Source organism: Arvicola amphibius, chromosome 6 (assembly GCF_903992535.2).
Source record: "Arvicola amphibius chromosome 6, mArvAmp1.2, whole genome shotgun sequence".
In the NCBI taxonomy this organism is placed as follows: domain Eukaryota; kingdom Metazoa; phylum Chordata; class Mammalia; order Rodentia; family Cricetidae; genus Arvicola; species Arvicola amphibius.
Genome location: NC_052052.2, coordinates 68236478 through 68380656, shown reverse-complemented (window position 1 = coordinate 68380656; position 144179 = coordinate 68236478). Strand labels below are relative to the sequence as shown.

Here is a 144179-nt window from a genome sequence, read left to right as displayed (position 1 = left end):
CCCGTGTTCAACTCCTAGACAAAGTGCTAGCTACTGTCTTGATACCCCAGTCAAATTGTCAAATTTGCACCTCAGACTTCATACACATAGTCATGGACAATTATCATTTCTCTCTTGGGGTCATTAAGACAAAGCAATTTTTGTTAAGTACTTAGAACAATTTCTGACATAAAAGAAATATAAACCTGAAGAAAATATCAGTGTTTTATACATTATTATACACCTATTCTTTTTGACTTGTTTGAGACAGGGTTTTGCTATCCAATCCATTCTGTCCTCAAACTTTTCTTATTATCTTACCTCAATCTCTCGAGTACTAGGATGTCAGCTGTGCTATCATGATTGCTCGGATCCACTACATATTTTAAACCAAAAAACTTGACAGAGTATATTAATATAATCCCATTCTGTGTAATGTTCTGGCATTTTTAACCTAAATATCTCTCATAAAGATATACATTGACAGGTTTTTAAAAGTCTCTATCTTAATGTAGAATGATAGCCCATTTATATTAATGTTTGCAGATCTGTTCAGCTGATTCCTCTGGAGAAAATCCCTAACAGAAAACAGAGTTTAAAGATGCACATTTATGAAGGGTGTTTCAGGATATAAACACACCTCTGACAGCGTCGTTTCTAACACTTCCGCTTACCTAAGCCACACAAAATACCACCATGCACCATGTTTTAAAGAAAATTAAAAAAAAAAAAAACTGATCCTTCAATTTATAGTCTGTGAAATTAGGCATAATCCCATATCTTTTAAATTTTTGGTTTAATATTGTCCATTGCATTTACAATATATGTGTTTGGTAGCTGGAGAGAAGGTTCAGCAGTTAAGAACCCTGGCTGGTTCTGCAGAGGACCTGGATTCAATTCTCAGCACTCACACAGCTGCGTTCAGTTTTTTGTAATTTCAGTTCCAGGGAATCTGCACTTTCTTTTCGCCTTTGTAGCAACCAAGTACATATGTGTATTCAGACACACATGAAGGTAAAACACCCATGCACATACAATACAATACAATGCAATGCAATACAATGCAATACAATGCAATGCAATACAATACAATACAATACGGAAACTAATAATAGATGTATTGTCTTTTTTTAGTGTTTTCCAAAAATTCTTCTTATATGAAATAGAATTGTTTTAAATTGTTGGTTAAATTAATAAACTAGAGAGACTACCCCATTGTTCTAGAATAAAACTTGTAAAGCTGTGTGAGGATGGTGTACCAGAAACCAGAGGTCTAGAGCCAGACCAATGACTCATTGTCAAGCTGTTGGGACAAAGGGATGTATTATATGCCACACTGAGCTTCCAATGCCATCAGGATGAAGGAGAGGAGAAGCAGAGATTTTTACTATTTCTGGTGTGCTTTTGTTCTGCTTTGTTTTGGTGGGTTTTTTTTTCCTTTCCTTTTCTTTCCTTTTTTTTTTTTTTTTGTTCTTGCTTTTGTTTGCTTTCCTGCTGACTTTGTTTTGTTTTCTTTCATACAATAAGGATGGGAAGGTGAACATCATTAAGGTGCATGATGAGAATCCCTCAAAGATTCAATAAAGAAGTTTTTATTTAAAAAAAAAAAAAGAATCATTTCAGAGATTTATCATTGGGTTTACATTTTGACTAAACTTCTCTACTGGTTTTTTGCTGTCATTTTTTTGTCTACTTGATTCTTAATTCTGGCATTGTTTCCTCTCTTTGCTCTACTATATGAACTATGTGTGGGCTCTATCCACTCTTCCAAGCAGATACTCACACTATATAATAGCTCCCATTATTCAGGTGAGAAAAGTAGTTCCGAGACTGGATGCCCACTAAACTGAACTGCTAGATTATTCCTTAGAGTTGAATACATAATTTCTTACCCATTAAAAAATGGTCTCTATACTTATCACTCTATTATATGTTATTACAATCAGGACTTCCAAATTTACTTGAATATAAATGTATATGGAAATGAACATTGACTACATAGTAAAATGAGGTTGTTAGAGACACTAATGTAGATATACACAAATAGTAAGCTAAATTTGACTTCCTTGTCACAAGAAACCCCATAATCATTTCGATGAAGTTAATATTTTGGAAAATAAAACAATATCTTGTGTCCATGATAGCTAACATTTCACCAACCAATTTCAAAAAGATTACTTTATATCTTTCATTTAGCTATAAATGTTCATGGGCATTTGCCCAACTAACTGGGCTAAATAACAGCAGGATATGGGAAATAAAAATAATTGAATTTTATATTCCCACTTTCCAGAATAATAAACAAAACAATTTTAACACACTAATCCATTTTAAACTTTTTCCCATGGAGTTATTGTTTTGTAAAATATACTTTAGAAAGTGAAAACTTTAAAAATGACTTAGTCATTTTTATTTGAAATACACACTACTTGTTTATTCTGTTCAGTACCAGCTAACATTGCCACAATTTGCAAGATTTAAAAATAAAATATCGTAATGTCCTCACATGAATGTAAAAATGTAGTGCAAGTACAAGAAAAATGTCAATAACGTACAGCCTTCTATTATATACACCATAGATAAAAGAAATGATACCTACAAATGCAGTCAGTTGCCTTCAGGTGTATTAGAAGTGAAAGTTAAAAGTGAAAGTACTTGTATACACAGATGCATTTAACTTTCAGTTCAGAATTTAGCAGGGTAGCCCCTCAGGAAAACCTAACACTTAAATTGGAAAAGCAAGGCACCAGTCGGTGGCTGTTTGTCTGGGAGTGAGAATGCAAACGACAGCTTCAAGGAAGACATTTGTTCAAAGTTTAGAGACTAGACTCCTTTAGGGTGAGGTCAAGGGCTCCCTTGTCAAACACCCGCTTTAATTTTTCTGTCAGTTCTACCCCTTCTCTGCAGCTTTTGGAATCTTCTGCATGGAGTAATGATCCTCGTACTGCCTGAGTACACAAACCCTTTCCAGCAGCACGTGCTCTGCCTTACCGCTGTCTAGAACTTCTCTGAAGCGGCAGTCCCTAGAGATCTCAGTAATAGCAAGCCTTGCAGCTGGCAGTCAGTGTTCCAGTCAGACAGGCGGGTTTCCATCTCCCTCTGGTGGCAAAGAGAAATGGAAGCAGGCAAGTAGGAAGTCTGGTAATAAAACAGACAGCTTGAGACTATGATCCACACAGCTCCCTGGATTAATTTTTTTCCCTTTAGTACATGAATGTGAGTCATGCCACTGAAAATAAAAGCAAAAATTAAGCTTGTTAATATTCTAAGATCTTCAAGTAGAGGACATGAGGAAGGATACAGCGGATATATCCCTACTTCCTGTATGTTCATGCATTTATTAATTCACTTCTATTTCCTTTTGTTTCTCTCTCCTTCCCTATTTCTCTTCCTCACTCCTATTTTCCTCCCTCCCTCCCTCCCTCCCTCCTTCCCTCTCTCTATTTCTTCCTTCCTTCTTTCCTTCCTTCTTCCTTTTGTCCCTTTCATATTAATACAAGTTAAAATAATTATATCAGAAATCAATGAAATATAAAGGAGTATAATTTAAAACATGCTTTGTGAAAGGGAACTGGAGAGATGGCTCAGCAGTTAAGAGTGGCTATCCTTCCAGAGGACCCAGGTTCAATTCACAGCACCCACATGGCAGCTCACAACCGTCTGTAACTCCAGTTCCAGGGGATCTGACACCCTTAGAAAAATGTGCATATAAAATGAAAAGTAAAATTTTCACTAACCCCACATCTGACAGAAGCTTGATCTCAAAAATATACAAAAAGAAACCTTAAAAAACTAGACATCACGACATGGACGGGCTCTGTGTGAGCCTTGTCAGTTCGGTTGCTCACCTTCCTGGACCTGGGGGGAGTTGGGAGGACCTTGGTCTCAACATAGTGTAGAGAACCCTAATGACTGTTTGGCCTCAAGAGGGAGGGAGTGGGGGTGTGGGTGGAGGGGAGGGGAGGGAAGGGGGAGAGGAGGGGAGGAGATGGCAATTTTTAATAAAAAATAAATAAACTGGAAAAAAAACTAGACATCAAATAATCCAATTAAAAATGGAGAACAGATCTAAACAGAGAATTCTCAACTGAAAAATCCCAAGTGGTTGAAAAACACTTAAGGAAATACCCAACATCCATAGCCATCGGAGAAATGCAAATCAAAACAACTCTGAGATGCCATCTTACATCAATAAGAATGGCTAAGATCAAAACCATTGATGGCAGCTTATGCTAGAGACGAAATGGAGTAAGGGGAACTCTCCTCCATTGCTGGTGGGAGTGCAAACTTGTTCAGCTGTTGTGAGAGGAGCGAGTCTGCTTTTCATCCTGCCTGGCTATCTTACAACCAAAATAATCACACAGAAACTGTATTAATTAAGTCACTGCCTGGCCATTAGCTCTAGCCTCTTATTGGCTAACTCTCACATATTAGTATAATCCATCATCATCAATGTATATCGCCACTTGACTGTGGCTTACTGGCATGAGTCTAACCAGCGTCCATCTCAGGCAGGAGAACCATGGCATCTGCCACACTGCCCTTCTTCCCAGCATTCAGTTCAGTCTACTCCACCTATCTAAGTTCTGTCCTATCACCAGGCCCAAAGCAGTTTCTTTATTAACCAATGAAAGCAACACAAATACAGAAGGACCTCCTACACCATACAGCCACTTTGGAAATCAGTATGATGATGTCTCTAAAAATTAGGAATCAATCTACCTCATGACCCATCAATGCCACTTTTGGGAATATACTCAAAGTAGGCACATTCACACCACAAGGACCTTTGATCAACTATTTTCATAGCACCATTATTCATAATAGCCAGGAACTGAAAACAACCTAGATACCCCTCATCTAAAGAATGGATAAAGAAAAGGTGGTACATTTAACAATGGAGTACTACTCATCAGTTAAAAAAAAAAAAAAAACAAAACAATGGCATCTTGAAATTTGCAGGCAATAGGATGAGACTAGAAAAAAAAAAAATCCTGAGTGAGGTAACCAAGACCCAGAAAGACAAATACAGTATGTACTCATAAATAGACATCAGACATAAAGCAAAGATAACCAGTCTACATCCACAACCCCAGAGAAGCTAGAACCCTTATGGGGGAACAGATGGAAGTAGATGCTTCCAGGAGTGCAATCAAAGTGAAGGATGAGCAATACTATGAACAAAGCAGTAAGCATGATGGAGAAACCTACACAAATCAGCTGACCCAAGCTAATAGGAGCTTACTAACTCCTCACTGGCAACAGGGGAACCTGCATAGGACGGAGCTAGGCCTCCTGAGTGCAGATGACAAGGACGTGGCTTAGGCAGTATGTGGAGCCACTGGTAGTGGGAATAGGATCTAACCCTAGTGCACAAACTGACTTTGTGGAGCCTATTCTCTATGGAGAAATACTTTGCTCGGCCAAGGATCAGAGTGGCAAGGCTTGGTCTTGCCTCAATGAGGTGATAGGAGAGAGTTAGTTGACTTCCCAGGGGAGGTTTACCCTTTCTCAGGAAAAAGTGGCAGGCGAATGAGGTGGGGGAAGTTGTGGGTAGCATGAGGAGAGGAGGGAGGGAGACCTGGGATTGGTATAAAGACATACATACATACATGCATGCATACATACATACATACATACATATATACATACTTACAAACATACACGATTTGTTTCTTTGTTTGTTTGTTGTAGGCAAGGTCTCTCTATATAGTCTGGACTGATCTGGAATTAACTCTGTAGATCAGGCTTGCCTTAAACTCAGATAGATCGACCTGCCTTTGCCTCATGAGAGCTGAGTGCAGCATTAAAGTTAGGTGCTACCACATCTAGCTTGACATAACTTTTTAAAGTTTGCCTCAGGCTCAGTTTGATGAGATCATCCAAACATGATCAGTTACAATTGCCCCTGATCACAAATGGGTGAAAGGAAAGCATATCTCCAATAAGAGAAATTTTAAATTAATCTTTGATTGATGCACAAACTCATTTTTTTTTTTCAGAAAAGCAAAGTTTATTCTGTTTGGTATTTGATGACTAATAATAGCTTAGCTACAAAATAAAGTCAAACACAATTTTTCTTATAACTTTTCCAATAAATAGTCTGGTTTTAGCACAGGGCAATAATAAAACTTATTTGCTGTCAATATTTCTCAAAGTAAAATAACAGTGATAAATGAGTATCAATTTTATTATTAGGTGGATGTGTTTCAAGATTAAATATGTGGGACAATAATGGGTTCCTAATTAGATATTCACTATGAGTACTTAAAGGGTGGGAATCAAGTTGTCAACTGTTTGAATCCTTCATCAGAGAATGGATCAGTATTTCCCACAGCTTATATTTGATAGCATAGATTCAAAACATACTATTCTTATTTTTCTTTCAGTAAAGGGTGTGATTTCAAAAAAATTGAAGCTTAGAATTCAACAACAAGGAATTTTATTTATCACAGACTTAAAAAATTTTGACTAATATTGAGTAAGGGAAATATTTTTACCCATATAGTGTGGCTTCAGTACACATTAGAGCCTGTGTGCATATCTAGCTCCTTGTCCATTTATTCAGTGTTACTGGGTGTCTAAAATATGACAGCTTCCCAGATGTACCTAAATAGTTCCAGGAAAGTCCATACTGAGAGCCCTCCAAACTCTAGACTCCACAGATTTTGGTGGAAACAATAGACATTCCAAAACAATATTGTCTCACCTAATATTTATGGAAAGGTAGAAATGTTTCTCTTTTTATCTTGGCCTAAAAGTTTCCACTAATAAGATAAAGTTATAATTGTACAAGTTATAATTTTTCCTGTGTAAATAAAATAAAAGGTATGAATGTGTGTAGAATATATTGGAAATTAAAAGGAATTCTGGTTTCCTTATATTTCTCACATTGGTCATCCATCCTTTAAAAAGTTAAATCTCAGCTCTCCACTTAAAGAAATCAGTTAGCTCGATGTCTTTCCCACGCCTTTCTGTGTCTTCATGGTCAAAGCCATTTTTTCATGATAGATTCATTCTGGATCCACAAGAGTTCTGATAGATTTGGCCTGAGATGAGTTCCATGTGCTATCAAAATGTACTTTTTTGTGTTCCTCCTTCCTGCTTTTCTTGTCTTGTTCATCTTTCTTTGAAAAGTTTTGAAGCTTGTGTATGTATCCACAAGTCTCAGAGTTGAACTTAGACATTTCTATTTATGCATAAACATTTGGTGATTCTATTCATTTAATCTTACTGGAAAGAACTGTTTACATTAAGGTTCCAACAGCTTAATCCACAACCTGAACTGCATATGACTCCTATTTAGTCCTTTATTGTTGATGCTTAGGAAAAGATTTTTGGAGCTAGGAACAACTTTCAAAAACTAGAATTAATTCCAATAGGTCAAGATTGGAATAGACTACAGCTAATTATTTCAAAAGTTTTCTACTTATTTCATCACAAATTCCCAATCCATTTCACTTTCCCTGCCAATTTCTGTCACTTTGTGAGTATAATTTGAAAACCAGGCTGTTTCTGCAATTTCAGAAGGTGCCACCAGAGGACATCATGGGGCTGGCAATTTAGTTAAAAGTTAATGCTTCCAGTTATATTCATATTTTATGTCTCTATAAGATTATTTTAATATGATATTTACTTTACATCTCCATTTCTTTTTGGAATTGTTCAATTATTCATATTTAATTGCATGTGTCTGTAGGAGAGTATGCCATCTGTCTGTAGAAGCTTTCCATGTCCAGAAGAGGAGTTAGATCTCTGGAGCAGGAGTTCTCAACATTTGCGACCTGGGAGCAGAATTCAGAACCTTTGGAAGAACTGCAAATGCTCTTAACCCCTCAGACTTATCTGTAGCCCCCTACCAGTTTCTGTGCCCAATAGATGTAAAGCTGTTGTGAGAGAAGGTGAAGTTGCTGTGCCCAATAGATGTAAAGCTGTTGTGTGAGAGAGAAGGTAAAGTTGCTGTGCCCAATAGATGTAAAGCTGTTGTGTGAGAGAGAAGGTGAAGTTGCTGGTTTTTGTAGACTTCAGCAGTTTTCAAGCACCAGCTATCTCCATGGCGTCTTTTCTCTCTCACTGTATTTTTTTCATGGAATTGCTTCTGGGCTCTCTAAAGCTGCATATTGCATGTGCCTGCCCACTCTGCAAAAGCTGTTCACCATTGAGAACAAGTTAATTATCTTGCTTAGGGCTCCTAATTAATTCTCTGGTCCTTTTTATATCTTTCCACTACATATCTGAGCTCTTCGGTAAGTGAGAATGTGTTCTACTATCTTAGTTTCCAGCTGCTCCGGCTCATTTTCGTTATGATACAGAGATCAAAAAAAAGTCACAGAGGGAAAGAGGGAAGGAATTAAAATTGGGGTGAACTGAAAGGTAGGATAAACTATAAAGCAGCGAAGCCCACCCCCAGTGACATACTTCCTCCAGCAGAGCTCTGCCTCCTAAAAGTTCTATGATCTCCCCCAGACAGTGCCACCTACTGAAGACCCAGTGTTCCAACCTTATGGAGAGACAATGTTCATTCAAAACATCACCATAGTGGGCATCGTTCAAACATTTCTTTCCAAAAGAAAAAGAAAACATTCTTGTGGCTGAACAGGGTGACCTACACTAGTATTTCCAGTTAGCAGGTTATGGAGAAATCTGAAACATGAAATTCTTTAGGCCCAGGAATTTGGGTCTAGCTAGGTCAACACAGGCATACTTTATTTCAGCTCAAAGAGAAAGAAAAAAACAACATGGCAAGTTTCATCAGTTTACAGAACTAAATATACTCTTCCCTAGAGAAGTCGACCTTTGCAGAGCCAGCCATCCAAATGATGCTGGCATACACTGCCCAAGTCCTCTACGCACCTTGAGAAGGTAATCTCTAGTTCTGTGACAGTCCAGTTTCAGGTTCTAGCTTATCATGATTCAAATGAGGAACTTGACCTAATGCCAACGGATCAGTCAGCTTCCCACTTTCATCCAAATACAGGATGGAGCATGCAAAAGATACTGTAGCAGGGATGAGAGAAGATTTGTAGAGGTCCTCTTTACCCCTAGGCCTGTTGGCCACCAGGTCGAGAGGGAAAATGAAGGAAAAAAAAACTTAAGTGGACCATGACCACAAATGGAGAGACTTCTTGGAGACAGATTTCAGTAAATCAGCTCAATTCTACTCCAGAGCATAGGGAATAAATAGGATTGGGGAGCCTGGGGACAAACCCTAATTCACATTAAGTGGCATGCTCCTATTATAAGGGTTAGTCTGTAGCAGTAGAGTCCAGCAGCAGAACCCTAGCACAAGTCTCCTCAGCAGAGGTCTGTGGCAAAGGTAAAGCTAAAGATAAATCAAGTGTCTGGTTGTAGGGTCAACATTTTGATGAGGTCACTCCTCCAGGCCCAGCGACATTCTCCGTGTAAGGACAGGGAGAGACAGGAAGTTATGCTGCAAGGAAAGAGCTCCATTTTGATGAGAATGTGTGACACACTGCTAGGTCATGCAGCAACTTGAACTTCTGACCAGCCAGCAATGTCTTCCAACAAAGAATGAATTTTGGAAAAAAAATGTGATAGAAGATAAACATTACACTAAAACGTAGTTCAAATTGATTGTAATAGTTGAGTAATAGGACAGTATAGACTTTGATCAAGGATGAATAAGGTTCTTTGAAGGTCAAAGATCTAGATGTAATGTGGGAATTGGAAACCAGTTACCAGTGTGAGAATTTCTTTTTTTTCTCACTTGAATATACTTTTATTTAGATCAACACTTACAGCATGATAGACTTTCACAAATTACTACCACGAAGCACATAATATTTAAAATATGTTGCTGTTCACAACTTGAGTATAGCATTATTACTGTTTGGTACTAGGCTCAAAGACGACATTTTGATTCCTCAGCTTTGGGAGGTTTACTGACGTCAATGTGATTGTCTAGTCATGCAGAGGAGAAAAATTCAAAAGCAGTTTCCTTTTCTTCTGCCAGTTCCTTCGCGGTCAGGTCCATTTTCTCACGTGAGAAATCATTAATAGGGAGGCCTTCAACAAACTTCCAGGACTTATTCTTGATCACAACAGGGAACGAGTAGAGAAGGTCATCGGGAACACCATAGGAGTTGCCGTCAGAGATAACGCCCATCGACACGAACTCTCATCTGGGGTTCCAAACCAGATGTCTCTGATGTGGTCAGAGATGGCTTTCGCGGCAGACATTGCTCTGGACAGCTTCCGAGCCTTGATGACAGCTGCACCGCGCTGTTGCACAGTCGTGATGAACTCTCCCTTGAGCCAGCTGTCATCTTTCAGGGCTTCATACACACCAACTTCCTTTCCTTGCAACTTCACCTTGGCATTATTGAAATCTGGATACTGAGTTGATGAGTGATTTCCCCAGATAATGACATTCTTTACATCATCAGCAGTTACACCGAGTTTAAGAGCAATCTGAGATTTTGCTCGGTTGTGGTCCAAGCGAGTCAGGCAACTGAAGTTCTCCTTGGGGATTGATGGGGCTGACTTGGAGGCCGTCAGGCAGTTTGTGTTCGCTGGGTTCCCTACAACAATGACCTTAACGGATTTCTTGGCATATTTCTCCAAGGCAGCACCCTGGGCCTTGAAGATTTTCACGTTTGCTTTCAGGAGGTCTTTCCTCTCCATGCCTTCTCTCCTTGGCATGGAGCCCACAAGGACAGCCACATCAAGGTCTTTGAAGGCAACCTCTTCTTTGTTGCAATGATATCTTTCAGGAGGGGAAGGGCACAGTCTTGCAGTTCCATCAGGACGCCGTCCAGAACCCCCATCATGGGGGTGATATCCAGCAGCACAAGAATGATAGGCTGGTCTTTACCAAAGAGAGATCCATTTCCAATACTGTACAACAGCGAGTACGCAATCTGACCAGCTGCTCCAGTCACAAGAACTCTGATTGACTCTGACATTATTGAGAACGGCGACGATGATTTCTGCACCTGCAAAGCTGTCTCCAGGAGTCAGGTCACCTCTACAGCAGAACCGTTTCTCGAGAATTTCTTAATAGTAATCTTATGTACACAGATAAGAAAATGTGCATGTTCTACTAACCCATATTTTAAGCCTATTTGCTATTTAGCTTTTTCCTGGAGTATGGCTCACTGAATCACTGAGTCCCCTAGATTTTCATAACACAAATATTACTGCATTCTTCTTATGCCTGTAATCTTAGAAATGCACACTAAATAATGAATGAGTTCTCAATTTTCTGAATATTGCATTGACTCTTTCTACCCATTTAGGGAACACCAGCATTAGAATATTATAAGCTTCTCTCTCTATATAATAACTTCTTAAATAAGAAGGGCAGTTAAAAAAATGTAGGTAAGCTAGACATACCAAAACAAAAAAAAAGGAGTTTTAATTTTTTTAGCTGATCAAGGATATTTTTTTTAAAAAGTAGTGGCAATCTTCATTTGAGTTACGAGGAGTACTGCTGGTACCCCTGGACCAGGTTTTCTCTGCTCACCTGTTACTGCAGCAGCTTATAAAATATTCATTCTGAGCCTTAATATTAATTACATACTCTTTGGCCTGTTAGCACAGGTTTCTTATTAACTAACTCTCACATATTAAATTAATTCATTTCTATTATTTTATATTTTACCACAAGTCTTGTGGTTTGTTACCTCACATCTTGCTTCTTGGGAAGCTACATGATGTCTGCCTAACTCTGCCTTCTTTTTCATTGCATTCAGTATATATTTTCTGCCTAGCTATATTCTGCTTCTTTGTTAAGCAATGATAATAAAATATATTCATAGCATAAGAAGGAATCCCACAATCATCTTCCCTTTTCTATCTAAATAAAAAGGAATGTTTTAACTTTAACCTAATAAAATTACATGTAGTGAAACAGGTATCAAACAAGAATTACAGTTACAATATTTTTTATTTTTGTGAGTTAAGTTTTATATCTAATTTATCTTTTATCACAACCAAGAAATACTATATCTATAACTGTCTCCATCAAAGACCACAGAAGTATATAGTATTTCCTGAGAAAACAGGAAGGGCATTGTAAGCAACTTTTGTTGAAGTTAAACCTTCTTTTTATTTAGACAGAAATAGGAAGATGATGTGGGATTCTCCTCTGTATGCTATGAATATATTTTATTACCATTGCTAGGTGGAAAAATTAAACTGAATGTAGGGAGAAAGAAGGTGGAGTCAAGCAGATGCCTTGTAGCTGTGCAAGAAGCAAGATGTGAGATAGCAAACGATGAACCTCACAATAAAAAATAAAATAATAGAAATGGTTGATTTTAGATTTAAGAGGTAGCTAAGAATATGCCTGAGCCATTGGCCAAACAGTGGTATAATTAATACTGTTTTCTATGATTATTGGGGTCTGGGTGGCCAGGAAACAACAGTGCAGTCTCCATTTACAGTTCATAATACTAGCCAAATAGGAAAGCCAACTTATTGGCTACACCATGTTTTTCCTACTGCTAAGCATAGACTTGGCTAAGCCCTACCTCCCTGTCTCATCTCCTTTATCTTCAATAGTAGGAGTGAGTTGCTAAACTAATTTTGCTATGTCACTTTATAGGGATAGACCTGGGAGTCTATACTTCTTCTCACAACTGACATTTCTAGACTCTCTAGAAAGATCCAAAAAAAAAAAAAAAAAGACATGCATTTACAGGGTGAAGTTCAGTAGATACATCTTTCACTTTAACCTCTGTTAAAGCTCTGTTAAAGTAAACATTCATGCCAGCTTATAGGATTCACTCTCTGCTCACTAACTGCACTTTTAACTCTATAGTTCTCCATGATTTGTGTATCTTTCTTTGCCTGTTTTTCTCACTTATTATACAAAACTGAAATATAACTATTAGTATCCAGGCAAACCTTGGTCCTGCCCTTGGGCACCTGGCACCTCACCTCTTTGTGCACGACCAGCAGTTCCCTGACTATTTGCAGGTACAAAGGTCCCCTTAAGAGACAATTATCATATGTACTCACTCAAAAGTGTTTTTTAAACATAAAGCAAAGAAAACCAGTCCACAAATCACAATCCCAGAGAACCTAGACAACAATGAGGACCCTAAAAGAGACATTACATGGATCTAATCTACATGGGAAGTAGAAAAAGACAAGATCTCTTGAGTAAATTGGGAGCATGGGAACTATGGGAGAGGGTTGGAGGGGAGGGGAGAAGGGAAGGGAGCAGAGAAAAATGTAGAGCTCCATAAAAATCAATAAAAAACAGCAAATATAATTTAAAGAGAGAGAGAGAGAGAGAGAGAGAGAGAGAGAGAGAGAGAGAGAAGTTCTGCCCATTCCTCTCTCTTCCTTTCTGCCATACTCTCTGAGGAGACAGATTTCTGTCTCTTTTCCTATCTGTCTCTCTCTGTCTTTCTCTCTCTCTCTCTCTCTCTCTCTCTCTCTCTCTCTCTCTCTCTCTCTCTCTCTCTCTCTGTGTGTGTGTGTCTCTCTCCTTCCCCCTGCAGTCTACACTCATCTCCTCTCAATAAACTCCAGCTACACTCCTGTCCTCTCAATAAACTCCACACTAAAGCTCTGTCTGCATGGAGCATACTGTCACCCATGGGACACCACAAAGTTCCCAACCCGCACCATATCATAACAGAAACAACACCTGAAGTTTTCCAGTGACAGTGGATATGGTTTAAATGAGAAAGGCCCCTGAAGCTTCTGTATATGAGTGCTTGAAACTGTTCATGAAACTGGGAAGGTTTAGAAGGTGTGGGCTCATTGGAGGAAGTGTGTCACTTGGGATGGCATTTGAAGTTTCAAAAGATGCATGATATTCTCAGTGTGTGTCTATCTCCTTCTTATGTATCAGGATCATGTAAGAATTAAACTGTTCAAGCCACTATCCCTTTGTTCAGCAATAATGGACTACTGAAACCACAATCCTCAAGTTGCATTGGTCAAGGTGTGTTATCACAGCAATAGAAAAAGGACTAAGACAAGTACACAAAAAACAAGATAATTTCAAGATAATTAAACTGAGGGACACTTTCCTTGGAACCTTATTATTTTTCCTTATGCATGTGTGTGTGTATGTGTGTGTGTGTGTGTGCAAGGCAAACACACAGAAACAAGAAGTACATTTAGTCTACCATTTACTGTAGTGACTGTGTCTTTTCCTTATTGGCTGAGGTTCAACCTAACAATCTTATTTAATTGGCCAATTTCAAAATTGACACACAAAAAAATGAAGAAGAGGATCTCAATCTCTGCTCCAGCCATCAAATTCCTGGAATGCAGTTGAAAGCCTAACTGTAAACAAAGGCTTTTTTAGTTGAAAGGATTAAAACATTTGCATAAAAGTCTTATGAGGTGGGGAAGATAAAAAGATTCAATTCATTGTCCTAAACAAATTTTATAGAAAAGACTCATATTTAATAAGTTAATACCCCTTACAAGCCCCTGAGGATTGTAAACATTTTTTAAAAACCCATCAAGATGTCTACTCCCTGGTTTGATCTTGGAATAAGAAACTGCAATATGGAGGAAGTACCTGATTAGTAGTGGTAGACTCAATAAGATTGAGTTAGTTTCCTAGTACAAAAAGTTAATTATTCCTTCTATTTCATTTCCTTGGTTTTTATCCAGGCCAGAGAGTCTATTCTCTTGACCAGCAGTGTTTGTTCTCTATTTCTGTCTCTGTCTCTGTCTCTCTCTGTCTCTGTCTCTCTCTCTCTCTCTTTCTCTCTATCAATATAGCTTCTTTAATATAATAATTTCCTCTTTAATTATTTTTAATCAGTTGGGTCATATTGATGACTCGAATATCAAGACCAAATAGTTCTTTGTATATTAAGGACATGAGACTTGTATATATGTATATGTGTTCATGAAATATTTACCATATGTTACACACTCATATGTATGTGTTTTTGATAGCTCCAAGAATATGTACAGCTTTTGACTGTTTCTTATGTCTTTTCATAAAGAAAGCAATTTATTGAAAATAGGTTTTTTACATACAATGTTATATGATTGTTTCCTCTTCCCCCACTGTTCCTAGATCCTCCTCACATTCCTACCCATCTAAAACTAAACCTTTTCTATCTCTCTCTCTATTTAGAATACAAACAGACATCTAAGAAAATAAAATTATATAAGATAAGTTACTTTAACATTTCTCCTCTCTAAAGAACTATTCCTAGGATCTCGTCATTGTTCTACAGTCTGTACATTTGACCTCCTCGTTCTGATAGCAACTGCAACATCTGAAAGTCAGTGTGATGTCCTTCTTGTATAAGCTGCTAATATTACTGCTCCATGATATAGTTAAGGGAAGTTTTTCTTGTAGATATGAAAGAGAGGACCACAAGAAGTATCTGGAAGAGTCGAAAGCAAAAAAGAGAATGTAGTAGACTAGACCAGGCCATAAGAGAAGCAGTAATGGAGTCAAGAGAAATACACACATTCTCTCTCTCTCTCTCTCTCTCTCTCTCTCTCTCTCTCTCTCTCTCTCTCTCTCTCTCTCTCTCATACACACACACACACACACACACACACACACAGAGAGAGAGAGAGAGAGAGAGAGAGAGAGAGAGAGAGAGAGAGAGCAGTAATAAGGAGGATGAGTAGCTGGAATGAGGGAAGCCTATGAGTTAGGGAAATTTAGAAATGGAGGAATGGAGAGAGGTAAGAAGTACACAGATGTTATTGCGGATTCTGAACTGTGTAAAAGGTACATGTGATACAGAGAGAGCTTGAAGGTCAACATGTACTTCTATATGCTGAGGTACCACAGAAAATTATTTGTCCCTTCTGTCAGTGACTAAAAGGAAACTACCTTTTAATAAATGGGAATTCAGCTTCACCAATTCTTGTGGAGTACTGCCTGTTGTCTAAAGACTAGAATTTGGGTAAATGAAATTTTCTCTGGGTCTGATTTTCCATATGGCTTCTAGATAAGAAATGAAGAGATTTAGGCTCCACTTAATTTTTATTTTAAAACAACAATGAGCATGTATCACTTGACTATAGGTAGGGCAGCAGTGAGCCAATGTTTGAGGTCTTATATTTGAACAACATTTTTTCTTTTTAAATCAAGAAACAATTATTAAAAGATGGTTGTCTAAATAACATACCATGTTGACTTATGTTAATGTCTGCAGAGTGTTGTCCCTTGGATTGTTACCAACACTTTCAATCTTTGGTTAGAATTTTCCATTGAGTATTCTTTTTAATAAAACTTGATCTTTGATTTTACCAATAAAGATTCAGTAACTAGGTGCTGGGGTGAAAGCCTGCTAGCAAAGAAAATACCCAGCTGACCTTCCCCCTCCACTGACATCCCAGAAGGAGCCTAGCTCCTACACTACTTCAAACAGGACTCCTTCAATTCAATGTCCCTCCTTCTGTTTCCTGTGTATCTCTTTGTTTTTCTGACTCCTTTTCACTCTCTGTGTTTTTTATTAACGATCTTACTTTCACTTGCTGTCAAGTGGTTGTTTGTTCTACCACTTGACCTATGGTTGACTTTATTTAATCCTGTTTATAATATTCAAGCAGAACACTCTTGGACTAAGGATGTGTGCTAGGACTGAACCACACCGCAGTTAGAAACAGGTTATTCAGCAAATAAGGTAATCTTGGGTTCAAAGTGTGATCAAATATCCTGCAACAGATGGACGTTTAAGACCTTGAAGGTGTGTCAGAATAAGATCAAAAGAATGACACATGATAAACAATGTCATGGGGAGCCATAAGAGAGGCCCCAGGGATAAAGGTAGATAACCTTTTATTTCTGGTACATCTTATTCCATGGAAGAGTCTTGGTTTTTCAAGACAGGATTTCTCTTTGTAGCTTCTGAGCCTGTCCTGGAATTCACTCTGTAGTCCAGGTTGGCTTCAAATTCACAGAGATCCACCTGCCTCTGCCTTCTGAGTGCTGGGAATAAAGGTGTATGCCATCACTGCCTGGTAATTCATTGGAGTATTCTTGAATGTAATTTTGTGTCTCCTGTGTTAAATGTTTACATTCAGTTTATAAGGTGTTTTTATTCCTGTTGGATGACAGATCATAGCTATAACAACCTAATTGGATCAGTGTACCCTGGATCTGGATATGGCATTCTTTCATGCTTTCCCAAATAAAATTTATAGTACATGGCAAATATTTGTATTTAAATTGGTTGTGAAATTACTAGTAGTATGTTCTTACTGACTTTTATTTACAATTTTTTTTCTGATCTGGATCATTGGTTTCTTTTGTGTATAAAAGTATACTGCAATTGAAATTAAGTTGTCTACAGAATTGGACTGAAGTCTACCCCACATTTTCTGGTTCTTGAATCCCAGGTTCAGCAGACAAGATCTTCATAAGTTGAGTAACAAGCAGACATAGGTGGCTTCTTTTTTTTTCTGTTATTTGTTTGTTTCTGTTTGATTTTGCTTTGCACTATGAAGTCAAGTCAAGAATCTAGTCCTTAGGGGTCACTTGTGCTTGAAAGGAACTTCTGCTCCATTCTTAATTTTCCCAATTGTTCTTGGTAAGGATAACTCAATGGCCTTGCTTGGCCATAGCTTTGCTTAAGAGCATTTATGAAATCTTTCTTCTGTGTTGGTATTCCTTCTTATAGCCTGGACATTAGTTGCAGCTCTCTGAATAATGCTGCACTAAGTGAGGTTTCTGTTGCCTGCCAGAACAAGAGAAAACCAGTTGACTTTCCATTTTGGGAAATAGTCCACAGTCCTCTGGGAACTTGTTGAATTTTGGGGGAGGGAAAACATTATCTCTTTCTATCACTCTGACCATCTGATCTCATTAATATGACTTCTATATATACTTATTGAACAACCAGAAAGTCATTTATACACATTTGGTATTTTTAACTACTGCATCTAAAAAAAAAAAATAAACAGCAGACATTTCTAAATTAACTTTGATTACATATATAGCCAGTCTTCTCAATTGTTGACCTTTGACCTTAGAAACTTTAATATAATATGTATCACCTCTAAGCCTCATCTTTTGTGCACCTTAAATAACTTAGTCAGACCTTTTCCATTCTAGAAACATCTATTCACCTTAATCTTCGAATATATGTATATATAAAATATATTTTTCTAAACAACTTCCTGTTTATACCTTTCTAATATTTTCTTTTATTTTCTGGTTTTCTGTCTTAAAATCATGAGATAGAATAACACAAACAAGTGAATTTAATATCTCTTGTGAGAACTGTCTCTTCAAATTTGAGAGACTAAGCAAAATCATTCTTTCCTGATAAAGTCCCAATGACAAACCAAAGATCAATTTCATCAACATCACACTAGGGAACCAATGAGTTTATTGATCTTACTTATTGAGCATGGGAGAAATTTTATTGACAGGAGTGTGGGTACCAAGAGAAGACACATTGGAAAGTCTTCACCCAAAGACTCTAATGATTTTCCTGTAGATATAAGTGCAGCATCTATTCCCTAGTCTTTCCTGGTTTGTAGATATTAGCTTCTCCTCTAAACTATGTGACCACCTATAATTAGGGCAGAATCACATAGAACTGAATGGGAAAGAGGGTAGATACTCAGTAGGAAGGTCTAATATCCCTGTTTACTCTTCTATCAAAGAACTTAACAGTCAACAAGCACCACTGAGTTCAACTTTTGTAAGCAGTGCACTTGATCCTATGAAGATGGCAGTAGTTAGACTGAGGATAATGCTGTGCCGTGCCAGCTTAATAATAATAAAAGCACTTGAATCAAAATTACAGATATAGGATAATGTAATCAATTCATATTGCCTGTGTACACACTGTTAAATTATGAGGCTTTAAAATTCCCCAGATAAATCTTAAAAAAAAACAGAAAACAGTCTTTATATAGTATATAGAGTTATTGCCATAACTGCGCATTTGTATTTGAATAAGTTTATGTGGTGAATACAAAGAAGAAACAACTACATCAATAATATCACCAAATTGATGTTCACAAGATGTAACTAAACTAAGGAACCTCTGTTAAAACTATTGTGTGTGGCACTGGAGGGATGATGGCCCAGTAGTTCATAGAGCACTTGCCGCTATTGCATGGGAACAAGGTTTTGGTTTCTAGCACATCATATAGTGATCTGTAGAACTCTGTGACTCCAGTTCCTGGAGATTCTAATGCCTCTTTTGACTTCTGTGAACATCAGACATGCATACTATATACAGACAGATATACAAACACAACATTTATATACACAATAAATAAATCTTTAAAACGCATCCATGATACTGCAATTACTGATGAGAGATTTTTAGACAGATGGACTCTCTATCATCTCCATGGGTGAGCATCCCATTTGGTGTTTTAACTATAAGAATCTTTATATACCCTGAAATAAATGATAGTATACACAAAACCTTTATAAAACTGAACCCATTGGTTTACATTGGACAGAGACTTGTTGAGACCAGTAACAAATGACTGTACCAAAAACACTTATCTTTCTTATAGTCTGTTTACATTTGCCCATGTGAGTGTTATTAACTTTTAGCTGAATAGTCAGAACACTTGTTTTGAAGGGCCATCCTCTTTTCCACGAGTGGCTGGCAGTTAGCACCAGTAATTGAGGAGTTCAAACCAACCAAGTATTTTCCTTTACAAATGTCCAAACTGGAATCTTCCATGACTAGACTTAGGATGACCAATACCCACAATAATTTTGTAAACAAAAGCAGACAATTTATAAATTTAGTGATTAACCACTGCCCCCACTTTAAAGAGATAATGTTGTAGATTGTAATGTTGTAAAAGTCTGTTAGGTTTACATAGAGGTCACATCTTATCTTTTAGTTTATATCCAAACAAGTTCTATGTACTGAGAAACAGCAGGCATTTCTTGATTAATGCCTGTGGGTGGAAGAGATTCCATGGGCAAAGATACAGTGAAGGGAGCCTTTACTGACAGCTATCCATCTGCAAGACCAAAGAAGATGTATTGGAATGTCTTTTAGATCTTCTTTGTTTCCCTTTCCAGAGTATCCATAGCATGGAAAGTTCCTAGCTCTTATTCTTTTTTCAGTAGTGACCATAATAAAAGGAGACACCTACCAGAGTAGTCACTTCACTACTATGGGCCTAGATATCTATGTTATATCCCTTTTTCATTATGAGCCATGAAGATGACAGAGTTTGCATTATACATATCTATAAATGTGACTCTTTTATTTCCTGTGATTTTAATGAACTTTCTCTGTGTTTTGTCTGGTAACTTAAAATGACTGTATAAGTTAGGAAAGATTTTTAGCTTTCTTGTATGTTAAATTTCCATTATTTCCATTAACATTCCCTTTGACCCTTTTCAAATTTATTATCTGTCAATTTCTGTTACATTCTCATTCTAGATAGGAGGGAAGCATGATGGTACTTGGGGTAAACCCCTCCGTATAAGATGGCTTTCTGTCTGCCTCCCTGGAGTAGAAAGGCCATAATATATCGTACCACATAGAATCTTCAATTAAGATACCTATTAGTTAGAGAATGTAGGACACAGAAAACATCTAAAATTGTTTGGAAGATACAATATCAGGATGTTCTTTTTCTCTAGCTTATTTATGTCACAGCAATTAGAGAGTGAAAACAAAAGCAGGAAACCAGGCAGACATAGGTGAGCAGCACTCATGAGGCAAAGGAGCCGCAAGCACCTAAGAGAAAATGGGCTTGGGAATTCTAGGCATCAAGACTCAGCACTGCCCCCAGCTCCAGTCTCCTACCCAAACAGACCGATGGCAATTTACCTCTAGTTGTCCACTGACAGGGGATCCTAATCCTTTAAGAGATCAGGACTGGATTTCTGGATGGTTCTTCATTTATCATACTTCTCTGTTTAACTTTGAAATAGTTCTAAAGACGTCCTTCTACCACCTTCTCTTTCAGGACCTACGAACACTTCAAACTGAAGTGTGTCTCTACAGCCCCTGTATCTCCAAAGTCCACACATCATTCTTTGGAAATAGTTGCTGTCTTTAAGTTATTGTCTAGTACTTTCTATTACTGGCCATTCCCAGTTTTTAGTCAGCCGTGTTCATAATTAAATATTAACTTCCTATGATCCATACCCAAAAGAACCTCTCATTAATTTAATGTATTATAGTCATATTCAGATCCCAATAATGTTCAAAGGAATTTAAAGTTTCTTACAAAAGATGTTTAGCCTTCACCTTTGTATTAACTGTGGGCAGCAAGGGCTGTTGATGAGACAGCTTTTCGCTCAGTACTTCCCTTGTGTTTTCCTTCGTAACTGGACTTCTGAGAAGAATTTAGGAGGCTAAGTAATTGCTACATATTTCAGGAACAGCCTACTTCTTGACTTAAATTGCTCTAAAACTAGGGTCTGCATATCCCTGTGCCGAAAACAAAATGGAGTCAAAGATAATTGTGAGTTATGCCTGACCAGCATATAAATCACATGCTCCAGATTATAAAAGAAAAATTGACTGATACACAGATGATGGAAAGGAATGGGCTGTTACGGTAATGACATGGAGTGGTGCTCAGGTCTCCAGTATTAGGTGACATTCGGAAAAAAAATCATTAGGAATTCTGCTTCCCTCAAATGCTTGCACACTGGCACACCAAGATTACATCAGTTCTCACAGCAAGATGATGAACACATCAACTATCGGCATATTTTTTGCTGTTTTTCCAACTCAGGGAATTACTGGAACCATTTATTTATTTAGAATCTATTCGATCACTCCTTGATGTATTAAATATATTGTATGCAATAACATTTATGTGAAAATTCACACATAAAAACCTAAGGTCAGTGATAGGTACTGATTAATTTTTTTTTCTAACTGCATCAGTAATTATAACTGTTTTTGGTTAGCATAGTGCTTGTTTTTCTAATATATTAATGAGGATTTTGGTTTGATAGTATGAACTCCTCACTTGTGGAAATAAAAGTGATTCATTTCTGTTATTGCGATGCTATAAAGCTACCAATCTTTAAAGGATTATATCTTATTCTGAATGAGCATTTTGAAGAAAACCTCTCTGAAAGCTTTAAAGAATTTGAGGTCAGTTAGAATAAAAATTACTTTTTAAATTTGTTTCCATGTAATTGATAGAGATTGGGAACCTGATGGGGAGGACTGGCCAGGAGGTGAAACAAAAACTTAAAATAAATAGCATCACGAAACAGGACATGATGCTCACCTTGAGGGCCAGCTGAAGTGATAAGAGGCAGGCAGACTTCAGAAAAATAGCTCTGCTTCTCTTGAGAGGACTTTTTTGTTAGCAAATTCGAAGCCAAAAAAAAAAAAATAGCAAAGGTGTTTTGTGTGACTGTCCTCACTAGAGCAAGAACAATGATTCTAACAAAGAAGTGGGAACCACTAATCCATCCATCAAAAATTCAGTGAATCCATGCAAGTGGCTTTTCATCAAACCGTTTAAGAAAAGCTCTTTGCTGTGTCACAGTGGATATGGGAATAAGCCAACATACAACTGTTGAAAAGAACAATTTATGGAAAGCATGTCAGCCTTGCCAGAGACATAGGTTTTGTGTTGCCTGCAGTCAAACTTACTTCTTCCCAGTGAGTGGCAGAGGGGCTGGACAATTGTGTAGCCTTTCTAGCTCTCATTTATTGTACATACAATTGGGGTAACTAATGCATTAAGTGAGCCTCTGTTAAGTAAATTTCCCCTGCCAATGAAGGAAATGTTGCTTGTCTGATGCAAGCATGTGCCTCCTTGTCCCAGAGGGTGATCTGTGGGGAAACAGCAGCTGTTACCAAAAGTCTTTATGACTGGGCTTAAAACAACTAACAATTAACATTCCTGTTTTAGAGTCTCTCTGAACTTTCCAATTTTGAAAACTGATATACATGTACATGTGCATAGTTAAAGCTGGGTGTTAATGCAATAAAATAGAAACTTTATAAAGAAATAATTTAAACAGTGCCAGTGACTCTGCTCTTCACATTTTTTTTCTAAAAATAAGTTGTGATAACTTGCAGAGAACAGACTGTCAGGTTATATATTTCCCTAAGGAAGCTCTGTTAAACTCACTACTCTATTTTCACCATCTTAAAACAATTTCGATATCTATCAATGTTTTATACTTATAAATACAACCAAAGTACTCTATACACAATATGTTCTTGTTCTTGGATTTTAAGTATCTTGCAGTTAAATATAACAAAATGGCTGCATTTATGAACATACACATTCACTGACATATTTCTTTTCTTTTAATTGAAAATAGATTTTTTAATACAGTTTATTCTGATTACAGTTTTCTCTCCCCAAACTTCTCCAAGACTCTCCTAGACTCTCCATCTATTCTTTCTCTCTCCCCTCCCCTTTCTCATTAGAACCTAAACAGGCATCTAAAACACTAAATTAATATAAAATGACATATTTCTTAGTGAAAATGGCAGTTACTTAGAATCTTCTGAACAGTTCTGTGAAAGGGTTGTTTAACTTTATTTTCAGAATAGTTCCCATAGCTTGAATTTACAGTCTTCTCACATCAGACCTATAGTGTACAATGTAGTTCAGGGGGTTTTGTATGCTTTCCTTCTCTTCCATGAGTCTGTAGTTTGTTCAGGATGCCTGTGGATTTCATTCTTTTTTTTTTTTTTGTATTTCTCTTGAATGCTAAGCAAGATTATGTAAAATTGCAAATAAAATACAACTGTATGGTGCTAATCATCTTTTATTCAGAAACTTAAAATTACCCACTCTAACCTCCTGTGTGCCCTATACTACCAAAGGGTTGCTTTTAGATAATTTCCTATTTTTTTTTTTTAAATATGTTTCCCTTCTTTTCTGACTTGGGGAGTGGATTGTGGTAAGTGACATATTTGGGTTAAGATAAGCATAATATATATCACAATTGTTCTGGCAACTTCTAAAGTCTTGGCCATACAGAATTAGTCGAAAAGAAAAAGTTTCTCAGCACTCAACTCCATTAGTAGCACTGTGACTCAAGCTCGAATGAATTTTACGCAACGCAATTATTTTCTATGCCTGGGACAATATAACCTCAGTACTGCCAGCATGTCATTATGATACTGAGGACTTGTCTTAAACAGTGAAAGACCGCAAAATACAAACAGGAGAAAAATAGTAATACAAAAGAGACAATTAAGAGAACACTTACTTTCATTTTAAAAGCTGACGATAAATCTGTCTTCTGATTCAACTTTAGTTGGCAAATTGTATTGGCAATTATACTGTTCTGTGTACATTTAAAGCTGTTAAAATTTACAAAGCATTGAATTGCAGTTGGTAAATTCACACACACGGAATGTGTGTGAGGTTATTAGAAAACACATGCGCATTCGAGCGCACGTGGCCACTCGCGTGCACACACACACATGAGAGGTCAATCTATCTAGACAAACAAAATTTGCAATGACAAGATTGTCTTGAGTATGAATTTATGTTAAAAGCCACACTGCATTCCATGATCATCACACAGTTCATATTTAAAGATGTAGTGTGACTACAGAATGATTATAATGATCATACAACTACAGTCATTAGGGCTATCAGAATTTTTATAATGCTCTCTATGTATACTGGGAGAAATTTTGCTGCTTTCCACAAAGAGTTAAAATATCATCATGAGAATGAAACAGAAATTCTTATTATCTTATAAAACAAAATAGGGTTTATGACAACCCTAAATACATTTTACAAATTTGAGCAAAATCATTCTGCTTAGAATCTACATATGTGCTTTAGTTGCTAGAGTTTTTGTTTAAACATTCCAGAATTTATTATTTTATCATGAACAAAACTATGGTAACTGAGGGCACAGATTTTTTTGTTTTATTTTGTAGACAATGTAGTGAGAGCTGTTGAAGTGAATACAGGGGAGGTTTGCATGTGCAGTTCATCACTTGGCAGTTTTGTGGATTATCTTAATCAAGGTGCTTAAACATATGTACCTTATTTGCTTTGTATGTAAACTATGAGCCAAGACAGTGTCTGTGTTTTTATCATCTGCTATAAAGAGCAGTCCATGCAGTCCTTACCAAAGACTCAGGCACAGAGTGCAAAGCTAACGCGTGCCATTGCAGACTTTACAATCAATGTCTGGAATGCAGTGCATGTTCAGTAGAATCTAGATTTTTGTTTTGAAGTTTGCTCTCTGTCCATGCTGGGCAGTATCGGTAAGCTAGAAATTCCAGTAAGTAGTATGATCAAGACTCATGTGTAAATGACTTAACTCTATAGGATGAAAGCTGTGTTGTGAAGTTATGGCATTTGGTAGCTACTTCTGATTATTGGTATAGTAACATAGAACTGGCTCATCAGGATGTTATTCAATTGTCATGTGAGGGAAATTTGTGTTGTAACCACTATAGTTAACATTGGGGGTTGTTGAGCCAGGGTTTCCTTTGTCTTCCCTGACAAGTCACTATGTTGAACAGATTGTCCTTGAACTCATGATCATCTTCCAGCCTCAACCTCCCAATTGTGGGATTACAGTCAGGTGTACTTTGTCTGCTGCTGTTACTGACATCGTCTTGCTCTGTAAATCAACACAAATACATTGGAATAAAACTACAATATCCATGTCAGCGACAATAATTGGTTTATGTGACCATGAGCAAGCTTCGTATCATTTAGTTCTTTTGGTTCCGAATTCTTAGTACTTCACTCCTTATACTATCTTAGTGCCCTTTTATAGTCAAATACCATGTGTACATGTGTGTGTGTGTGTGTGTGTGTGTGTGTGTGTGTGTGATGTATGTGTAAGGCCAAAGTAAAATCTTCAGTGTCTTTCCTCAGGTGCCATATATTTGGCTTTTAGTTTTTAGTTTTTTTTTTTGTTTTTTGTTTTTTTTTTTTTGTTGTTGTTTTTTTAAATGGAGCCCATAATTGGCTGAGAGCTTAACTAATTATCAGGTCACGTTGGCACACCAGTATACCTCAGGGTTCCTCCTATTTCTCCCTTGCCAGTGCTGGAATTACAGTTTTGCCTGGCTCCTAGTGCATGGGTACTGAGAAATGGGTTGAGGTCTTCAAGCTCGCTCACACAGCCCATGCTCTAGTGCATGGGTACTGAGAAATGGGTTGAGGTCTTCAAGCTCGCTCACACAGCCCATGCTCTGGTGCCTCAGCTATGTCCACACCTCAACATACCATTCTAACTCTAACCTATCTTCTGCACGATCCAACTTTAGACTCCCCCTCTTCCTTCTAACCACTTTTAAGATTTTGTCCCCTTGAACCTGAGCCATCTCTCTCAAGTCAACCCCATCTATCATGTTGATGGATCATCATCACCTAAACTCCATCTCAGCCCAACTTCCCTTTCATCTGGAAAGTTTATACCCAGGGAGACTGTCTTCCATCTATCTGCCTTACCATTTCAGTAGAAGCTTTCCTGAGAGTTCTCACCAGCTGGCTCAGTTTCGAACTTTTCAGAGGCTGTGAACTGCACCTCTGCTGCAGGGTATACTCACACCCAGAACCCGAGCAGCCTTTTTCTCTACAGGCCCGTTGTTCTACTTGACTCTCATATCAGCACAAAGATATTGCTGCCGACCGACTGCAACTGATGGAGATGGAAATTACATACTCTGCTAATGCGCACAATATTCCAGCTCAGTGATTTGAAATTTGAAAGTTGGTATTTCATGTAAATACTAAATGGAAAGGGGGCAGTGGACTATTGTGTGGGTTCAGGTGCTTGTGCGACCCAGTGTTAATTATCTAACCGGCCTGAGCTTCTTCCTTCATTACTGTAGCATCTGTAAGATGGTTATACCTGTTTGAATGACAATCTTATAAGGATTGCTGTCAGAATTGAGTTTCACAATGGTTATAAAAGCCTTTCACAAATAAAAGCACATGCCCCAATGCAACTTGGCTTGCTTCAGAAGCAGCAACTGTAGTCCTCTGCCTCCATCTTGGTGTGGATGTCTGTGTTCTCACCCTGAGCAAATAGCCTTTCTTCAAACTATGGCATTTAGAATTTAAAACATAAGCAATGATGTTAGTCTCTTTCCAAAGGACTCTTAAACTGTGTTAAATTTTCACATTTAAACTATAACAAACCTAAGGTATTATATGTGTTGAGTTCTCGCTCCTTTAAACTGTGGCATGTCTAAAACACTCACTGTTTGAAGGGACACTGTGCAGTCATATTGAAAGATTTTAGAAAACAATACAATTTGTCTACTTCAGCGTTTTTGTGTTCTGTGTCATTTGCACACGGCTTTTCAAGCTGGTTTATCTTGTCTAGATAATCTGTGCTATAGCTATTTCAACTTTGAAATTACTACAAAGAAGTAATTGATCCTCGGCTTCAATATTCCTGCTGTTTCATTAGCTCTCTTACAATTCGGGAGAAATCTATTTCTCAGTGATGTTGAAAAAACATAACAAGGCCACAGCAGGGAGGCACTAGCTTCATTAAAGACCATTATTACTAAAACAAAATGATCGAGGGCAAATTGTTTCTGGCCTTGTGGTCCTGGTCCTGCAGCCCACATTAATCTGTGCCTTCAGAACCACAGTCAATTTGCTATCTTTTTTTATCATTCAGTTCCCATTGGCAGCCCCTGGTGGTGCTAGGCTTGTCCATCCAAAATCCAGCGGATTTCTTCTTCCGTTGATTAAAAACAAGCTAAGCTTCTTTGGAAGTGAGGGCTAAAGTCTGTCAATAACTGAATTAATTTTTGCCTTTCAAAATATCAGAATGCTGGGTTCCAGTGAATGTGGATGCCAGTATTATTTAAAGAGTGATTGAGCAGAGAAAGCATAGACATTTTGACCCACTCAGGCTTCCATCTATCATGGGAGCCTATAATAAGAGGCTGACAAAGAAGGATTTAAGATAGAGAATCAGTGATTGCTCTATTAATCTAGTTTAACTGATACTAAAATCTGACAGAGCGAATTACAAGTTGCAGGCAGTAACGCTTATCAATTCATTACTACTTTCAAGGCTCTCCTATGCTTTCTTTCTGCCTTCAGCTTCTGGCAAAGGACAGCCTTTTACAGTTCAATTTCTCAGTTTATTTTTGACTGCTTTTAATTAAGTTTGATGGCCTGCTTCTGCACTACTGAAGTTATTGGAGTTGCAAAGCACTTTGCTGTTATAATGATAGCTCCCTTGATGTCTGTTCATTATTAACTGCGTTTTGAAAGTGCTGCTCTCAACTCTCATTTTATAAATATTTAAATAACTGTGAATTTCTATAACATAAATATCCACGCACAAAAGGCCAGGATTCTATTGCCTATTTAATAGGTTAGACAGAGTAAAGTAGAAGCCTTTTCTGCACTGTCATGTGTGATGTTAACTGGGAATGTTCTGAAATCCTACCGAATAGAGAGCCCCAATCAAATAGCATCAGCATATTTAAACTAACAATGATTAGTGACCTAAGAGTATATGGTAGTCACATATGTTAACTATAGTAAACAGCTCTGAAAAAAATGAGTATTTTATATCAATAAATCTTGAGATTTTAAAAGTATTTTGGGAAGTTGTTTGAGCAGATCAAGGAATGTTTTATCAGTTTCAAAAATTTTAATTACCAGCACATAATATTAACCAAGTCTTTAAAGTAAATTCTCTTTACCTTAATTTTTTTTCCTTTTCTTTCTGACATTTTCCCAACTCCCCTTCTTTAATTCTTGCCTTCTAATGTATGGGTCTTCAAACAAATGTTTTAAGAAAACCACTTATTTTTGTTGCTCTTACCAGTTTGTTATATTATGCCAAATGAATGTCTTCAGGAAGGTAATTTAAATCCATTTACCAAGGCCCAACTTCTTTATTCAGTTTTAAACACCCCAATCTACCCCTAAAACCGATTATCACTATGGAAATGTGTTAACTGTCTACAACAAAATTAACTGACTAAAATTATAGTTGGAAACCATAGAAACATTTCTAAATAACATTACTTTAATTATTTCTAAGAGATCCTACTATGTAGTCCACAATGGACTGGAGTTCTTGATCTTATATAGTACCATAGCACAACTTGGGGTACCATTTCTTGCTCTTATTGTGACCACATTTGTTATTAATTTTTTTAGAATTTTTCATAACTTACTTCAATATTATTCATCCTCCATGTGATTTTTCTCAGATACACATTCTCTTCTTGCAGAATTTTGAACTACTGGGGAAAAAATCAGTAAGAGCAATTTGTCTTGCCCAAATGTTATTGGACGTGCGCAGCATGGTCAACTTACTACAGACTACACTCTTAAAAGTGTCTCTCCTTACTAGGCAGTGGTGGCACATGCCTTTAATCCCAAAACTCAGGAGGCAGAGGCAGGTAGACCTCCTTGAGTTTGAGGATAGGATTGGTTTTTAGTTCAACTTCCACATAATTGCTGGTATGTGGTCTGGCTTGGCTCACCTATTTTTATGGATGCTGTCAATACCGATGAGAGTTCATGTACACAATTCCTGCTGTGGTGGTTTGAAAGAAAATGGAGCCCAAAGGGAATGGCACTATTAGAAGTTGTAACCCTGTTGGAAAAAGTATAAGGCTGGGTTTTCAGGACACTTTTGCTCAAGCTTCCCTCATGCTTTACTGTCAGTTGACTTCCTGTTGCCTGCAAGATGTGGACTCTCAGTTCCAGGACCACATCTGCCTGTTTCCCATCCAGATAATGGACCAAACCTCTGAAACTGCAAGTGAGCCACCCCAATGAAATGTTTTCTTTTTAAGAGCTGTAGTTATGGTATCACTTTACAGTAACTAAAAACCCTACCTAAGATACCTGCAGTATCTAGAAGATACATTTATTTTTAGTAATCTACCACCTCTGGATCTTACACTCTTTTGCCTCTCTTCTGCAATGATCTTGAATCTTGGGAGAAGGATGTGCAGTGTTTTTGCTTCATTTATAAGTAAGGATTCTGTAGTCTTTTATTTGTGTCTCTTCTAATTGCAGGTCTCTGTGTTAATCACTATCTATTGCAAAGAGAAGCATCTTAGATAAGGGCTTTTGGAATAAATCAATGGAATACTTGGAATAAAGAGTTCGATTAATCAATGTATGTGGTCATTTGAATAGGAATGACCCCTACAGACTCATATTTGAATTTGTGGTCTGTAATTACAGCTCCAGGGGACCTTGTGCCCTTACAGACATGTGCAATCTATAGCAAATGTATACAAACACACACACACACACACACACACACACACACACACTCACACACACATACACACACACATGAAATAAAATAAAATATTGAAACAATACTGAAACTGTTTGATGTGGAATGTTTTTCTGTATGTGTGTTGCTTTTATTCGCTAATGAATAAACCTGTTTTGACCTTGGCAGGGCATAATATATCCAGACTGTGTGTGTGTGTGTGTGTGTATGTGTATATATATATACACACACATATATATATATGCATATATATGTGTGTATATATATATATATATATAGAGAGAGAGAGAGAGAGAGAGACAGAGAAAGAGAGAGAGAGAGAGAGAAAATCAGAGTCAGAGAGACGCCATGTAGCTGATGAAGGATAAGGACATACCAGAACCTTAGGAACATTACCAGAAGTCTCCAGCCTTGTGGCAATATACAGATTGATAGTAATGAGTTAATTTAAGATTTAAAAGCTAGCTAGTAATATGCCAGAGTCATTATCTAAATAATGTTGTAATTAATAAAGTTTTGGCATGATTATTTGGGTCTGGACAGAGAGAAACAAAAGAGAAATCTCTGTTTACAAAATGACACCCAACATGGGGCCACTATATCCACATAAAACCTGAGAGAGTTGGGAAGGAATTCTAGACACAAAATAACAAAGTTAAGTACAGCTTCTCAGTAGCTGCATTTTTTTTTGAGTGGGCTCTGCTTGCTAGTGGCAAGCAGAGGCACAATTTCTTTAAGAGAAGGCTTCCAGGTTCATGCTGGCAGCACAAACACCTTTCAAACAGCTCTGACTATTTCAGGAGGCCTGCAATTAAATGGAGTCTGTAAGTACCATGTTACAAATTACTTAATAACAACATAGACCTGCTGCATCCCTGGACCTGGGGCAGTGAGTATGGCTTGCATGTTGAACTAGGTGTACCAAACAGCCAGGGCCATGGAGTTTGTCATAACCATGCCTGCTTGGTATTATAAAAAAAAGTGCTCCTGGTCAGAAAAGGATTTTAGTTATACAGTAGGACAGAATCAGACAAATATAAAGCTGTGAATGGGTCACAGTGTGTTTAAAAAAACTGTATGTAAGCATGGGAGAGAGAATAAAGTATAGACAGTTATAAAAAGAAATAAATAGTTTTAAAAAAATCAAAAAATGTCTTTAAAGAGGCAGTAAAAGTAATATAAAAGAGTAAGTACAGTCAGTCATAGGTTGAAGGAATAAATAAAAATAAGCCACATATAGATGGAAACCACACAGAGTCTGGGTTTTGTATATTATTGTGTTTTCTTTAAATTTTTTCACTGTGATTGAGTTAACTATAGAGAGACATTTCATTGTACAGGCTGCTAAGCTAAACAACATATATATTTAAAAGGTATCTTGACTTTAAAATTTGAGTCTATGGTTATGTTACTTTGGAAAAGAGGTTTGGTTTTTGTTTCCACAGAAGATGAAAATCTGTGAATTCCTTTCAGGATAATGTTATTAGATGGAACAATACCACAAAAACGTTCTCTGTGAATTTTAAAAATACTTCTACTTTGCCCAACAAAAAACAGAAAGCATTTGGGAGCAACCAATACCAATATTCTCAAAATGATTTGTTCATAAATGTTTGCTTTCATTTAAAGGGGGATATAATATAGAGATGGATACTTTGCATTGGTATGGACTTTGGTCTATTGATACAAATTTAAGGTCAGTTTTCTTACACTGTGTATATGTATTTCTGTTCTTGTTTAAGGTATTGTGCTCATGTAGCTCATTTAAAAATGTAATGTATAATACAGCATAATAGATAGTCATTTATAATAATGTCATTTACCAAACTTGTAATTACATTAGTTAGGTTTTCTAGATATACAGAGATATATTTCAGTTAGACAAATATTCTTCAGCATATCAAAGACCTACAGAATATGGCCTTTAAAAGGTTGGTAAGACCTTAGACTTTTCTCGACAGTGAGACATGTCTGCTTCTGGCTACATCAAATACTTCAGGAAGGATGATAAGCATTGATGAAACCTGTTATGTAATTTGCCTTCAGTGTGACAAGGCTAGCCATTTGGGCAAGAAACTGCTCTTGCCTGGACTGCTTTTTGGTATTTTGTATCAACTAGACATACAGGACCCACAGAAAAGTAATTGATGAATTTTCTAAAACACAGGATGATCCTTCAAGATTTCTGCTTCACAGACAAAACTTCCAGACATTCTAAAGGACATAGATGAAAACAACTGATAAACTTTTCTATTACAAGGCAAGACAGATCTACAAATTTCCTGCTTCATGGGAAAGTCTGCTGAATACTATGGGTCTTTAGGCTGAAGAAGGATGCCCCAACATTACTGAAGAACTCTGGGTGACTGTCCAGGCAGCAAGATGTTTCTGTCAATTCTAGAAATTTATAAGTTACTTAGAATGCATTTCCTGTTTACTTAGGTAATATAATATCCTTCTGGTGTTTTTGAAGAATTGAAGACACATAGTTACAGTTTTCATTAGCTTTGATAAAAGATAAATTAGATATAAAACTTTAGACTCACAATTATAGGATATATGATAGAGTGTTTACCTTAATTTGTCAAATGTAAATAGACTAAATATTATAACTATAATTGTTGCTTGATAGCTGTTTTATATTTATAATTTTACTCTATTGAAATTAAAACCTTCCTTTGTATTTAGACAGAAAAAGTAAGATTATGTGCAATTACCTTGTGTTTATGCGTTGCTTTTATTGACGAATAAATAAAGCTGCTTCAGCCTATGGCAGGGCAAAATGTAGCCAGGCTGGAAGAGATTAGGTAGAGTCAGAGAGACATCATATAGCTGTTGAGGAAGAAAGACATGCCAGAACCTTAGAAAACTGGTAAGACTTGTGGCTATACATAGACTAATGGAAATGGGTTAATTTAGGATGTAAGAGCTACTGTAGCCAAATTCATTGCTGTACCAGGAAATGAGCTTCACAAAGTTGTCATTGAGAGCAATGCCAGTCTCAGCATCGAAGGTGGAGGAGTGGGAGTCACTGTTAAAGTCACAGGAGACAACCTGGTCCTCAGTGTAGCCCAGGATGCCCTTTAGTGGGCCCTCAGATGCCTGCTTCACCACCTACTTGATGGTGGACCTCATGGCCTACATGGCCTCCAAGGAGTAAGAAGCCTGCCTGCCCTGACCACCCATCCCAGAAAGGACACAGCAAGAGAGAGGCCCTCGGCTGCTGAGCAGTCCCTGTCCTAACTCAACCCTTAACACTGAGCATCTCCCTCACAGTTTCCATCCCAGACCCCCAGAATAGCAGGAGGGGCTTAGGGAGCCCTACTCTCTTGAATACCATCAATAAAGTTCATTGCACCCCTAAAAAAAGATGTAAGAGCTAACTAGGAATGTGCTATAGGCATTGGCCAAACAGTGCTATAATTAATATAGTTTCTGCATGATTATTTCAATCTGGATAGCCTGGAAAGGAGATAAGGAGATCAGTCTCTGCTTACAACTATTTCAGTAGTTTCTTCCTTTTAAGCTCAACCTAGAACACACATTTACATATTTTTTTTAATTTGACAGCAATTAATCACTTTAAGTCATTTTCACCTCTAAAGTTGATTCTTAGATAAATGGTCTGCTCCTTTGAATGACAATAAAAATATTTGTTTTAAAATGTATAACACTTAAAATTTAATACAAGGCTTTTTACAGATGATAATTGATTTAGAGAACAAAATAACATAGATATTATGAGTAAATTAAAGCACATAGGCCTAAAAAGGCTACCAAATCCCAAGTTCTGAGTTTTCTACATGGCAAAGCAAGTATTTGAGCCCAGGTCAACAGATACACTATCTGGATCACATAATTTTCATGTTTAGCATTTATTTGCCCTGTTATCCTTCTAGTATCCACTAAGAATGATTGATTTTCATATATATCATATGCATGATGGAGAGATATATGGACAAGAATGCAATGAATTATCATAAGCTGCTTACTAATGCTACAAAGAGGAAGGGTAATGATAGCACTGCAACTTGCTCACGAGTTTAGCTTTGTGTGTACTGAGGACAGGATGGTAAACCCCTCTGGAAAGATTATCTTTCACATTCTTCTCTGAGCTTTTCCAGACCTGATGCCAAAGAGGGCAGAAAGAAATGAGTAGAAATGAAAGAAATGAGGGCTATAGACATTCTGATGCGGGGTTAACTATACTTATGATTAAATTTGGATCAAAAAGGTATAGAGAACTGTGTGAGGAACATGGTCTAATTATATCTTTTTGTGGAGGGGAGAGAGTAAAGTGGAGGGAAGAAGGGGACACAAACTTGACTAACAGCTTTCATGTTCAAAAACCTCATCAACAGGGACAGGATTCAATTCTGAAGAAATAAATCAGCCTAAGAAGTTCTGTGACATGAAAACTGTCTACAAGAATACCCAGGGTTAAACAATTAAATGCAAGGAATACTGAGTAAGACTTTCTAACCACAGATACATGCAATGAGTATTCAATAAAGATGACATTTTATTTTTTAGAGATCAACATTGGTGAAGGAAAGCTTAAGATACCTGTGATTTGCTAATATTGGGGTAACACAAAATTAGAGTTTAGATAGGGTTATGGATTTGAGAATATGGAAATCTCTGGTGGAAGAACAAAATATGCAAGATAATTTATAAAATATACCATGTTCACTTCTGCATTTATATCAAACAAAGAATATTTACAAGTGATATACTGTAAACAGTAAAACACCAAAGGGTAAATTGATCTTAACAACACTCAATGGGGAAGACACGAACACTGGTAGTTAGGACTCTCAGATGCCTATGCATTCAGCCTATTTGTTTAACCTATCTTAACAAAAACAATGCAAAAATGAGCCTTCAATTAATTGTGTTTCCCTAGAAACCAACTCTTACAACTTAAGTTAAAGCATAGCTGTAATCTTAAATTATGCACTCTTTGATGCTTCTTTTCCAAAATTAATGCATGTGTTCTGATAATAATATTGTGAAAACAACAAATACATGGTAAAAGAACCTTTAAAAATGAGTTTCTAACACAGTTGGTGAATGCAAGATACAAGTATTCCTTGATAAACAATTATGTTAGAGTATAGTGTTGTCTGGGTCAGTTGGAGTCATTGACTTGTAATATTTTGTTAAAGATTTCCATAAAGTAACTCTTATACTTTTGCCATGTGATAATTTCTGGACTGTTCAATAAATATAGATTTAAGCTTTTTGTTAGGAACAGATACTCAAAAGGCATAACAGACAGACAGTCTCTGTCTCTCTCTCTCTGTTTGTCTCTTTCTGTCTCACTCACTCACATTCACACACACTGTCTCTCTGTCTCTGTCTCTCTCTCACTCTTAAAGCAGGCACAGATTCATTCTCATACAAGACACACACACAAGGATATGGAAACAAATTCAAATCTGGGCTACACTTACACATCATTGGTGACTCTGTGCTTATTATTAATGTGTCTAAACTGACACATATTCATACTTTGTGTGAGACATCTTTAATGTGTTTACCCATTCAATGAAAAACATTATTTAACACATAAAGTGAAAATCTTTATACAAGCTTAAAACATATATTAATATTCACATTTATACAACAGGTATCAATTATTTTGCAAGTTACCACAAAGCAAAAAGTATGTAATCTATGTGATTCTAATGTAGATTTTACCCACATTTTGTTCAATGTTTGTAGAATTTACACAGCAACTAGATAGCAACTCTTGTTATATAGTTTCTAATAACAAAATACCATGTAAATATATATTGATTTCATATACAAATATGCCATTTTGTTGCATTCTTGGAAATCTTTTTAGTGTCTCTAGAAATTAAAGTTACTCTTTTCATTATGAATAAAGTTAACCATCAATTTTCTAAATAAAGAAGTCCTTTGATTACAGAAAATATAGATTAAAAACAGAAAAAATAAAAATAGAAATTTAATCAATATATATCTTAAGAATATATAATTTTATGTGTTGCTATATACTATTAATTATAGAGTCTAATAATATTATGTATATAATTAGATTTATATATGCCATTATAGCCAATTTACCATTCTGATACCTTTCCACTCTTTTTATATACATGAAAAAATATTAAACTCCTCATTTTTCTTCTTCATAAATATACCTGCTTTTCCTCATTGTGGAAACATTTCTTTAAAGTGTGTGTTTTTAAGTTGTATAGATTTTTTTCTATAGGAAATCATCATTTTATAAGTTCTATATGAGCATCTTTGAGATGTTCATAATTTTTAGAGCCATTAAAACAGACTGTAAGAAACACCCTATCATTTGAATTTTTTCAGACATTTCTAATTATTGTCTTCCCTTCAATCACTGCATATAGGTTTGCTGGGCCAAACAAGAAAGGCATTAAGAAACTGGATAAACAGAACAATTGTTTACAGTACACTTGGGATTTTTCTGTAACTCTGTCTCTAGTATACTTGATTGTTTTCTTTTTCTTTGTTTCTTCACCCTTGAAAATATGTAAAGCTGAGAATCAATGGGAATTACATACAAAATATAAAAATTTTGAAGATTGCTACATAGGTTTTACAAAGTATATAATGTTTTAATTAGTTTATTAATAGCAGTCTTTCCTTTCCTACCTCGATAGTTGGTGACTCCAGCTCATGAAAGGTTTATGCTGACACTTTTCTACAATCATTTGTTTTAGTCAAAGAGATCATGATATGTCATAGTTTAGAACTTTTGTAATTTTAAAATCAAAAATAAAGGAGTCTTTGAGTCATTGAGCAATTTGCCTGTTCAAATTGTCTACTGTGTGACTGATAAAAATTTGTTGTGTTTGTGGAAATTCAGCCTTTTAGCATCTGTTAAAAAGGCTGGTGTGGCACCAGGAAGCATTTCTAGAAACTATCACCCTTACTTCCCACTTCTGTAGATATGCAATCATAACCTCTCCTGTTGCTCAGACACTTTGGCCTTTGCCTTAAAATTAGATCCATGTGCTGCTACAAATCCTGCCATTTAAAGTTATGAGGGGGGATGTCTGCATTGATTTTGCAAGGATGATCCTTTGTGGGTTTTTTGTGAGAGTTTTAAACTATTATTCTTTCATATATTATACTCTGACCTCAGTTTCTCCTCCCTCCACTCCTCCCAACCACCTCCCTTCTTCCCCAGATCAATTCTTTCTCTTTTTCCTTTAAAAAAAATAATAAAGAAAAGAAAAAAAAAATAGCCTGCCCAGGACTATCCACTGAATACGGCCTATCCAGATACAGTAAGACTGGGTACAAATCATGGCACTATACATGGCAACCCACTAGGAGAAAAAGGGTCGCAAGTTCAGGAAAAAGAGTCAGAGACATGCACAGTCCCATTGAGAAACAAACTATCTCAATGTTTAAAGGTGCTTGTGAAACTTCAGTTTGAATGCTGTAAGATAGAAATTGAGAGAAGCAACACTGAGTGATGGAGAAGTGGCCATGTTAGACACACTCAACTCACCTGGAGTCAAAGCCCATGATGTCCCTCAGCACTGGGACCAGCATACTGACAGGCACATCACTGGGGTTTCACAGGCCAGGAACTGCTTGCCTCTTATTTTAAGCTGTAACAAAATATAATGTCAGTCATCTTTTTGTGTTTTTTCAAACTTAAGAAAATACTCATTATATTATTTTTCTGTCATATGAATTTTTCATTTATCAGAATATCCAACACAAAGGGAACAGTGTAAACTCTTGACCTCTATAATTTACACCTCAATGGTTAATACTGCACCTGTGTCAAGGGACCATCTATATTTTATCTTCTATAAAATGACTCTTGTAAAAGATTATTACTTCAGTGCAATCATTCATATCCATTTTGTTTAAGTAATTGATATGTTAATTCAAGAAGCCATTTATATGCATTATCTTTAAAGAATATAAGTCCAAATACATTTTTAAACTTCAAAAGAAGCAAATTTTAAAAATATCATTTACATTTTTGCTATGGAAATAAATATTAATGAAACTTAGAATATTCTAATGTAGTTCCTACAGTCTTGTTCTCTCCTACGTCATGTGCTTCATCATGAAAGATACTAAGATGCCTGTCTCATCAAATGTGCCAGGATGTGGCTGCTGTGAAACTTGTGGTGAACATGTGAAGAAGTTATAGGATTAGCAAAACCTTTAGATGGGTCTCCCTGTGTGAATGAACTATGTCTCCCTATACGCTAAAATATACTCCTGCATGATAACATTCTTTTTGCCAAATATTGACTTACTTGACACAAATTGTTTATCTTCGTCATCACCTGACTCAGGTACTACCTTCTTTAAGAAAATAGTACATCTCCATATAACTACATCTATTCCTGCTTCAAACACTGCCTTCTGGTGACTGTCTATGGATTGTTTATTTAAATTGACAAGGTACTGATTACTTAATAATTATCTTTTGTTTGTTGTGAAATGTGGTATGTTTAGGATAGGACAACTTGATTTATGAAACTCCACTTCAAAATTGACTATTGTTGTACTCTTCTGGCTCTCCTATAATTCAGGGATGGATATTTTCTCTCTCTCTCTCTCTCTCTCTCTCTCTCTCTCTCTCTCACACACACACACACACACACACACACACATCATTCTTGAATTTTCTCATATTCCTTAACTTTTTTCTATTCTTGTGCTTCTACCATGGTAGAATTCTATCAGTTCTCACTCAGACAATAATAATAACATTGGCACATTGATTCAGTGTTATCTAAAAAAGGTATTTTCAAATTATGATTATTTATTAAAGAACCCACTTATGTAAACATCACTGTATGAGGGAACTGTGAACTGCCCCTTCCCAGGCTGCATGGCGTGGCCGGGAAGGAGTTACTGTTATTCCAGAATAATGTATAATGTCTGTGCGGACCTTCTGATGTGGAGCAGTGGTCTTTGATATAGGGCCACAGGTAGATACAAGATAATAAGGAAGATGGAAGCCTGATCATAAAACACAGTCTTTAACCTTCCAACAAGCTTCCTTTGAGATAACACCCTAAAGTCCAAGTGCCAGAGAGGCTGGGAGGATGCCGATACTAGTCCCTGCATACTAGTATCTGAGATAGGAAAGAATATAAAAATAATAGAAGATGAAATGCAAGAGCGCCACCATTTCTACGCATTCTGAAGTAAAGAATAAAAGAATCAAAGCCAGATCCATATTTTCTTTCTGATGCAAATTGTCATCTAACAAATTACCAAAATTTTGTAGTTCTCTAAAGGATCACTCGATTAATGTAAATGATAATACATGCTTCTGAACTCCCTCAGGGGAAGATGGGAGACGCCTCAAAGAACACACTATCAACTCTTTTTGTGGTATTACTACCAGTGGCAGAGTTGCTCCCTCAAATGAGCCACTACAGAAAGCTTTAGAATGCTGAACTCTGTAACGTCTTCAATAAACCATGCCATTTCTATTCTTCATTTCTGCGTGTTTTCCCTCTGCTAAGGGTGATTCATCTCCTGTCATCTCTGAAACACTTTCCTAGAAAGCTCACACTTTATAGCAATGAAGTAATAATGTATCAGTTGCTTGTCTCCTTCAGTGATAAAATACCTGACAAAACCAGGTTAAGGAAGGAAGGTTTATCCAGGCTCAGTAGACCCATAGTCACATCATACTGCACAATCTGCTCAGTCCAGCTCCAGAAATCCTCCCAGTCTTTAACAGTCCCAACACTGTTTAAATCTCCAAAATCCATGAATCATTTGAGTGTCAAGAAATTCCTAAACTATACAAACAAAATGTTATATAATTCCAGTACCCAATGGTCCAGAGAAAGCCTGCTCTTTCCAGTACTGAAGCATGGGGAAGTCAATGAAAAAAATTCATCAAAGCAATATCCATACCTAGCAGGGCAGATGCCAAATTCTTCAACTCTGTGTCACACATCAGGAGTTCATGATAAGAACCACCTGGGCTCCAGGGACCTCAAGCCACCTGGCCTCTTTGGTTGAGCTATCTGTAGCACATTTGGCTCAAGTCCTGAGCAAATGCCACTGTGTTTCTTCAATATTGTGGGTTCTCTGTTACAGTTAGGAATCCTCACTCCACCTCTATTCAATAGCCTCTAAATACATCTTTGCCTGGACACTGATGCTGCCATGCACTGGCTGGCGTCAGCTCCCTGGAGTGAATTGCATCAACTTTGATGGGATGACTTTAGAAGATTCCTTCCATGACAGTTTAGTTTGAGGAGCAGGGTAACTGTTCAATGGCAATTTTAATTTAGCACTCTCCTTTCTCAATACTTTGTATTTTCATAAGATTCAGTGTTCGGTGGGTGAAGTCCTGCAAATCTCAAGACTTCCCTCTAACAGGCACTAAACTACTTAACACTTACAGATGTTCTAATGTCTGCATTCTCCTTGTCCTCCTGTATATTCTCTCACCTGATGTTCCTTGCCAAACCACATTTTTTGTATATTTCTGCTCTTTTTTTTTTACACTCACAGCTGTAGATATGGATAAGAACAGCAAGAAGCAATGACAGTACACCTTGAGTACTGTGATATTTTGGAAGTTTTCCATCAATAAAATAAATTCATGTGTTTTAAATCCAGCTCTACTCACATTCTTAAAACATGGGCAGTGTACCCAAAGCCATTTCATTGCTATCACACAAAGGATTCTCAGGCCAGCACATGATTCAGTCTTTGCTCCCTTCTGAAACCTTTTAACCCAAATCTCCACTGTCCACGTTCCTGTAAGCACTTTTGTGTTCTCATATCCTATCCTGATGTTCCAATAAGCTCTGCTAAGAGCACTCTGAAATGTTTCTAGCTCAACATTCCAAAGTCTTTGGTGATTTCTTAGCTTGACTGTAGCACGATAAGAAAAGATAACATTATATTCCACAAGAAGGCTCTTTAAGCGGGAAGCTAAAACACTCAAAATAGCTTTATGAAGTTCCTGAAACTGATCTAATTTAAAAGGTCATTTCCTTCCCAGAGTAAACAGTAAAGGCTGTTGTAAGCCACTACCACACCATGCAAACTGCAAAGTTTGAGGACTGACCAGCAGAGCTTCTGGGAAGAGTTGCAGAGCAGTGGAGTCTCTTGATAAGGACCCTGCAGGCCATGCACTGGGCTTCAGGTTTTCCAGTTGTGAACAAGGGCTGTGGTGGGCTTAGGTGATGCATCAATCTTTGAGTCATTTCTGCTCCTTTCAGCAGTCCCTCACCCATATTCCTGTAAATAACCTCAATAAAACTCATTGATTCATCAAGTTGGACTTCGGTGCTATCTGACATTGGCCTGTTGTGGGCTCCCTATCGGGTGAGCAGACGTGTGGAATGTGTTTCTACAGGAAAAGACTTGTCATAGAACATTCCTTCCTCAAATTAGTTCCAAAGACCTAAGAACCACATGTTCAGGCTTAGAAGAGGAAGAGATTCACTTGTGGTACCAATTTTCTGTATTATTGTTTGTCTTGTTGCTGGGGAAAATATGCAGCAAGAGAAGCTTAAGGAAGCTAGTGTTTTGGCTCACCCGTCATGATGGGGAGTTTTAATGGCAAGAGCCAGGCAGCTTGCAGAGAATGCTGCATGCTCCCGCACAGCTAGCTTTTCCGCTGTGTCCAGTTGGTATCTTCCCACCTTAATTTACCGAATCCAGGTAATGCTTCATAGGCATTGCCAGAGGCTTCTCTCCTAAAGATTGTAGGGCCTCCCAAGATGCCAATCAATCAGCATTACTGATTGGGGAAGCTATCCTTAGCACTTGTGCAAAGCCGATCTCTCTTGTTCTTCCAGTGAACAAGGAACACAACCTAGTAGTTATGCACCTTGAGGAGGCAGATACCATAGCTAACAAGTGTGTGCTCACAGAAAGTGGATCACTGTCAGCTTTTCAGAAGATTCCTCCTAGCTCTACCTCCCAAGTGTTGGGGCCCAAACCCAGGGCTCCTAGCACATGAGACAAGTATTCTACCAACAGAACTGCATTCCAGCAACAAACACACACTTCTATCCACCTAATGCATTTGGTTACATTATTTAAAATTATTAAAAATATAATTCATAACACTTGTCAGTGGTGAAACCAAGATTTCATCTTGTAGTATTTAAACATACTAATTGCATTATGTGACTAGATAATAAATTCCTAAGATTTACAAATTTAAGTGACATTGGAAAGGTGTACAGGGGCAAACTTCACTCCCACCCTGGCCTCTAACCTGGTATCTTCCTCCTTTCAACCAAACCAAAACACAGCATCTGTGCTTACTTACAATTTTTTGGCAATAAATAAAGACACACACACATGCACACAAAGAAACACACACACATACACACACACACACACACACACACACACACACACACGTTCCTACCTCTGCTTCCTCTTAAATTTTTTTCATGCTTTACTATATAGGCTTTTATATTACTAAATGTTATTTGAAACATTTATCAGTTAATAGAAAGCATCTTCGTTATCTGACTTTCTTTTGTTCTTTAGTACCAAAAACCCTTTCCTGCCCACGCAATTGATTTTGAATTTTAACAAATTTTAAATTTGGACGAATGCCATCTTGTGTGGAATACACATGTAGGAAAAGTTCTATAAGTGTTGTGGTAGGGTAAAGGAAACAATACATATTCAATTACTATTATGATTAGAGTCAGATTTCTTTCCTATGGAGAATTAAATCAACTCATATTTCTTCCATCAGATTATCATAGTAATAAATATAAAACTTGATATATTATATGGATGTAATTTATTAGGTGATAATTATATCTCAGCACCACTTTAATTAACATTTAAATATACGACAGAGTTTGAGGATTGTATTTTAATGGATATTGGTGTATATTTTCTGTGAAATATTTGTGAGTATTCTCACCACTCTTATTCTAATTTCAACGCGAAGGATGTTTTTCTTTCTTTTTCCCCTACATAAAGCAAAGCCATTAACTACATCAGCAAAATATTTCTTGGTGTTTGAGTTTGGAAAGCCTTTGTTGCAATCCTGTGACGGAAAACTCCACATCATACAGAGGTCCCACAGTGCCCTCCAGTGGTTTCCAGCTCGATTGCACGTTCCCTGCTTTTGTATTCAGGGAAAACGTCAGAAGACAGAGCTAAAATGAAGGATTCTTCCCTAGCTTTTAAGGCTACTCACTCAGTGTCCCTTGATCATGGCACGATGAGGAAATGTAGCTCAAGTAAAGAAACAGAGAAAATATCAGCACTGCTGTAATACCAAAGGGCCGAATTGCTGTCTGTAAGTGTTGAGTGTCCTTTGAGTATTTATTTTCTTCTTAGTTACTTCGAAGTAACTAAGAAGAAATCTTCTTAGTTACTTTAAACAAGATAGTTTTGAGATATTTAATCAGCAGGCTGTAGCGCTTTAATTGTAGTAGAGAATGAAAAATTTAAACGAGAGAAATCAATAACATACATATAATATAGCATTAACTGGAAGGAGAGAAGTAAATCAGCTTAAGATTGTAAGGAGGGCTTGGGGAGTGATTGTGTCTTTTGACTTTGGTGTTAGGTCATTCCTTAGGCCACATGAATAGCAGTGTCTAAAAGGATGTCTAAACAAGTTTTTTCTTTTCCTTCTTTCAGACGTGTGGTATTGTGTGTGTCCAGAATGTATGACTATATGCTATTTATATAGGTGCATGTGGTGACTTGTGTAACTCTTTTCTTTGAGATTGAAACATTCCATCTTGTGGTTAAACTCCTTAAGCCCAAGGCGAACAACTCAAAAGAGTTTCAGGAAGTCTCTGAAACTGACAAGATTCACTAGGTCACTCCTTGTCAGAGTAAACAATAGAAGCTGACAGACCCTTTCACACCAAAGGACGTTGAGCTGCAAGGAAGGCTCCCAAAACAGAAGAACTGCCAAGAAGACGGAAAGTTCAGATCAGAGAAGCTGCCTTGAAAAACAGAAGAAGCCAGCTGAGCTTCCTCCAGACATTTAGACCAATGATGTACATTGATACTTTGGAAAGGACACCCTCTGATCTGTTGGTTTGTTTCTAGGCTGTGGAGTGTACTCTATATATCCAGATTCATGAGTTGGCACCCATGTTAGGGTGGAGTTTGGTGAGACAGTTGTCTTTGAGCCATTTCTGTCCCTGTAAATAACCCTTCACTCAGTTTCCTATAAATAACACCAATAGAACTTATGGTTCAAGTCGGACTTTGGTGGTAACTGTCCTTTGGTCTGTCATGGGTTCCCTATCTGGGGTGCACAGACATGTATATTGTATCTCTACGGGAAAATTTGTGTCACAAAATGTACATGTGTACCTGTGTACAGGCTAAGGTATGTGACAGTAGAGGACAAAAAATCAAGATGTGGTGCCTTTCTCCTTCTCCATTTTATTGCTTTTAGAAAGAGTCTCTTATTGAACATAAAGCTCATAGAACCGTCGGAAATTCCTGGCCAGGTATCAAGTCCCTGCCTCTATAGCTCTGAATTTACAGATTCTTAAATGGGTTCTAGAGATCTAACCTTAGGTCCTTAGTTTTCCGTGCAAAGCACTAAGTCAGCTGAACCATCTTCAGCAGCTTGACTGTGAAGCAATATAGGACTCAAATGTTTAAGGAATGGCCCTAGAGGATGAACTGTCATGTCAGTAAAAATTGCATGGCTTTTTTTTTTTTTTTGAGAAGCTGAGACAGTGATTTTGATTCCAAATGATACTGAAAGTGAATGTCGTGTTTGCAGAGAAAACTGGTGCAAGATTCTGTCTGGAAGTTGAGAGGCAACTTGAACATGGCAAAAATGAAGAGCAAAGACATACTGGAAACACTACTGCAAGGCTGCAGAAGAGCTGTGTGGACAGGACTTGGAAGAGAGCAGAAGCAAGCAGACAGCAAGTGTCTAGAACATGCTTTGGATAAATTTGATGTGAAGCATCAGGAATGAGAGGTAAAATTTGCTTTGTCGTTGAGCAAATGGAAACGCAGAGTAAAGTAACATTGATGGAAGAGGGGAATTAAACCAGGTGAGCTAGAGGTGGAGATTAAGAACCATTGTGAATGTGCGAATTTCAAGATGCTTGTTTACCTTCGTATGTAGACATCAGAGATATGGATGCAGAGATACAAATTTCAGATGAGAAATATTCATGGAACCACAGCTTAGCAAGCCAGTACAAAAGAAAATGCTATCAATAAAAGAGGAAATACAATTAGAACAGCAAGCCAGACGACTGAAGCCTTGGGTATGTCAGTTTTGGATTTCAGTACAGAAAGATAAAATATACAAAGAGGAATAAAGTAGATCTGCTTTCTTTTTGTTGGTAATTTACAGAGTAGGGTCCCATAGTCCCTGAAAAGAGAGACCTAAAACAAAAGTTTCCTCTGCTCTGTCAAGTACTGCTGTAGGTAACAAACCAGGAGGTCAGCATAGCCTGCTGTATTCACAAGGGGGACAGCTTGTTGATCTGACCCACTCTGATGAGAGTGTTTGCGCATGGGTCTGATAGACTGTAGCTCAAGAAGATCTAAAAAAAACAGAAATTCTAGACAGATTGTGCCATTCCCATAAGAAGAAGGATATCAATTAATGGAAACTATGTCTATGTGAAAGAGTGGCTCTCAAAACATTGCCAAAGAATGAAATCCTACAAACTCTGTTCACTAACTGCAATGAAAATAAGATAAAAACTAAAAACGAGAAGCATGTGCACACAATCACACACCAACAAATATACTCACTTAAGTCTGTATGAAAGCTAAGAAAACAATTCTAGATTTATCACTGTAGATAAATGTACACTTAACAAAACCACAAAACACTGGAACTTGTGAAATTTCAAATCCTTATCCCATTCACTGGCATACCCCAATTCTCTTGCTGGGCACCATTTGCAGAAGGGCACTTGCTCTGTACTGATAAAATGATATAACTCTATGCCCCTGTTCCTCACTAATCTGTGAGATGATAAAATGCAGGTATTCAAGCATCATGATAAATAGTTGACAAATTAGCATGCCCTTGGTACTCAGCATGAGCCTTTTGACTAAAAATGATGAGATGAATTTTTGGACAACTAACCATATTCAAATGTGAGAAATGGTTATGCAAATCTGGATGCATAGTTAAAAATCCCTAGCTTATGAGTGGCATGTAAAATATCAGTCTTTCAACTGTGCTGAAATAATTACAAGATAAATTCCCTCCTCAAAGATGCTACCAAATTAAACTTTAAAAAGTGTGATCAACAGGGGCTTTTCAGTCTTCCAAATGGATGAGCTCCTAAAGTTAGTATTAATATTTTGGCTCGACCTTACTGAGGCACCCCACAGTTGAAAGGAGGATGCTCGGCTTACAAGCTTACAGCTTCCTCAACTCTCCATCAGCCGCCTTCTGGGATCCAGCCTAAGCAATAATAGTCATCTAAACTCTGAAGTCACAAACGTTTTCCTTCAACCTGTTCCTGGAATATCTTCAAGAGATATTTGTAACAAAATTAAAGCCGACTCAAAGGATCTCCACTGCCATTTCAAATGTGCTGTAACTGAAGCACAGCGAGATGGGAGGCAGAACTAGGAGTATGTGCTGACTCATGATCATTTTTATAATACAAATGACAGAATGAATTATGATTATATATAAATATCCCTGCTTTGGAAACCATGCATAGAGTTCTATTTGGTTGTGAAGATGAGAGCCTGCCTGAAAAAAAAGAAAGCTATTTACTTCAAAAGCCCCAAAGCACCACAATAGAAAGAATCTTTCTATAAAACATTAATTGAATGAGCGGAAGAGTAAACATTTTCTCCTTTCCAGATATTTTTACATAAAAAATGCATATTCAATACGATGGAGGATATACTGGTGACTTGTGGACTCCAAATCCTTTCCCATTAAATTTCGTATATGTTCTAGAGGTGACAGTTGTTAGTAAATATTGAGGCATGTAGGTCTAAATAGCCAAGTTAGAGCTTAATCTAATTTGTGGTTCTAAAATGAAAGCTTTTTGGGGGTGACTGCTTAATCAGTCAAGGTATCTCTATTTCTATTTCTCTTTGTGTCCCCTGTAATACAGGTAACAAGATAAACAATTTGGCCCCTCCCATTAAGGTATTGAGGGCATATACATAACTGGGTTATTTTGTGATATTGGGTCTTGGGAGCAACTCTGTTCTTAGCACATAGAAAGACAGCAGCATAGAGATAGTGAACTTCCCTGTTAAAGATACTCTGTTACCAAAATTCCTTTGTTTTTCTTGCTTCATTTTGAGTTTGTATGGAAGGAAGGAAGTAGAAAAGAAATTTCAGGAAGCCAAAACCCCAAAAGACACTAATTACAGCTAAGGAATGTTGATAGCAGGAAGAAATATTCTTCTCCAGGGAAGCGCACACCAATTGGTTATCCAATACGAAATGGTCAACTCTGCAAGCATGTAAACAACATTACATAGACTGAGGAGGTTTGTAGATAGGCATACACATACACGCTTGACACATTTAAGTGTGTGTTAAGTGTGTGTGTGTAACAAAAATGAAGAGTAAATGAAAAGAGAGAAGCTATGAATTTGAAAGGCAGCAAGGAGGAGCAGCAGGAGCAGCATATGGAAGGACATGGAGAGAGGAAAGGAAGGGTAAAATGGTATATTATATTCTCTAAAATTTATTTATTTTAATTTTTTGTGATTTTTACATACCAATCCCAGTTCCTCCTCTTCTCCTGTTCCCCCTTCCCTGAACCCCACCTCCCATTCACTCCTCAGAGAGGTTAAGGTCTCCCCTGTGAACTTAGAGTTATAAATTTTCTTCTTAGGACTGCTTTTAATGTGTACCAGAGGATTTGTTGTATTGTGTTTCTTTATATCCATGCACCTGTGTATGTGTGCGCGTGTGCATGCACATGCACTCAAACACACACACACACACACACACACACACACAAACACAACGCACAGCTTGGATTAAGTTACACTGTTTGAGATGAGAATTTCTTCCCCAAGACTCAGACTATTTAATAAAATGCCCAGTACTTGCTTGGCAGGAGTGAGAGGTTTCTCAAAGGTTTCTCCCTTTGAGAAGGTACATTAGTAAAGAAGATATGGCAAGATGTTAGAGCTCAATGGTCACTTATAATGTACCAGGTCAATGCTGACAAGTATGTCAAGAGCCTAAGGATTGTATCTAATCACCAAAACAAGGTAGAAGCATGACACAGCTTAGTGACATCGTAATGGCTACAAGTAGTGATACTTTTGACAAAGACTGGGAGATTGTGGTATTTCTACTGGAGGTCCATATACAGTTTATGAGAATATATATTATTCAATAATAAGATTAGAAAATAATAGATGATAGATATAAAGCTGACTTCATTCATTATAATGCAATTTACTTCTCATTTCCTATAAGGCAAGTTACTGATAGGTTCCATAATCCAATGAGTAGGGATAAGCAGGTTTCTATTGAAAAAGAATTCTATAATAAAAATGCATCGATATATGTGTTCATTTGTGAAAGTAACTAAATGTTCTTATTTTTTTCTTCCAGAGATAATCCTACCATCATTTTGGCAATATATTTGTCTAACTGGAAAAGAGAGGTACTTAGAATAAAGACTTTCATAAATAGGCTGAAATTCATGAATAGCACTGAAAATGAACTGCGTGAAATATTTTCAAGGGCCTTTCATCAGCATGAGAAATTATGGGTAGAAGGAGATCTATAAATTTGTTCAAAATCTACAAAAGGAAGAAAGATTTTATGAGGTACAAAAGACATCTGCCTGTTGTTTTCCTGAAAAGTGCATACTTATTATTATACTGTGAATGCCTACATAGAACTGACATACTTGGTGACAATAAGAACCTTCATGCTAACTTCCATGAGTTAAAGTACATGATAAGAGGAGACGATGAAAGGCCCTTACACAGTTTCCCACCCTATCAGCAAGTATAGAGATAAAATGCAATAAAAATGCATACTTTACAGATATTAGTATCACCATCAAGAAATAGACAATGGAAGTCACAACATGCCTTATGCCTATCATTCTATTTACCTGGTTTGTTTCTGTAAAATTAAAATGGAACAAGGGTCATGATTGTGATATCTATAAATGTGCCAGTGTTGAGTGGGTCAATGCTGAGAGGTCATTGTGCCAAGAACGCTGGGCTTTGTCACTCGAAAGATATTTCTGTGAGAATGTTGACAGAAGACATTGACATTTAAACTAACAGATTCCCAAAGCAAATATAATCTCAGTTATGTAAGCGATGAAGACAGACGTCCTTTGAACCAGAGGAGTTCTCTCTGTAGAGAGTGTTGCCCTATACCCGTAGCTCTTCTTTAATTCCTTTGCCTGAAGAACAAATCAATTAAACTATACATTTTGATCTCTGTATTTTTAGAATTAAATTCATTTAACCAAGGACTAAATTTCCTCCCATCTTCTCCCTGTATACACGCACCTAGACACACCCTGTTGGTTCTTTTTCTCTGGATATCCATGCAGTATGTGGCAGTTTTACCACAGTAAGTCAGCACAGCCTGTGATATTCCTGAGCCACACCCACTTAAAGCCATACATTCCATGGCCACTATATGTGCTTACTAGTGATGAGCTAACCTCTGAAGCAAGCAGTTTGTGTGCCTCTATTAATGTGCAGGCAGAACCCAGTAATGTTTTATGCTATGTCTCCTCTATATAACTGTCTCTTTCTGCCATATTCTTATTTAAATGTGGCACATACACACATGCACACACATGCACGCCCACGCACACACACACACTAAACATAAGTAAGCAAACATCATTATAGTTAAACGTTGCAGTTATTAAATGTGAAAAACATTAATTTAGTTTTTCAATCACACTTTTTATCTATTTACTAACTTGAAGGGCTTAAGATACTTAGGAAAAGTGATTTTTGGGTCCTGGGGTAGGTTGATCCCGAATTTCCTGAGAAACCGCCACACTGCTTTCCAAAGTGGTTGCACAAGTGTGCATTCCCACCAGTGATGTAGGTGTGTCTTCTATCTATCTGATGATTTCATTGGATAATTAATAAAGAAACTGCCTGGCCCATCTGATAGACCGGCCCTTAGGTGGGTGGAGTAGACAGAACAGGAAGAAGGAAGTGAGGTAGATGGCTCAGTAAGATGCTACACCTCTCCTAAGTTAGGCAGACCACCGTGCCTCTCCTCAGGGAGATGCCAGATGCGATGAAGCTCCAGCCCAAGATGGACACACGCTAGAATCTACCTGGTAAGGCACCACTTTATGGTGCTACACAGATTATTAGATATAGGTTAATCAAGATGTGAGTAAGAGGCTGAAAATAATGGGCCAGGCAGTGTTTAAAAGAATACAGTTTCTGTGTAATTATTTTGGGGCATAAGCTAGTCAGGAGGCTGAAAGCAGGGCGGCGGGAATGCAGCCCACAGCTCATCACTACACACCAGCAATGAATGAGTGTACCCCTTACCCCACAACCTCTCCAGCAAAGGTTATCATTGGTGTTTCTGATTTTAGCCAATCTGACAGGTGTAAGATGGTATCTCAAAGTTGTTTTGATTTGCATTTCCCTGATAGCAAAGGAGGTTGAGCATGACCTTAAGTGTCTTTTGGCCATTTGGGATTGATGAAACATGCGACCAAACCGGACTCTCTGAATGTGGCCGACGGTGGGGGCTGACTGAGAAGCCAAGGACAATGGCGCTGGGCTTTGATTCTTCTACATGGACGGGCTCTGTGGGAACCTTCTCAGCTTGGTTGATCACCCTCCTGGACCTTGGGGGAGTTGGGAGGACCTTGGTCTTAACATAGAGTAGGGAACCCTGATGGCTCCTTGGCCTGGAGAGGGAGGGAGGGGGGTTATGGGTGGAGGGGACGGAAGGGAAGGGGGAGGAGGAGGAGAGGAGATGGAAATTTTTAAATATAAAAAAATAAACCATGGGAAAAAAAAGAAAAGTGATTTAAATCTATAAGCAGTTGGTAGAGTTTCCTAATATAATCATATCATACATTTCTTATTGAACTATTATTTTTCAGAAATATAATTAAATTTTTTGTTTGTTTGCTTTGAGATGGAGTATTACTAAGTAGCTTTAGCTGACTAGCAATCTGTTATGGAATCCAGACTGGCATCAAACAAATAAGACTTGCCTACCTCTGCCTCCTGAACTCTGGTACTAAACACATGTACTACTGTACCTATCTACAGTTATATAATTTTCATGATTAAATATAAAAATATGGTCTAACATTTTAAAGATGTCTTTAAAATAAGTTTCCTTCAGAACAACATTCCATTTTTCTTTTATTTGAGATCTACATTTGTCTCTGCTCCCTTCCCTGTCTTTTCCTTCCCCTTCTACCCTCTCCCAAGGTCCCCATGCTACCAATATACTCAGGAGATCTTGCCTTTTTCTACTTCCCATGTAGATTAGATCTATGCATGTCTCTGTTAGGATACTCATTGTTGTCTAGGTTTTCGGGGATTTCTATTTGTGGGCTGGTTTTCTTTGCTTTATGTTTAAAAATCACTTATGATTGACTACATGTGATAACTGTCTTTCTGGGTCTGGGTTGGTTACATCACTAAAAATAATGTTTTCTAGCTCTAACCATTTGCCTGCAAAATTCAAGATGTTGTTATTTTTTTCTGCTTTGTAGTACATCATTGTGTAAATGTACCACATTTTCCTATCTGTTCTTTGGTCGAGGGGCATTTAGATTGTTTCCAGGTTCTGGCTATGACAAACAAGGCTGCAATGAACATAGTTGAACACATGTCCTTGTGACATGATTGAGTATCCTTTGGATATATACCCCAAAGTGGTATTACTGGGTCTTGAGGAAGGTTGTCCCCTAATTTTCTGAGAAATCACCACAGTGACATCCAAAGGGGCTGTACCAGCTTGCATTCCCACCAGCAATGCAGAAGTGTTCCCTTTACCCCACAACCTCTCCAGTATAAGTTGTCATCAATGTTCTTGATCTTGGCTATTCTTACAGATGTAAGATGGAATCTCAGAGTTGTTTTGATTTGCATTTCTCTAATGACTAAAGATGTTGAACATTTCCTTAAGCATTTTTTCAGCCATTTTATATTCTGTTGAGATTTCTCTGTTTAGGTCTGTATTCCATTTTTATTGTATTATTTGTTCTTTTGATGACAAATTTCTTGAGTTATTTGTATATTTTGGAGATCAACTTCATTTGGAAAAGTAAAAAACCCAGGATAGCCAAAACAATCCTGTACAATAAAAGAACTTCTGGAGGCATCACAATCTTTGACTTCAAACTCTGCTACAGAGCTACAGTACTGAAAACAGCCTCGTTTTCTCGTAAAAACAGACAGGAGGACCAATGGAACTGAATTGAAGACCTGGATATTAATCCACACAACTTTGAACACATGATTTTTGACTAAGAAGCAAATAATACCAAATGGAAAAAAAGAAAGCATATTTAACAAGTGGTGCTGGCATAACTGGATATCAACATGTACAAGAATGAAAATAGATCCATATCTATCACCATGCACAAAACTCAAGTCCAAATGGATCAAAGACCTCAACATAAAAATGACAATATTCTTTTTTGAAAACGTTATATGATAGTAACATAAACATTTTTCCATGTCTAAAATAAGAATATATAAAATATTAGCAAATTTAGAAAGTTTATTTCTTATAAGTACTAAATTTACATAGACTCCATGAATATTTTTTTAGTATCTAGGAATTTGCAAAGAATATTATAATGTGCATAAGAATGTTCTTATATTTAAGAAATCATAGGCTCTGTCTCTTATAATACAATTCTTATTTCTTTATAGTAATGTATGTATATTTTTAAGAAATGTTATTTGCATGTAGAAATGTGAATGAATCACATAACAGATAAATAAAATCTTGTCAACAATTTAAAAAAATAGAATTTTATTACCAAAGACAATCTCAAGTAATTAAATTAAGAATCCAAATTAATTAGATAAAATAATCTGTTAACTTAGAATGAGATAATTGAAAAAAGAAATTCTATTTTAATATTAAAATTTTGTTAAATTTTTTAGTATTGGTTGTAATATTTCCATGTTTATTATTGGTTCTGTTAATCTTGGGTCATCCACTTCTTTTTATCTTTTGATTAGTTGGCCAATAGCAGGTAGTTCTTATATAGCTTCTCAAAATTTCAGCTTTTAGATTCTTTGCTTCTTTGTATTTTTTTGTTTTATTTCATTAGTTTCAGCTGTGTTTTTCACAATTTTTTGGTTTGGTTTATTTTTTGTCCATATTTTTGAGTGGTATAACTAAGTCATTTATTCATATATATATATATATATATATATATATATATATATGGATCTCAGAACTCTAAGTTTTCTTCTTAGGGCTGCTTTTAATGTTTCCCAAAGGTCTTGCTGTGCTGTGTTCCTTTTACATACACAGACATGAGTTTGGATGAACTTATACTGCTTGAGGTGACAATGTCTACCCCAAGAGTCATAGAATAATTAACAAAATACCCAGGACAAGGCAGGTATTAGAAACCTCCCCTTGAATTGTTAGTCTATTGTAGGTTATTGCTGTTTTCCTTGCTTGCCTTGGTTGCACCCAGAGGTTGAAAGTACGTACATATTGCTGAAGATACCAAATTCTTAGGACAGAGAACTCAGAAGATTCAAGCTGGATCTGACCCAGAAGTATCTTCTCTGAAAACTAACTTTCATCCAACTAGAAGGTAATATGGAATCTGCTGAGAGAGAAACAATCAATATTCCTCTATTGCTGTGACCCATACCACAACAGTGACCAGCATGGAAAGATATACCCAACTGTAAAAGACATGTATATCTTGGCAATAACCAACAGCTGGTTGATTGGAATAAAGGCCCATTCAGTAAGAAGGAAATCAGGCTTAGTACTGTGAACCAAACTAATTGCTCATGGCTGGTGAGGTAATGGAATCTAGTAGAGAACCTGCTACTGCTACTTTATAAACCTGTATAATCTCTAACTACATTGTTATTATATACCCTTATACCCACAGATATCCATAGCTAGCCATCATTAAAGAGGCTTCTTTCTGCAGCACATGGAAACTATTACAGAAAGCTACTATGAGTCAAAATGCTGAGAATAATTGCGGTACCCAGCCTAAGGCTAGGGGTAAGTTGAAATCTAATAGTTTTTTATTTGCATGTTTCTAATGTTGATGAACTTTTTTGAGATATTTCTTAGCCAATTTTTTTTCTTCTGTTGAAGGCAATAACAATTAGAGATAAAAGTGGTCATGAATTTGAAGGATGATAGGGTGGAATATATGAGAGCATATGGAAGGAGGAAAGAGAAAAGAAGAATGCTATAGTTATAGTATAATCTCAAAAATAAAAATATGAATTGAAATAGAAAAATTACTTGGTTTTCTTTATTTTATAAATGACAGTGCACAAAATTGTTAAAAGTTCCCATTAAAAAGAGAGTATTTCTTAAGCACATACTGGGGAGTATGGATTTTAGGGATCAGAGAGGATAACTATGCAATTGGCTTCCATCATAAACTAGGCACAAAGGAAGCTCAGAGACCCCACAGCCAAGGAAGAGATATCTCCTACATGAGATATCTCTCGTTAAGGGAGTCCACCTTCACGAGAGCACACATGTGAATGAATAACTGGGAATAGGCAGTGGAATGAGATGACTGTCTGCTATGATGATCAAGAGAGTCTAAAGCAATAATAATATGAGTATATGTAAGCCATTCATGTTTTTATCATTTTGTGAATTATTAGAGAAAATTCTATCCTCTTTTTGTTGTACGACATCAAATTAGCTCTGTTTCTCCAGCTTTGTCCATAACATTTACTATAGATACTCTTTGATCTTAAAAATAACATTGTTCATAAAGGATAAAGATGTTCGAGAGCAAAGCCACATACTATTTAAATGACATCAGATAGACATTTTAATAAAGTAATCAAATATTTTGTGTTATAAACTTTCTTGAAGAGAGAAAACACAAACTAAAACTATGCATAATAGTTTGATAGGGTGCTATTCATTTAGAAAAGTCTGGTTTATAGAGACTTACTCTACCCTCCCCAAAAGTCAAACTTGAAAAAAAACTGGACCAGCTTTCTAAAAACATAGACACAGTATTTTAGGCTTTGAGTATTGAGGTTTGATTCACATTGTGAGGATTTATTTTCTCATGAATATAGAAAATTAGAGCAGTTGTAATTAGAACAACTCAAATTCAGAAAGACAAATGAACTGTTTTTTTTATTATGTATAATTTTTTTTCTGACAGTTTCTGGGGCCTCCTTAACTAGTAATGTCTAGGGAGGTAACTCATGCCTGGCACAGATATTTTTCATTCAATAACCTTCATTATAAATTGTACTTTAATCAGTCTATGTACTACTAGAATTCCATAAAATGTTCTTCTTAGATTCCCTCTTAAACATTTAGTTCCTCATATTTCCCTTGTTATTACAAATCATGTTCCTTTTAGAATGTTTTTTAAAATTTGGGTGTAAGATTATAGGACCCTGTGTATCTTTTTCATTTTGGTTGACCCCTGTCCTTGGGCCATTTCCCCATCACCATTACTCCGTTCCCTTCTTGAAATTTTCTGCATGTTCCCTGTTCTCCTTTATTTTATTGAATTATTATTATATATTGGTGCAATGGTGGCACAAATAATATTAAGAGTAAAGAATTACCTTTTGATAAGTTTTAAGGCCCAATCTTTGCAACAATCTGTAACTAGAGTGGTCATTGATCTTAGGGAAAAACCTCCAACTACTACTCTGCCAAAAGAACATAGTTATAAAAAAGACGCCTACTGTCATATTGTTATATTCAGAGTGGAGGTGCTATAAGGACAGGAAACAACACCAGAGTTAGAAAATGGGAAAGGGTGCTATAGGGAAAGGAAACAGTACAAGAGCTGGAGGATGAAGAGGTATGCTGTATTGAGGAGAAACTGTGTGAGAGCTGAGTGGTGGGGATGAGTGTTGTGAAATGTTCTCTTCTCTACACAGTATGGCTGCTGGACACTTGAAGTATCAGCAGCTGTGGTTACAGCACAAGACCTGCACATGATCAAGCCAGCAAAACTCCCAGTGCAGAAAGGGGAGGGGCTCCCAAGAAGCCACCTCTAACTCAGGAGGTGCCATGCCTAGAGAGCCAATTTCTTTTTAGTGTGGCAACTAAGAGGTGGCCCATGCCCCAGCAGATGATACCACTTCCACGGGCACATGGACAGCACTAAAAGGACCAACTCAGTCAGGCGTGACTCTCCACTTCTTACATGCAACGTTCCCCCGTTGTGTGTTTCCGGAACTAACACATGCACACAATGAAGTATTCGGGAGAGGGCTAACCTCATTTGAAGAAACTTGGGGAGCACTACCTAGACAGGAACTAGGTGAACAAGGCCAATGGCAGCAACTGTAAATCATGTGACAGCACATCCCTGACAACATGTGAAGAAAGTGACACTTCAGTTCTGTTATCTTCCTCTCGTGAGGAATTATACCAATTTAATATTGAGAGGAAAAAGAAGCCTAACACTGGAAATAATTCTACTAGATCACTGTTATACCTCAAAAAACAACAACCTGAAGTTAGAGTCAGCAATAAAAAAATTTTGTCATAAAAATCCACCACAAGACTACATAACTGAGATACATTAGTATAAGAAAATGTATTTATGTCAAGTCTGTGGTCAGCATTATCTGTGAACTCTGGAGCAAGACAAGCACAAGCAAGGTACCACTCTTACTTTATAAATATTTCTGTGAAGCCGGGCGGCGGTGGCGCATGCCTTTAATCCCAGCACTCGGGAGGCAGAGGCAGGCAGATCTCTGTGAGTTCGAGACCAGCCTGGTTTACAAGAGCTAGTTCCAGGACAGGCTCCAAAAGCTACAGAGAAACCCTGTCTCGAAAAACCAAAATAAATAAATAAATAAATAAATAAATAAATAAATAAATAAATAAATATTTCTGTGAGAGCCAACTATGTGAGGAAAGAAATAAAAAATACCCAAAAGTCATCCCTGTTTAAAGTATCATTTTATACATAGAAAATAAAGAATACAAAAATCTGTAAAATTTTATAAAATAAATAAAATTGTACGAAACAAAAAATCAACATAAAATATCAGATATTGAGAGCAACAATTAATAAATGGGACCTCCTGAAACTGAGAAGCTTATGTAAGGCTAACGGCACAGTCACTAAGACAAAATGACAGACTGTAGATTGGGAAAACATCTTCACCAACCCAACATTAGACAGAGGACTGAACTTCCAAGATATTTAAAGTATTTAAGAAACTGAATATTAAAACACCAAATAATCCAATTAAAATATATCTAAACAGAATTTTAAACAGAAGAATCTCAAATAGCTGACAGACACTTAAGGAAATGCTCAATATCCTTAGCCATCAGAAAAATGCAAATCAAAATGACTCTGAGCTACTTCTTTCAGCAGTCAGAAGTGATAAGGTCAAAAACACCAATGATAGTTTATGCTAAAGAGGATGTAAAGTAAGGGGAACACTTCTCCATTGCTGGTAGGAGTGCAAACTTATAAAGTCACTTTGGAAATAATTATGGCAGTTTCTTAGAAAATTGGGACTCAAACTACCTCAAGACCCAGCAATACCACTCTTTGGGACATACCCAAAGGATATGTGCCACACTCACACAACAAGAACTTTTCCTCAACTATGTTCATAGCAGCATTATTCATAATAGGCAGGACCTGGAAACAATCTAGATGCCCCTCAACCAATGAATGGATAAAGAAAATGTGGTACATTAAAAAATAACATCTGAAAATTGGCGTGCAAATGCATGAAACTAGAAAAAGCATCCTGAGTGAGGAAACCAGGTCCAGAAAGACAAATATTCTATGTTCTTACCCCAAAGTGGATATTAGACATAAAGCAAAGATAACCAGCATATAGGCCTTGACCCCAGAGAAACTAAGTAACAACAAAGAAACCCAAGAGTGACATACATGGATCCCCCTGAGAAAATTGAAAGCATGGGATCAGGGAAGAGGGTACAGAAGTGGAGGGGGTGGGGAAAGGAGAAAGAAAAAGAGAACATGAGGGAATAGGATGGTTGAGACAGAGGAAGGAAAGAGAGGGAGAGCAAGGAAAGAATTATCTTGATTGTGGGAGCCATTATTGGGCTAGCATGAAACCTGGCACCAGGGAAATTTCTAGGAATTCCACAAGGATGACTACAGGTGATAACCCTAAGCATAAGTGGAGAGGGTACCTGAACTGGCTTTCCCCTGTAGTTAGATTGATGACTACCATAATTGTCATCATTGAAAGCTGATCTAACAACTTATGGAAGCAGATAAAGAGATCCACAACTAAGCCAGGTTCCCTAACAAAAGGTAATCCAGAGATTGATCAGTTATTGATTGGAAATATGCCAAAGCCCTCAGAATTTCATAAAAACATCATGTCAGTAACAAAGGTTTTAAAAAGTAGTTTTCTATTACTTGGCAACAAGCAAAGGAGATTCCAAGGAAATGTCCTACTTCTTCTTTTTTTTTGGTTTTTCAAGACAGGGTTTCTCTGCAGCTTTTTTAGAGCCTGTCCTGGACCTAGCTCTTGTAGACCAGGCTGGCCTCAAACTCACAGAGATCCGCCTGCCTCTGCGGAAATGTCCTACTTCTTACAATGTTCTGGCCAGAATTTCAAATAAGAACTTCAGAAAAAACCCTACTGACTACTTAAAGGCTATGTGCAATTATACAAGACAGTAATCTTGAAACTTAACCATTATTTTGGTTTTTACATGATAACAAAGAAATAACATCACCCCCATGACAGCTGGAAGTAATTCTAGAAGATGATGTCTCCTTTCCCAACAAAATTTGACCTCAGGGTAAAGACATTTATCATTGGTTATAAGTTGTAGAGTGTTGGGGGTATAAATTAAGTAGGTCATAAATCTCTTTTGAAAGAAAAAAAAAGATTGGATATAAGGTAGATTAATTTGACCTTACTCACACAAATAATAATAGTGAGTAATAGTGAGAATACTTGCAAGCTATTATTTATAAAGAGTTTACATAGGTATAGATTCTTGCATACTGATACAAATACAAATGAATATAATAATATTTCTGTTTTCAATATTTTTGCACCTATGAAAGTTATTTTGTTATATTAGAACTAAGGAAATGAAACTACCAATCAGTCACTGGGCTAACTGTGTGAGAAGAGTTCTTAGAAGCCGCCTCATCAATGGTGAACAACTTCTATCAAAGGCATCACTGCCTCTGATCATCAGGAAAATACAAACTGAAATGATTTGAAGATATTATCACACTCTAACCAAAATACTATCACTAAGAAATGTGACAGTAAATGTTGATGATTTTAAGAATATAGGAAATGGGTATGGGTTACCTCACTCAGAATAGTGTTTTCTATTTCCATCCATTTGCATGCAAAATTCAAGATGTCATTGTTTTTTATCTCTGAGTAGTATTCTAATATGTATATATTCCACAGTTTCTTCATCCATTCTTCCACTGAAGGGCATCTAGGTGGTTTCCAGGTTCTGAATATTACAAATAATGCTGCTATGAACATAGTTGAACAAATGCTTTTGTAGTATGATTGGGCATCACTTGGGTAAATTCCCAATAATGGAATTGCTGGGTCCTGGGGTAGGTTGATCCCGAATTTCCTGAGAAACCGCCACACTGCTCTCCAAAGTGGTTGCACAAGTTTGCATTCCCACCAGCAATGATTGAGTGTACCCCTTACCCCACAACCTCTCCAGCAAAGGCTATCATTAGTATTTTTGATTTTAGCCAATGTGAGGTAACCCAGACCCAAAAAGATGAACATGGGATGTACTCACTCATAATTGGTTTCCAGCCATAAATAAAGGACATCAAGCCTATAATTCATGATCCTTGTGAAGACAATAAGAAGGTGAACCCAAAGAAAAACATATAGTTATCCTCCTGGATATTGCAAGTAAACAAGTTTGCCGGGCAAAAATTGGGAACTTGGGGGTGGGGTGGAATGGGGACAAAGGGAGATGGGGAGAGAAAAGCATGAAGGGGAAGATGGGGAGAGCTTGGGGGAATGGGATGCTTGGATATAGGAAGGGTGGATATGGGAGCAGGGAAGCATATATCCTAATTAAGGGAGCCATCTTAAGGTTGTTAAGAGACTTGACTCTATAGGGCTTCCCAGGTATCCAGGGAGATGCCCCCAGCTAGTTCCGTGGGCAGCTGAGGAGAGGGAGTCGGAAAAGGCCAGATCCTATAGCCATACTGATGAATATCTTACATATTACCATAAAACCTTCACCAGGCGATGGATGGAAATAGAGACAGAGCCCCACATTGGAGCACCGAACTGAGCTCCCAAGGTCCTGATGAGGAGCAGAGGGAGGGAGAACATGAGAAAGAAAGTCAGGACCGTGAGGGAACATTCATCTGGCTATGGATGGAGATAGAGACAGAGCCACACATTGGTGCACTGGACTGAGCTCCCAAGGTCCAAATGAGGAGCAGGAGGAGGGAGAACATGAGCAAGGAAGTCTGGACTGCGAGAGGTGCTCCCATCCACTGAGATGGTGGGGCTGATCTATTCGGAGCTTACCAAGCCCAGCTGGACTGGGACTGAAAATGCATGGGATAAAACCGGACTCCCTGGACATGGCGGACAATGAGCGCTGCTGAGAAGCCAATGACAATAACACTAGATTTGGATCCTACTACGCATACTGGCTTGTGGGGGGGGGGTAGCCTGTTTGGATGCTCACCTTCCTGGACCTGGATGGAGGGGGGAGGACCTTGGACTTCTCACAGGGCAGGGAACCCTTACTGCTCTTTGGACAGGAGAGGGAGGGGGAGTGGAGGGGGAGGAGGGTAAATGGGAGGCAGGAATTTTTAATAAAAAAAAGAATATAGGAAATGTTCCTCCATGTTAGTGGTACTGTGAACTAGCACTGCTGTTGTAGAAATCACTGTGGAAGTTCCTTAAAGTATCATATAATCCAGACAAACCACTTCTGGGCATATTCCCAAAGGACTCCTTATCTTATTTCAGAGACACTAGTGCATCCATATTCATTGCTTCCTTAATCTTAGCAAAAATAGGATAGAACTATATTAGAGGTATATATATATATATATATACATATATATATATGTATATATATATATATATACACACACACACACACACACACACACACACACATATTGATAATAATGAAAATGTGGTGAACTGCAAGGCGTAATTTTATTAAGTTGAAAGAAAATAAATTTGTGAAATATTCAGGAAAATTGATGGATTAGGAAAGAATAATATCGAGGAAGCTAACCTAAATCCAGAAAGATAAAAACTACTTTGCTTTCTCTCATATACACATATTAATGTGTGTGTGTGTGTGTGTGTGTGTGTGTAAGTGTGAGTAAAGCCTAAAATACTAGAGATACGGAGAGGGTAAAAAGAGATTCCAAGGCAGGGCAGAGCAGATGGGAGACAATGAGCATGAAAATGTTGTGTGTAGGGTCAAGGCAGTAGGCAGACACGAGTTGGGGAGTATTTGCTAAAGTACACTTTGTGTGAAGATGGCATAATGATACTTAATACCTTTTTTGGCTAATTTTAAATTTTTAAAACAAAAAATAAAAGAAAAAGAAATGGCAGTCATTCAATAGAAGTGATCACAGGGAGCTGGGTTAAAAAACAAGGGGTCTGAGGGTAAGGACAGGGAAAGTGAAGATAAGAATGTTCTTTCTGGGACAAGTACATCTCACTGTCATAGATAGTACCAGACACTTCTCTCTGAAGCTTCAGCAGTGTGGATGAATGAAGGACATGATTCCTTAGAGGTTATCCAGCCCTGTTGGTGTACAAGCTTAGTATAAAACAGTGTTAGCTCAGATTTTCTTCTGTAGTTGATTCTTCAATATGTGTGGCACAGAAATAAAATTCCTACTCCATAAAAATAATTTTTCTTCAATCTGCCTTAAATAAAATTGCCTGAGGAAATGAATATTAAGGGAAATATTGCTGATTTGTTTTGTCTCAATAACTCAGTTAGGAAGCTGTATGAATGTAGAAAAATGGTACTTTGTTTCCATAAATCTATGTAATTTGTGAAATGCTTGGAAAGTGAGATCCAAACCAAAGCACTTTGCAACTTAAAAGCCTCAACAAAAGCCCCGGGTGAACTGGAATCAATTTATGTTTTGAGATGGAAAATAATCACAATGGAAGAAACCACAAGAGCAATTTATATAAAGTGTATAGGTAATTTAGATGAATGAGTGTTTTATTCACATTTTACACTATAATTTACATTTAGTTGCATGGGTAGACATAGGAATCTTAGAGTAAAAGAATAAAAATTCAGGCTCTCTATTGAAACTACTTTAATTAATTAAATCAACAGCCTACAATTGCTAGGGTCTATCTCTATGAAAGTGCTGTCATTTACAGTTCCAAAGAACTTCTCATTAGGACAATACATATTGTCCATCTAGCAATGTGTTTATTTTCTCCTCGAGAAACACTGTTTTCTAACTTTTATAGTGGATATAAAAATAGTCAGTCTGCCTTTCAAAAGTGTAAAAGCCATGCCAAGAAACAAATCTTTAATAGACACTTTAATCAGATGGACTAGGAAGGAGACTAGTCAGATATGGGCACATTGTTCAACATTAACACTCCTCTTACTAAAACCAATGGATACTTTCTGTTCATTTCTTCCTATCAGAACTGCTGGACCACAGAGGAATATAAGCATAGAGAACTCAGAATAAAATCTAGAGGAAACATGAGAAATCCCTTTAGATAATGACCACACACTGAAAACGAGCAAGTTGTGGAGTCTGGAAACACAGTAAAATTGAGAAATGTAAGATCAGTGTCCCTCAGTTACGGACCAAGCTGAACTCATAAAATGCTTTGGTATCTCAAGTCACTACTCAGCTATAGTACCTTGTCACTTCATGTTCAAGTCATTGATGAATTCTCATGTGTCTGGTCCCCATGTTATAACCAGATTGTTCTGCTGTAGCCAGAAAAATGAGGATTTATGTTTGAACTTATTAATAATTGTGGGAAGAAGAGATGCACTATTGGAGTAGAAGAAAAGACCCATCACTGGCTTAAAGGAGGAGAAGCTAGTACTGCCTAAATATTTATTTTGCAACAAATTATAGAAAATGATGCAAAGAGCAATGTTGCTTATATTCACATAAAGTCATGATCTTTAGGTATCTAAATATGGGAATAGAATATTACGAATAAAATTTTCTTTTAAGACTTACATGTGTTTTAGGCCTGTGACTTTCTCAACCCTCTGCTAGCTGTGGAGTATCATCATCACCTTTAAAATGAAGATTAAATAGTGGCCTGTCTATATCAAGTGCACACACACACACACACACACACACCATAAGCAGAATTGGTGAATTTAAATGAATCTCAAAAGCAGATATATATTCTCTCCTTACAGATACAATGATTGCCAGGTAAATACCCATTTTCTCTCAAAATCTGTATATAGAATATTCAAAAGAAAGAATTTGAGGAAAATCAAACACATATTGATCATTTGGTTTGTGAAGAGCAGTAGAAATATTTTAAGCTGATATGTTCATATTTTGATTTCCCCCATTGATTATACACTGAACTCACAGGGCATGAATGGTTCCTGCCATCTGACTCTTTTCTATATATTCTCTCAAAGGTACTTCTTTGGAAAAGAGCAGGACATTGCTTCCGATAAACTAGAGCAACAATTTAGAGTTTTTTTTTTTTTTGTTAGCCATATGAGCTCTTAGAGGACATGATATTCTCAGTGTGCACAGAAGTCCTCTTGGTGAGACCTTTGTCCTTAACCTGCTTGTGTCAATGGAGTGCTGGGTAACATTATAAGTTCTTTCTGTTTTAGTATGGGAACCTACCCTTTTCATATCTGAAATAAAATAGATTTCTTGTATTTGTGCTTATATGTGATCAAAGAAATTCCCTTTAACTTCTGCAAAGTCCTGGAGAACATGTGCAAGTAGTAGGGCTGTTTCTCGTTGTCTTTGCTATTTTGACAAATTACTGAAGGAAGGTGGTTCCAGTTGGATGGATGAAGTCATGGTCTTCAATAAATAACTGAACTTTAGAATAAAAACACTTTCATGCATACCTTTGTCTTCGAATTTTAGTCACTCAAGGTAATATATTAGCATATTTACTAGTTGGAAAGACTGAATCTTTCAATGGAAGTATTGATGACTAGTTCAACAAACATTATATGAAATCTATTGCATGTAAAGTATTGTGATATGCATTTGTGGGCTAAATCCTGAATAAAATATGTTTTATTGGTGATAGTTACTTGATAGGACAGTTATAATGGGAGGGGTAGTTGGAAGGTAGGAGGTAGGCAAAACCATGTTCAAAGATATACTTTCTTATACAACATGAAAAGCAATTGAGATGACAAATTAAAGCATGTAATAGAGTTTCTCCCATCTAATGACTGATCACAGAAATATAATTAGGTTTCTGATCTAATTTAAAATGTAAAAAAGTTTTTACCACCTGTGTGTTCTAACACAAATTATAGCACTTAAAAATGTAATTGCATAGAAAACATCATATTGATATAATTAGGTAGAAGAAAACAATATCTTAGGAAATGAGTTAACAGTGTTTTCAGAAATTACCCAAGTCTTCTGAAAGAACCTGGGTTTGACATTCAATGTTCTAGCCCAATTTAAAAAACCTTGTGAGTCATTCACAATCTTTAGGCTTTATCCAAAAAGCACAACACTTGGCTTGCCAGCCCAACCTATCTGACAGATCTTATTACATAGTCTTTATCCAGCCTTCGGATCTAGTCAGTTATGCATTCTCTGTGGTGTAGTTCTGCCTGGTAAATCACCCTATTATCCTCAGGCCTCCTGCATGCACTCTGATTCTCAGATGAAGCTCAGATCCCATACTCAGTGTTCTGGCATAGTCTGAGCAGCCCCCCTGCATCTTCCCACCCTCCATGAATGGCCCAGAACACACATACTATACACCAACACATCCTACTGGGTCCATACCGGGCACAAAATTCAACAAATTGTCTGTATGTTAATATCAAAAACTATTTACAATATGAAATATCAAAACAGTATAACTCCTCCAACATCCACCAGCTTTCAAGAAATGGTCTTCAAAGAGAGTTACCTAATTTAAACCAGGATACAAATCTTAAAATCTTAAAAGTAAACAATTATAAGCATCAGGAAATTCAAGGTATTAAAAAGTCATAAACAGTGCAATGAAATAAAAAGAGGACTAACTCATGCTCAAGAAAACACAAACATAAGGCTGAATAAAATGAAAACAAAATAAACAAAAGATAGGCAATCTGGCATTTAAAAATCAACTTTCGTAGAGATTTAGAAATACTGAAAAGAACTCAAACTCAAGTAGGATAGAATTGAAAAACTCAATGCCTCAATTAGAAAACTCAGTCTAACAAGTAGATTAGATTAAGCAGAAGATAGAACACTGAAATCATCCAAAGCATGTTATAGTTAAAACACAAAATACACAGAGCAAAGAAAGAATATTTAAACCTGCAAATTAAAATACACACACACACACACACACACACACACACAGAGAGAGAGAGAGAGAGCGAGAGAGAGAGAGAGAGAGAGAGAGAGAGAGAGAGAGAGAGAGAGAGAGACTTATAAAGGAAAACCAATCAGAGTAACAGCTTATTTATCAGTGGAAACGTTAAAAATCTAGAGAGCAAGAGGCAGTATACTTCAAACTGTAAAAGACCAAATGCCACCTTAGATTATGGTGACCATTATAACTGTATGCCATGTTTAAGAAAGAAATAAATACTTCCCAAATATAGATAAACTAAAAGAACCTATCCCCAACGAACCACGCTTATAGAAAATACCGAAATTAATACCTCAGCATAAGGTGAGGAATAGCATCATGAAGGAACTTTAGAAAAGAACAAATGAAAGTATAATTACTGAAATAAATAGCATGAGTAAGAACACAAATGCCAAAACAACAACAATAAAGAGACTTCATTCAACATCCACTTTTTTTTTTGGTTTTTCTAGACAGGGTTTCTCTGTGGCTTTGGAGCCTGTCCTGGAACTAGCTCTGTAGACCAGGCTGGTCTCGAACTCACAGAGATCCACCTGCCTCTGCCTCCCAAGTGCTGGGATTAAAGGTATGCCCCACCATTGCCCGGCCTCAACATCCACTTTTAAAAGTAACTCTTAGTATTAATGACCTCAACTCTCCAAATCAGAAGACATAGGATACCTGAATGGATTAAGAAACAAAATCTGTTGTCTTTAATAAACTTAGCCATAAACATAGATACCACCTTAAACTAAAAGGATGAGAAAAGTTATGACAAGTAAAAGGGACCAGGAATGAAACAAACATTGCTATCCTAATATCTGACAAAAATAGACTTTAAATTAAAACTAAACTAAACAGAAGAGATCAAGATTAAGGAAATGACTTAGGAGCGGAAGGAGAGAGATCATGAGAAAGAAAGTCAGAACCATGAGGGATGCGTTCACTCACTGAGACGGCAGGACAGAACTAATGGGAGACCACCAAGTCCACTTGGAATGGGACTGATGGAACATGCGACCAAATCGGACTCTCTGAGGGTGGCTGATGGTGGAGGCTGACCGAGGAGCCAAGGACAATGGCGATGGGCATGGTCTCTACGACATGGACGGGCTCTGTGTGAGCCTTGTCAGTTTGGTTGCTCACCTTCCTGGACCTGGGGGGAGTTGGGAGGACCTTGGACTCAACATATTGTAGAGAACCCTGATGGCTGTTTGGCCTCAAGAGGGAGGGAGTGGGGGTGTGGGTGGAGGGGAGGGGAGGGAAGGGGGAAAAGGAGGGGAGGAGATGGCAATTTTTAATAAAAAATAAATAAACTGGAAAAAAAATAAAATAGAATATTATAGTCCTAAATGTATATTTTCCATAATCTGGTGCATAGAATTTCATAAAAGCATAATACTAAGATTTAAAACACAGATTAACATCAACATGCAATAGTATATGATTTCAATACTTCATCTTCTCCACTAGACATATATCAACTGGAAAAATAACAGAGACACAGACAATAAAATGATGTCATTTAACAAATGTATTTAACAGATTTCTACAGAAAATTCTGTTCAAGCATCAAAGAATATGCATTTTACTCAGCAGCCTTTAGAAACATCTCTGAAATAGACCACTTCTGGTGACCACAAACAAATATTAACAACTTTAGAAAAATTGAACTAATTCTTTGAGAAAATAATTAATATTGAGAGACTCTTGGCCTAACTAACTGAGAGAGAGAGAGAGAGAGAGAGAGAGAGAGAGAGAGAGAGAGAGAGAGAGAGAGAGAGAGAGAGAGAGAGAGAGAGAGAGAGAGAGAAAGAAAGAGAGAGAGAAAGAGAGAGAACCCACATCAACAGAATCAGAAATACACCAGGACAATTCTCTGTTTCATATGGAAAAATAAACAAACAAACCCAATTTAAGATAGCTAAAGCAATCCTGAGCAATAAAAGAGCTGCTGGAAGCCTTACCATTCCTGATTTCAAGTTGTATTACAATACCATAGTAATGAAAATAGCATGGAATTAGTAATAAAACAAACACATTAATCAATGGAATTGAATCAAAGACTTAGGTGTAAATTCACACACATATGAACTCCTGGTTTTCGATAAAGAAGCCATAAATACACACTAGAAAACATCATCATCAGCATCATCAACAAATGGTATTGGTCAAACTGAATGCATACATGTAGAAGAATGTGAACACATTCTTACTTACAACCCTGCAGAAAACTCACCTGCAAATGGATCAAAGACTTCAATATGAAAGCAGATACAAGATCCTAATAGAAGAAAAAGTGGGGAATATCCTTGAACTAATGGCCACGGGGAAGTTTTTCTGAACAAAACACTGATAATGTAGAGACTATGGACAATGGTTAATGAATGGGAGCTCATGAAACTGAGAAGCTTTTTCTTAGCAGTGAACATAGTCACTTAGCCAAAGCAGCAGCCTACAGAATGGGAAAAGTTTTTTACCAACTTCTCACCTGATAGATAACTAATAAAAAGTACAAAAATCCTGGTGTTGTAAAACTAAATAACCCATCTAAAAAATGGGGAACAGATCTAAGAAGAGAATTCTCAATCTAGAAAGCTTAAATGGGTGAGAAACATTTAAAGCAATGCTAAATATCCTTGACCATCAGAGAAATGCAAATCAATTCCATCTTACATCTGTCAGAATGGCTAAGTTCAATAATACAAGTGACAGCTCATACTGCCGAGGACAAAAAGCAAGTGAAATGCTCCTTCATGGCGGGTCGAAGTGAAAACTTTTTAACCAAATATGGAAATTAGTATGATGGTTCCTAAGGAAGATGGGAATTGATCTTCCTCAAGATTCAGCTATACCACTTTTGGGCACATTCCCAAAAGATACTCTGTCCTACTACGGGGAAATTTGCTCAACCTTCTTAATTGCTGGTTTATTTATAACAGCTAGATATTGGACTCATCCTGATGTCTCTCTGCAGAAACATTGATAAAGAAATTATATTGCATTTACATAATGGAGTATTACTCAGCTGTTAATAAGACGACTTCATGAAATTTGCAGGCAAATGGATGGAACTAGAAAATATCATCCTGAGTGAGGTAAACCAAACTCAGAATGATAAATATGCTATAAATTTAATTATGTGTGGATATTAGGTATTAAATGAATGATAACTTATACACAATCCATAGACCCTAAGATATTAGGTATAGAGGAATAGTATAGGGACACACATGGATCTCCTTGGGAGGGAGAAATAGAATACATTTTATGGGGGTTTAGGTGAAGGCAAAAGGAATGCAAGGATCAGGTGAGAAGGGGAGAAGGGATTGAGAGGGAATTTGAGGAAAGGCAGCTAAAATTGAGTATCATTTGAGAGGTAGTATGGAAACCTAGTGCAGTGGAAACTTCTCAGAATATATGGAGGTGACCCTAATGAAATCTCCAAATAATGAGGGAGACGGAGACAGTTTTCCAACTGGCCACTTCTTGCCACTGACAAACTTCTGGTACTAAGAATGGTTTACATCCAATTGAGGGTTTTTTGTCAAATGGATCCCATGGAAATTCTTAAACAACCTAGGCCATCACCCTGACAATAGTTTTCTCTCCATAAACTGACAGCAATTCCTCAGTTTCTTAAGATAACAACCACACACTATTTGAATGTTAAAGGGTGAGCTATTGTCTGCGTAGAACCTTCACCCCTTTGTTCTAGTGTTTTTGGCAGAGAAAGGTACTCTGCAGATTATTAAAAGTGAAACATAAACACCAACCCAGTCACAAAACCTTTGATCTACAATCTGTGCTACCTGTAAATTATACTAGGGACATGGTGGCACAAAGCTTGTGGGAATAACCAACCGATGTCTGCTTTGACTTAAGGTCCACTTATGAGGTGGAACCCATAACTTGTACTTCATGGGTGACCAAATATCAGAGAATTAGATATCCCAGAGACCTAGGTTAAAACCAAATACTTCTGGTCTAAAACACAAATGTAACAATAAATTGATCCCTACTGATAGTCTGCTGTACTTATAGATCAGCAACTTATTCAGTCAGCATCACCAAGGCTTCCTTCTACATAAGATGGGAACAAATAAAGAGGCCCACAGTCAGATAGTCAGATATTATGCAGAGAATGCGACCTTGAAAAACTAGGTTCTTAATGGGATATCTCCATCAAATCCCTTCCCTTAAAGCTCAGGAATTGCTGTGGAAGAGGAGGCATAAAGAATGTAGAAACAGAGGGGATGGAGGACAACAGGAGAACAAGAGCCTATAAATCATCTGAGCAAAGATCTTATGAACTCACAGAGAATGAAGCAGCAAGCACAGTGTGTTTATAGGTTTTCACTAGTTCCTATATGTATATATTAAAGCTTTTATTTTGTTGTGTTTTGTTGTTATCTCAGAAGTTTGTTCTGTTCTAATGACACAGAAAGGGAATAGATCTTGATTGGATGGAAGCTTGGGAGGAACTAGGAATAGTAGAAGGAAGGGAAACTGAAATCAGGTATATTGTATGAGGGAAGAATCAATTTTTAACAAAATGGAAAAAATAAAATAAACAAATAATAAGGTTAAAGAGAACTGAGATTGGCAGTGTTCTGATGTTTATTATTGTTTCTGCATCCCAGCATACCTTGTATTCAGTTAAGAGTCTTTGTCTATACACAGCATTGAATGCTAGAAACAGTGGTCCAAGCTTGGATGTGATTGAGATGCTGAACAGTCATGCCAACCATGACTGCATAAATGAAGGTTTTGAGACTGCAGAGGAGACTGCATGTCCTGAAAACAGGACATGGACTTGATTCTTCATCCTACAGACACTTGCTTCAACTCATATCTATTGCTTGAGTGTGACTTACTGAATGTAGCCTTCAACTACTGCGCAAGGTAGTTCTTTAAAAATATACTCTATTTATTTATGATTTTTATTCAACTTCTTGGTCACAATTTTGCCTTCCTCCTTTTCTCTTTCTTGCCCCATTTTTTCACCATTTTTTTCATGCTACTCCTAAACTATTCCTCCTCTGTTACTCTTTGTGAAATAGTAGGTCTCCCATGAATATTAACCAAACATGTCATATCAAATTGCAGTAAGACCAAGTTCCTACCCATGTAATAAGGCTACACATATTGACTCAGTATGAGGTGTAGGTTCTCAAAGGCTTATAAAAGAGTTAGAGACAGCCCTTGTTCCCACTATTAGGAGTCCCACAAGGAGAGCAAACTACACAACTATAACGTATGTGCCAGAGTGCCTAGGCAATGTCATGCATGCTCTTGGTTGTTGGTGAATCCCTATGAGTGCAAGCTAGTCAATTCTGTAAGTTTTCTTGTTTAGTCCTTGACCCCTCTGGCTCCTACAATTCTTCATCCCTCTTTTCTGCAGGATTCTGTGAACTCTGCCTATGCTTGGCTGTGCATCTGCCCATGTTTCCATCAGTTGCTAGATGAAGCCTTTCCGGTGACAATTGATCTAGGTACCAATCTGATTATAGGAGATGGTCAGATTAGGTTACATATCTCTTACAATCAGGACTCTAAACTGGCGTGTAGTGATATTGTGTTTGTGTTTTAGCAAATAAAGCTTGCAAGGTGGATAGTGATGGCACATGCTTTTTATCCCAGCATTCAGGTGGCAGAAGCAAGCATATCACTGTGAGTTCGAGGTCAGCCTGGTCTACAAGAGCTAGTTCTAGGACAGGCTCCAAAGCTACAACCCTGTCTCAAAAAAACCAAAAACCAAATCAAACCAACCAACCAACCAAACAAACAAAAACAAATAAAGAACAAAAAAAGCTTGCCTGAAAATCAGAATGCAAAGCAAAGCCACTAGAAGCACACACTTTTAATTCCAGGACTTGGGACACAGAGGCAGCAGATCTCTGTTAGTTTTAGGCCATGCTGAGTTACACAAAACTGATCCAGTCTAAAAGAGAAAGAGAGCTCACACAAAGGAGATGTTAGCAGATGGGATCCCATGCCTTTAATCCCAGCACTAGGGAGTTCGAGACAGGAGAGATATGACTGGGCGGAGAGAGGAATATAAGGTAGGAGAGGACAGAAGCTCAGTGCAGGCTGAAGCAGCAGTCTGAGGAACAGTCTGAGGAGACAGTCTAATGACAGGATCGCCTTTTGGTCTGAGCCTTTATAGAGGTAAGAACTCTAGTAGCTGGCCACTCTGCTTCCCTGATTCTTCAGCTTCCACCCACTGATAGATGACTCTGAGCTTTTATTGCTAATACCATTAGAATTCATGTTACACTGTGGCCATGATTGTAGATAACTGGGAAATTCCCTTGCCAGTTTTTTACCTGACACTGAAAGATTCTGCCTTTCAAATAGTCTCTTTCAGTATTCTTTCTGTCTGCCCCCCAACCTGATCACTCTTGTTCCCATCCCCACCTGGCCTTGATTCACTCACAAAATTTCTTCTATTTACCTTTTTAAAGTAAATCTGAGCCATGTCCCCATGAACACTGCTTGTCACTTTGCCTCTATGATGTTGTTGAATGTGACATGGTTATCTTTAGTTTTACAACAAATATCCACTTATGAGTGCGTACATACCATATTTGACTTTCTCATTCTGGCTTATGCTCAGGATGTTTTTTTTTTTTTCTAGTTTCATCCATTTACCTTCAAATTTTCTGGTGTCCTTGTTTTTAACTGTTGAGTAATACTGCATTGTGTCAATGTACCATATTTTCTTTATCTATTCCTTGGCTGAGGGACATCTAATTTTTTTGCAGGTTCTAGTTATTAAAAACCGCTATGAATATAGATGAACAAGAATCCTTGTGATATAAACGAGCATTCTTTAAGTATATTTCCAAGGGCACTATAGCTGGGTCTTGTGGTTATTCCCATATTTCTGAGATAGAACTACACAGACTTCCAAAGTGGCTGTACAAATTCGCACTCCCACCAGCAATGGAAGAGTGTTTCCTTTGCTCCATACATTCTCCAGTATTAACTGTTGCTTCTGTTTTTAATCTTAGCCATTCTGACAGGTCTAAGATGGACTCTCAGAGTCATTTTGATTTGCATGTCCCTGATGGCTAAGGATGTTAAGAATTTCTCAGTTATTTGAAATTCTTCTGTTGAGAATTTTCTATTTATATTTGTAGCCCACCCCCTTTTTAAATTGGAGTATTTGGTTGATGAATATCTATTTTCTTGAGTTCTTTATATATTTTGGAAACTCAGCCTTCTGTCAGATTTTGGGGTTGTTGAACATTTTTCTTATTTTGCACCCAATCCACACAAAGATTCAACAAAGAAAATTACAGAGCAATTTTACTCCAGAGCATTGATGCAAAAATATTCAATAAAACACTGGGAAACCAAATCTAAGAATATATAAAAAAATATCCACCATGACCAAGTAAGCATCATCTCAGAGATGCATGGATGGTTTAATATATAAAGATCTGTCAGTGTAAGACACCATAAACTTATAGAAAAAAAATGATCATTTATTAGATGCTGAACTTTCCCTTGACAAAATCCAATAGTCCTTCATGATTAAAAACTTGGAAAGAACAGGGATACAGGGACCATACCTAAATATAATAAAAGCTATATACAACAAGCTAATAGCCAACATCAAATTAAACGGAGAGAAACTCAATCAATTCCACTAAAATCAGAAAGAAGTCAAGGTTGTCTACTTTCTCCATACATATTCCATATAGTATTTGAAGTTTTAGCTAAAACAAGACAACTAAAGGAAATCATGGGGATACAAATTGTAAAGAAAGAAGTCAAAGTATCATTATTTGCAGATGATATGATAGTAAACCCAGATGACCCCAAACACTCTACCAGAGAACTTCTACAGTTGATAAACCCCATAAGTCAAATTGTCATCTAGTTTTTATGTAAACTCAACACTAGCTAAGCCATCTAAAAGGATGGAACCTCAAATAAAAAAATTCTCAAGTAGGATGAGACTTTAGGACAATTTATTAATTATCAATTGATATGATTGAGCCCAGTCCTTTGAGTGTGGTGTCATGCCTGGATGGTGGTCCTGGGTGCTATAAGAAAGCAGACAGAGCATGCCATGTGGAGCAAGAAGTATGTAACACTCATCTCTGGCCTCTGTTTTAGATACTGCCTCTAGTTTCCTGTCCTGTTTTAGTTTCTATTCCGACTTCACTTAGTAAAATATGTGATACGAAACTCTAAGATGAAGTAAAACTCCCCCTTCCCAAATAAAAGCAGATCTGTAAGCCAATGGGAAAAATTAGAAGATCCAAACATCAACATACAACATCCATCTGATATTTATTTGACAAAGAAGATGAGGAGCAGAAGGAGAGAGATCATGAGAAAGAAAGTCAGAACCATGAGGGATGCGTTCACCCACTGAGACGGCAGGACAGAACTAACGGGAGACCACCAAGTCCAGTTGGAATGGGACTGATGGAACATGCGACCAAATCGGACTCTCTGAAAGTGGCTGATGGTGGAGGCTGACCGAGAAGCCAAGGACAATGGCGATGGGCTTGGTCTCTACGAAAAGGACGGGCTCTGTGTGAGCCTTGTCAGTTTGGTTGCTCACCTTCCTGGACCTGGAGGGAGTTAGGAGGACCTTGGACTCAACATATTGTAGAGAACCCTGATGGCTCTTTGGCCTGGAGAGGGAGGGAGTGGGGGTATGGGTGGAGGGGAGGGGAGGGAAGGGGGAGGAGGAGGGGAGGAGATGGCAATTTTTAATAAAAAATAAATAAACTGGGAAAAAATACAGAAATAAAAAAATAATGAATACTGGAGAAGAGATAGCATCTTCAATTATGGTGCTGGGAAAACTGGATGTCTATATACAGAGGAATAAAATTATATCTATATCTTTGCCTTCAACACAACTATGAAAGTGTATCAAAGACCTCAATTTGTAGTCTGAAGAGCTGAAACTGCTAGCAAACAAACAAATGTAAACATAACTAGTGTCCTGTAGGATATAAGTATACAAACAGACTTTCTGAATACCACTCCATTTGCTCCATAGTCAAAGCCAACTATTGGCAAGTGGGACCTCATAAAACTAGAAGCTTTCTAAGAAAACAATTATCTGAGTTAAAAAAATAATATAGCGTAGGAGATAATCTGTGGCAGCTCTGAATCTACCAGGATAATTATATCCAGAGTACATAAGAAATAAAAAAAGAATCAGAGTAAAGGAAAGAATCCAATTAAAAAAGCTGGGCTCTGGATCTGAACAGGAAGAAATAAAAATGGCTAAGAAATTCTCAAAAAGTGTTCAATATCCTTACCAATTAGGAAATTGCAAGTTCAAATGACTGTAATATTTCATCTTACTCCAGTCAGAATGATAAAGCAAACAGCAAGAAATGTCAGAATTGCAGAATAGTGCACAAATGATTCTTTCTTTTTTTCTTTCTCTCCTTCCTTGCTTACTTCCTTCCTCCCTTCCTTCTTTGTTTCCTTACTTCCTCTCTTCTTTCACTCTTGACTTTACAGTTTTGCTTTGGATGCCAAGCTGACTTTGAACTTTTAATAGTACTGTCTCACGATCCTGAGCACTGGCATTATATGCCTTCATTCATAACACAACTATATTATAAATATCAACACGTGTACATTAAATTAATTTAAAAATGGGGAAGATAGATGAGAAGATCTCAAATAAAGGTAAATGAAAATGAAGTCCTCATGATGTTACCATTCTTAACTGGCTTCATTTTTGTAAAGCCTGATGATCCTTACAAAAATTACAGAGTTTATTATTTGATTCTCATCTCCTTTATTATGATACAATGTCCTTAAAATGGATTGTTTTGCTTCACATGCTTCAAATATGTGATTCTATGAAACAGACTACCTACCCTTGCTGAAGAATTTCTCAATCCAAACGTATGGTGAAGCAGATCTCTTTGAATCCTGTGATTGAGAAAGTGTTGCCAAAGTGCTAAGCTATGCCATAAATGCTCTGGCTTCCTAAACCTAACAAGGCTTTTTGATGCACGCAGCTGCCAGTTGTCATAGTAATCTTGTTCTCCAAATAGATGCACACATTCCAAAATACATTCGTATTATCACTTTGCAACATGTTGTCTGTAATCTAAAATAAGCATTTTGCAATCCATGACTTGTGATATGAATGGATGTAGCAATTTATTTGACAATTAATTGGAAAGGTTTATACCCTTATATACTTGAATACAAGACAAATGAATAATTTTTTTCTTAATCTTAATTGCATAAAAGTAATGTTTCAGGCAAGCTCCTGAGATGGATGAGATAGCTCAGTGAGTAAAAGATGTGTCAAGTGTGCAAATCTGAGTTTCATCCTCAGGACCCACAAAGTAGAAGGAGAGAAAAGACTCCTACAAGCTGCTTTTGACAGTCATGTATGCTAAGGAACATGCCACAATAATTTTTTAAATAATAATTTCTGGAATTTACACAAATATCCCAAAGCCATATTCAGTCTTTCTGAAATTATGATTTATCTGTTCAGAACCCATTATTGTGGGATCCTATAAAAAGATCTCAGAGGTGAGAGAGTCTTCATGCATCCAGAACAACAAATTTTCTAGTTTCGATCTAATGTTCTTTTTATAATAATTTTCTGCTCTGGGTTAGCTTCTCCCAACATTATGCTTGGTCTGGGTGCAGCTGGAAGCATTATTCTACCAAGTGTGATTTTGCTTGAGTTTTGGTACCAAACAAGAATTTTTGGGTTCTAGATTATTCCCTCAATTTAGCTGGATGTGCTACAGTTGTATATATTCCTTTCTCTGGTAATAAGTGCTTTAAATGACACAGACACAAAATACTTTCAAGCTTTCATTTGAGACATTTTCCATAGGGCATGGCTGATTGCTTTATTTCATACCCTGTTGTGGTTTAAATAAAAATGTCCCCTAAAAACCAACAAAGATGACCGCAACTTAGACTCCTGGCAGTAGTGGAGAGGGTGCCTGAACTGGTGACTGAATTCGTGACTTCCTTAATTGCCATCAGAGATACTCTATCCAACATCCCTGATAGGCTCATAAAGAGTGGATCCATTTCAAAGGATTATGACGTAGCCTTGTTGATGAAATATGTCACTAGGGGTCAGCTTTAGGATTTCAAATGCTCGAGTCATGACCAGTCTCTCTCCCTCTCTCTGCCTGCTGTTTGAGTCCAGATGCAGAACTCTCAGCTACTTCTCCAGCCCATGTCTGCCTCTGTACCTCCATGCTTCCCACCATGACTGTAATGGTGATGGGTTAAACCACTGAATGTAAGCAAGCCCCAATTAAATGTGGTCATGGCATCTCTTCATAGCAATAGAAGATTGACTAAGATATGACCCTGATACATAGACTAGACTTTTATTCAAAACATTGGAAATGAAATCATCAATTTGAATGATCAGGGCAGCAGAAGTTTCATCCTTTAGGGTAAAGTTGTAGCGCATGGAGGGTTATAGTTACTAAAAAGACCTCCTATGGTTTCCAGAGTCCCAGAGTGGACTCTTGGAATCCAATACTTTTCTAAGCAGCCCTGATGTGTAGAATAAATGCTTTTAATAAAAAAGTATCATCTCAAGCAATGGGAAAATGGAAAAAAAGATCATAAGTAATACAACTGCAATGTTGAAGCTGAAAAGATGACAATGTTTTCAATATTTTTTCTTCTTTCATTGTAAGTGGGAATGCATATAGGTAAATACTGCACAGCATCTGCAGTGATCCCTGTGTCCACAAAGTTACTACTTAAATGTGATTCACAAACTCACATGAACCCAAAACATTTATATACACAGATACAAGGAAAACATAAGAAGAACGTGAACATTTACCTTTAATATAGCTTTGTTTAATTCTGTTTAAGTAAAAAGTACTTGTTGTGCACCATTGCACATATAACTCACTAATCATTTCTTATGAAAATTACTGTTATTGATTGTCAGGCCTTATTCGACAATATTTGTAGATCTGTAATGAAAAGTGGGAGATCTGAGGTATAACTCCAGGCTTTAGGGCAATGAGACATGTAGTAAAAGGTTCACTTATTTATTCATTAAAGTAAAACCATGCTTACTCCATCAATTTCTCGACTTGCCACTCACAGACAGGACTAAAGTTTTATGTGGTCTATTCTTTTATTAACATGAAAAAGACCTGTAATAGGGTGATAAACAGCAAAATAAAAGTATGGCTAAGTGGGGAGAGAGGGACTGCCTCCAGACAACAGCCATGGTATGCAAAAGAATCCACCAATGAGAAAATGGCCTAGGAAAAGTCATTATCTACTGAAGGCTAGACTTTTCCTACCTGAGGGGGGAAATAAGAAAACACATGCTTTCTGATGGTACTTTTCTCTTTTACTTCATCTTAAACATGCTCTCTGAGAATTTCTCTGCTCCATACAGCTACACTTCTTACATACAGCTACATTCCTCTCCTTCCATATGTACATCTCTCTCCTACATGGCCATACATCTCTGTACACAGTCACAACTCTTTCCATATGGCACCACATCTTTCTTTTACATAAATTTCTCTCCTGCATCTCTTTTCTGTACTGCTTCATCTTGCTTGCCTCCACAAGTTCCAAATCTCCACACAGTCACAGCTAAACATCTAATTACCATAGAGCACTTTACAGAGTTTCTAGACACAGCACCTCTTTCACACAGCTCTCTCTCCCTCCCCCCTCTCTCTGTCAGACACACGCACACACATGCATACATATTTCTACTTCACTCACTCTCTTAAACTTCTCTCATGCTTCTTCATCTCTCACATTTCTCTCTCTGCCCATTCAACTGTATCCTTCACTCAACTCTCTCTGTCTCTCTCTGTCTATCTCTGTCTGTCTCTGTCTCTGTCTGTCTCTGTCTCTCTGTCTCTCTCTTTCCTCTCTGCTTAGCTCTTTCATAGCTCTATACAGCTGCCTCTCTCTACACTGCTGATCTGCTCACAGGCAAATTCTAATTCTGGACAATTATATGTGTGTGTGTGTGTGTGTGTGTGTGTGTGTGTAACATAAATAATCAGAAAAATGTAGCTGTTAGTTTGAAAGAAAGTATAAGTAGGGCATAGGAGGGGTTGGAGTGAAGGGAGGGAAGAGGAACTGATGAAATAAATAAATAAATATGAAGAATGAGAGAAATCTTGTGTTAGCCTGGCTCAAGGAAAACAGGTTTATTTTCATGTTGCTAGGAGAGAATCTTGGCACGGAATTTGATGTGCTGGCTTTACTCAATTTAAATACATTAGAGGTATGCAGGGTCATTCTTTTTGGCCAGAAATCCCATGTCTAGCGAATAACTGCAGTCACGAAAGGGTAAAGATCAGTTAGTATGAAGTACTATCATGTAGCATTAACAAAGAGAACAGGCAAAAGAGGTTACAGGTGATTAATATAAGGGTGAACCACACATGTCCCAAAGTCATAGAGTAGAATATTAATGCCACAAATGCAAAAGCTGCAATAATAAAAATATCATTGCAATAGTTATTTATGGATTAAACACAAAAACATCAAAGTAAAATCTCTGGATAGCAGTGCCTCTCCCCCTCTGTTGACAGTTGAAAGGCTTTATTTTTCTACAAATGTGAATATATTTGTTTATTTATATGTACTATTTTATAATAACATACAGCTAGGTGGTGTAGAAAGAGACTCAATGGCTAAAGCTTCTGTTGTAAACACACATGAGACCTGAGCTCATTTTTTCAGAACTGACACAAAGCTTGGCCTGATAGTGTGTACCACAGAACTCCTATGTAGAGACAGTAGGCAGACAAAGGGTAATCACCAGATGATTGCAAGCCAGCTACCCTTTAAAGGCAGCAGAACCAGCCAAAAACAGAGACCCTGTCCCAGACAGAATAGAGCAGAAGTTGAGGACCAATATCTGAGGTTATCCATTGACTTCAGTACATGCACCATGGCAAATTAGTGTAAGCCTCCACACACAAATGTATACAAATTCAGACACACATACACACACACACACACACACACACACACACACACACACATCCTATGTATACACTAAGGAAATAAATAAAAATTTCAAAATACAAATTTTATGGCAAATAAAAACACATCACATGGGTTATCACATTTACTGATAAAATTTCAGTACTGGATAATCCTCAGTTGTCTTTGATGTTAAATATTCCCTTGAGAACGAAACCTTACTCTACTGTGGTAGACAAATAGTTCACAGTATTGGCACTATATACTTAAGAAGTGATAGCAGGGTAAGTTTCATGTTATATGGTTTTGACTGTAATAAAAATGTCCCCTAGAGTCCCGAGGCTGGAATCTTGATTTATTGTTTTAACAAGAATAGTATTAAATTGAAATCTGCCTTCAGGATGAAAAATATAGAGAAAATGTGGAAAATTGATCAGGTGTACAGAGTGACTACATGAGTGAGCTTTGCAGCAACGACTAAACAAAAATTAAACTGCAAAGAAGAATAATTCAAAAGCCTTCTTTCTGTGTAGGGGAAATATTAATAAACGAATAAACAAAGAGAAGGAAACTCCAACCAAAATTTCAAACACATGATCTATGTATGGAAATGAACATCAAATGAATAACTTAATAGAAGACAGTATGCAATCATAAGTAATTACATCTATAACTTTGTTAATAAAGCACATTTTCTTAATTCACTTAGCTACGCAGCTTCAGTCAATGCTGAGTGTTAGCACTGTTAGAATGGTATTTACATTGTATGCCACAAGCCAATAGGATAGTTGCATATGAAATAAATTTGAATTCCATGGACAATGTTTCCTTAGTACACAGATGGCAAACAAGGTGATGAAAACTGCTGGGTTGAAAGTTATCTGCCGTGTTTCAGAGGACAAACACTGTTTACTATCATAGGTAATGAATCCCGTGAGGAAGCTGGATGGGGACAATAAGCTGACAGACCTGCAGTAGCAACAGCTTCATTGCAACCTTACTGCTGTTTTCTTCTAAGAGATGCCAATAACAAGGCATTCACACTGTCCTCAGCTTTTACAATAAGAATCTAATTAAAAAATAATAATATGCTGGTTTGTTTTATAGATAAACATACCATAACTCTTGCTTCCAGTGTAAATTGGGCTTACTTATTATTGTGGTGTTTTGAAAGCAATGACTTCCATAAGTCTCCTTTTGAGTGTTTCTCTTTCTTGTGGCTGTGGATCTGGTGTAAGTGCTCAGCTACCATCCTGGCACCATACCTGCCTGTGTGCTGTTGTTCTTCCCGGCATGATAGTTATGAACTCACACTCTGAAACTATAAACCCCTAATAAAGTATTTCTTCTATATGTTCTCTTGGTCATAGTATCTTATCACAGAGTCTGAAAAGTAAATAAAAAATCATACCAACGTAAATGTTAAATTTAGCTAGAAAACAGATAGATTCATCTATTGATCTATTAAATCTGCTAAAATACTTAAACACAATGATCAACTAATTATGGAATTGCATTTTATGAAATTATGTTTATTGCCCCCAGATACTCCTTCACTGAAACTTTTCTTGTCTCTACCCCTTGCAAACATAGGATTATTGTTTCATGCTACCATGATCGGCTTTTTATGTGGATACTGGGGTTAGAACTCAGGTCCTCATGCTTGAACAATAAATGTTTTACCAATGGAGTCATATCCTTAGCATTGATAAACATTCCCTAGTTGTCCTCTGACCTTTACACATGCCCCATCCCACACAGAGACATACATACATACACACTACACAGAATAAATGAACAAATTTACAGAAACATCAGAGTGGTTAAATAACAGAAAATATCATGCCTTATATCAATGAATATCAGATTTCAGTACATGAACAATCTTAAAACTATTTAAGTCACATAGAAGTTATGTTATTAAATAAAAAATGATTTATTTCTCTTTTGTTCTTTTTGTTTTAATCACAAATATACAAGAGTGCTGCATCCTCAGAAAAAAGAAAAAGCTTCGTGTATTTTCAATAAGGTGAAAATGAATAACTGATCTTCATCTAAAAAATAAAAACCCCAAACTGCCACAACCTATATGAATTAGGACTTGACTTTACTCTGGTCACAGGGCTTGAAGAAATAACAGGCACACATACAGAAAAGGTGGGACTGGATGGTTCAGTTCCTCAGATGAAGGTGCAGCAGAATCACCTGGGAACTCAGCATGTTTATTATATACAGTAAGAACAAGGAAGTGGGCAGCCAATCTGGATAGATTGTCTGTAGGACAACAGTTTCAGGCTGCAGCCATCCAGTCTGATGAAGCTGCTGGCAGTATTTTCTGAACACACTGTCAACATCTGTATTTGGACCAGAGGAAGGCCTTACCTTTGCTACGGGTCTGCGGCATGCAGGATGATGGCATCCTGAACCTGGCTATTATCATATCAACTATACACTTTCACTCTGCGCTTCATCCACTTCCCACAGAAAGTAATGTCCAATACTTTCTCAGTGCTGATACCCACATTAGAGATATAGCCAGTGTTCCAAACATGAGGACAGGTTCTCCAATGACTGCAGCCTAACCCAAATGTAGGGTCAAAGCATAATGATGGTTCATTCTATACAGGAACCCTAAACCTAACCCTGGGACAGAAGACCAGCACCATGCAGAAGTGTCCTGTATTCCATGTGCACATTTAAAATGCATCTGTGGTTGCTACATTTTCAGTAATGCCTCTTTTATATTTTAGTCTAGGGGAAATGGAACGAATATGAAGAAAATTAGAGAAAGTATCACTCTAAATTTAGTTTTATTTCATATTTATTTCTATAATTGAAGCAATTTGGCTTCTATGATGGGTGCTATTACTTGAAACTTTATTGCCAGAAGTAGAAAAATCACATTAAAAAAACTAAACAATTGGGCCCGCTCCTAGATGTATTGGTTAGAAGTCAACACATTGGCCTGTTAGGAGTGACTCAGCCCAGCGTTAGCAGATGATGACTTCAGACATTCTTATTAACCTCACAAAGCTGAAGTCATTCATTTGGAAAAAAAAGTGCTATGTTTCTGCAATATATGAGATAATAAGCCCAAAATTGAATGAATGAGATAAGAGATGGAAGCCAATGACAATAGAACTGGTGAGCAGTCACCCTCTGAAACTATTTGTAGTATGACAAGGAACAGCACAGAAAGAGTGAGACAAAGAGAGAAACTAGAAGGAAGGAAAGTTAATTTTGTGCTATTTAATTTATTATCTACAAAACTTAAAGATAATGAATCTTCATGTTATCTTTTCTGTTGTTCATTTTAAGTGGCCACTAAACTATGCCCCAACGGTACAGAGGAACTTTGGGTGACTGTCCAGGCAGCGAGTTGTCTCTGTCATTTCTAGAGTTTGAAAGCTGCATATTTCTTGTTTACTTAGGTAGTATTATATCCTTCTGGAGTCTTTGATGGGGTTGAAGAATAAATAGATAGTCATAGCTTTCCTTAATTATGATAAAAGATAAAATAGATCTAAATATTGTAACTGTAATTCTTGCTTGATAACTGTTTTGTTACGTGTAATTTTACTATGTTAAAGTTAAAGCTTTTCTTTTTTGTTTAAACAGAAAAAGGGGAAATGATGGAGGAATGTCTATATGTTACTTTCAATATTAATAAAGAAACAGCCTTGGCCCTTAAAAAAATAAAAAAATAAAATTGCCTAGTAACTTATCATCAATATCTGATAAGCCAAAATACAACAATATTAACAAAAACAATATTTAAAGTCTAACAACTGATCCCAGCACTCGGGAGGCAGAGGCAGGCGGATCTCTGAGTTCAAGGCCAGCCTGGTCTACAAGAGCTAGTTCCAGGACAGGCTCTAGAAACTACAGGGAAACCCTGTCTCGAAAAACCAAAAAAAAAAAAAATAATAATAAAGTCTAACAACTGAGATATTTGTAGTAATATATATTATATATAAAAATATAAAATTCATAAAGCAAGGCTTTTATTCACCTTTCTATTCTCACATTTTACACTTTCTTGTGCATGCTTTAAGGTGTCTACCGATCTAATGGGAACTCACCAAGGCCAGCTGGACTGGGTCTGATGGAGCATGTGATCAAACTGGACTCTCTGAACGTGGCTTACATGGAGGGCTGACTGAGAAGCTAAGGACAACGGCACTGGGTTTTGATTCTACTCCATGCACTGGCTTTGTGGGAACCTAGTTTGTTTAGATGCTCACCTTCCTAGACCTGAATGGAGAGGGGAGGTCCTTGAACTTCCCACAGGACAGGGAACCCTGACTGCTCTTTGGACTGGAGAGGGAGGGAAAGGGGGAGTGGAGGGAGGGGGAGAGAAATGGGAGGAGGAGAGGAGGTAAAATTTGTAATAATAATAATAATAATAACAACAACAATAATAAAAGTTTCTACTTTAGTTAGATACTGAATTAGATAACACTTCTTAGAAGTCAAGCATCTATAAATTCTTCTGGACTGACCAAGAATAATCTGTCATCAATGAGAATTCTTGGATAGAAGCTGGGAAAGCAAAGACTTATTTAGTAATTCAAACTTCAGTGGTCTGATGAAGTTAGTTGTCTTATCTGAGCTGACTTTGGGCCCCATAAATACATTATGTGTCCACCTCTGTGTAAGACCCAACATTTATTTATTTATTTATTATTGGGACTAATAAATAATAACCATTTGGAACAATTTACTTACCTGACCACTACCACTGGCTTCCATCAACCCAGAGATTAAGACTGTCATCAGGTAGCTGAGGTTTATTTAAAATCTGCTTGAACTTTTCTGTGACCAACTCTCTGCTGTACCAATCAAATTAAACTTGCCTTGATTTACGCTGTAAAAGTATAAGAGTTCATGAAACTGCTTCTAAATTAGGACATAAAATTCAAAGTAAGCCAAATCTTTGTTTCCAGATGATGGTTCTTCAAAGGTTTCCAGAAGGCGAGCTATGATTTGGTATTATTGTTATTGCTTGTATTGTTCATATAGGGATCACTAATGTGGCTCCGCAAATTATAGTTAGTTAAAAATTAATTTCTTTTCACTTCATTAAAAAAATTCTTTCAATAAGTCATGGTCCAACATATGTGTCCACCTCCATTTTCTACTATGTGATGGGGTGTGTGTATAGAAAACCTAACCTTCTCCCCTTCTGTCGCTATCGGATGGAGGTTTTCTGTAGATATTTTCATTTTCAGTTTGTTTTCTGATATGTGAGAAAGTCTATCAGGTTTATTTGTAACAGTGATTATATCCAGTCTATTATTCCATAACCTGTACACTTACTGTTTCTTTACTTATTGAAACATCCTCAATTATATGTGATTTCTTCTTGTCATATTTCCTCAATTTATTTTGGGAGCTCTGTTGTTGAATGAATATATTTAATAATTGCTACATTTATATAATATGTTGAATCTTTCATCATTAAATATTCTTTAAAACAAGAAAAACATGCCCACTATACAGATGAGAAAACTAGAATTCATTAGTACATTCCCACAACTGTAATTTCATTTTGACATTTAAATCACTATGCTCAATTCTGTATTCACTTTTCATATTGTATTATGCAGAGTGCTAATTTCAACCACACAGCCCAATAACTACAAAATTTTCCACGTGGGTGTTGACTTCAAAATTATTGATATATTGTGATTTCTGCTTTGGAAAATCTTGGAGGCATGATGAAGGTAATTGATTTATTTAGGAATAATGTGTTGAATTACAAAATTGTATTTTAATCTCCTGTCACTCAGAGTTTCAGTACAGAATTACAAAGTTATCTTTATTCACATCATTCCCAGTTTCAGGGTCCTTCATTAAATAAAAAGACACATTTTAAGCAAGAAAAAAATGAAATGAGGAAGTTGACATTTCGTATCAACAATGAGACATGAAATAACAATACAGCAAGGCAAGAAGAGAAAACGTTGATTTGGAATAAAAAAATATATTTTAATTCTCAGTAAAAACTTCTTGATATGTATTTTCACTATTAGTTTTGGCCTCAACTTCCATTGCAATAAAATCCATTTGTTATGACTAAGTGCATAGTTATTTCTATATTTAACTTTTTCCTCTTGTAATTCAGTAGAATTGGCTTGTCCTTATTCTCCTTTATGGTTCGTTAAATTGTGCTTCAGTTAGCACTTCACTTCATTGAATTGTATGCTCTGTCTAAGTAACTAAAATGCCTTTGAGACATGAGATTTGCAAATGATAATAGCCAAATTACATTTACTGGATAGTCCCATTATGGATAATCAAGTTGAAGTTATTCCTGTAGACAGGTGTCTTTCACATATGTATGACACTCTCCACATCTATCTGGGAAGCTCTCAAATAATTTACTTTTATGTCTCTCAGTTTCAATTGGATTTTATATGCCTAATGGCTTGGGAAATGGTTATGGTTAACAATAATGCAGAACTGACCTTTTCAGAATTATCCATGTTTTCATTCGATTCCCCAGCAAGACTTCTAATTGAAATTGTCAGCAGCAAAAACATGTTCACTAACAGCTGCTGAGGTACATTTTATTACTATTGCTATTACACTAGATAAATATTTAAATAGTTAAGAAAATCATGTCAAGAGAACAACGTTCCCCGTAGAAATATGTTATTGTATCCATGTAAAAATATTCAGGTTAATTGTCCTTTGTTTGAAGAAAAGCTTATAAAAACCATTAAAATTGCTGTGATGTGACAGGTTCTAGGTCAGTTGAGATGTAATAAGAATGTAAGAAGGTTTGGATTTTTATATAGAAATTGGAAAAGTCAGCCAAAGCTTTAACTCTACAATGTGCCCCCATGTGGGACTTAAATTATGCATCCCAAAGTAGTTAAGCCAGTGCTTGGTAACTCCAATGTATTGTTAGGGGAAGGAAATGGTTATGGGGGGGGAGTCTGTGTAAAGGAGAAGAATGAGCCCATAACAGCAAACAGCAGCTGCAATATTCGTAAGAAATTCAATGCTTCTTTATGCTCAGTTTAGAAATTGAATGTGTTTTATATTATAAAATATCACAACATTCTTTTGATTTTGATTCAAATAAATAGTTATAATATATATAATATGTTAAGAAAGCTTTAGATTACTTTAAGCTCATACTTATTTTAGAAGAAAGACATTGGAAAAGATTGACTATTAATCTGTATTTATTCTTTGAATAATCAAAGATGTATTGTTAGAAACTTAAGAATCTCTTTATGAAATGTGAGCTAATCTAATTCAATTTTTAAAAAGAATGCTCCTGATTTATTTGTGTATTTTACCTTCTGCGTCATCATTATTTTTTAGGTTGTGGCATAAAACCCAGGACTAGAGCATCCTTGGCAGGACTAGAGCACCACCTAGTAACATACTCAACCAATGATCTCTTCTTAAAATGAACTTTGGGTGGTGGGCACATGGTCCCCTTAGGATATGCTCACCAGTTGTCCTTGTTTTCTCATTTCTTAGGCACTAGACAATTATAAGATTTAGACATTGGCCACTTTACATCAGTGTATTTAGAAAACATTCTTTAAGCTTTGAAATCTGCTGATTTGTGTGAAAACTCTTATTCATCTTCTTATTACAAGTATTTATCGGGAGAAGAACTGCTGATTTGATACACAATGGTTCTTTTCAAGCTCCACCAGACACAGACATTGTTCCCTCTTATACTAGATGTTACTGCCAACCTCAGTGGTGATACTTCTCTTTGAAAAATCCCTCTTGTCATCAAAGAGACTGAACTTTGCCCTGACCTTGCATCCAAATTAATAAGATTGCTTGTGCTGGTAAGTCGTATGTCATCTTGACATAGCTAAAGCCCATCTGAGAGAAACGAGTCTCCATTGAGAAAATGCTGTAAGATCAATAATATCAGACTGTAGATAAGAATGTAGGGTGTTTTCTTAGTGGTTGATGGGGAAAGCCCCGTCCATGGGGGTGGGGTTATCATTGGGTTAGTTTTATAAGAAAGCAGACTTAGAAAACTATGTTGAGCAAGCCAGTAAACAGTACCCCTTGGTGGCTTCTGCATCAGCTCCTGGCTTCAGGTTCCTGCCCTATTTGACTTCTTGTCTATGTTTTCTCAATGATGGATTACAATGTGAAAATGCAAGCCAAATTTATTTAAACCCAACTTGCTTTTTGGCCATGGTGTTTTGGATTTTGTTTGTTTGTTTGTTTTGTTTTGTTTTCTTGTTTTGTTTTTGTAAGACAGGCTTGGCTATTCTTGAAATTGCCCTGTAGACCAGGCTGCTCTGCAATTCACAGAGATCTGCATGCCTCTGTCTCCTGAGTGCTAGAATTAAAGATGTGTGTCAACCACCACCCATCAGGCATGGAGATTCTTAAGCATGGTGTTTCACTCTAATTGATACCCTAATCAAGACATGTCTTGGGATCACTGAAAACTGTATACTCAAAGTACCATTCTATTGTATACTCAGCCAGTTTCGAGTTTCATCCGACTTTATTAAAACAGAATAACCAACATTACTATGCCTTGAATTTCCCAAGAAACCATCTTTTGCAAACCTATGAGAAATGTGTAGCTTTAGCTGTAATTATGTAATATTCTGTGTCCCTTGCCCACAAACTACAGTAAACATGATGATACAAGGAGAGAATTGCTGAATTTAGAGTCAAGTTTGCTCTTGTTCTAAGCTATACAAAAAGAAGCCTCTTTCTTCATTCCTTAAGGTGACATGACATCAACAGGACAATCTCGGGTCCCTACTGCACACACTGGTTTCTAATAGATTCAGATCTTCCTGTCCCACCATAGAATGTGGAAATCCAAGATAATTGCATAAAATTGGTTTGTAAACCTGACAGATAATATTTGAGAGCATCTCCCGAGGTCTGATGTAAAGCAGGTAAGAGGTATGAAACAAACAGGCATTCACAGAAAAGGTCCTATATGTCAGTCACTTGGAGCACTCTCATGACTGAGCAGGACACTTTGTGTAAAAATGTAGAGATGGCAGAACTACCAGAAAGAGACTCACTCACTGTCCTCATGTTAGGATTAATCAAACCTGGAGTAGGTTTGATGGTGAAAGTGGTAGTATTAATCTGGTGCCTAACTTCTTTCCCCAAAAGACATCCCAATGACAGCACACTAGCTCAGCAGGCCACCTAGTGAACAAAAATGCACCCTTGCTGCATTTGAGCCATTGGGAAAGACCATCCTTCCCATGCAGATATGACCTGACAATGTTGCTGCCTCAGGAATTAACCGAAAGGAAATGAGGCACAAATTAAAAGCTTAAAAACACAACTTTTACAGAGTGGCTATTTCATTATTAAATTATGAGAAAAACCATGCAGCTAATTTACTGAAGTTTATGTAGATTGGGTAGATTAAGATTTACATTGTCCAAATTTTATTTTAACTACTGGAAATAATAAAATGCTGTAGATGGGAGCCAAAATCCTAAATTCCAATTTAAAAATGATTTCTTTTGCTAATTGTTTTCATGTTCTCAATAATTCCCCGTTGTAAAGCTGTGAGCCCACCGAATTACACAGACGTAATTAGGTTGTTCTGTTAAAATACTTTATGTCTCAGTATTTTTATAACCCCAAAAACCTTTACATTGGTTTTTCTATAAATCTGCCCTTGGATGAGATTGCATTCTATATCAGAAAATAAAATTGTACTAAAAATTTATATTCTTCTCGAGTTTGAAAGTTAGAATAAAAATGATATTTTATAATTTAATCAGTGTTTATAAAGCACAAAATTAGAGAGATTTTTTTGAAAAATGACTGAATATACACAGACTGTCAATTCCTGTGTCACTATTATGACTAATTAAACTAGAAAAATTGCTGTAAATAGGTCACAGACATTATTAAAAATTTCTTGAAACCACAGTGTTTCAAATACTATTATCATAGGAATTTTAAATATAACTATTTATGATGGTGCCTGCCATTAATCTCCATATTTGAGAGACAGAGAGAGGAGAATTTTTTCAAGGGCGGCCTGGTCTACACAGTGAGTTCCAGGACAGTGAAGCTATCCAGGAAAATCCTATGACAAAAATAATAAACAAATAACTTTAAATGTTACTATATACTGTAAACACTGTACACACATCCCATTTCAAAGCAGTTTCTCGGTTTCCATACAGCAAAGCCACATCTCTGTTCTAGTCCAGTTTCCTACAAATATTTCCAGTACAGAAGATAGCAAACAATCTTCACGGCCATATTGCAGGTAGGTGTTCTTTCTAATTGGCACTGTGGACTTAAAAGTAAGAACTCCTGTCCTTCCCCAGTCACAGCAAAGTCAACTTTGCCTATAACTTCTTTCACAAACTTGGAAGGAGGAAAACTGTATTTTCTCCAAAAGCCTGTGCTTTTAACTTGTCATCTCATGCACTTTTGTATCTGCTTTTATTCTTTCCCGTGTTCTCTCCAGGTGATCAGAAACATACATGCATTTTGCCAGACGTCAAGCTTAGCACTTCTTAGGTTCGGATGAAGTGTGAGAGTCATGAAAGCATCAGGAAACATCAGCATCCTCAGTTTTGTTAAGTTCTCTGTTATCTTTCTTATCAACCACAACAACTCAATTACTGCATTCCATTGTAAGTTAAGCCCAAAGTAAAAATGATTCTAAATTCTTCAGGCTCAAAATAAATGCATCCTGAAATCAGAAATGATATTTAACATAAAGTGGGGCATTTGTGTGTTCATGACATCTTTACCTGTTCTTACAGGTTTGGGTCTTAGATGATACAGCTGTTAACTGTTTCAAAATCTACATGAGTTAACTTTTTCAAATTACACATTCTTCTAATGGGAACTTTAATTGGTATTTGCTTCCTATTTATATTTGGAATTTTATGAGTTATTTCCATCATAGTTACTTCCTGTATTTTATGATAGTGATATATCTTCCACTATTTAAATAAGCAATTTCAAATGTTCTATGACTGTACAATTTACTTTTTTGAATGTCATAAAATAAGTTTAATACAAGATAACAGTTTACAATGCATAAATTACGATAATCATTTGTCATTTTAATTTCTCTTGTAATAAATTTGCATACTATTTTATAATAGAGTCTTTTAGATTTCCTTTCTTTTGAAAAGATTGTTTTCCTCTGACAACCATTTCTATGTGTTGTTTATTATGGTTTCCTGATTAATATGAGTATCTGCTGTCTTGAGGAGGAAAAAAACCTATAGTCTATATACTTTTTTGGTGTCAATCTCCCAGAATTTTATTGTAAGTGTATAATGAACTCTAACAAGTCAATACTTCAAGGAAAAGAAAAAACTCCACCTTCTATTTCATATTGTAAGCAGACCCCGCAGTTCAATTTCCCCATGTGTTTTAGCACTAATCCTACAAATTTTCCATTTTTCGAATCCTTCAAGGGACTTTGAAATTATTACCATTAAGCAATTTTATCTGAGGATAATCTATATTAAATTATAAGCACTTGAAATGCAATCCAAATGTATTGTAGGTTTATAAGATTTCTGCTAACTTTAGTGATAGATTTCTCATTCCTTTCAATGTTCTTAATGATCAAAGAGATACGTAAACTGTAACTATCTTTTAAATCTGTCACCTACTTTGAGATAATAAGAAATTGTATGTCTGGAGACTGCCCTGGAGAGAGAATTGTACTGAAGAAGGCCTCCACTGACTTCAAGAATTTGAAGGATGACAAATGCATCTCAATATGGGAGTGGAGCAGAATGAGAAGGGATGGTAGATTAAATAACTTTGTTAAAGTTGGGGTGGCATTTCAATATCACTCTTGGATAAATGCAAAGGGTGAAAGAACCTTATACAAAGAGGGTCAGGCAGACAAAATACCTTAGGAAAAGGAATGTACAGGTGAAGCAAGAAGTGTTTTGTTAGGGAATGTTTAAACAGAGTGTCCTGAGGGTTTCCACTTACATGACCGACACTGCCAAATCTTTAGAGATTGAGGGTGCTTCTGGAGAAACCCAAAATCCACTGATGATAGATACCAGCTTTAAATACCTACAGATCCTGGCCATGACAATCAACTAAGCACCTTACTGCACAAGATAGTATTGTTCACAGTGATACCACTTGGTATTTGTGGACTCTTAAAGGATTTGGCCCACATGGACAGTCAGGGAAGACAAGGCTCAATAAGGAATAATCAGAGCCTTAACAAAAATTCACATTGTTTTAAATATTAAATATTGAAAATCATAATGTCCATTTTTAATTTTTTAAAAATTACAAAGAAAGTTCAGGATCCTACTTAAGTTTTTCACGGAGTGAATTTAAAATGGCTGGAGTACAAAAAGAACTTACTATCTCAGTCTATGCTTAGATTTACAGTCTTAGCAATAGTCCTATATTCACCAGAGGGCAACAATTTTATAACAGCACATGTCTGAGCTGCCCACACTTTCAGAGTATCTGCTATTATCTGTTACAGGCTTGACATAACCAATGTGGTGTGGTTTGGATTCCGGGTGCATTACACATTTACAAGAATTCATTCCTCAGAAAAGGAAGTTGCGGTCCCATAAGCATGGAAGACATTTGGTTTAGTGATGCCCAATTTTAAAAAAAGATGTGAGAAGGAAGTGAAACGGTAGCATACCACAAAGCCTACAGTTGTTCTCAGGTGACAGAGAAAGAGTACCAATCGATGTTAACATCCCATTAAGCCAGCCAGCAAACCAAAGAACGCAATGTCTGCAATATGAAGCACTCCTCTAGAGACTTGGCCTTGGTAGAATAAATAAAAGGGGGTAAATCCTTCTATTAATTCAGTTCCCTCAGACCATTGATAGGAACTGTAAAGTCAGTTTCCTGAAAATAAGAACGTTGGGATTGAGTCTCCTGTAGATTAACATCAATGCAATGAAATGCAATGATAAGTTTTAGTTCATTATGTATACGGAGGAAAGTAAATTGATTATTATCTGGAGAGAATGGACAAGAAATTCTGGTATTAATTCAAAACAGTTGTTTCAGATGAAAGCAAGTATTCCGTCTGGAGGTGATGAGTGGTATACAGTTTGCAGCTTTCTCTTGGTGACACTGAAAAATGAGCCCCGCGTTTATAAATATAGAGGGGTACTTCAGAGAGAAACATTATGTATCATTCATGTCACATTTTGGTCATGATAAATGTGTGTACAAATGTGCCAAAATACACTGACTAAGTATGTCATTATATTTGAAAATTAATATGAGAACATAATGCTTTATTTACTTATTGAAGAATTATATAAATAATGCATATACATTATACACACATGTGCATGCACATAAAATGGCTCTAGAACTGTTCTCACTGATATTACCACATATTGGAATATGTACATCATGAGCTTTTCAAGGTATGGGATACAATGCAATAGTTCTGTTTCCTTAGTAAGGCATCAGTATCTCTTGTGGATGCCACAATCCATCAGTGCTGAATTACTTTATAAAAATAAACTGTGTGTAGTCTGCACATATTACCATGTATTTTCTGAAGAATCTCTGGGCCACTTTTAATTTCTTATTTCAGTTAAAGTGCTATGTAAATTATTACAGTGAATTATTTAGAAAAGAATAAAAAGTGACACAAATAGAGAGATTTTATATGTTCTGTATAGAAGTGTGATTTCTAAATTTTAATCCATGATTCGTTGAATAGTACAGTCCATGGATACTGACTGTTAAATCACATTTACTAGAAAGCACCTATATAAAAATAGTAATGCAATTGAAACTTATAATAAACTTGAGCCAAGTAAAATGCTGAAATATCCCAGCATGAACTTTGACCTGGTTAGTGTTCAGTAAATGTGGCACAAGGTCAGGTCATCTGGGAAGAAGTAACCACATTAATAAAATCTTCCCTCCTGTGAGACCTTTTTTGATTAATGGCTGGTGTGGCAGGGCTCAGCTCACTTTGGGAGATGCTACTTCTAGACATGGGGTCCTGAAGTGAATAGAAAACAGGCTGAGCAAGCTATTGAGAGCAAGCCAGTAAAGCAGCATCCTCCTTGGCTTCTGCTTTAAACCCTGTATCTAGGTTCCTGCCTTGAGCTCCTTCCCTGAATTGCTTTGATATGGACTGTGCTGTGGAATTGTAATATTAAATAAAACCCTTCTCCACAAGTTTCTCTTCATCATGCTGTTTTATGACAGCATTTTAAACCAAAACTGACACAGTATTCTATTTGGTATAAGTTCCAGACAAAATGCTTTTCTTTTTACCCCATTCAATTGATAGCTTTCAATGAAGCATGTTGGATATGTTTTAAAATACACTGAGTTACATTTTTCACTTTCTATAAAATTTTCCATATATTCAACATTGGTAGTAATAAGATACCATGAGAGATTGTAAAATGTAAGAGAGTTTGAAGGATATGAAAGCTTCTTCTTCAGACGGAGTACCCCTAGACACAGAGGAATGGGAAGAGCAAGATTTTCTTCTTCAGAAGGTGTACTCCTAAGCCCAGAAGAATGGGAAGGCCAAGAAATTCTTCTTCCGATGGTGCACCCCTAAACCCAGAGAAATGGGAAGGCCAAGAGTTTCTTCCTCAGAAAGTATACTCTTAAACTGAGAGGAATAGGAAATCCAAGAGTTTCTTCTTCATAGGGTGTACCCCTAAACCGAGAGGAATGGGAAGGCAAAGAGGTTTCCACAGGAAAATATGAGATAAATTTTAATTTACCAGCAGTTGAGAATTGAATGTGGTGAGAAATAAATTTGTTGAGTTCTCAGGAATGAGATGTGAAGGGGATAAAGTGATTTGCATGCCATGAGTTATGAATCACTCACACTACAAGACTAGATGAGTGTATCAGTGAAGATATTAAATGATGAGGGCAGACATATAAGGGGTGATAAGAGCAAGTTTTGACCCTTAAGAGGGATATCTTAGACATGAAAAGTACTCAGGCACAAATACATCAAGGGTTACTGTGAGAAAATGGAGTCCCCACAGATTTCCTCACACTTAGAAAATCCTGATAGGAACTAGAGAGTTGGCTCAGTGGCTTAGTGCACTTTTTGTTATTGTAGACAACCTGAATTCCATTCCTACCACCCATAACTGAAGACTTAGGTCCTCTGGAGATGCCGCAAGTGCTCTTAACTGCTGAGCCATCTATCCAGGCTCATAAGTGATTATTATGGCTGTGCTATCTGGTTTGAGGTGGATTACTTCATCAGAAACCTTGAACAATGCTGTTTAAATAGCCATTATGTTCTAGTAGGGTGGTAAACTAAGTTGATGTGAGATAGCATTCATAGATGTGGTTAATATTAGACAGCTCAAACAACTTTGTTAAGTGCTTTACTACTGAGAGTACTGAACAGGAAAGTGTGTTTCAAAACGAAGTTTCAAAATCGATGAAACTGTTAGTCTATTTAGATGGAGATCATAAAAGGCCATTTCTAATGCTACAGAAGAGAAAACACACTTCAAGGTAATACTTTTAATATGTGCTAGAGAGCATGTGTTCTAACTTGGTAACACAGATGGTGACACCTTAAATGGAGACGTTAGATGATCCAGCTGTGTGAAGGAGACTGGAAGTAGGAGTGAGTATGGACTCAAAGGATTCTCCTGGGATAAGCTCATTGTTATGTTTAATAAAGCAACATTATGGAGAAAATATATCTGTATTTCAGTGAAGTGTGGGGTTTCTGAAGGTATGAACTGTAAAATTAACTGTGGATAACAAAATATTTAAATAGATTTCAAATTATTTTAGCGATGTTTAGTCCTGAATTAAAGGAAACCTCAGATAAGCCGTATGGATAATCAGTAATAGTACAGAGTAATGGTATCTAGACTGTCTGGAGTGTCCTGAAGGTATCATTTAATATAAAAACTGCTTCTTTTAGAATTGGGCAGGTGTTTGACACATGATTTGTTAGTTCTGCTTTAAAACGTAAGACTAGGGAAACCGTGATGCTGTCCAGAAGACATTAACGGTTGCCCATGAGCACCGCTGCTCATTTTCTTCCAGTTTCATGTGTGGAAACCATTGTTAAAGGAATTCTTACTATACTCTTCTGATATTAGTGTCTTTTCTTTATAGTGTAACACCTGCAAATTTGCCACTGAAAATAAAATTAAAAAAAAAAAGAGCCAACAACAATGTTGAGCTAATCTCACTAAGGAATCTTACCACACAGTAGCCATAGTATGGAACTAGAAATTGACTTAGACATATACTGTGGAGATAGTCCTGTGATATCAGGTTTCTTTCTCAATCACTTGGCGATTTGATTTCCCATAATAACAACTCGTGAATTCTCCTACTTCCTCAACTTCCCAGAAGTGATATATTAAAATATATTTACTAAGTATTGCTTCAAGACTCTTCAAACTTTCATCCACAACACCGTGTCCGTATATGTGTATGTATATATTTATAAATATACACATAATATATATATATAGATAGAGTCATATATTCATGCACATATATAATTATACAATATATTTCTTACCACCACATGTGTTACATCAATATCAATTAAATTCAATTTTCAAAACATGTTGGCATATATGGCATATATATATATATATATGTGTGTGTGTGTGTGTGTGTGTGTGTGTGTGTGTGTGTGTACATCATTTGTATGTGCATAGGTGCAGATGTGTGGGTTTGCAAACATAAGTGTATGTTTATGTGCATGGATATCTGAGTTGGATTTCAGGAATCATTCTTAATCACTCACTTTGCTCACTGGGGCAGGATCTTTCAGTCAAATGTATAGCTTTTCCAGATGACTAATCTTGTTACCAACATTTTCTGGGGATCACCTGGTGTTGGGAGCCTCTACTGTTTAGAGGTTGCAGTTTACTGTGGCCTGGCAGATTTATCCAAGCTAGGCAACATCAAGGACTCCCTCTTTTCTGCTATTATTTGGAGAAGGTCTCTATGCCCTGATGCCCGACTTATCTCAAGGATGACCCTTGACTTAGTTCCCCACAGTCTTTCCCTAATGCCATATACTGAGTTAAGATTCTAGGCATTTTGATAAGTCTGTGCTTCCACTAATGCAGCTATATGATAGGAGCCTGCCACTTAATGCATAAAAGGGCTTGTCCCCAGGCTTCCCAATCCTATATAATTCTTATATGCTGGAATAAAGTGGAGTTTTCTCCCTAAAGTTATCTCCTGGAGGGATATTTTCATCAAATTTATAGCCAAATGAACCTTGTTTTCTGCTTCTGTTACCTCCACCCTTACAGACTGGTAGCCAACGATCTTGAGGAATAGGAACCACGACCTATCTTCCTATACCTTCTGAAACTGGAGTTACAGTCAGGGCCACCAATAACTTCCAACATTTTTGTGAGTGATGAGGATACACACTCTGGTTTCTACACTTGTTTATCAAGCATTTTAATTCTCCAGGTCACTTTCTAGTCTCCAGGCTTAGCATTTTTATAATGGGTAGACATATCTCCTCCAAGTTTCTAGTGCTTAGGGCAGAAGAGGCAGCTAAGAGTTTGAGAGAGAAAACTGCTCTGCAGAGATCCCTGTTTTGCTCCCAGCCCTCACACTGGGTCGTGTGTAACTGCCTGCAGCTACAACTCCTGGCAATGAGATGCCCACTTTGAGACTCCTTAGTCATTCACAGTTGCATATGCACATACCTATACACACATATGCACATGATTAAACTTTAAATTCCACTTTAAGAAAGGGTTTCAGGGGTTTCTGGGGAGATGGCTCAGTGAATATGATCACTGGCTGCTCTTCCAGAGGACTCAGATTCAATTCCAGCACCCACACAGCAGCTCACAACTGTCTGCACTCCAGTTCCAGAGGCTATGACACCCTCATACGAACATATTTGCTGGCTAAGACACCAGTGCACATGAAAACAAATGGTTTTTGCTGATAAAAAGCAATGCATGGTGGTGTATACCTTGAGTTCTGCATTCAGAGAGTAAGGTAGGAAGACTATAAGTTCAAGGCCAGGCTGAAATACACTGCCAGATCCTGTCTTGAGAAATAAAACAAGCCGGGCGGCGGTGGCGCACGCCTTTAATCCCAGCACTCGGGAGGCAGAGGCAGGGTTCGAGACCAGCCTGGTCTACAAGAGCTAGTTCCAGGACAGGCTCCAAAGCTACAGAAAAACCCTGTCTCGAAAAACCAAAAAAAAAAAAAAAAAAAATTATGTGACGATAAAGCGTGCTTGGAACTGTCATTTGATAATTTAAGCAATGATGTCCTGAATGTGATGCTCATGGCACCTGAAGAAGAATGTGAATGCCACTCTAACTTTAGATCTCTTCAAAGATGGCTTTTCCACAGTTGTTTATAATCTGAGGTATTTCAGAATACACAATTTAAACAAAAGTGATCAGCAATGATAGTATAATTCTAGACTCAGAAAATCACCAGTATCTAGTCAAGCATATAGTTTCAATTTTACAATGACAGCTTTTAAAAGTACTTTTAACTATAGAATTATTGAAAATAGTAGCAAATTTATGATCTCCCATTTAACATAATGCTGAAATTAATGAATGATCTTGACATCTCTATTTCTCTTCTACTTTAAGATAGACATGAAGATCATACTAAACTAAACTCACAACGAGAAACATGTAAGACTTACCAAGGAAGAGCCTCCCCTGAAGGGGGGTTGTGACTGGAGTATGAAAAGAGCAAAACTCCTCAAGGTTCCCCTGAAGAAGAAAATGGGGACACCTTTAATCCACATCTGTGGGAACTTTGTGCTCCAAATCTAAGTTAGCATTTAAATAAAACACCCTCTGAGTATTTACAGAGTCATGAAATTGATAAGTTATGGTTAAAAACTCATAGTATAAAATGCAAATCATTCTTAGTTACCTAATGAAAAGTGATATAGCTCAGAATATTGAAAGATTATGCATGATCCTTAAATATTCACTGTTCTATATGGGCAAGAACTTCTTGACTGACTACAAAACTATTTTCTTTCCCTGAAAGATAATGTAATTTATAAAGACATACTTTCAATTTTCTGTGTGAGATCTGGAAATATGTTTTTGAATTTCTGAATTTCAATGGGCTGTAAAGATGTCAGAATTTCTCTTAATATTAGCCAATGAATATCCAGAAGCTTTCCTCCCAAAACATGACACATTCATCCATCAAATTTTGAGGATTATCTGAAGACTTCTAGTTTCCTACTCAATTTATAGACATGTATTTGGAAAGTTGACCACTTTTCTGTTTACAATATAAAACACTGAGGCCACAACTACAGACAACAATGTGTATAGAATGTCCTCCATACGTGTGAATGAAACACATGCAAATCAGTAGCTGAATATTTATCACCTAAGCAAAAAATTCAACAATCCAGTGGCTCACACAATACACTACGTTTAATGGCAGAAGGTAAACTATGTGGCAGAGGTGGTCAGAACATAGGTAGCACTCAGGGTAGACATTTGCATTTGAATGAAAAGTACTTTGAAAAATTCTTTCCATTTCTGAGTTCAGGCCTCCATCATGGTTGGCCACTTGTGATTCCTTACCATGCACACCTAAGCCTCTTACATTTTTATTATCTAGAGGTTTCTCTCTATGAAACTGTTACTCTTTCAATGGCTCTAAAGCTCCAGCCTAGCCTAGTGAGAGCTCCCAGAACTTCTTGGACTGCTGACTACACTGGTCTGTGAATTCTAACACAAATTTCATCTATTTTTTATTTCTCATCTTATGAGCCTTAATTCTTCTATGAAGTTAATTTGTAGACCATGAAGCATGAATTCCACTCTAACACGACTACATACTGAGTTTTAGGTAAATTTGTGACTCTGAGACACTGTCATAAATAACAAAAATATTAAAAATCTAACAAATAGGAATATTTATGAAGGCTGTACTTGTGCTAACTGGTGTGAATGTGTACTAGACAAACAAGTCTAAACTGACTGCTATCAAAATACCTACTGGCTGATAAAAAATAACTTTGGCTATAAAATTTGTTTTCATTTGAAATGTATGTTGAAAAACATATGTTTATATATAATTTTATGGTATACTAAGTGCTTTTCTGATTTTATTGTGTAAATTTTTGTATTGACACATACTTATATTTACTTCTATGTTAGATTTTAATAATATAACTTACATATACAAAATTCATAAACATATTAATGTAAGCATAAAACTGTTTGCTGGATTATTTGATAATTGATTCTTATCTAGAGTTAATATAAAGAAAATTGGAAATACTACATTTCATATACTCAAATTATGCTTAAAATATTAACTTTTTCTATAGTATTCTCAGGAAGTTATCAGAAGATAAAGAAAAATAATCAAGATGTCGTTAGTTTTTTATCTGTGTAGTGCTCCATTGTGTAAATGTACCACATTTTCCTTATCCATTCTTTGGTCCAAGGGCATTTTGGTTGTTTACAGGTTCATGTTATGACAAACAATGCTGCTATGAACATAGCTGTGCACATATCCTTGTGGCATGATTGAGCATCTTTTGGATATATACCCAAAAGTGGTATTATTAGGTCTTGAGGAAGGTTGTTTCCTAATTTTCTGAAAAATCGCCACACTGACATCCAAAGGGGCTTTACCAGCTTCCATTCCCACCAGCAATGGATGAGTGTTCCCTTTACCCCACAACCTATTCACCGTAAGTTGTAATCAGTGTTTTTGATCTTGGCCATTCTTACAGGTGTAAGATGGAATCTCAGACTTGCTTTGGTTTGCATTTCTCTGATTACTAAGAATGTTGAACATTTCCTTAAGTGTCTTTTAGCCCTTTAGATTCCTCTATTGAGAGTTCTATGTTTAGGTCTGTACTCCATGTTTTTATTGTATTATTTGTTCTTTTGATGACCAATTCCTTGATTTCTTTGTATATTTTGGAGATCAGACCTCTGTCAGATGTGGGGTTGGCGAAGATCTTTTCCCATTCTGTAGGCTGTAGTTTTGTCTTGTTGGCCATGTCCTTTGCTTTACAGAAGCTTTTCTGTTTCAGGAGGTCCCATTTATTAATTGTTTCTTTCAGTGTCTGTGCTACTGGGGTTATATTTAGGAAGTGGTCTCCTGTGCCAATGCATTCAAGTGTACTTCTCACTTTCTCTTCTAGGAAGTTCAGTGTCGCTGGCTTTATGTTGAGGTCTTTGATCCATTTGGATTTGAGTTTCATGCATGGCGATAATTAAACATATATTTGCATTCTTCTACATGTTGATATTCAGTTATGCCAGCACCATTTGTTAAATATGCTTTCTTTTTTCCATTTGATATTTTTTTGCTTTTTTGTCAAAAATCAGAGCTGGGGTTGGAATACAGGTAGTCTGACTGTCCCTGTACCCCTAACTGCAGCATAATTCTGTATATGTCTAAAAACTACACAATGAGGAATATGGGGAATTCTGGGAGGACAGAGGATGACATGTTACTAGTTTTCCATTCTACTTCCAGTGTACTATAGACTCCCAGATATTGTTGAATCAATAGTTTCTATAAATGAGTACAGAAATAATAAATCCATGATCTGTATACAAGATTGTTTGTGGATTATATTCTCCTGATAGTTAAATTATGGTTGAACCTCACCAAACAATTTTAGTGATATATTAGGATTTAAGGCTGGGAGTAATGTTGCACAACAAAAGTATCACCTCTTGGGAGGCAGAGGCGATTGTTACTATGAGTATGAGGGCACTTGGAACTTTGCATTGAATAACAAGCTAGCTGGGGATACTGGAAAATTGGTTACATCTTGTTTCAGTGTGCATGCATGTGTTGGTGTGTGTATGTGAGTGTGTGTGTGTATGTGTGTGTGTGTGAGAGAGAATGTATATTATAATTTACATTATAAAATTTAACTTAATAAAGATTTAAAATGTGTTGTGGAATATTATTTGAAGATGTTTTACATTGTTTATGCTGTAAAACATTTGTTTAATTATGCAAAGATGTGATGCATTCTTTTATGTTGCATTTCCTGCCACCTGGCTAGCTTTACCCAAAAATAATTACATGGAAACTGTATTCTTTTAAACACTGCCTGTCCCATTAGTTTTAGCCTCTTATTGGCTAATTCTCACATCTTGCTTTCACCCATATTTAGTACTCTGTGTAGCACCATGAAGGGTGGCTTACCAGGAGAGATCTTAACCTGCCTCTGTCTTGGAGAGGAGAGGCATGGCGTCTGCCTGAGGCATCTGCCTGAGGCATCTGCCTGACTCTGTTTTCTTTCTCCCACAATTCTGTTCTGTCTACTCCGCCTACTTGATTTTCTGTCCTATTAAAGGGCCAAGACTGTTTCTTTATTAACCAATAAAAGTAACACATAGACAGATGACCCTCCTCCATCATTTAATGATGCAAAGATGTGATGCATTCTTTTATGTTGCACTTGTTTAATCCCATGAGCTTTGTTACTTTGACAGTCTAAAACACTTGATTTTTCTAAAATAGAGATTAAGTGCCAATAGATAGGTAGGAGAACTGATAGGTGGGGCTATCAGGAGAGAGAATAAATAAAGGCAGAGAAATCAGAAAGGAAGGAGATAGAATACCAGGGGCCGGCCACCTAGCTACATAGCAAACCAAAGTCCAGTTGGAATGGGACTGATGGAACAGGGGACCAAACCGGACTCTGAATGTGGCTGACGGTGGAGGAGGACTAAGAAACCAAGGACAATGGCAATGAACATGAACTCTACAGCATGGACGGGCTCACTGTGAGCCTTGTCAGTTTGGTTGCTCACCTTCCTGGACTTAGGGGGAGCTGTGAGGACCTTGGACTTAACATAGTGAAGGGAACCCTGATGGCTCTTTGTCTTTGGAGAGGGGTGGAGTGGGGGTATGGGTGGAAGGGAGGGGAGGGAAGTGGGAGGAGATGGAAATCTTGAATAAAAAAATGAAAAAAAAAAGAAGTAAAGAAAGTATACAGAAATAGGGAAAGGTAAAATCTCAGAGGCAAAAGATAGATGGGATAAATTAAGTTAAAAAAGCTGGCTAGAAATAAGCCAAGCCAAGGCTGGGCATTCATAAGAAAGAAGTTTCTGTGTAATTTTTAAGGGCACTGGTTGCAGACCCACATAAAGAGTAAAGAGTAAGAAAACAAAAATGCTTATTAAGTGGAATCTGTTTATTTCTATGTATATTTTGAATAGATGAAGCATGTGAACACATATGTGTAAATTCATGAGTTCAGTAAATCTTGAGAGTACTTTGAGTATTTTTATGATATAAAATTCACATTTCATTAACTCAACCCTTATGTTTCAGAAATAAAGTACTATTTAGTGATGGTCATAAGTAAGTTTATGCATGGGTTATCTTAACATTTTCTGTCCTGAATTCTGGTAACAAGTTTTCACATTATTGGGAAGATAAACTTTTTTTCTCAGATTTGCAGCCCTCAATTTTTATCTAGGGGGAGGTAATAGTACCTTTGAATTTTATGGCTTAAAACACTGACTTTCAAGCAAGTAAAATACTATAATGCAATGTTACACCACTGACCTTAACAGTTTTTCTTGCTTTCCTTTGCTCTCTCTCCTGCAGTTTTTTTCTGCTTTCTTACATTGTTTATGTTTTCTGGCAATTTTTATTTATTTATTTTTTATTTTTAGCTTTCCTTGATGCCAAACAGACTCTTAGGCATACAAGCAAGCATATATTTGTAAAGAAATACTTTGTTAACCTTCTTACTTTTATAAGACGTTACTTTTACAGCTTAAGAAGCCAAGTCATCATTCTTCATACACATATGTGAAAATTAATTGCCAAGAGGATCAACATTATACATTAAATTTTATCCCATATGTCCTCATTAACTTTAACTGTCTGACTAGAGGTAGGTATGAGTCACCTGAGAATGCAATCTTAATTAGACAGTGGCCAAGATCCAACTGACCTGTGAGAACATCTCTGCGGATGGCCTTGATTGTTAGATAAAATGGGTGCAGGTAACCCGAGGGGATTAGCATTCCTGTTGAAGGTTGCTCCCAATAAGAAATTAAGCTGTGAGAAGGGCAGCCAGCAGCATGCGGCCATTGTTTCTGCTTAAGTTGCCTGCCCGAGTTCAGGCACTGATTTCTTTCAATGATGGGCCGTAACATGTGAGATGAAATGAAGCCTTACCTTCCCTAAACTGCTTTTTATCAGAGTATTTTATCACAGAAACACGGAAATATTTACTCCAAAATTTTCAAACAGTAAAGCCAACATTAATATAAAGCCTTAGAGACATAATTGTAGAAGAAAATAAAAAAATAAAGGATGAAGTTGTTTTCTGTCCTCATTGTGAAATGAATTATGTAAAGAGAATGTCTGAAGATTGTAAAGGTGCACAATTAGAGGGAACACTTAAAAAATAAAAAAAGGAGTCCTTCTCTTGAAAGTCTTTAGCAATGTAAAATAATGAATGCTATAAACATATATTGAATGTGTATTATTCAATAAAGCTTAAAATAGAAAAGTTATACATGATTGTTTTTGTGAGTGTAAGGCCATGTGTTTCATGGTCAGTTCACTGGTGGGGCTACAGTGTTGTAATACTTTCTCAGACTTGTTATCTCATGATCTCACTTCTGCTCATTCATCAAAATTGCTTTTCTCGCTCAGGTATTGATTAGGAATCTTCTCTTCCCTCTGTCCTGCCCAGCAGCTGATCAGGTTGAACCCAGATGTGTTATCAACAACATTTTCAAATCTGAATCCCATTACCTCAAGCATCTTCCGGACTCACTACTCCACAAATTGTCAATTCTAGCTTGCCTATACTTGATTTCTTTCATTATAAATTTTGCTCAGCTCTGATACTTGAATTCCTTATGAATGAATTGCTAATTTATTGGCAAGAGAAAATCTTTTTGTTTTGTTTTGTTTTTCAAACAGGGTTTTTCTGTGTATCTTTGGTACTTGTCCTGGAAATCACTCTGTAGACCAAGTTGGCCTTGAACTCACAGAGATCCTCCTGCCTCTGCCCCCCAAGTGATGGCATTAAAGGCGTGTGCCACTACTGCCTGGCAGAAAGATACTATTACATCTTACTGGCTTTCAAGAATCAGAAACTTATGTTACCATTTGTGTATTAAAGGCAGGAAGCAAATGTGTCTGTTTTAATCCTCATGTGAAATAGGCTTCAGTTTCCGCACTATCTCTTCTGATTCCCTTCAGAGGACTTCAACACAAATCTGACAGTGCACATGGCTTCTCAGCATGCCACACATGCGTGTGACAATAGTACTGCGAGAAGGATACTAATTTCCTAATTCTTTTGTAAGAACCAATGCAAGTCAAGGCTGACAGTATCCATGGATAAGTGACATCTGTTTCCTAAGGCCTCTTTGGAAGGCTTTCACCCTAAGATCTATGACTTTAAAATAGTAGCTTTTTGACAGCTGAATGGTAACCAGTATGTTTACTCACTGACGTCTTCTCTCAGTAAGCTTGGCTAAACATTGTAAGGGCCATTAACTTACTGAGCACTTATTTACAGGCTATGATAGAGAGTGTGCTAGCCCATCATCATATGGACAGAATATGTGACAGGTGTCACACAGGATTAGGAAAAACATGCACCTTTATCATGCACGAACACTGCCAGGATTCTTCTAACTGCTCAAATATAGTTCCAAATGGAAAACTGGTGCATTCCCATTACAATTTGGGGGCAATTCAGTCAACCAAGTTTGCTACAGTATTTGCCTAAGCTCTGCAACTATTCTATCTCTGTTGGCCACCCTGTCACTTGTCTCATAAAAACATATAGCACTGAACTTTAACTTTAGTATCTAAATTCCCTTGAAATATTTTTGAAACATATTTTAATACATCATCTTACATTCATAATTATATCAAGGTGATCAACCCTGAAATCATAAATCATTTTTATACAAGAAATATTAATAAGATTTAGAAAGTTGGAATGTATGATAAAATGGAATAAAAGTGATGGGTGAAATTACTCTCTCCACCATTTGGTAAAACCCTGTCAAGAAAAACTCAATGTACTGGAAGAAATGAGATAAACATTTATGGTTCACTTGTTAGCTACGAGTGAATTCACTATTGGCCAGAGTACCCTGAAGTCTTCTACTTTGTTACATACTGAGAATATTGAATTAGGAATTCAGTGAGATTAGGTTTTTTCCATTGAGGAAGTAGCTTCAATTCAAAAGGCACCTTTCCAATATTAGTCCAGTATTTTATATACAGTAATAAAGCAGGCAGGCCTCTAATCACTTACTCATTATTCTGATTATGTGCATTGACAAATCACCACAACCCAGTTGCCATTAAAGAGAATAGAGGATGCAATCCATGCTCACTATCTTTCCACAGTAAACTTCAGCGACACTGTCCATTTGACAGACTGTCCAGCACTGTTTGGAGAACCAACGAGAAGTGATTCAGCTATCAGAGCATACAAATTTGGGCATACACTTCTAAGTCTTTTAATAGAGAAAATAACTCTCCCAGTAAGTTAATAAACTGCTTCTCAAAGACCCCAAAAATAAATACAAGGAGAAGCTTGTTGCATTTTAGAAGAGGTCTTTCAAGTTCTTGGACTACTGCCTCTAAGACAGGGGAATGTGGAAGGAACTAATTCCCACAATGCTTTCTTACTGTAGACTGCTACAGAATTTACCAATAGTGAGAAATAGTTGGAAAATTTCATATTTTTAATGCACTCACCAAGTAAGTTTTTTGTGAGTTAGTTATGATGTATAATGGCTTTAGTATTTTCTTCTGATGCGAGGGAAGTTTCTTTTAAAGATAAGAGGGAAAAAGGAGAAAAAGAATCTTACAAAAAATTATTAACTGAAAAATGTAATTGAGCTCTGAGAGCCCTCAATGTTAAATGTGTTTAATCAGATTGAAATGGATTCCTCCATCTCAGTTTCACACAAAGTGCAAAATGCTCTGTTGGAAAATTAGATAATCTGTTTAAAACCTATTACTGTCCAACTCCGCCTTCTTGCAAACCAAATTTACTGTAACATGGGTGAGACTGCTTTTCTTTCACAATTTCTGTTTGTTTTGAAGAGCAGGACATTTAAAAACATTTTATTTTTAGTAGAACATACCAACTTTCTGAAAATTAAGTATTAAAAAATGTACATCATTTCCTACAATAAATGCATTCTCTTTGGAAAAAGGCATTCAAACAATTCACAAAATCATATTGTATAACTGTGGAAAGAATATAGCTTTGGAAAACAGCAATTGTAAATTATATTTATTCTGACTTACCTCACAAAAATTGTGATTTGCAAATGATATGGTTATATCTAAAGACACTGAAAATAATGAAAGCCTATCATTAAACTGCTTCCAATATTAATTCTAAATGTGCTAAAAATAAAATAAAGATGTGAAAATGATGGAATTCGAGAAACCCAACCCAAAAGAACTGGCCTCTAAATCTTATCTATAGAAAACAGTTTTCTCAGGAGGTCAATAAACCATTTATGGACCTAAAATACGACAACTACAAAGAGAACTATTTCTAGTTCTTGATCTTCTACTGTCTAAAATTGAAGAATGAGAAACAAATATTTCTTACCTTTAGAACTTGTTAAAGATTTAATGCGACCAAAAATTATAAATTAAATCCCACCTATAATCTGTGTGTCACTATTATGAATATATCATCAGCATATTTATTTTACTGAAACGATACAGTTTTTTTGCTAGAGGATATGGATGAAATGATTGAACAATTTAAATAAAATTTTGACACCTAGGGCAAGAAGAAGCAATTTTTTAAAGGTTTTGTAACTCAGTCTAGACCACAACTCATTATCAGCTACCCTCTCTGAGATTCTTAACACATTGGATAACCTCATCTGTTCACGGCAAGATCATATCCGCTTTAAAGGCACATCCCCAATGACAGCATTTTTTACTGGAACGTCTTGTGGGCTAGAGTAAAGCAGCGTCTGCAGGATTGCACACAGTCCTCAGAAGTATTTCTTCTCCGAAGCACAGTGACAAAGAATAATGGGAAGACACAGAGCAATACCCTCCCGGGATCGCTGCAGCAGCGGCAGCAAAATGCTTAAACTTCCTACTGCTTTTCCCAGAGATTTAAACACCAACAAATAAGACCCTGTGGGCACATAAAAGATAAGTGCGAATTTAACCCCCTGTTCACCTGCACACTTGGCACCGGGTCATTTTCCTGGTGTATTTCAAAGCTGGCTCTATTTCTGTCCCATTGCCAAACACTTGTCTGCAATCAGCATAAAAAGATAAGAATAGATGGAGGGCTGAGATGATCTTCAAGCTTGATTAACCTATTAAACACTATCTATTCCAGCATCTTAGATGGCCAGATTTGCTAAAGAGAACTTTTTATAAGACGGAAGCTGATTTGTCCTGACCATTTTCTGACAACCAAGGATACTCTGTTACTCACTCAAGGGCAGAATCTCTTACTCTGAACCGATGTTTGCCTCATTATCACAGTCTCAGGGGAAGTAGTGTGCAGAACTATTAGCAGGCTCACTAGTATGTTAGTACTGAGGGAGGAACTTAAGAAGTTGCTTTCTGTGGAAGATTAAATGCAGATAATGGAGATCCCAAAGAGAGACAATTGAACAGCTAGAAGCTTGAGTGTGTACTGTATAGATGCTGGATGTTCAAGAACCTTTATGTGCTGAACTCTGAAACTCAGGGACAAAGCAGACTGTCCCTATGCATAAAACCTTTCAGGAGAGAGCATGAAAGCCACATTCCTATCTAGAATTGGAAAAGTTTGTGACATTTGTTTTTCGAGGTAGGGTTTCTCTGTAGCTTTGGAGCTTTTCTTGGAACTAGCTCTTGTCAACCAGGCTGGCCTTGGACTCACAGAGGACTGGGATTAAAGGAAGGACTGCCTTCCAAGGACTGGGATTAAAGGTGTGCATCACCACTGCCCTGCAACTTTGTGATATCTTATAAGAAACATAAATTAAGCTTTTAAGAGATCAAAGCTTTATTTAATATGGACACTAGTCAGGAATATTTTCAACTTAACTTCATATCCAATCCCCAACTCAAAAAATTTTGGAGGTAGTGGTTTGGGAGGAATTACAAAAGGAGAAAGAATATGATGGAATTATATCACATAAAATTAATAAATAAAGAAACTATGGATTTAAAAGAGAGCAATCATGGCTATATAGAGTGTTTGGATGGAAAAAATGAAATAGATAAAAAATGTAATTACACATAATCAAAAATACAAAAGAAAAAATAAAAAATAACTAGCTGTATCTTAATAAACTAATTGCTATTATGTGAGCAAAAATATTATTGTATTCAAAAAAGCAAAGAAAACAAAGGCAAAGAAAAGAAAAATTTTGGATCCCCATAGCATATGAGCAGTTGACACACATAACAGACTAAGAAAGAAAAAAAACACTGAATCTAAACTGGAGATACTTAAATTCTAACTTTGGATTTAGCATAAATCAATGCAATTGCTTAGTAGATACTTCTGGAACCCAGTTAACCTTTCATTTTCTCAAATATTAGAAGCATTCACCTTTAAGTTATTAGAAAATTTTAGAAGCATGAGACTATATTAAATACAAAGATCTCTGGTTGTAAATTAAAAACAATATTAGTAATCAATTTTAATATCTTTAATTAGTATACAAAATATTATTCAAAATGGCATTATTATATATAATCTGATTTGATAACTTTCAACTCTTCTCCCACCTGTCAAACAGATGTTTCGGTACTCGTTCATTTTCCAGAACCATCAGACAAAGAAATTTATGTTATTTTAAAAATTATTTTAAAAAGCAATTTTTTCCTATAATTTCCATGAATATTTAATCTTGGTAGGCCCTCCCCTCTGCTTTCTTTTTCCCAAGTCTCTGTTCGGTCCTGGCTAATACATTTCTAATTCTGGTATTTATCCTTCCAATTTCCTATCACACGTTGTGTGATCCTCCATAGTCTCTTTTCTTAAAGCCCTGTTTCTCCTCTTATGGACCCTGTCACTCCTACATGTAGACAAATATGTACAAATTAGACACTAGTTTCAAAATCTAAGAGAGATCATGCCGTATTTGTACATTTTAGCCTGTGTTATTGCCCTTGTTTCCTGAAAATTTTATAGTCTCATTATTCAAAAGGCTGAGTGAAATTTCATGTGCCCATATGTTACATTTTATTTTCATGATGTACACCTACCTGGTTCCATTTTCATACTGAAGAGAACATAAACTTGACCCTAGTTCTCTGACTGAGCCATGCACCAGCTTATTCACATAACCAGCAGCTCCAGGTAGTCAGTATATACCAGTCACACAAAATGACTCCTTTATGTTCAAAGTGTTCTGGTGCCATGAAAGTCCTTTAAAACGGATAGCATAAACTTTACTGACTGAGAGGAGAATAAATCCCAGAAGTAAGGAAATTGTATCTCCTACCAACAAACCTTCCTGTATTCAAGAAGAGTTTTCACGAACCTCTACATAATATTGTGCAAAATGCATGAGTGCTTTTTTTCTAAGATGTTTGGTCACTTAGATTTGCGGTTCAATGTCCCATGAGAAAATGTGGTAATACTGTTCATCTAAATAATAACAAGTCATAAAGAGACCAGACAAGATGCAATGGGTGCTGGAGGAGGTATCTTAGGATTAGAGACACCACTGCAGAATCTTCCTCCCTCACCCTGACCATCTGATCCACCTGCACATATCTGTAAAACTCCAAGGTCCCTCTTGCCTTTATTAATACAAATGCCGAAAGTTTGTGTACACACATTGAACTGAAGTTTTAAAACACAACTACTGACCTTTTAGTGGAGGGGACACGCTCTAGGAAATGCAGCATTAGACAGTTTCATGACAGAGTGTATTTGCGTTAAACAGAGGAGTTGAAAGGATCCCAAGCCCTTGTGGAAAGATAGTAGGTACAGTCTGATATTTACCAGAATATACCGATGGAGTAAATAGCTGTATTTTGACCCCCAAGTTATGGAAGTTGTGATTTAAATTATCTTTCTGATTAGATTATTGGTTATTTTCATACTTTGTAAAGCAGGAACAAAATATCAGACTTTTAATAAAAATCTTTATGCCTCCTCAGAGAACACATAAAATGAAAATCAGGTGGTCAGTCCCGGAGATGTCAAAAAAGGTAGTCTTCCCACTACTGAGACATCTCTAATACACCAGAACTGTGTGTCTTATAATGAACAAGAAAAGTATGTTTAAAATTTTTCATAAAATAATGTTATGATTGAATAATAAAAAGTATTTAATAAATAAGCCATCAGGTTTTAGATATCTTACGATTTAGATATCAGGTTTTAAATATTACTATTGAAAATCTCTTCTAACTAAAAGAAATAGGTCAGAAAGTTTCTGCTAAAATTGTTTGTATTGAATCTAGATCCAAAGAGATTGAGTAAAGTGATAAAATAGGATCCGACTTGATACGATATTTCTGTGTAAAAACAGAATCTGTGGGAGAATTCAAATCACTGCTATGCGAAGAACAGCAGCAAAGAAAATAGCCAAAAATTCAAACTGAGAATCTAGCACTTGGAATTAGAGAAGAATTTGTTGCTATTATCTGTTTTCAGTAGGTATAAACATAATTTAATTTAGCATCCGTAGACTCCTATCAGATCACTGAAATTTTAGCCAGTATGTAGATTAGGAAACAAAACACAGGAAGACTGCAATTTATTTCATAGCTGTAGCATTAACAGCATTAATAGTCAATAGGTCTGCATCTGCATTTAGGCAAACCTAAATAAATTATAACTTTCTCCTGTAGATCAACACTGACTTACAGGAGTCAGAGGCCATGTATGGTATTTCCTTGGGATGAACACAGTTCTAAGTTACTCTGATTTATCCACCACACATATCTGAGCCTTTAGTATTCTATTTCTCTTTTGATGCCAGAAGGAGTTCTTGCCTTTAACCAACAACTGTACCCCAGTATTTCCAACTATGCCAGAGTAGAGTCTATTCTCCACTTCTCCATGGGAAACGGGAAGTTCAAACAGGAAGCCTGAAAAACTACTCAAGATTTAGAGGCCAAAATGAACGTATACACTGTCTCTTAATCCAGTCTCTTGTCCTTTCTGTTCACAGCATTATGTATGTTTGTGCAAATACGCGCAACTTTAGCCTTAAAGCATTCCAGAAACCTCCTAAATAATAGCTATTACTTAAGTATTTTAACATTTGAAAAGAACTTAAGAAAATTCACATTAACTTTTAGAAGTGATGTCTAAAATAAATTTACATATAGTCTTAGAAGAGCCTGTTGGTATCTATGAAATGTAGCCACGGGATGAGTTCAGCTTGTCTGTGTGCTACTGAGGAGATCAGATGTTGGTTTTTAGATACAGTGACTTTAAAAGCAATGATACACAGAATTCTCATCTCAACAAGACATTCTTTAGTTTTCTGCTAAGGCTCTATGTGTTTACTTTTTCACTAATCGTTTTGAATGTAACTTCTTAGCAGTATGGAATAAATGCAGATAAATATTAATAAGGGACTTGAATAATTACTATTGAATTAATTAAATTATATGAGGATATCATATTTATTATTTAAATATGTAACTTCTTTAATGTAATGTCAAAATACATACGTCTGAGGACACATCCAACAGTGGCCACTAGTCTGTGCTGTTGTGCAAGAAATGTTTATATACTGTGCGTTCTCTATAAAAGAAACTTGATTCATTTATTTGGTTAAGAACTACAAGTTTTATTCTATTTTAGATAAGATAGGTTAAGTCAGTGTTGAGTAACTGTGACTCTGTCAATTGTTCCTTTTTCTAAGTAAAGAAAATAGCATTTTAGTCCTATTGAATTGATCCTTTCCACAATAGGAAAACCTTAACCTAAAAAATAACCTAAATTGTTATATTGTGCAAAATTATTCAGTAGCTAGATTTTTTAAATCATCAGATAGATAATTTTACTTGTTACTAATAAACCATGTGTTTAAGTACATATTTATGGTGTTTAACATTTTATTTAATACAATAGATTTATTGTATTAAAATTTAAGTTTTTTCTCTAATAAAATAGTTGTCAATTATGATCTTTTTTTGTTTGCTTTTTAGATTTTGAGACACTATGTCTTTATGTAGCTCAGGCTGCCCTTGAACTTACTTTGGTTGCCAAAACTAGATTCCTTCTGCCTCAAGCACCTCTATAGTTCTAGGCTTCCAGGCTAGAACTTACAATTCTGGTTGTGCTTACAATTCCTATGGTAGTCAAGCCTTCACCAAAGAACTCAAGAAAATACTGTTACACATACAACATCAAAACTTATTTAAGGATTTGGAAAATATACAATGTTTTGAATTTTTCAAAAATGGTTTTTCAAACTATATGACTTTGAATATTACAATGGAAAAGTATACATGAAAAGATAAAACTCTTAAGAATGCTTCTTTAGTGTTTCTGAGTAATGTGTTTCAAAGTTTCCTCTTATGTATTTGAAATTATTTAAGGGAAAAACAAATGTATCCAAATATGCACCACTTATCAGAATCGATACAACGGTGACTGCATTCAGAGACCAGCCTCGCTCCCCACTCAGTTAGTGAAGATGAGCAAGAAGATGGCAGACTTCTGCTGAAGGCAGGTTAAAATCACCAAATATCTCTTTTATTTCAAATGGAAATACTACAAATATGTAATCTTATGACCCCTCTACACCGATCATATGACTTTTCTTTTTACACATCCCAGCAATAAGTATCGACATCTAAACTAGAGTGTAGACCGAAAAAGGTAATTTACTTTTAAGTGCCATTGGAAATCCTTTTTCTAGGTCTGTTACTACTCGAAACGCCCTCTGCAATGTTCTACACCAAAGACTGTTCCTTATGAACTAGCACAAATAAAGTTTGAGTGTTGCAGACCATGAAATAAAAGTTAAGGGTGCACAAATCAGCAAGAAATTACAGTGTCTGAAGATGAAATTACAATGGGAGAGCACCCTTGTGTGGGTCACTGTACTGTAAGTACAGAGGATTCCTTTGCAAAGTTTCAGTTCCATTCCCACATCATTAGCCTGTTTATTTGATTCTGAGAACCAGAAATAACATCGTGTGCCCACAGGCAATTCTGTTCACTTTACTTAACCACAGCTCAGCTTACCATCTTCAAGAGATTTCTCCCGAGCTCATAATTCTTACAAGCAAGGTTAAATGGACTTGTACAGGTACGAAGCCTAGCACAGTATTGTTACCTCTTTATACCACCACCCCATATCCGAATTACCTCATGCTTTCTCAGCAGAGTTGCTAATCCATCTTCATTTCTGATAGTTCCCCTCACTGCCTGGTGGACTTCCCAGTTCTTGGTTAAGCATTAGCTGCCTGTGAGCTGTGTATTCTCTCTAACCTTAAATCTTGCCTTCTATTCTTTGCTGCAAAGAACATAAAACCTTTCCTGTGAGACAAGCCATTGCCACATTCTTTTTCTGTTATAGTTTCTACTAAGTTAGTGTGTTCCAACTTTTGACCTTTGTTATATATTACTTTTACCTCAGGTCTCCTATTCTTTCAGCTATTGTTGTGAGTTTCTCATCTTTCTTCTTAAATTCTTACACTCTTACTTCATGATTTTAGCCAAAAAGAATTTTGATCCTCCAGTCTCTGGTAGGTCAAGTCAGTGCTCTGCTCTTTGCCTGGTTTACAACCTTGGTTATATAGACATTTGGGGCTGCCATCTCATACTATCTTGACCTATGTGTCCAGCCTGGCCTTTATGAAAGGTGGATTTAATCTAGCTTTATTCTGTGTATTCATTGATTTCGTTTTGTCTCCGGTTTGATTTCATATGTCAAGTATAGTATTGCTTGGTTTGAAAATACCTGCAACAGCTTCATTAATGCTTATTATTAAATAACCCTGAGAGCTTGTGGAAATTTTTCTATAAGAAGGCAGAATTTATGACCATCCATATTTATAATGGCAAGAAAGGAGCTTCTGATAATTGTCAGTTCATATGTACAACCCTTTTGCCTCTCATGTCTTTGTCCTTGAGGGCAAAAAAACTACAAATGTGTTCTGTTTCCAGGTATTTCTTTCACTGAAATGCTAAGAGACTACATTAAGTAAATCTCTCCAACCTGATTTTTAGCAGAACTGAAGATTATTAAACAACATCCAAAAACCAGAGAGTTACTAATAAGATGATCAGGTAGGACACTTTACGGTTCTGACATAACTATAAAGAGTAGCCCTGAGCTCCGATCCTTAAGGTGTAAGTAGCATGAAGGACATGAGGAACACAAATCTCAGTAAAGAGAAGCACTGATGTCAGCGCAGGGCACAGCATCCCGCCACTCCCACAGGCACAGCATCCCGCCACTCCCACAGGGGTGTATGAAGAACAGCATGGAGCACAGGCCCGGAGGCCTCTTTGCAGTCACCTAGTATGGCCTCCTCCTATTTGCCTGCATTTTAAGAATACATCATGTTTTTCCTGCCTCTTGTACACCATACTTAGAAAGTTTGGCTCTGCATGTTCAACACTTTCAGAAATAGTAGCTGCCTTAGAACAGTCTGCACTGGATTAAAAGAGGAATCTGCTTCCCTGGGGGAAACGAAGGACAAAAGCGAAGTTGCTGTCCTACATGTGAGTGTGGCTCATGCTTTGCATCTGCTCCGCTTTCTACTTTTAGTTGGGCTCTTCGCTTTTGTAATACAGCAGGTGACGTAATGCCGCTGAAGCTTCAGTGTCCGTGTTAACAGCTTTACAGAATTTTAAAGTAAAGGACCGGCAACTCCACACTAGGTAAGGGCTACTCTGTTTTGTTTTTCCACAGTAGGTCAACAGTTCAAGCGAGATGACAAAAACACTATAATAAAGAGGGGAGGACCAGGATACCAACAACATGTAGAGTCTCTCTCTCTCTCTCTCTCTCTCTCTCTCTCTCTCTCTCTCTCTCTCTCTCTCTCTCTCTCTCTGTCTCTCTGTCTCTCTCTCTCCCTCCCTCCCTCCCTCCCTCCCTCCCTCCCTCCCTCTCTCTCTCTCTCTCTCTCTCTCCCCCCCCCCGTGTGTGTGTGTGTGTGTGTGTGTGTCTGTGTGTGTGTATGCGAGCATGCATGCGGGTGCATGTATGCGCACCTATGTGTACTGGTGCAACTTGTAAACACCCTAAAACCTCATACTAGAGGGAGGGGCTTTTTTTTTTTAAGCAAGGCTGTGTATTTTCTTAAAGCAACAGAATATTTACACTTAAAAATTCCTCTGGAGTGAACAGGTTAGTCATACTTCATTTGTTTGTGTATGACTTTCAGAACCCAGCACTTTCCTTTGGCACTAACACAGTCACATCATAGCCCTTGTGACAACACATTTTCACGTGTGTATTTGCTTTTTCAACAGAATTTAAGTGTAAGAAAATGAACTATCACTGACAGATTACTTCTTAAGTAAAGTATCTATTGAAGAACGGACCAGTGAAAGACTGACATGATTGTAGCATGGGCTGGTGCCAACTAAAGGGGAGAAAAGATCAGAGGAGAAGCAAACAATGCAGCACATTAAAGATCCATATGATCAGAAAAACTCCAAGGTCGCCGGGTGGAGGTGGCGCATGCCTTTAATCCCAGCACTCGGGAGGCAGAGGCAGGCGGATCTCTGAGTTCGAGGCCAGCCTGGTCTACAAGAGCTAGTTCCAGGACAGGCTCTAGAAACTACAGGGAAACCCTGTCTCGAAAAACCAAAAAAAAAAAAAAAACAAAACAAAACAAAACAAAAAAACCACCAAGGTCCTGTGATGCTATAAACTTGTGTCTTTATACAGTAAACCAAACAGAAAGCAAATGTTCTAATAAGTAATGTTATAAATAAGGAAATAATAGAATCATGATGTAAGATGTCAATAAGAAGAAAGAAGAATCGCAGAACCCTCCTGATTGTCTATTCTTGATTGATTTTATTGTGTCTTTCATTCTTAATGTTACTAAAGCTTCCTGATGGAGGCTTTGGGGTTCAATGAATAGTGAAGTACGGCAGGTACTCTATACAAGCATTTATTAGAAAATCACAGAAAGTCAACTGTTATTTTCTTATTCAAACTCTATTAAAAGGGAATGTTAATATAATGCTCCTTTGTCATAGTTATTACAAAATTCCTATGACCATGTAAAACATACACTAGTCCTTCCCAAGACACATGCACCTTAGGCATAATATTTATAATAATAATAAACTTGCTATGTTCTCATAGCAGATTTGACACCCCTGTAACACAGAAAATATACAGATGCCACTGAGTCTTCTGAATCTAGTATACTATTTTGTATAAACATTGAATAAAATCATTTTTATTTTTAAGCAAAAAGTTTATTTTCCAGTTTAGGGAAGAACAAGAGAAGCATTATCATGGTTTGAAAGGGTGTTTTGTTATGGGAGACTTCGTTATAATTTGACAAAGTTTGTTCTCAAATATTTCCTTGAAAGTATTAGAAACATTAACTAGGACCCACCCTTTCCACACTATGAAAAATCTTATATCCCATAATATATTTTCTACAGTTTTTGGTTATAATGTAATTTCTTTTTCCTCCAAAATATCAATTATACAAGAAGCATCCTCTTCTTGTGTTAAAGAACATGTTTGTCTTCTGGTGAGCCTCTAGTATTTCCTCTAGTAAACAAACAAAAGTTTTTCCTTCTTGAGTGTAACTATTAACTTAGCTATTTGGTCAAATATTTTTTAAACCTATAAGTAGTACAAAGGTAACGTGATCTCAAAATCATATATTATTTAAGGAAGTACCACACTGACTGGCATTTTACCTTAGCAATTATTGTGATGCGCACAGTGCAATCCAACCTTCTGATGGGGTGGCACTGCGGTCTGTGCTCCTGGCTAGGAAAATGGCAGAATAATAAGGAATGCAGGAAGGAAACTTTCTCAAAAGATGAGATCATTCAAATAGCGAGGTTAAAAAAGGCATCTGCTCAGTGGCAAACTCCGCAGAGAAGCAGCGCAGGAGGGAGATGTGTTAAGAGTTGGCACTGTGTCGTTCTCCACCTTCGAATCATCTGTTCCACTGGAGCTTGAAACACACTGAAACCCTGCGTTTAAAGGTAAAATCAGGCCAAGGTACGCAAAAGAAGAAGTGCTGACATTAATGGAGCACTGTTTATATTCCAGGTACTGGGAATTAGACATTTTTCTTCATACCTTATCTGATCTAATTCTCAAAACAAGGTGGTTATTACCCACTCTTAAAAAACAGGTATAAGACTAAGGCTGGGTTATACAGTTAACAAGATCCAGGCACAAGAACAGATGTTTCTTACTGAAAGTCGGCTTTCCCTAGTGGAAAACCACCAACTCCTACTTCCCAGCCAATTTCTTCCTTCCTTTCAAGGCTATTAATTGAACTACCCATATCTCCACTTCTTTTCCCCCTCTCCTTCTGTCCTCATAGTCCTTCATCTAGAAAGCATACATTTAGCATCTGTGATGTACCAGTTGATACATTAGATATTCAGCAACAACCATGAAGAACATATTTTTATTTTATCCTACATTTTAATAATGCATGGAGTTGTTTCTAAATAACTATGTATAAAATATTTCATTGTCAAATTTGCATAAAATCCATAATGATTAACATACACACACATACACACCCCTGATCTTTTTGAGTAAAACAGATATGACAAACACTGCATAAGGTCCTAGTTAGTGGGGCAGTCAGTACTTGGGCTCCAAACTCTGGATTCCGAACATTCATTATTTACTGTAGAGTTAGAGAAGTAATGAGGTTTTGAAGAAATTATGAGGGCTATGTTACCCTGATAGTATTAATGTCATTACAGAAAGAGGAGAGGAGAGGAGAGGAGAGGAGAGGAGAGGAGGAGAGGAGTGGAGAGGAGAGGAGGAGGAGAGGAGGGGAGGGAAGGGGAGGGCAGGGGAGAAGAGAAGAGAGAGAAGAGAAGAGAAAGAGAGAAGAAGAGAAGAGAAGAGAAGAGAAGAGAAGAGAAGAGAAGAGAAGAGAAGAGAAGAGAAGAGAAGAGAAGATGAGCTTGGGCTCATCTTGTTCATCGCCATTTGAGGGCACAGTGCGTTGCATCCTTTCCAAGGACCTAAAGGTGTCGTCTTGATGATCTTGGCCTTGTTTGCTTCCAGAGTAAGACAGATGACTCATTTTTATGCCAGCTAACCCCTGGTACTGGTGTACTAGCATCCTGTGCTAAGATATTTGCCTCTTTCTCGGGTCTGCTGCAGCTTTCTTTCACAACAGCTACATTAAAATGTGTTCCTACTGATGGACTAAAATTGATATTTACAGATGTACACACATTAATTATTAATTACATACTTGCTAATATCTCAGTTTTGCCAAGGATTTCCTTTAATATCTCCTCCCATTCATGCTCTAATGAAGGAGATGCCACTTTACTTCAACATGTGGGTGAAGACTTGTGGAAAAGTGGGACTGTGAGACTTGAATTAACCTGTCTGAAGGGACAGATTTAGCAAGTCTCAGATATAAATAAGAAAATTAAGAAATATGTTCCTGAGTCCATCATTCTCATTTACTTCCCAATGTTGTGGACATGGCGAGAATATGAGTTTCTGAGATTTGATCCAACTGGCTTACATAAGTCAGACAGTTTTATTGTCTCATAAATATCTGATGTGCGCAACATAATAGAATTGATTTATGTATATGTTTAGGTGTAGTTCACATGAATATGGATAAATAAGTGTCTAATGTATGTTCTCTGCTGTATTATCTTGCCTTTGAGAGGAGTTATTAGCTTATCATTCACTAAACGTAATCATTTTTATTAGAGAATCTGACTACTGAAAGCTGCAAGTGCAGAAATCTTTAAGAAAACAAAGCTGCCTGGTAAGGTAATCTCTTTGTACAGTTTCCAGAGAGAGAGAGATCATCCAGCAACACTTCTCTAGTCTTAAATCTATTTATTTTCATTTAAAAAGCATCTAAAGCAATCCCCTCTGGTAACACTTCCATTTTGGTATTTGTAAATGTATTAATTAGTACACTTTTTAAACACAACTAGAGTAATGAGGTATTATGAAATCAATGCAGTTTCTTAACAGAATTGGAGAAATAAGAGGTATTATCTATCTTTAGAGAATGTCCACACCCAGTAGGAAACACCAGTGTCTTCCAAAAAGTAATAATGAATCAGAGGAGTCCAGAGGAAAAGAAAATCAACCCTGGTGTGTCCTTCTGTATTGGAACTTGTCATAAAAGTATTTAATGTGGCATATTTCTCGGTGTATGAAATATATCTAGGCTATTAATTAAGCTCTTATGCAAGCAAATTAACTCTTTAGGGTCACTTTTAAAGTATTATTGCATGCATTCAGCAGCAGTGTTTAGAATCTTTCTTAAAATTTGTAAATCAATGAACCTTGAGACTTTTGTATGGTTATTCATTTTCTGGTGAAGTTGTAACAAATAAAAAAACTTAATCATAAGCAAAACTATAATCTTTATGAGTATGAGAGAATGAAGAAACAAAAAGACAGTAAACTGGTAGTGGGGAAAGTAGTTTCCTTGTCCCAAATCCAGATACATGAAAAGATCTCTTAGGCATCTCCAGGTTCACTTTCTTTTCTCATATGTGCTATTGTTATGTCTCAAGTTTCCATGTGCTGTACAATAATTACCCATTGACAGTCAACATGAACTAGAACCATTATTAACAGTGATCTTCTTCTACTCTACTGACCTGAGTCCAGTAAGAAACAGGGGGCATGACAGAAATAGTACAATACAGGAAGGGAACACAAAGAGATTGAAGGCAGGTCACCAGTGGATGGGAGGAACCACTAAAAGTAGCAGCTGATTAGTCCACACATTCATTAGAATGAACCTCTAGGTCTATTCACTCCCTAGAGAAGTAGCAAAGGAGGGATCTTCTCAAAGAAATAATTTAGGATTCTATTTTTTATGTTATTCTTCTTCTTTTTTTAAAGAAAGACATATGATCTGAAATTGAGCTGACTCATGTCTAAGAGCAAAGTTTGACACATGTTCAGGGTCCTCAGAGCTGAAGGTAGAGGACAAGTTGGAAGTAAGATTTATATAGAATTCATGCCCTAAGCCTTTAAGGTGACCTCTGAAAGCCTGGATATTTATGCTACATATGAATGTTCATAGAAGATACCCATATTGTGAAACACATTAAATAATGTGCACATGTTCTAGTGTCTATATGCTAGAAATGATGACGTGATGTGCGTATCCTGTGATTATCTCCTTTGCCCCCCTAAAATGAATATTGACCTTCTCAGATACCGATTACCTCCTGTAAATCATTCTAATTCTGGATGTTAAGCAAACACCAGAGGTTCTAATAAACCTAAGATATTAGTATCAATCTCTCCATCCAGTATGATAAATCCATATTTACTACTAGTTGCTTATAGACCAAGGTTTACAGCAGTCAGCACTTATCTCCCAGGATACATGCGAAAGGTTGGTCACATCAGCAGAAGTTCTTGGTATACCATACTTATAAGATGAAGATAAAGAGAGGAGGAGGGAGGGAGGGGAGGAAGCAGGAAATAAAGGGAGAGAGAGAGAAAGAGAGAAGGAAGGAAGCTGTCTGTGTTTTACTCGGGTAAAAGGGAACTGCTTTTGAGACGATCTCATGACTACATAAAAGCAGCCTGAAATTTTAAAGTGATACAACAAAAAGGGAAATAAGAAGGTATTGGCAGAGAAATGGCGGGAGACCTCTAATTACAGTGTTTAGATACCATGTATATATTTGCTTAGGGTTGAATAACAGCTGGCTCAGAACAGAAGAAATCTAATGTTTCAATGGTTGCAGAAGAGAGATGTCCAAAATCAAGGCTTTGGACATGCCCATCTCTGTTTAGGCTATGCTTCCATTCATCTATTTCTACGCTCCATACCCAACACACATACATACTGGTTGCTCTCAAACTCAGGTATTCTTCATTTCCTTTTCCTTCATAAGTTTCACTCTTCATACTACCATATCGCTGTTCTTGTCTATTTTATAATAAAATTTCTTGTTCCTTTAAAGAAGTAAATTACCCATACTTTGATTAGAGCACACACTTAATTCATCATCTTATTTTAAATTGATTAACTCGGTAAAACAAAATCTTATCCCAATAAGGCCAGATTCTGAGACAGTAAAGCTGTCGATGCCAACATACCTCTTCCAGGTGACACAGTTCTAATCTAACCTATTCTGCTCACCCTTGAGATTTCCTTTTATGCAATGAGTACATCTGGGCTTTCGGCTGCATACAGCCGAAATTAATACAAACACCTGAATCTAGCTGACAAAATGGTCTCTTGTGAACAACAGTCACATACTCAAAATTCTGCTTAGAGAACCAATAACAAAGATATGCTGCAGTCATATTCAGCTGCTGAAGACAATTACATGTGTCCCTCTTTGGGTCTTCTATTCACTCAGTACCAAAGTTGTTGATTATGTTTGAGTTTTTCTGGTTCTCATTCTCAATGCCTGAATGAACAGTAAGCATAATATGCAATAATGATGAACTCATGATCAAAATATATTGTAGAAAATAACTTATAAGATTCTCTTTAGTATACTTCTGAACAGTTTAACAGAACTATGAACTGAACAATGTTTTTAGGAAGTATCTCTGATGCTGTTACTTAAATATGTAAGTATTATACATCTGTGGTGCATTATAAATAAAACAAAATTATTAGAATTAGAAACTTTAATAAGTTTAGTAGTGTCACATGGCAGTGATATAGATAATAGGTCTTCTTCCTTGGATAATTTTTTGGGGAGTTATGGAAGATAATGACATTTTGTTGAAAGTGACTACTCTTAAAATTTAAATACATGGGTATACCTATAGTGCTGAGAAATTGGAAACAAGAGGCTAATTGGTATTTACAGTTTTGACTACTCAGCACTCTTTCTCCTGCTGAGCTTATTCTATTTTTGCTCATGTTTCCAAGTGATTTCCATAGGCCTCTATAATACAGTGCCTGCTGTCAACCTTGCTGTATTGACTAGGCTACATGGATAGTAATTAATGCAATACGACTCCAGTAATCTCTGGGAGGAATCTGAAACATTCCTAGCACCCTTGTTTCTTAGGATAGTTACTTAGTGGAGCGTTTGGAAAAACTCACTGCTTATAGTATTAACAACCCTGTACTTTTTGTGGTTATCTGCAATTCCTGTGGTCAACACATATTGCTTCTTGACCCTACATTCAGTATGTTAGCTATTCCAGGGTCCACTTCTTTTTGGTTCTAGATTTTAACATTTTGGTTTAATTATGTTGCTTGGAAAGAAAATACTTGCATTGAAATCATATATCTTTATTCTTAGAATCTATTGGTGCCTCTGTTTCTGTGTCTGTATGAAACTAATTTAGATTACAAAATAATACATTTTAAAAAAGATTCACTTATGTTTATTAGGTATATGTGTACTTAGTTAAATTTAGTAAAATCCCCATATGTCCATCAGTGAGAATGGGTGGACTTAAACATTTCAGCCTCATTTTCTTTGCTAGATACACTAAACATTGGCCTAAAACAGTAAATCCAAACACAAGATTACTGATTGTTAATTGAGTCTCAAGAGTGAGCTATAACTAACTAGATGGCCAGTTTGGAAGCGCCTCACACATGTTCATGTTCTGTAGTCTGCCAGTTCTTTGCATCTCTGTTCTAGAGAACAACGGAAAGACATATACCAATTGGGAAAGTTGAAGAGAAACATATGGTTACATGGACTCTTGGGAAGTCAGAGATAAAACTGTGGGTATCTGTTGGGGGTACTCCCCCACATAAGGCAGTTGTTGGCTGGAAGCATTAGTTATGGCAATATGGAAAACCCTAAGCCATTTAAGTGTGTGAAATTTTTATTGCAGTCTCAACTTGGTTTATAACAAAAGTTCAAGAATAATGCATCTTATCATGAGCCAATATATATATATATATATTGTCTGGCAGAAAAATCAAGTGCTGATATTTCAACAGTTTATAAGCCTGCATTTTATTTACTATGTTTGACAATCAGTATAACATCAGATAAGAAAATAGGAAGTAAACAAATAACTGACTCAACCCTACATAATTTGTAAGTAATATAAATGTAAAATAATATTTATCTGTGTCTGATCATGAATTAATGCTCACACAATCAAGATAAAAAATATTCTAAGGCCCCCTATGAATATCTTTATGAATATTTGTTGTAAATTATTTTAGGAATTTCAAAACACTGCGTGAATCACTATTATGAAATTTAGAACAACAGAAACAAACATCACAGTCTCAAAATATTACTGGTGTTCAGAAAGAAAAAATCCCTATGTATGATAATTATATTGCACACGTACTTTTATTCCTCAGGCTTTGAGCTTTGAGTATTGATCAGTTAAAAGCATTTGTGAATTTCTATGTGAGATGTTTCTGGTATGTCATTCTCCAGACAACCGATATTCCAGAACCATGAAAAGATATGGCTGTAAGACTGTTGCTAAATAACTTTTAGCAACTCTTGCTAAATAACATGCCACAGAAAAAGAACCCTGTCATACCTTTCAAAGTAGCACAATAACACATCAAATCTATTCTCAGCACTTAAGGTCAATCTTTATGCTCATGTAAGATTGGAAAGTGAGGAATTGTTCATTAAAATCGATGGAAAGGAAAAAGAAAGAAAAATAAAGAAGAGAGTGGCAGAAGGAGAGACCTATTTTCTATGTGTAAATTGGCTTCGTATCATTGTCCCATTCAGTGTGGAACAATAAATAACACATAATCCCTTAAAATAGCATATAATCCTTTCCTCACTGCAGAGGAGCATTACTAATCTTTTATTTAAATTAAATGCAGGTCAAATTGTGTATAAAATTCTGAAAACCTTACAGAAATGATACACAACCTTAATTTTCCTTTGGCCACTAGAGTGCAATATTGTAATCTCATAGATTCCTAGAAATGTGTCATGTTTTTAATGTACACAAAAGAGAAATACAGTGTTAAAAGCACATTGCATCTCTTAATTGCCACCAGCCTCTAAATACATGACAAATCACATGCAAATTAGATTTAATTTACCTTATGTTTTATGAGTTCACAAAAGGCTTTAAAGTATTTGAAAGTTCTGGGTCTATTTTTTCCATTACCAGTAACATAACAGATCATGCTTTTCTCCCTATTTCTTCCCAGGTAGTATGAAGATACACAAGGAAAACAATCCTCACACCATAGGGATCGGTATATAATATCCACCTATGGATAAAAGATTTTCCTTTTGCTATAATAAAAGACATGATTATTTTAATACTTTAGAGAGATACCCTCCTTTCTTAAAGTGAAAACGCCATTGGATTCTTTGGAGACAATATGGAAAGGTAATGCATATCCTGTAACAGGAAGGAGGAAAAGGAAAAATATACTGCTTTTCCCAATGAGCAAGTCAATCATAGGAATTAGAGTGGGATGGGTCTATTATGCAGAGAATATTGGCACTTAGGGAAGCAGGTTACCACTTGTGTTTATTTCAGATTACATTGCTCAGCATCTAGATGCTTTTCTTTCTCTATCCACATTTATTTTACACACATCCTGCAGTTGCCTAGTAGTGTTTTCCTCAGCTCAAGACATTGCTCTGAAGGCTGAGTTCACACACTAGAGTAATTAGCTACATCATTCACCTAAAGTGAATCTTATTCCGTCTTCTATGATACCTTTCAATTCCCTACCATGCCACTTCATAAAGACTGCCACTTTTTCTAATGCCCAAGTAGGGAGATGTAGGAAGCTGATTGAAGAAGCTATAAAGAAAAATCCAACAGGACTATTTACTTCTTTTCACATAGAGGCCTGAAAAGAAGTGTAAGATGACAGATCAGTTCCTAGACGGAGGATCTTTGTACTGATCTACAAAGGAAGGATTTGAGGCACGATTGACTTCAGTGACTGCAGTCTCTCCCACCGAAGCCAGCCATATGGTCTGTGAACCTGCAACATAGCTGCTATCTGAAACTTGCTAGAAGAGTCAATTCTTGGTCTCCTTCCAGGAATACTGAATCACAAACTCTGGAAGGAGAGCCAAGTGAGGTACAATTCATAACATTCTCCATGGGATTGTAATGCACACTAGTATTTTAGACTCATCATAAATACTGTCGATATATTTAATTGACAAAAATCACTACTTGGATGAAACCCTAAAAATCTGGTTTCAAGTTATGTAACTCATTAATTAATAGTGAATAATAGTACAGTGAGCTCAAAGAGACTCAAGTAACCACATATCTGAGCAGCAAAAGTCCTGAGATGGATTCAGGAATAAAGAAGACTTCTCTCTCCACGGGGCAATAATCACTTACATTCTACCAGACACCACTTATTTGCTTTTCTATGTATCATTTGTAACATTACCGGTTTTCTACAGCCTGTTTTTGGTAAGAGAGCTGTAGTCATTTCCAAATATCTCACAGTATTTTTCCTGACAATCTATTGAACTTATGTTCCCCAAGGGTTTAGCAGCTTTCATCTTGGGACTTCTGAGTCTTTTCCTATCTATATTCTTAGTTTGAAACTTTAAACAGGCCTATTTCTAGCTTACTGCCATTCATCTTTTAATTCTGAGATAACATGGAAAGGAAAGACACAACCATACAGTTTCTTGTCATTACACTGAATTCATGTTCTTGCCCCTAGAATGAATAGATCAAGAAAAGACAGTGGAAGAAGAATCTCTTTATCTGAAAGCTTCAGTAAAGCATTAATTGATGGCATCACTAGATGCTCTTCAGGGAAGCAAAATTCTCCTAACATGCATAGGAACCCACCATATAAAGTCAGTTTGTGCTACTGAATAAAGCAAGTGTCCTGATACTCTGTGTGTGTAAAATGGTTGAGCTCAACAAAATCAAAGTGCATATTCAACAAAAATTCAACTGTTCCACTTCTGTCAGAATCTCGAACAAATGATCCTGACGTAAGTACTGAAGTTGTAAAGTGTGAGCCTGCCCAACGGAAAGGAAAACAAATTTTCCATCTATGTCTTAAGGTTTCTCACACTTAATATTAGTTGTCAATATCAAACTTTGTTTGATGATATTAAGGTACCTTTGAAGAACAGGAAATTAAGGAATATTGCAGTAAGAATTGAAAACCTAAATAATAATTAGGGTTGTGTCAGATTCTAGTATCTAATGTGGCAAACTTTAAAAATAATTTCCTTTCAGTCTTGATGTTCATATTCTCCTTTTTTGAAAAGGGTCTCATGTAATAAATTTATTATTTTTATAACATATTCCAGTTATCTCTTAATTCCAACTATATAATATATAATGGATGATTTTTTAGAAATAAAATATCTTAAACATGACTATAAATTCTGCTTTTTAAAAGTGCATACCCCATGCATAATAAAACATACAAATAAATAACAGAAGGCAGTAGCATGCCTCATGCACTCGGCTTAACATAATTTAAAACATAGGAAATACTTTCTTCCAGCATTCAGAAGGAATCCTGAATTCCTTTTACTGCACAGCTAAAGAATAAAATTACAGACCTCAACACTGATGGCTTAAGAACAAAAACAATTGTTTTCTAGCTGTCTTCAAAGCTGCATATTATACTTTATATCCTTGAACAACTCTTCCTCTATAAGATGTCAAAATACTTCATACTTAATAAAAAAAGATTCTATTCTATGAACTTAATTATACATACCAGAAACTTGATAAATTATTATCGACAAAGCCTGTAGCTTTCTTATATCAATGTTGCCAGATATTGATAGTTGAATTTGGTTGAAAATTAACACCTTATCATTATGGTGTAGAGATAGCATCCAATCAAGATAAAGTGTGAGTGCCAATAAACTCTCAAATGTATCAGGAAAACCTTCAAATCTTTAGCTTTCATTGGGTAGTCTTCAATTTACAATATTATAAATGAATGCTTCCCCCAAAGTTGTTCACAAAGTTTTTGGATATGCTTGGTTGGGAGTTTTTCTTAGTTTGAAATGAATGTTCCTTTGTTACTCTTCATTTACTCATGTCCTTTATCCATTTATTTTATTGAAAATGATTTTTATATATATTCTGATTATGTTTTCCCCTTCTTCATCTCTTTCCAGATCCTTCCACATAGTCAACTAACTTCTTTACCTCTGTTCTTTCTCTCTTTATAAAACAAACAGGCAAAGCCCACCACCACAGCAGCAACAAAATAGCACAAGAAGGGCTGGAGGGATGGCTCAGAGGTTAAGAGCACTGACTGCTCTTCCAGAGGTCCTGAGTTCAATTCCCAGCAACCACATGGTGGCTCACAACCATCTGTAATGAGATCTGGTGCCCTCTTCTGGCATGCAAGCATACATGGAAGGAATGTTGTATACATAATAAATAAATACATCTTTTAAAAAAACCACAAGAATCACACACACAAAAATTAAAAAAACACCAAATTTGTCCTTATATATGTAACATAATATAATATATTATAATATAATATTATATTATATAATATACATGAACATAATTTACAAATAAAAAAATCAGATTATAAAATTCCCTATAGAAAGCAATATGAGATCAAAACCTCCAAAATTACCATTGAGTTCATATTGTGTTGTCCACCTTTTGCTTTCCAGGGGTTTGTCAGTAAGTGTGGTTTGCACATTCAGTAAGATTCCATTGAAGAAAACTAATTTCACTTTTGCAAGCAGTTTCAGTTGGAGATAGCTGCTTGGTTAGTGATGGGAATTTGTGTTCACTTCTGCCTCTACATCCTGGGACCCTGTGTGACTTGTGCCTGTGCAGGACCTATGCTTGTTGTCACAATCTCTGTGAGATCATTGTTGTCGTTAGTTCTGTTGTGTCTGTAAGATATTGTTTCCTTGTGTCTTCCATCCCATCTGGCTATTACTATTACCATCTTCAGCCTCCTCTTAGGATAGTTTCTTAATCCTGGGGGGGATGTATTTTGCAGAGACATTCTGGTTAGGACTGAGTCCTTCATAATCTCTTATGCTGTGTATATTGTCCATTTGTGAGTCTGTATTAGTTCTCATCTACTACAAGAGCAAACTTCTCTAATGATGACTTTGGTCTATGATCATAGCAGATTGCTGTAGTCAGGGAGGCCCCGTGAAGAATCATAATAAAAATGAGTTTTGATCTGATTCAAATCCTCTGTTATTTTCATTTATATTTTAACCCATAAATAAATGCTCCTCTGTTTTTTTTTCTGTCTGATACTTATTATTTCCTTCAATATTTTCTTATTATTTTTTATTTAAGGTTGCTAGGGATTGAGCTTAGAGCTTCACTTATAACAAACAAACCTCTACCACTAAGTTATGCTCTCAGCCTTCATTTTGGTCTTTGTGACTGGTTCTCATTACATTACCCAGCCTGATCTTGCACTTGAAGAGCTCCTATCTCAGTTTCCTGAGTAGCTGGCATTAATGGCTTGTGTCACTAGACTCAGCTCCCTTCCAACTTTTGAAAACTCATGCTGACTTTTATTTAATTAGGTCCTGTACAACAGAGAATTGCTAAACTATTTATTAATTCTTTTCTACTGGAAGTCTTTGTCGGGAAGGGATATTGTATTTTTATACTGGTGCACAGCTGAGGATTTAACTAATTAGTTGTATAACAAATGTTTGCTAAATTTGAATAATTGATACTCTAAAATCCAGATGACCCCAAATAATTGCTAAAACAGTGACAAAGTGGGAAGTCAAATGCGTGTAAATGTATTATGCTACGGTAACTCCCTTCATAGACAGTAAAGATTTGTCATTGCAATTCGTTTAATAAAATGCTGATTGGCTAAAAGCCAGGAAAAAAATGTATGGGGGGGGGACAATCATACTGAGGTTACTAGGAAGACAGAGGGTGGGGCAGAGAGATGTCAGCCAGCCGCTGAGAAAGCAGGATGTGTAGAAAATGAGACAAACCGCGAGCTATGTAGCAAAGCATAGATGGGAAATATTGGTCAATTGAAATGTAAGAATTAGGTAGTAACAAGCCTGAGCTATTAACTGAGCATTTGCAATAAATATTAAGCCTCTGAATGATTATTTGAGAGTGCTCAGGACTTGGAAACTTTTACCAACAGTTGTATGCCTTTATGTCTCTGAGGAGAGAGTATGTTCTCTGATATGTGTAATACATAATTTATTTATATATATTACACACACAGACATATATATATATATATATATATATATATATATATATATATATATATATATATATTACAAGGAGCTTACAGGACACATTAATCTTAACTCTCTCCAAATTGTAGGTCTGTTCCCATTATTTCCAAAGCATTGTTCCTTTTCCTGAAAGGAAGATAAATTTCAGAGATATTAAGCAGCTAGATCATAAGAACTCAAGACCAAAGCCAGAGATGCTATTTCATAGTCTCAGTCAGCACTGTATATATTAAAGCAAATGTTAACCTGGTATCAAAACTCCACCCCAGATTGTCTTCCACTTAACAGCTTATGTACCCAGGAGCTGACCTGAATTATAACATTTAATTAAGAATCAGAAAACTGCAATTGAGTATGAAATAAAACTTCTCCTCCATGCACACAGAAATGAGCTTTTTCTGTAATGCTGCACTGTCTTGAACGCTTTCAAATGAGTTATTTTGTCCCCCACTCTGCTGTGATGTGGGTATATACATTTAAAATGCTTTGCCGAGATCCAGAGACTTATAATTTTCCAGTTTGCACACAGTTATCCATGGTAGCTGGTGCAGAGCTGCACAAAGTCAGTTGCATCCATGGTTGCCGTCTGTCATTGTCTGCCAGTCATATAGAACACAGAATTTTTGACCAAAAAAAAAGAAAGAAAATAAAATTCACAAAATAACATGCAGCTTTGTCATGGGCAGATGGTTTCACTTTTCCTGCTTTGAAGCAAAAAAAAAAAAAATCCATTTGCTTTTTCAGCATGGTCTGCTTTATTTGTTTGCTCCACCAGACCATTTGACTTTTTTCATAATTCTTTACCATTTTCATGGCAATCAACCTCCCCTACATCTTTCTGTTGCTTGGGGTGGAACACAGGATCTCCTCTCTGCTATGGCAATGCTCCACTGATAAGCCACATCTCCAGCCTAAAGTCATATATTTGGTCTGCTATATTTGTGGCCCTTTTGGTCCAGGTACAATATGCTTTTAGAGAATTTGCAGATTTCTACTGTACAGGTTAGCTGCTAACACCTAGCAATACTTGCCAACATGTAGGAAAACTAAAAGGATAGCAGGCATTACAAAACTAACTCAGATACCAAACAAAGTGGCGATGTTTGGAAATCTTTTGAAATGGTTTACTAGAAGAGCTGCAAAAGAAAAAGCATTTGTAAGTGATCAAGACATCAAGGAAATTCCAACAGAGGAACTAAAAAACTCTTCTCCATTAAAAAGTACCATTTGTCACTATTCATTTGTGCTTAACGGAAAGCAATACTAATGAAGAACTTCCCCAACCTATTACATTGGATACTACGCAGAGGAAGGCATCTTGAGCCAAAGTATTTAAGTTTTTTGTTGGTATTATCTCCAAGCAAAAATGTCATTCCTCTTGAAGTTTAGAGCAAAATATTGTTCTCACTTAAGTGAACAGTCTATTACATGAACTCTTGGCACTTCTTTTAATTTTGACAGTTACAGTGTTGGAAGCAACTGGGAATATTATTAAGATTCCTGAAAAATGTTTTTATTACTAGCACAACTGCAGACTCAAAACCATTGTCCATTAGGAATACTTTCCTTCCACATGCAAAAGATGCATGGTTGAACCGAACACCTATTCCAATCATTTCTGTATGCACAACCATGGTTTCTTCCTTGGCGAGAGACCCATTAATCATATTTTATTGAGAGACCCATTAGTCATATTTTGTTACGATGCTTTGAAAACGTGTACATGTCTCAGGTACATCTCAGTTTAGCATGTTTAGTATTCAGCAGCTCATTATGTCCAGTGAATTTAAGATAACATAAAGCTATAACTTTCAATATAAAATAATCATTCATAGAGTACTTCCCACGGATGAATGGTTCTTTCCAGCATGGACACAATTGACTTTCCTCTACATCTTTTAATGAAAGGTATCCGAGCAACCAACACAGAATTACACAAACCTATTCACATTTTTACTAATTAAATAGAAGTTTTCATCATTTTTTTTTGTTTTGGAGCATGATTTCTTTTTCACAAAGCTGTTGCCGGTTTTAATAAAAGTATTATTTATGGCTTTGTGTATTACTGAAGATTTTTCTAGTTTTATTATATCATTTTTTGTTTCTAAATGTTGTAATAAAACATCTCCTATGAAAATTTCACCCATAAACTTCCATCTCCGTGTGAAGATGGGTAGTTTTCTTAAAGGAAACCTTATTGTGGTGTCATCGCTGTTCTTTGCAACATATTCTTTTCCAAACAGGCAAAAGAAGTTTTGATGCTTGGCAGTGCTCATGAGGACGCAGTTGGTGACACTATTCTCTCCAAGCAAGTATTGAATGGATGCCCCAGGATAAAATTAGGACTGCAGAGCTTGGCACTGCAAGTCATAGGAAACAGAAAAAAAAAGCAAAAGCCTGTGCTTCCAACAATTTATAAATCTATGGATTCTTTGGAGGGGAGCATTGCCATTTACCTCCTGTTATTTCAATTTGGCAAAAGTAACACTCTCTTAGCTGGGTTTTCTACAGGGTTGTATTATGTAGTAACAGGAAATGGCTAGAATTACAATGGTACCTGTTTCTAAAGGCCCTTACTTTTTTTTAAAAAAAATAAATCTGGCTTGTGAATTATTTTTCTAATGCCATTCATCTTCCAAAAAGTTATTTGATTAAAACTTCGCTCATGTAAAAATTTAGAAACAGAGGGGCTAAAAGTAGGCGAGGCTGCCCTTATAACCTTACCATGATATCTAGTTCACAGTTTACATCAGTACTTAAACCTGCGATACTAAAATATTGAGACAAAAGTAAGATTAGTTGACTATATTCAGGAACAAACTCAAAGCGGAGTCAATGATCATAAACCTGGTTAGATTTCAAAATGAATCTCTTTCACTTTCTACCTCTAATCTTGACCATTAATTTCACAGACAAAGTGATACTCTAACAAAGGTTTTAAGAATATCTGTGCATAGTATTCTACTTTCTCTGCTGTAAATAATCATGTCATAACCAATTCAAATCACCAATGTGATACCACTGATTTTGAAGTTACAAATTGATGCATGTTGGAATTTGATTATTAACTGTAATTCTAGACCCCAATCTAAACTTCTCTTTTGTATTTCAGACCTATTCTTGATTTAATTCTTTTGTTGTGTGACTATATGTAAATAGGCACATGCAGCTTATGTGTATGATATGTATGTAGCATATGTGTGTGCACATGGAAGTCAGAAGAAGGTTTAGGATGTCCTGTGCTTTCACTTTCTACCTTATTATGTTAAAAATGGGTTCTCCATTGTACCTGGTGTTAGGCTGACAAGCACCCAATGCTAGGATTCCTCCCGCCACAACCCTCACAGCACTAAGACATGTGCAACAATGGGTGGGTTTGCACACAGGTACATGAGCTTGGAACTCCTGTCCTAATGCATGTTAAGCAAGCACTCTTACCCAGTCAGCTACACTCCAGCCCCTCAGATACAGCACTGGGTCCCTTTGTTTTAGGCATTCTCAATTTGGAAACGCGGAACAGATTTAATTAGTTCAAAGATTAGCAGAAACTTCCAGAAACACATTCAATTTACAGAGCTCTTTTTGCTTTATGGGAAACCCAGTCCAATGTGGGAGAAGAACACATCAGACAAAGAACATGAGCTTACTTGCCATTTACTCTCTAACAAAGTGTGGGGAAGATAATAGGAAATGACTGCCTTTCTTGACTTTCACTTTATCATTAAAGAATAAAATGTAAACCAATTCTGGTTGCCTTCAAGGTGAATAACACCAAAGATAAGTCATTCTGAATTGTTTTATAAATTATACGATAAAGATAGAATGTACAACTGGCATAGGATTCTTGCCCTTCTGCCTTGAATTGCTATAACACAAATCCATGCTTTTCCATACCAACATTTGAATTTCATTTGATAATGTGAGGGTATACCAGAGGTGAGGTAGATCTAAAGTTCCAACACCAGAATAAGAAGACTTTGGCATGCAAAATCATGTTTCTTTGCTCTTTCCCTATTCTGTGGGTCAATATTTTGCAACTGACTTGGACGAACAAATCAAGTAATGAAAACTCTACCTTTGTGCCTGCTATGTCTGCTATGGTTGAATAACTTTTTTGTTACCAAGCTAGAGTGTGTTGAAATACCAACAACAGTGGAAACAGCATGGAATGTAAGAAGAATGTGAACAGAGATGAGTTCCCATTTTACTCTGTGTGCAGCATGCATTTGATCCACTTGATATGTGCAGCATACACATAAGGAAGAATGGTAGCAATAATTAAAGTTGTTTTGCAAATCTCTGGTCCATCTTTAATCTTATTTCAGCTTCATCTTATTCCTATTAACCAGTTTGTTTACAATTATAATCGTTTACAACCAACAAAATGAGTTTCTTTGTCCTATTCAGGTTGCCAGTTTTCATTTAGTCCTTTCCATTTGGCAATTTGGTTTTGCTCCATGCCCACAGTGCCTTTGTGACAAGGCTTTCAGTGTCTTTGTGCGGCCTGTGGCATTCTTCATCCTCCATTAATGTGAGATAGCAGGGAGTTAGTACATCTGCCTTGACTTCCAAGTGCTAACAGGCTAGAGCTAGTAACCTACTAGAAAGGAAACTACACTATAAGAAGACAAGGTCACAAGAACCTCACAGTAAACACAGTGCCAGCAAAGAGCCACCTGCTTTGTGACACACAATTACAATTCCAGAATGTTAGTACATGCAGGATTCACGCCACGAACATTAGCCCCTTCCTGGTTTGGGTTGCACTGCTTTGCCAGGCTCTCGATTGGAGTTGGATTGTCCCCTCCGCATACCTTTCCAACTCCTTGACAATTTGTTAGTTGTTAGCTCTAGTGGAGATGCTCCCAGAATTTCTTTTGAGAGAATCATATTTTCTCCCGTCTCACAAAAGCAGATGCAGTTATTCAGAATTATAATATGCAATTCTAGCTGGCATAGCACTGTATCTACCCATGCACTCTGACTTTGCATTCAACTCTGTAAAGGAAGATTTCAATTAGAAAAAAAAATCAGTGTTACGTTTGCAGGAGACAGGGATTCAGTCTCAGGAACACACACAAAAAAAAAACAGTGATGATAAATACGTGGAAATCATATTCCTAGACAACTGTGGAGTTTCTTGAGGAAATATATAAGTTGATACATTTATCTTTTGCCGGTTTCATTTTTCCACATTAAAATAATCAATCTGATAATTTTTATTGTGCAAATGAAATTGTGCATAATTGGCAAGTGGTATATTTATATAAAAATACCTAGCATGCCATAGGCTCATGGTAAGAATGATACTTTAGTAAAACACTGGAAGATGTATCTTCACCGTCTCTCTGGCATTTGTTCATGTATGTATTTCCAAGGTGCAATCAAGACCTATTGAGAGAAACCTTTTGATATGAAGCGTAGAAATGTAAAATAATAACAAAAGGTGATTGTTTTGTTTAATAAACAATTAAATTATAGACCTGGGTGCATTATATGTGGAGGAGCCAATCATGAGGAAAATATTTGCATGGGTCCCTGTAGCTCACCTGCATCACTGTTTGATCTACTTGCTTACTTCTTTCAAACACTTTTGCCAGTTGCACCAGTTTTATTGTTCCTGCATAGCTTTTCAAATGCTCTTATTCTTAACCTCTATTTATATAAAGAATAATTCAAGTAAATGAAAAGGTCAAGGAAACAGGATGCTGAATATTTTCCAGTAATTTTATATACCCCTTACTTCAGAAAATTTATTATAGATTGTACTTTAAGTTGAGATCAGCATCTCTGTAATACTATAGATAAAATCAGTCATGATGTGTGCATTTAGGTGAGGGATTCTCCTTCTTTATGTAGTAAGGCTATGGTAGAAAGTAACACCAAAAGTAAAAAACACATAATACACAAAAATACATCTCTTCAAAAAAATCACAGCAGCACAAGACAGATAAAGATTATTAAAAGTAAGACTATTAAAAAGTATTTTACTTAGAATTTTCCAAATGAATAATAAATTCAGTGTTTACATCAATGTTTCTTCAGTAAAGCTTTGTCAGTATTTTTATTATTTTTTATTATTTTATTAAAATTTTTCACCTCCTCCCATTTCCCCCCTCCCCCACACCCCTTTCCCCTTTCTCTCTAGTCCAAAGAGCAGTCAGTGTTCCCTGCCCAGTGGGAAGTCCAAGGTCCTCCCACCTCCATCCAGGTCTAGGAAGATGAGCATCCAAACAGACTAGGTTCCCACAAAGCCAGTGCATGCAGTACAATAAAAACCCAGTTCCATTGTCCTTGGCTTCTCAGTCTTTGTCAGTATTTACATGAATGATTTTTCAGTAAAATTTTAATTAGCGCTAGTAAATTTTCACTTGGTGTGAGATCCTGTGCTAGTCACAGCCATATGTATCACAGTCTTAAAGCTATATTTATTGTTCTAATTTAGATTAAAAATAAGCCCTGCAGCATCTTTGAAATCCACAGTATCTATGTGGCTACAGATAGACAGAAGACATATTGCCAAGATGTTAAAATTGTATTACTGCTAAGGAAGAATTAATAAGTGACACTTAAAAAGCAGAGAAGAATATATTATCACAGAAATATAAAATACATATTCTCAAAGATTAGGTTCAGGATTTGTATAAGAAAAAGTCTCACATCAAAGAAACTGTTCAAATAGGTATATATTCCAAGCTCAAAGACTCAGTAATTTAAAATTGGTAGGATATAATTCGTTTAAACATGATCTACAAATGTAATTGATATTATTACAAATTTTAGCAAATTCCTTTGTAGTTTTTGACAAACTGCTTCAAAAGGGCCTCAGAAAGACATAGAATGGGTCTGGCTAGGGATTTCAGTGAGGGTCGTACTTGCTTTGCAGACCTGAGTCACACAAGCAATAACTACAGTAATAACCAGGATCTGAGTCTCATGTGCAGCATCCATGGAAAAAGTCAAGACCTGAGTCTCATGTGTAACATCCACACCAAAAGCTAGGACATGCATTCCAACCTTGGTTTTAATACAAAGTGCTAGAACTTGAGTTTCATTCTCAGTACTCATATGAAAAGGCAGGAAATGGCACGTACTGCCACACAGGACTTCAAAGGCTGAGGCAAGTAGATCCCATAAACATATAATCTAATCTGTTCAATCAGATAGAAGTTAATCTAATAAGAAATGTGTAATCCAAGAATCCCAGGTCATATTGAAAGACCTGGTCTCAAAAAATAAACTCCACACCTCTAGTTGACCCCTGACCTCTACATGTGGTCTCACACACAGGCTTAGTAAAAGACATGTGCACACACGTGCACTCACACACACACACACAAAAGTGAGTACATAGCAGAGGACACATTATAGCTAAATAATAGTGACCAAGAAGATATTTGAATGATTTAACCATTCTTACATGAAGAGAATACAAAGTTGTGAAGTTTGTATCAGTGGGATATTAGTGAGAGACTAGACATGTATCAAGAGAACAAAGCAGAGTTCAGTAATGGACTAAAACAGATATGCTCTACTTAGATTTAAAACAAAAGCAAAGCCCTTTAAAGGAGAAAGGTAAGTATAACATAAAAAATGTTTTACATACAGCACAAAATTGTAGGGGAAAAATGGACTGACTTGATCTAAATTAATCCATTTTTATCAATGAAAGACACTCAGGAAAATGGAAAGAGAAACAAAAGGGAAAAAATACTTGTGGCAAAATTTTACACAAATGATTTTTAGTTAAAATATATGGAGAACTTTAAAGTTCTTTAATAACAAAAGAAGAATTTAATAATCAGCTAAGCCGGGCGGTGGTGGCGCACGCCTTTAATCCCAGCACTCGGGAGGCAGAGGCAGGCGGATCTCTGTGAGTTCGAGACCAGCCTGGTCTACAAGAGCTAGTTCCAGGACAGGCTCCAAAGCCACAGAGAAACCCTGTCTCGAAAAACCAAAAAATAATAATAATAATCAGCTAAATCTCTGAAGAGACATGATCAGGAAAGATAAGGGGATAGCAAACTAGAATATGAGGGTATGCTTAATATTTTTCTTTGTAACCATGTAAATTAAAGTAATTCTGAGTCATCACTTCATAGAAACCAGAACAGCTTAAGCCCAAATATCCGAAAACAACAATTATTAGCAGGAATAACAAAAAAGCTAAGTATGTATTTCTAGTAGAATTTCAAAATATTATACACAATGATACATAAAGTCTTACAATATAATCTACCTATCAATTTTGTATTATTACAGAAATTTACATAAAAACATGCTTCAAAAATGTTTGAAAGGAACTAAAGTGACAAGAACACCAGCATCAAAATATTTGTATAAGGAAGTAGGTATTTAACTAACTTTCGGGAAATGTGGCAATCAGCTATCTCACCTCTGGGGAAGAGGATCATTAGATGACAACTATCTATGTGATGGCGTATTAGAGTAGAGTTGTCAGTATCAATTCATTGTCTTACTGAAGATTAAGGTGAGGACACAGACAAAATGGCTGGAAGAATCTCCGAATTGTGCTATCCTTATCTATAGCCTCTTGTTCTGTCTGCAGAGTGGGCATAGAATCAACAGCAACTTATTTACAAGAAATGATTCCAATATCCAACCTGACTAAATAAATAGCAGGAAAGAAAAAAGTTCTCTTGATAAATTCTCAAATAATTTACACATATTCTTTTACCATAATGGGGAATAAATCACACCACTTACACGTGAATTGTGCAAAAGAATTCCCTCATCAATAGTAAAGCTTGGGAATTACTTCATATTGGAGTCACCTGAAAAAGCTCCCATGACCAGCTAGTAAAGAATAATATCACCCATTAATGTTGGTAGTATGCACTCTAGAGACAACTCATACAAATTATACTCTTGTGAACCTCCGATAAATGCATAACCCATTCTAAAAATAATAAAATCATCAGATGTGTGTTAAACAGGGGATATTTTACATAATAGATTGATTAGCATTTCTATATTTATTAAGATGATCACAATCAAGATCTAAGGAACTGTCACAGCTAAGAGAGGATCTATGAAGTGTTAATTGTATTAAATCGCATGGATTTTTAAAGAGGAAAAGGGGGACATTAAGAAATATTTAAATATGTCAAAATAAGCATGCACTAAAGTCAATGAAAAGTAAAATACAAAACACTTGTCTTTGTGCAGCCTGGTATGTAATGCTGAGTTCCACAAGCAAAGAACATCATTCTGGAGCTGACTGTCAGATTTCCAGGATCACATCTGCACATATATGTGGAACTAAAGGGTGTTTATACAGAATCATTCTGTTAGACTTTATTAAATGCACCCTCTATTTCCTTTGTCATAGTCAAGGGAAATAAAACACTATATTGGGGACAAATGATTTTTAAAAGATTTTTCAAGTGAGTAATTTTCTAAAGTATATATTAATACTTTGTGACTTTCATGGGATAATGTGCTTTTAGAGCAACATTGCTAAAAATGGGAAAATAAAATTCAACGACCACTCATATGAAGATATGAAGATATGAAGTGTACATAAATACTGTGGTATCTGAATCCATTCTTACACATAACAAATACATATCATCTGGAAACAATCTTGACCTTGTTCTCACAGGATGTGAAGAATTTACATCAGAGCACAATTTCAAGGCTTCAGCAATTCAGTGCAATAACAAGCACTTAGGTGACCTACTTGAATCTCCACTAAATGTTTAATGGATTGAATTGTGGTGTCAGAATATATCAGGTCCCTTTCACTAGCCTGCTTATATCCAACTTGGTAATATTGGCCAATAGTCTTTCTCATTCAGCTGGTTTGTATCTAGTTGAGAACATTTAGAGAGTTTCAATGTCCACAGTAATGCAATTATCTTGCAGTTATTCAGACCAAATCCAAAAATCATTGGACGATTATAACAGAAAAAGAAAGGAAGGAAGAAATAAAGAAAGGAGGGAAGAAAAGAAAGGAGGGGGGACAGAAAGGAGGAAAGGAGGGAGGGAGAGAGAAGGGAAGGAAGACATGCAGGTTCCAGAACATTTTCGACCCTTCATTTGTGTTTAGACCCTCCATATACTCATAGTGCTAACTGGCTCTGTCTGGGCACCTGGAACTTCTGAATGACTAGAGAAGTAGTATGTTAAGCTTTCTAAGGTTGTGGGCCTTGGGGAATCTGATGAATGAACAGATGATGCATTTTATGAGGAAAGACTGCATGGACATACTGTGTTCTCATTTAATGTCTTGGCATTCTCTTCTGAAAACAAAACCTGTAGATATTAAGTTAAGCCACTAAGTTGTTGGGGTCTTTGGACTTCCATCATAGCGGCACATCTGCTGTCCCAGCTCGTGGGAGGTGAGCGTAGAAGGTTAGAGAGCTTGTAGTCAATCTGAAGGACATAGAGCCTATCATGTACAAATCATGAATGTTGAAGAAATATTTCTGTACAGTGCTGTTTAGAAGAAAGCAGGGGTTACTTTCCTCTACATGTATATATTCAGCATGTGTTTCTGATCTGCTGTAGTGAGTGTGAGGGATCTACCCATCACAGTAACAGGCTGATGTCTTCTGAACAACTGGGTGACAAACACTGCTGAAGGCCTCCAATATTGTTGGGAACTTTGCTTCTCTAATAGACTTCATATTGGTCTTTATTTTTTGAAAGGTATTGTTTCATTTTGTTTTTTACAGAGATAATGGTTTAACTTTAACTTACATTGTTCTCACAAATGAGGGAATAGACATAGGGAATGTGATAAACTACTTAAACTTTAAGCCTGTAAATTCATACTTTCAATGCACAGTAGACTTATTGAGACGTATTGAAGAAACATCCCACCAGTGAAAGTGTTAACATAGAGATGGTATGAATTTCCATTAATTTTACATTGCTCACTGATTCCTAGTTTAGGAAGAAACACTGTGAAATCTGATAACATTTTTTTCTTAAAATACTTGTAGCAACTTACATTTGATTTATATCTGAAGATGCATTTATTAGAGAATAGGGCCCTGAACATAAACAACAATTAACTAGAAACAAAAAATAAGTAAACCAGTTATTTGAAAACTTTTCTCACATTTCATTTTCTTCAGTCTCCATGAGAACATTAATGTTTTAGAATGTTTAAAAACAAATTTGAGCCCATGACAAAAGTAACTTTGAATTTTACTATGTAAGATCATTCACTTCCAATTGCACAACTATTTAACCTCTTACTGTGATCCTAAGGGTTTTTTTGATGGCTTTATTTACCTATAAATCAGTTTGTGGATGTCCACAAATGACTTGCTGAATAAGGTTTCGGTAAACACCTGGTTGATAAGTAAGTCATTTATTTCCTTTTGTCTAACTTGGTTGGAATGTAGAAAGGTGCTTGTCTTGGGTAAAATGATAAAATTGTATTAAGCTAATTAATTAGAATAACTTGATAAAATTAGTCATCTAGGTTTATATTAAACATTATCCACATTAATTTAACAGCAAATCATAAACCAGGGCAGTTTGTCTTGTCATTCAGATAAAATGATTCTTATCTATTTAAAACAACTACTTCCACTATAAACTATGCATTGCTTATTTCTATCTAAAAACTTCTTTCAAATCCTCACAATCTCAGTTTTCTCTGTGTAGACAGGGAATGATGCTTCCCTTCATTGTCCCTGCTTTCCTGTCGGATAGAGTCACATGATCTGCTCTAGGTTCCCAGCATAGGCCATTAAATTATATTCTCATCACCTCCAGAATATGTGTGTGTGTGTCTGTGTGATTTTAGTTTCTTTCCATATCTATCTCCAAGATCTTGCTAGTTCTATTAATTTGTATCTCAAGCTTCTTTCTTTCTGCAGGCTATGTCCGAGTGCCTCACACATTGTGCTGCCCCTATCTGCCCTGTCTCCAGCTAATTTCAAGTTCTTGCTAATACTTGTGACAAGCTATTCTTGAATCTGGGTACTAAGTGTGGTCTACCCCTGCTCAGTACATCAGAGGAGGAGCAATGAGAACAAAGAGTTGCTCTGGGCTTTGCCTTCCTCAGCATGATTTGGAAATGAATAGATGGGACTGTGTTACAAGACAACATCAGACAAGTGAAGCTCGTTTATCCTGGGAGTTCCCTACAGACCACAGAGTTTTACATCTCCAAAGTCTGCAAAACCATGCTGTTAAATATGTTTGTGTCTCCCCTGTAGTGTTTCTTAAAAGGAAACAACCAAATAAACAAAAACATGGTCCTTAAATAGGCTTATTAGTTTTCATGTACATTGGGATTATCTGTATCCACCTGTGTGGCCTCAACCCTCATAGCTGAACATACTTCTGTATGGCCCAATTTAAAAATGTTTATAAAATACCTACTATTGGAGTAATGTTGTCATGTTCACTTATTCCATCTTATATTCTGTTGTAGTTAAATCAATTTTATATACATTACAGTAAGCAATTATCTGTGAATTTAAAATAAGACCAAGGTTGCACATACAGGATGCATGCCACATCATCAATGGATTTAACATTGCTTAACCATGTAACCTGGAAAATGTCCAGTTGACTTCACCATTATTTCTCTTTAACCTAACACACCAATTTCAATAGCCAAAGTGCTAAATAAAACACTTTATAGCCATGAAAATTTCATATATACAAGAAACATGAAGAGAATAAACATTGCATTCATTTTTTATATTATCTACATGTTACACACTGCTTAGCAGAATGCTAGGTCACAGTTCTGTGAATATATATTATTATTATTGTGCCCCTTTTTGGAATTTCTTTTTATCTTCTACCTTTTACTCCTCTCCTTACTATCCATATCTAAATATTTCAGTCTTCCATGGCAGCATTCATACCTTTTATGTATTCTATATAATCCAGACAAAAGTGCTTTCTACCTTCTTCATTCATGGTTCTCAAAATAAATTGTGGTTAAGATTTAGGAATATTCTGTCCTTTAACTTTACATTTAGATTCTAAAACCAGAGCAGTGTTAGAGTCTAACAGTTGTAATAGCTGGCTTAGCCCTATCTGATAGTGTAGCCTAGCTTCCATAACTAACTACACCTCCACACTGACATGTGGACAGTCTATTTTGCATTTCTTCTAACCTTTACTATCAGCAACTGTCAATTTGCAGATTCCCAATTTTTATTTGAATAAATTATCTATGGATACATACTTGAACATAAAATAACTCAAAGAATATTGACAAAAATTAGAAATTTCCTTCATGAGTGACTGAAAAGCATGAAAGAGTCTAAATACAAAGAAAATTTATAAATATATCTATCTGGTAGAATCAATGGATTTTAGAGTGAAAAAGAGCTATTCTATATCCCTATCTGTTCTATTTAGTGTTGACACCATTTAAATCAAGAAACTAATTCTTGTTCTAACCCCGTTTCTATTTTACAATAATAAATTAAAATACATATTTACCTACCTCATAAAATGCTTGCATAAGCTATCTCTTTAGCATTCTCTTTTGCTTAGGAATTTCTGTTGCTCTTCCTTGTTCTTTCTTCTCTAAACTATCTGCTTCCTCTTCCAGGTGAAAATTCTTTAAATATTTGAGAGATGTTTTTAGTATGTTCCCCCTACACATTTCCTTCTGACAACATTAAACATAAGACAAGATTTTTCGATTCCTCACCATCTGGTTGTCTTTTTCTGATTCTATTCTAGTTTAAAAATAACCATTTTAAATCTACTTCCATTCCTCAAAATGAACAGAAACATTGTTTGAATTCATAACATTATTTGCATACAATCTCCGAGTTTGTTTTTCTTTGACCTATTTTCACCTTTGTCCTAAACCCTAACTGGGGTTCTCAATGCCAGTTGCAGAGAGAAAAAGTGGGCAGGCAAGCTCCTAACTTTGTGTTTCCCAAATAAGGCTGAGATTTACTGCCTGATAATAAATGATGTAATCTAGGTACATATGCTGTAATACTTATTCTGGTGGCGTTACTCTGTTGAGCAGAAAATTTACCCTTGGCCATGTGTGTAATGTCTGCACTAAAAGAAATGCTAATATCCCTTTTAAATCCACCTCTGCACCAGTGAGAGTGCTGTCTTGCTTCAAGGCTTCTTGTTTTCTTTCCCTGAGCATCCAGGCCACGAATACTTCAGAATCAAAATTCGGGTCTCATTCCACAGCCTGAGTTTTTCACATCACTTTTC

At 36.6% G+C, this 144179-nt stretch overlaps 1 protein-coding gene across 1 annotated transcript; it reads right to left on the bottom strand.

Moving 5' to 3' along the window:
• Nucleotides 1–9702: 9702 nt before the first annotated feature.
• On the bottom strand, nt 9703–10962 carry LOC119817303 (malate dehydrogenase, cytoplasmic-like). Its single transcript, XM_038334463.1, is given in 3 exon segments — nt 9703–10119; nt 10122–10694; nt 10697–10962. Coding segments are annotated over 3 exon segments (996 nt in total). The 5' UTR covers nt 10905–10962; the 3' UTR covers nt 9703–9904.
• Between the last annotated feature and the right edge of the window lie 133217 nt (nt 10963–144179).